The following is a 144,179-nucleotide window of genomic DNA, read 5'->3' on the forward strand; positions in this document are numbered from 1 at the left end:
TATTTTAAATTATTTTAATTACTTTAGGATAAGACTTAATTATTTAATTATTTTTGTATTTGTTTTGTACTTAATTATAGTATAAGAGTTTGGATAGTACTATTCCGATTATAATTAGTCATTAAAAGCCTATATAAAGACTAATCTTTAGATTGTAATCACAATTCAATTTATCAATAAAAGTTAAAGCTTTTGCTTTCTCAAAATTAGCTTGGTTAATTTTCTTGAGTGTTTTTCAAGTTCTTTAAAGTTAGAGAGCTTTCTGAAGTTTTGTTGAGCCAAGAAGTTGGGATCAACTTATTAGGTAAGTCTTGGCGTCTTCCCCTCTTCTTGTATTTTCCCTATTATCTTTTTTTGTGTACCATATATGTGGGTGTAGATTCAAGTAGGGAAGGGGATTTAGGTGTTTAAGTCTTCAGATTGCATGCGCCCTCCCAAACCAGTTAGCATTAGAGCTTAAGCTCCTAGTGAACCTATTATCTTTATTGTTTTAGCACTTTTGTTTATTAATTAGCAATTCAAAATTTTGATTGCTAGTTCGTTCTGCATCCTGCTTGGATTCATATTATCTATTTAATTCAAGTGGTTTTGTATTATTTAATAAGTAAAGAAAAAATAACAAAATCAAAAATTGAAAAATATATCCTAATTATACACCATAATGCAATTGACACACTGTTTGCATTCAAAACATATAAAAGAAGAGTCATCGCCTTGTTGTGCAACGAAAAACCTTTGAAGAGTCAAAAGAAGAGTAAATCACCTACCAAGTGTGCATGAAAAATTTTGTTTTCATTCCGTTGCACAAAATAAAGGAAGATTAACTCACATTTGGTGGGCAAAAACCATTTGCTTCACATTTATTTTATGTTTTGTATCCCGAAATTTTGTATCAGCGTTGTATAAAGAAACTTGACCAGTCATAGAAAGTAGTCGTCATTGGGCTAGTATAACTAGGATACATCTTCTGGTTATATCCATTGGGATTTGATCGGATCCCATACACTTTAATTCCACACTTATTTTTTTATGTTCTACGTTTCCATCTTTTCAATGTGTTTTAGGTACAAAACTAGTTACTTAATGTATAATAAAAGCACACAATTCTTTCTTCTGTGTGTTTGTTTCTAAATTTCTTATAGTGCCCAAAAATGACATCATTATCACCTACTTTTGAGTTATTAAACTTGATGGTACACTATCTAATCTGAGCTATTTTCTATTTTTTATTGCAATATAGGAAATAAGGATGAAATAAGAAAAAATAACATGAAAATGGGAAGAGTTCATAGAAATAGTCATCAACCCAAAAATAAGCCTTGGGCAAAGCTTGGATTTAACAGACAATAATAGCTCATATCCCACAGAACTTAGCCTTGGACAAGGTTAAGGGTCGCGCATAACAGCTAACATAAATGAAAATGCATGTTTCTTAAATCTAGAAAAGATCTCCTTTTAGCTAAGATCTGGGCCAAAAATCAATGAGAGATTATTTTGGAAAGCTAGGGATAAACCAAAAATCAAGAAAAATGATCCTAAACAACCAAAACAAAACAAAAAAAAAAACTTTGCCTCCTCGAGTTATAAAATCGTAGCTGCCAAGTAGATTCATCATCTTTCTTCTTCCGGAGGCCGCACATAACAATAGCTGCAGATCCCACACTGAGGGCTTAATTGCTTTCTTTAATTTTTAAGAAGCTATTTTGCATTGAAGTCCACTACGAGTGGCTAACTTATTTCTTTTCCTAGTTGAGATTTGGTAAGCACTAGTGGTGTATTTGTGAGATTGAATTGGTTTAATCTATGTTTTATTTAAATCTTGGTATTTATTTATTTTATGCACCTATACATATTTGCAGTCTTGAACTCGTTTAAATAGGGCCTGTTGAATGTTGGAGAGATAGTAAGCAGCTAGTCGAACCCCTCAAATCCATAATTTTTTGAGTGGTTTCAGCATCTAGAGATCAGTTTTGCACTGATGAAGTAAGTAATTTGGTTGACTTGTTCACGCGTATGAGTCCAATAACTTGAATCAAGTTCTTCTAGTTCTCAAGGTCATTTATAAGTAAATCTTGTGGACGTTTTCAGGACTATTTGGTAATGTCTTCTAATTAATGAACGTTTCTTAGTTGGTTTAGAAATAAGGAAGGATTGGTTGCCGGAAAGTTTCCGACAACTATAATTGGTTTAATATAGTTTAAATAAAATAAATAATTTCATCTATGATCAATTATGTTAATGGAGCTAGTTATTCCATTAACTCGGAATTCTTCTAATAATTGTTTTAATTTCTAACTTGCAACCAAGAGTTCATTTAACATTATTCTGTTTATTGTTTATTTTATATTTTGCGTATTGGATTCTACAAAATCCTCCCTCTTTTTATTCACTATTCATTCATCAGTCAAGGAAGAAAATTAGCTTTTAATTTCCTGTGGATTCGACCATGTTTACCACTACTATAATCTTATTTTATTGTTTAAATAAAAATTTATTTTTGGTGGATTCGACACCCATAAACTTTTAAGATTCCTTGTTGTGTCAATAAGACTAACACTAGGTCCTGATTTAAGTGGATATGATTTCGAATACTCAGCTTGATAGAAGAAGCTGCAGTGTGAGAAACTATAAGGTAAACACGAGCGAATATGAGAGAGAGTTTATTTATTTTCACTAATATTTATCTTTGTAGGAACTTCACTATATCTCACTAAAGCACCAATAGTAAACTCGTCACTTTGGAGGAGAGAATCATGGATATGTTCACTCATTCAAGTGTCCAGATGGGGAACATGATTGCATGAATGGATCAATTAGAGTAGGGAGGCGACCACAACCGTGCCCGATGCCAAATAGTGCAGGATAAGATTGGGTCATGTGGAGATAATGCAAGTAATAGAAGGTAATATCGATGTGATGAAGGAGACAAAGATCTTAATGCTTTTAAGATGCAAATACCAACCTTTCAAATGAAGAATTATGTTGGGTCCTACCTTGAATGGGAACGGAAGGTCGAACACATCTTTGGATGCCATAATTATAATAAAAAAGAAGATTAAGTTGACAACTCTTGAATTTACTGAATATGCCTCAGTCTAGTGGGATTAGTTCGTTGCTCTTAGGGAACGAGATAGAAATGAGTGAATCTTAACCTGGAGAGAGTTAAGGTCCATCATGAAGAAGTGGTTTGTACCATTCTACTTCGATAGAGATATGAATCGAAAGCTATAATGTCTGGCTCAGGGTACTAAGATAGTGGAAGAATATCTTAGGAGATAGAGATCACCATGATTCGAGCTAGGGTTGAAGAATGCTCAGAAGCTACTATGACTCAGTTCTTAGAAAGCCTGAAAAAGGAGATTGCCAATATCCTTGAATTATAGAACTATTTTGACTTGGAAGAATTGGTACATAAAGGTACCAAGATTGAGAGGTGATAATGGTGTATTTTATATGCTATTAGGATTATTTTTAGTTTAGTTTTTATTGGTTTATTCTCATTCTTATTTCACCTAGAATTTATATTTAGGAAATTTTGTTATTTACCCTAACATATATAGTACATATTATTAGTATTCTAGCATCATTCTTTTAATTCAGAGATTGTTCTAAGTTAAGGTTTTTCTTCTTCTTCTTCCTAGAAGACTCAAAACTCCATTGGAGAGGAGATCAAACTCAAGACAAAGACATAATCCTAAGTTTGATTTTATTTTACTATGTTTTCTTTTAGTTTCAGTTTTTGTTTTCTCGATTTAATTATGGAGTAGATTTCTATTATTAGGAAAAACATGAACCCTAAACTATGATGGGTATTAATTTTGATTAATGATATCTGAGTTAGTTTTATGCAAAATCATTGAGTTTAATGCTTATTTTGTTGATTGAATTCTGCAACAATATATCAAATAGAGAAGTTACGGTTTTTCAATTGATGAGATTTCAATACATGATTATTAGGGTTTTGCATAACAGGTTTAATAATAAATTTGTTCGAATAGACAATTTAAAATTGACTTGGGACATGCATTTGTGTTCCTGAATAAGGTGGGATAATTGGGTTGGTTATGTGCAAATTTTTATGGAAGTGTCTAAATAAGAGTTTCATTTAAATCTAAAAGGTTATGTCCCTAAATAAGATTAACCAGCCATTTTTAACTTAAATTTCATTATCAATATTGATATCTAGACAAGTTTAGGTAGATTGTGGACCCTAATGTCGTTTTATTGATGATTTATCTTTAATTTACTGTGGTTATTCAATTCTCTAAAATTTTATTTAGTTTTAAAATTTACTTTAATTCACTTTCATTCGATCAATATTTTTCAAATAACAGTTTTTGGTATAATAATTGATTTATAAAATTTGATCTTCGTGGGACGATATTCGAATTCTCATATTTGTATTACTGATATGACTAGTGCACTTCCAGTGTCGTGTAGGACACATCAAGTTTTTGGCGCCATTGATGAGAACCAAAGATTTATTTAGAAATTATTATATTGTTATTAGCTATTAATTTGAGATTTTTAATCTTTTTTTTAATTTATTTCTCTTCTATTTCATGTTTTGCTAGTGTATGACAAGAAATTTCGAGGAGCCATTAGTAGAATCAGATCCAGAACGTGAACGAACTTTTCATTCAAGAAAAAGAGCAAACTGTAAACTTAACATGGCAGAAAATCAAAACAATCTTCTTGAAGGAGGTGAGAAAAATAATGGTGCTAGAGGTGCTCAACCTATTCGCACCATGAGAGACTACACCATGCTGTCATTGAAAGGTGCAAGTTCAAGCATTTTAAGACCTGCTGTTCAAGCTAACAACTTTGAGATGAAGCCAGCAATACTACATTTGATCCAATATACTTGTCGATTTGGAGGATTGTCTAGTGAAGATCCACACCAACACATAGCTAGTTTCCTCCAAATTTGTGATATTTTCAAGTACAATGGAGATTTTGAAAATGCAAAGAGGTTGAGGATTTTTCCTTTTTCTTTAAGGGATAAAACACAACATTGGTTACAATCACTGCTGCCGAACTCCATAACTATTTGGAATGCATTGGTGTAAAAATTCCTTACTAGGTATTTTCCTCCTAAAATTGCACAATTAATTAATGAGGTTGCTAAATTTCCGCATGGAGATTTAAAGACCCTATATGAGGCATGGGAGAGATACAAGGATATGCTAAGAAGATGTCATCAAGAAAAATTCTCTATTTGATGGAGAGAACAAACCTTTTACAATAAAATTAATAGCCAATTCAGAAGGATGATAGACACTTCTTGTGGAGGTTCCATATATATGAAGTGACCTGAAGAAGCTTATGAATTGATAGAGGAGATGGCTACCAACTCAAGTGAATGGCCTATTGAATGAGAATTTACAAAGAAGACAATAGAATTTATAATATAGATGTTTTAACAACATTAACGACTCAAATGAACGCATAGAATAAGAATTTACAAGGGCTGCAATTGTAAAAATCAGCTGTAATGGCAGCTGTTTGTGATTCTTGTGGAGGAGGACACTCAAATCAAGAGTGTCAAACATGTAATACATTTGCTGCTAATAATGTGCATGGACAAGCTAACTTTATTAATAATTTTCAAAGGCAAAATGATCTTTTCAGCAATACTTACAATCTTGGTTGGAAAAATCACCAAAATTTCTCATGGAACAACAGTAATAATCAAGGGAGACAACCACCATCAAGATTCCAACCTCAACAACATCTTCCACCACAAGAAAGGACATCTAACTTGGAGGAGTTGATGATAAGGTTCATTAACTTTACCTAAGCAAGGTTATAAAATCATGAGGCTTCCATGAAGAATCTAGAGACACAAATTGGACAGCTTGTCAATGCTATTGTGAGTCAAACTCAAGGGTCATTATGAAATAACTCAGAGACTAATCCCAATGAGCATGTCAAGTCTATTACACTCAGAGATGGGAAGGTGTTGGAGCAGCCAAAACAAAAGGTAAAAACTGAGAAGGTAATTCAATCAAACCCAGTTGAGATAAGTGTGGAAGAGCAAGGTAAGAAAAATACTAACTCTATAATTCTCAATTCAAACTCTAGTGTAGATGTTAATAAGTTTCTTTACCCAGATAAAATTAGGAAGGAAAAGAATGATGTTAAGTTTGCTAGAATTTTATAGATCTTTAAGAAATTACGTATAATATTCTATTTGTTGAGGCTTTGATGCAGATGCCACAATATGCAAAATTTCTTAAGGATATCTTTTCTAATAAGAGAAAGATTGAGGAATATGGCACGGTAATGCTTACTAAAAGAGTGTAGTGCCATTATACAAATAATTTACCTATAAAACTTAAGGGCCTAGGGAGTTTTTTTGTACCCTGTGAACTAGAAAAATTTAAATTTAAAGATGCACTATGTAATTTAATGTCATTATCTGTTTGTAGTAGACTCAACGTTATAGAGATGAAGGAGACGCGTATGGTTCTGCAGTTTGCAGATAGATCAACTAAAAGACCTGTAGGAATCATTGAAGATATTTTGGTAAAAGTAAGAGAGTTTATTTTTCCTATAGATTTTGTTATACTTGATATGGATGATGAGTCTAAATAATCATTGATTCTAGGTAGACCATTCTTAGCCACAACTGGAGCATTTATAAATGTAAAGAATGGTAAATTAACCCTTAGGTTCAATGAGAAAGAGATAATCTTTGATATCAAGAAGGCAATGAAAAATCCTTTTATTAGTTTGGATGATATGTGTTGTGCAATTGATATTATTGATGAGTGTGTAAATGAACAACAACAAACCATTCTAATGGAGGTTAATTTAGAGAGATGTCTCATGCTATCAAGTACAACTGAAAAAGAGGATCATGACTTAAAAAAGGAAGTGACAGAGTTGGAAGGTGAATCTCTATCAGACGTTGTACTAGGAACAAAGGAGGAGCCACATGTGGAGACAACAAAAATAGAGCTTAAGCCATATTTTGAAGGGCGGTTCAATCTGGTAACCAAAGCCTTCAAATTGAGAGACTGAGCTCAAAAAGAAAGTCAAGCTAATGACTATAACTTAAAACTACTTATCTACCCTTCTATTTAATTGTGTTTTTTCTTAGTTTTTAATTTTTTAGGAGCAATTATTCGTCATTTTTAATATATTTAGTCAATTCTAAGCGGTATGTTTTGGTTTAAACGTAAGGTTAGTTCTTGGATTTATCTCATGGGATACTCTAAGTAAATTTTTCTCACTTGACAGGGTTTTGGAAGTGTTAGACGTGACAAACAATAGAAGGTAGCAAGTTGCATGAGCATATGTATGGTCATGCAGTCGCTCATGCATATTTAAACTTAACTAGGAAAAAGGGATAGCAAGGTGCATGACCATTAGCATGGTCATGCACATAATCATGCAAAATGCGACGGAGATGAGTTTCAGGGCAACTAACGGCATGGGCAAATACATGCCCATGGCATTGAACCACTGCAAAACAAAAAGAATAAAAAAAACAAAAAATAATTAAAAATAATTTTTAATTATTCAAGAAAAGACAACCCTAACTATTCTTTTCCATTTTGTTCTTTCCAACCAACACCCACAAGATCAACAACCGCCATTGTCACCAGCACCTCATAAAAATTTTCAAGGGAGTATTTTATATATTATGCTTCAATTTCTATTATCTCCTTTGATTATTTTTCTTAGCATTGAGGACAATGCTTATTTTAAAAATATTGGGTGGGGTAATTAAAAATTTTGTGAATCCATGCATACTTAGCATTTTGCTTGTCAATCTTGAGCTTGTTGTTAAATTATTGAACTTAAGTGATGGAGAATTTTGATGTGATAGTTAAAATCCTTTATTTCAATCTTGTAAGTCTAGTACATTTCATGGATTTCATTTTTATTCTAAGTGACTTAAATTTTCTGAAAGCTTTTGAATTTCTTGTATTATATTGATGTAGTGATTAACCTTATGAATGCCATAAGTTGTATTAGTTTTGTTTTTTACTAACTTTTGTGTTCCTTATACTTTCTTAGTTGTCCCAATTTAAAAAAAAAAGAAATACAAAAGGGAAAAAAAGAGAAAAAAAGGCACCATAACAAATTACTCTGCTGATCACTTAATTTTACACCACCAAGTAGCGTACCTTAACGGTTCGGCACTATACTAACTTAACCAGATGTCTCAAGTTCGAGCCCTAGGAATGCCTTTAGTAGGGAGTGCTTACTCTTTAATGGATTGATTTAGCCCAAAAAATAAAATGGTGGTTATGAGTAGAGCTAGTAGCCACCTAGAGTTATGAACTGAGTAATTGGGTGTCGGCATCACCAATTTCTGCCCTCGTGTCAAAAGGTCGGATGACACTCTAGATAAGCCAATAAGGTGTTAAATATATATATATATATAACAACATCAAAATGAAAAAAAGTGGTCAATTTTGGAGGTTAAAGGGGGCATGATTATTAATGATTTGTAATTTTTATATGCTTTGAGTATGAGACCTATGCTATTGAATTTAGGAGTTTAATTGTGGTGTTAAGATGATTCTTTACTTTGGTTTAATTTTAACTTTACTAAAGGACGAACAAAGAGCTAAGAGTGGGGGTGTTTGATAATGGTGTATTTTATATGCAAATCAAGATTGTTTTTAGTATAGTTTTTGTTGGTTTTGAGTAATTTTCATTATTCTTTCATTTAATTTTAGTTTATTTAGTCACTTTAGTTTATTTTATGAATTTTAGGTGATTTTGGGAGAATTTGAAAAGTCTTCGATGAAGGCAGGCAGAAACCTACACTAGTAGATGCATGCTCAAGCAGATGGTGATGCACATTAATCCTAGAGTTTTTATCTATAGAGAATTTTGAAGACAGAAATTCGCATGGGGATGTACATGGTCATGTAGCCATGCGGGAAAGACAGAATTTTTAGGTTTCCTAAATGGCTTAGGATTCTTTATTGTCTTTTTTATTTTATATAGGATTTGTATTTAGGAAATTTTGTTATTTATCCTATCAGATATAAGACATATTATTGGTATTATAGCAACACTATTTTAATTAAAAGTTTGTTCTAAGTTAGGGTTTTTCTTCTTCTTCTTCTTGGAAGACTCAAAACTCTATTGGAGAGGAGATCAGGCTCAAGACGAAGACACAATCTCGAGTTTGAATTTATTTTACTATGTTTTCTTTTAGTTTTCATTTTTATTTTCTCAATTTAAATATGGAGTATTTTTTTTTTGTTAGAAAAAATATGAACCCTAAACTATGATGAATATTGATTTTGATTAATGATATCTGAGTTAGTTTTATGCAAAATCATTGAGTTTATGCTTGTATGGATTTTTTTTGATTGAATTCATTAATGATGTGTCAAAAAGACAAGTTAGAGTTTTCAATTGATGGGATTTCAATGCATGATTATTAGAGTTTTGCATAACATGTTTAATAATAGATTTGTTCGAATAGATAATCTGAAATTAACTTATTGCATGTATTTGTGTTCCTAAATAAGGTCGAATAATTGGGTTGGTTATATACAGATTTTTATGGAAGTGTCTAAATAAGAGTTTCATTTAAATATGGAAAGTTCTGTCCCTAAATAAGGCTAACCGGGTTTTAGAATTAACCCGTCAATATTAACTCAGATTTCATTATCAATATTGATATTTAGACAAGTTTAGGGTGATTGTGGACTCTAATATCGTTTTATTTATTGATTTATCTTCAATTTACTGTATTATTCAATTCTCTACAATTTTATTTAGTTTTATATTTTACTTTAATATACTTTCATTTACTTTCATTCGATCAATATTTTTCAAATAACAGTTTTTAGTATAATAATTGATTTATAAAATTTATCTTTGTGGGATGGTATTCGAATTCTCATATTTGTATTACTGATACGACCAGTGCACTTGTTAGTGTTGTTTAGGACATATTAAGAGGCAGTTGAAAAATAAAGGAACTACGAGGGTGTTTGTCAGTGCCACCCATCCAAGTCACTCAGAGATGGTTTAGAAGGGATAAGAATAAGAAGGTTGAGGAAAAAAATGACCAGAAACTTTCCAGCAACCCAGCAGGTAACCCTAAGACACCTGCTGCAAGATAGAGCTCTGTTAAGTGTTTTAAGTGTCTAGGGGTTAGATATATTGCATCATAATATCTCAATTAACGTGTTATGATCATACGAGATGATGGTGGTGTCATTAGTGATCATGAAAGTGGAAGTGAACAAGAAGACATGCCGTCATTTGGAGCTAGTAAAGAAAATATTGTCTAGCTAGTTCAAGGAAATGTGTTTGTGACCCAACGAACTCTAAACATACAAGTCAAGTCAGAAGATAATGATGAGAGGGAAACCACCCTCTACTCTAGATAACTGGTCAACAAAAAAGTCTGTAGTGTGATTATTGATAGAGGCAATTATACCAATGTTGCCTACACTTTACAAGTTGATATGTCATGGTTGACCTGCATACCACACCCTAACCCTTACAAGTTACACTAGTTAGATGATAGTAAGGAGATTATTGTCACCAAACAAGTACGAGTTTCGTTTTCTGTTGGTAAATATGAAGTGAGATATTGTATAATGTCGTTCCTATGCAACCATGACACTTATTGCTAGGAACACCTAGACAATATGACAGAAACGTTAATCGTGCTAGTGGAAAGAATCAATATTCCATATTATGGGAGGTCACCCATGTCTTAACTCTATTATCAAAGAGGGAAGCATATGAAGACCAGCTCAAGATTAAGAAGTCCTATGATGAATTCGCAGGACATTAGGCAGAAAGAGACAATGCCACAATAGGGACTAAGAGTTTTCTCTTTGTACAAGAACAACTAGATGTGCCCAATTATGCTGTAGATTACTTAGTATTTTCCTTAGCATCTTTTTCTTTAGATGAGAAAGCTACAAAAAGTGCATATTTGATGACGAATCCTCTCGAAAGGGGGGGATGATGTGATATAACTGAGAAAAAGCCTAATGACAAACATGAAGTTCCTGTGACAAATGAATGGGGGAAAAGATTAAGCATTAATGTGCTTCCTGCACACACTTGAAAGTGTTCCTGAACAAAAAATACCCAAGATGAATCCACCTAAGTATAGGCCCAAGGTAGTGAATCCAAAGTAAATGGATTTAGACCTTGGCCCAATAAGAGGCAAAATTAAAAAAGACAGGAAATGATAAAGTTATTGGGTCTCAGCCAAAAAAAGACTTGGCCCACGAATCTCAGTCTAAGGGGAAGCCCAAAATGTGATTTGGGTTTGGATACTCGTGGGATACACGTGTGTGACCTTTCACATGTGCGGGCCATGGAGCCCGCACGAATAAACATGTAAGGCGTGCGAGCAGCAACACCCCCATGCCATACAACACTAATATACGTGTGCGTCCACCCAACCACATGCACAACACCTACGCATGTATGGATAGGCCGACTTGCACGAGTATCCCATACGCATGTGCAACCCATCCCAAGCAAACGCCAAGTGCCTAGGGTGCATGTGAGACCAACCGACGCGCCTAGTATATACCACCCCTGCAGCAAACACACATTACTCGTGTGTGCCTAACAAGTTGCTCGCGCGACAACCTTTTCCTAAGTCCTCGTTTTCTTAGTTTTCCAAGTTCTCCAAGGATTCTAAAGACTTCTACAGTTATCCCATGTGATTAAAGTGTTAAATTAAATGAGAATTTCAATTCAAATTGGAAGTTAAATGAAGATCAAATTATGTAAAGATTTGGATAAGGAGAAAATAATATTTTATTAATTATTTTGACTATTTTAGATTATTTTAATTATTTTAGGATACGACTTAATTATTTAATTATTTTTTACTTATTTTCTACTTAATTTAGTATAAGAGTTTGAATAGGAATTTGTAATCCTATTCTAATTATAATTAGTCAATAAAAGTCTATATAAAGGCTTCAATCCTTAGGTTGTATCACAATTCAGTTTATCAATAAAAGTTAAAGTTTTTGCTTTCTCAAAATTAACTTGGCTAATTTTTTTTTAGTGTTCTTCAAGTTCTTTAAAATTAGGGAGGCTTTCGAAGTCTTGTTGAGCCGATGAGTTGGAATCGACTAATCGGGTAAGTCATGTCTTTCTTTCTTCTTTTATTTTTCCTATTATTTTATTTTTGTGTACCATATAGGTGAGTGTAGATTCAAGTAGGGAGGGGGATTTAAATGGTCAAGTCTTCTGATTGCATGCGTTAGTTGAGGTTCCAGGAGTTAAAACGATCCTCTTCATACCTTCCTGCGTCAAGAGGTTACTTAGAGTCTATATCTAACTCACTCTTAAACACGCAACATGGAGCCCATTGAAAACAATAAGCCAAGGGAAGGATCATTCAAACAAAAATGGCATGAAACTAATAAAAGGATAGATTCCATCAAGTAAACTCTACAACTCATTCTCTCTAAGCTCAAAGCTCCTACAACAAATCCTGTTCCACTAGTGGTTGTTGTAAACACCCAACCAACCCACAAGTGGCACTGATTATCATAGTAATGCAAGAACAAGAATATACAGTCGAAGATGTCCATATCGACCAAATACAATCACATTTGGCCAACTTAAAAGCAATTTCTGTCATGCTCCACATTTTAGAAACCACTATCAACAAAGTGGGTTACTCAAAAGTTGGAAAAGATGAAGTGTTAAAAGGTATGTAGTACTTAGAAGAAAAAATAAATTTATAATGATAAGTCTATATGTTCCGTCTAGGAGAATAAGAGATCGAAATATAGAAAAATTAGAAAATTAATGCAATGAAAGTGATTGGTTAGAGATTATTACAAATAAATGTTAAGGCTATGAATATTCTATTATATGGATTATATATTAATGGATTCAATATAATTTTTTATTATGAATCAACTAAAGAAATATGGAATAAGTTGGAAGTAACAATGAAGAAACTAACCAAGTTGAGGAGTTAAAAGTAAATACGCTTATACATAGTTATGAATTATTTAATGAGAAAATATCTATTTTAGAAATGGTTACACGTTTCACAAATATCACTAGCACCTTGAAGCTATTTGGCAAGATTTATACTAATAATGAACTTGTAAGCCAAAAACTTCTAAATGTCTACCATGAGTGAGTTACTTCGCAAGATTTATCCTAATGATGGACTTTAACAATCATCATCACTTTCATGACTCATGAGTTAACTATAAAGTGAACGATAGATAAATATGAGAAGAAGAAGAAAATTGTAGTATTTTAAGTTTCCATACCAAATGAAAAAAGTGAAAAAAAGAACAACCATGATGAAGAACTTTCACTCCTCCCAAGAAAGCTAAAAGAAAAAAAAAAAAAATCTTCTAAGAAGAAAATTCATTTCTAAAGGATAACCAAGCGAGAAAGACTAGATTATTTTTCTTTCTACCAAATTACTGAAACTTTTAATTATTTATCGAACCTTTCTTTGCTTGAGGGCAATCCATTATGTCAATTTGTCATTTAAAGATTAATCTTTTATACTAGTAAGTGCACTAGCTATTCAAGTAATAAATTTTACGAGTAGAATGTCGATACTATGAGGAATGTGTATAAATTTTTGAATAAATTTCCAAATTTCCTAATACCCTTATTTTCATTTTTTTCGCTTTATCTAACAAATTGATAACTAAAGCTGTAACTATTAAACTTAAAAATAAAACAAAAGCATAATTGCATTATAAATAAATAAACCAATATGTCATGTGGCTAGACATGTTAATTTCACTTAACTTCACATATTCTGTTTATTGAATCTCAACGAATATTTACTATTTGTTGATCCTAAATTCTAGATGCTTTATCAGTTCATTCCCTATTCAAAGTGCTAAATAAACTAGTATATTTAACCAAACTGGCCAATATTTATTGAATAAGAAATACATTTGCTTGGCCAATAAATTATTGAATAAGAAAGCTAATAAAATATGGAGGAATAAGTTATTAACCCATATTATTCCTCCATATTATATTAGCTTTCTTATTCAATACACTTGCCTGGTTGCAATTCTTAGACCATGCATATGTTATTAACCCTCCCAAGCCTAATATTCTATTTGCCATATAGATTCAATTTAGAAATAATTTCATGAAGTATAGGGTATAGAATGGATCAATAAAATAGATTAAGGGTCATTGATCATTAATTAAATATTTTTTTGTAGTTTTAAGCTATATCGATCCCCTAGCTAAGGAATTTAGCTAGACATGCTTGCACTAATCACCAAAATTATCAGTCACCACAATATCCATGAAAATTGTACTTTAACTATAAACTAAACCCAAAAATAAATTTCATTATTGAGTATTGGAGGTAAAAATAGGGAGAGAGTGGAAAGAAAAACTCTTTCTGAAGCTCTTAAGCCATATTCCTCCTTCGTGATATCTCGTATTTTCTCTTTACTTCTAACTACCAAAATATTAGCCTCATTTGTGTCTTTTATCTCCTAAAACTTTATGAGTTATCAGCCTTTCTTCCTCTTGAAATAGATTTTGCTTTCAGGTTCAAAAATAGTCTAGAATGGGAAGTTTTCTCACTATAGCCCGTAAATATAAGTTACTTAAGCCTTGTGGATATTATTTGCTTGCTATAGTGGGAAAATTGGGTAAATTTTGTTTTTTTGTCTTATTTTTGCCCCACTTTAGCTTAAAATCATTTATTTTTATCTGGAGAGTGCCTTTTCACCTAAATCAACAATAATACATAAAATTAGTGCTCATTTTGACTAAAAGCAAAAAACAATCTTAATAAATATAGAGTTAAACGTGTTGTATCAACTATTTAACAACTTCAACACTTCTTATCATCAAAAGTGATACGACACCGTCCAATCAGAGGGCTTAAAATGGGGAATATTATAATGCTATAGTGTTAATATTATTAGATCGAGTTCTGAAAGTTGTGTTGGCTACCTTTTGTTTTTGGCATATTACCATCTTTTTATGTCATGAGGTTGGTCAAGAGATGATGTTGAGACCAAAAAGAGTTTGTTGTTAATGTTCACCAAATGGTTAAGATTAAGGGTGTGGTGAATGACAACTTTCTCTTTTCTATTTAATGTTACGGTAGGTGGCATTTTGGGCCATATAAGGAAGAATGTAATCACATTTTATAATTCAATTATGATTTAATGTATGAATAATTGTATGACTCAAATACACTTCATGATTCATATAAAAATCTTACTACCCAACTAAAATATAACTATTTATAAACCTAACAAAAATTGTAGATAGCTAAGAGACATAGTTACAATCATATATACATCTATTTAACAATTTGTTTCTTGTCATTGTATTGAAAGGCTACGTTGGGTATTAACCATGGTGGTTACCCCCAACTAAGAGAACTTATTTGCAATAGATTCATTGAAATCTTAATGACTTACTTAGATGAAGCTCAACTTGGTTACCATAACCCAACACTAACACACTATATATCCATTTAACAATTTGTTTGTGATCATTGTTCTGAAAGGCTAGGCTGGATGTTAATCATGATAATTACCCCAACTAAGAGACTTTAATTACAATAAATTCATCAAACTCTTAATGACTTGATTGGATGAAGTTCAATTTGGTTACCCTAACTCAACACTAACACACTAATAAATTAAATCTTAGAACAATTGAACTTAATATTGTGTACTGACTACCGCCATCTAATAGCACATCTAAAAAGTGATAGATTATATATATTTAGTAATGTTCAAACTCATAATTTTCAAATAGAGAAGTTTAACTACTACCTTAGTGTACTAATGATTAATTATTGCTTTTTTTATCTTCCTTACAGACATAATAATTTTGTAATGATGTGCTTCCAAATAGTTTTTAATTACAAGGAACCAAAAATTAAAAGACAAGAATAATGTCCACATCCGTGAGTGGGAATTACTCTCTCCAAGTACCAAAACGCTTTTTGAAAAGTCCAATTAAAATTAAAAAAAGTTCCAAAATTTAATACCTATGTACATTTATTTATAAATTACAATTGTGTTATGAACAACCTACAATTGTGTGTATATATGTATATAACAAAAGATGGTAAGAGAAATCATAGATTAGGTTATTGGTTTTTTGTTTTTTTGTTTTTTGCTTTTACAACTTATAATATGTTGCAACAATCCTTAAATGGTAAGTTGGTCATAATGCATTCAAAGTAAAGGTAAGAAATAAAATATGTAGCAAAATAAACAATAAAATCTTATGCTTGAATTCCCAGTGAGCAGAACTTGTCGGCCCACTATTGATCCGCATATTTAATTGAAAAAAGAAAGGAGAAAACGACGACGTTTCTTATATTCCGCCTTCACATCGGCCACCCATGCCCTTGCCGCCAACCCCATGGAAGCCGTATAGACAAGTATCCTCTTGGTGAGCGCCGCATTCATCCAAGTTTCCGCGTTGCTCATCTCCCACCGGAACGTTTCTCTCCGGCGTAAGTGCTTCAGTTCGCTCAACCTATTGCTCAGACAGTCCACCGAATCTTTGACAATCGCCGAGCGCTAGTCGTTCCTTCTTGCTCCTACGTTTCGTAACCGAAGCCTGAGCCACTAGGGACTTGGACAGCTTGGTCGCCGAAAGAGGCTGAACTTCGATACTACCGGATTTTCCAGTACGTTTGGTGTTAGTCCAGCATGGAAGGCATCGACGTGGAGGGAAGCTCAATGATCTCGACTGAATTGCAGTCGGATGAATTCTGTGAGTCGATCCTTGATCGGTTCTCAAGTTCTACGCAAGAGGATCACCAGCACCTTTGTGCAGTGCTAGGCACCATGTCTCAGGAGCTCAAGGACCAGAACATCCCTCTGACGCCAGTTGCCTATTTTGGCGCTGCATGCTCCTCCCTCGACCGTCTCTCCTGCGAACCAGACCCTGCCGGGCACGTTATTGAGTCCTTCATGACCATTCTTTCCCTAGTGCTGCCCAAAATCTCGCCTGCAATTTTGAAGAAGAAGGGAGATTTTACCTCGGTTCTCCTTCTCAGGGTTCTCCGGTCGAGTTCGGTTACGGCTGGTTCGGTTGTTTCAGGTTTAAAATGCGTGTCTCAACTATTAATCACCAGAGATCCAGCTAATTGGTCTGACTTGTCTCAGTTGTACCCTCTTTTGTTGGTTTACATGACTGATTCTCGTTCTAAGGTATTTTCGCGTTTTCCTTTTTGCAAGTTTTGGTTTATTAATTCAGGTTAGCAATGAGTTACATGAATGTAATTTTTTTCTTTAATCCATTAAGTCGTAATTCAGTGCTTTTCGGCCGTTCAGGCATTTGATGAGTGGAATATCTTTGTCTTTCAAATAATTATTGAGAGATTAGCCATTAGATGATGATATAATCTAATACAAACAATTGAATTGACAACCGCAATAGGTGAGAAGGCAGTCGCATCATTGTATCCGTGATGTCTTACAAAGTTTCCAAGGGACACCGTCACTGGCCCCTGCTAGTGAAGGGATCATGAACACATTTGAAAAGTTTCTTCTACTGGCTGGTGGATCAAATGCCAATCCTAATGAAGGTCATGGAGGAGCTCTAGAGGTTCTCCACGTTCTAGATGCACTTAAAGAGTGTCTTCCTCTGATGTCAATGAAGTACTTGACTTCTGTGCTTAAGTACTTCAAAACTCTATTGGAACTTCGCCAGCAACTTGTGACAAGGCGCATAACAGATAGTCTGAATGCAGTTTGTCTTCACCAAAATGCAGACGTTCCAGCTGAGGCACTGCTTGACCTTCTGTGCTCACTTGCCTATTCTGTCTCATTGAATGAATCGTCGGCTGATGCCATGACCTTCACTGCTCGGTTGCTGAACGTGGGTATTAAGAGAATTCATGATCTTAATAGGCAAATATGTGTAGTTAAGCTCCCCATGGTATTCAACGCACTTAAAGGTGTGATATTCATGGTTGCAACAAGTCTGATTGCATTTTGGTGTTAGTTTTTCTCATTTGAGAATAATATATCTGGGTTTATGTCCATTTTTTCTTTCTTCATGAAGAAATGATAAAAATATACCGGTTAACATCTTCCCTTTTGTTGGCAGATATTTTGGCATCGGAATATGAGGAGGCCATATTTGCAGCCACAGAAACATTGAAGGGTCTGATAGATACTTGTATTGATGAAAGTTTAATTATGCAGGGAGTGAATCAGATTAGAAACACAAACTTGGATGAGCGAAAATCTGGGCCAACTGTCATTGAAAAAATATGCTCAACTATTGAAAACTTACTTGATTACCGCTACAGTGCTGTCTGGGACATGGCACTTCAAGTTGTTTCAGCTATCTTTGATAAATTAGGTAATCTCTTATTTGTTTTTCTTTTGTTTCTGGTTGACGTGCTTTTAATCTTTGTATCTTGTGATATAGATGAGTTAAGGTAGTAGAATTCTTATGGCCTGGTGATTTGTTAAAAGGTTGAACAACAAACAACAAACATGGACTTGCTCCCTTTATCTTTTGCTTTGGGGCTGAGATGCAGTTACTTTTCTCTATTCTATGGTGATGGTATTTATGGGAGATATGGGTATAATTGTCCTTTATAAAATTGATCTGTTAGTTTTTTTATCTTTGTGATAGTGCTACATTTTGGTCTTTTCTGACAAATACTGTTTTAACTGTTAGTGTTAACCATGACATTTTCAGGTGCTTATTCTTCTTATTTCATGAGAGGAACTCTTAAGAATTTGTCAGATATGCAGCATTTGTCAGAAGAAGATTTTCCATATAGAAAGCAGGTATTTATAGGTTCTTTAATGGGGAAATTTTTTATTTTATGTATAATAACCTCCATGATTCATACCAAACTGATGGGTTTTGTTAATTTTGAGGCATTTATATTTCTTTATGGTTTTACTGGAGAAACTCGTGGTCATTGGGTTTTGTCTTCCTTCTCCACCATCCATTTTCCTATCTTTTTAGGTTGAAAAATGTTATTTTCAATTCAAATCTTTTTTACAGAATAAACCAGAAAAGAGATTTCATGTTCCAGTGATTGAGGAAACCCTTGGATTCTGCTCTTAACCTCCATAATGTCGGTTGGGTGAGTGTGAGAGAGTATTCAAGTGGCCGAAGTTCAAAAGAAGCTTGTGTCCTTATCTCTCTTGATACTTCTTGGGTTATTTCGAAGAACACTTGATAACAGTTTGGTCCCCAACTTTTATTCTTTCTGTTGTTTTGCTAATTGTGTTACACACTGATTATCTGGAAATAAGAAGAAAGAGGTATCAGGGGACGGGTCCCATCAGAGGAAGAAGAAATTGGTTTTTCTCCTTAAGCTTGGAGTTTCTTTTGGTTTAGGTTTCTGGTTTGGGCTTAATAAGGAACAAGATGTTACTGGGTCAGGATTTTGGGATTTTATCAACTTTAAGATTTTAGTTTAGGATTTCATAGGTATCTGCTAAGTCTTGGAACGAGGATGCTAGTTGCTGTTGCTCCCCTATAAATATGTATGCAAATTGGATCAATAAAATTATTGGAAAGATGATTATAAACAAAGGTTTAGAGTACCTAATTCTAGAGATCACAGGGTTCTCTAAGAAGCCCTAAAGCCTAAACCAAGGCAGGTTGTAAAGGAAGGAAAGCTGTGAAACGGACTGTTCTGTTGCTTCAGGATTTCAATCTGAGTTGAGCCATGACCCGATCCCTGTCCAGACAAGAAATTTTAACAAACATGACTTTTAAAACTTTAAAACGAAACTCCAACCTTTGGATTAAGTTCTTCTTTTACCATTTTTATTAATCCTTGACAAAAATAATACATAACTATTATGTGGAATCATCAGAAGAAAAAATTGATGACTTGGCTAATAATAACATTATTTGGAAATTAAATAGCAAGGTAAATGTTTAGGACACGTCTCTGTGTTAGTCATTCATTGCTTAGGACATGTCTCTATGTGTTAGTCATGTGTTATTTCTATATGGGTTAAACCGTAGTGGGTTGCATAAACGACTTAATTGAAAAGGCAAAATAAAAAATTGAACCTTAAGAAGAGGAAGTAAAAGTAAACAATGTTTCTGAAGCTACTAGCTTCCAACAACAAATATTACTGAATGCTTTGAATTATTAATTTATTTTAATTATTTTTGGTATTATTTTGGGCTCAATATTTTCACATGGTTGGTACTGTTTATTGTTTATGGTGGTTGTGTCTGGGCCCAGGAATCAGAAATTGGCTGCTTTATTTCTTTACCTCATTGAATGTCTCCCAAGAAAACAAATAAATACCTCATTGCAGTAAAATGTTTCACATTCTTGATTGTTTGTAGTATCCTCACCTTTTGCTCAGCTGGTTTATTCATATGTTTTGTCAAATCTCCAGCTACATGAATGTGTAGGATCAGCTCTTGGTGCTATGGGGCCTGAGACATTTCTAAGCCTTCTGCCTCTGAAGTTGGAGGCTAATGATCTTTCAGAGGCAAATGTCTGGCTCTTTCCAATTCTGAAGCAATATACTGTTGGTGCTCGCTTGAACTTCTTCACAGAGGTCATTTTGGGTATGGTTGGAATCATAAGGCAGAAAGCCCGAAAGGTAAGGAATTCTCTATAGTGATGGTTTCTGTTTCCTCAAATGCTCTATAATTATAATGTAATTGGTTTCAGTCCTGGGCACCCATTTATACTATAATTATGAGTGAATAGATAGTTATTAGAATAGTTATTATCTTAAAAAAAAGTAGTTATTAGAATTTAAATCTGTGTCTACTTTTCATGTTGTAACTTGGCTAGCTTGAGATGGAAGGACGAATTTTCTCATCAAGGTCTGCTGATGCTCTTGTCTACTCTTTATGGTCGTTGTTGCCTTCATTTTGCAACTACCCATTGGATACTGCTGAGAGTTTCAAGGATCTAGAGAAAAGTTTATGTGCTGCCCTTCAAGAACAACGAGATATTCGTGGAATTATATGTTCCAGCTTGCAGATTCTGATTAAACAAAATAAAGAAATTGCAGAGGGCAAAGATGTTTTATCCAGTGTTGATGCAAGTACTGCTATGCAGTGTGCTCTATCCCACTATACCCCGCAGGTTGCAACTGGCAATTTGCAAGTACTTCGGTTGTATTCTCGTGAACTGTTATCCGTTTTGTCAGGGATCTTCATGGAATCAGAAAAAGACTACGGTGGTTGCTTACAGGTACCTTGCCAGTCAGTAAGATTGTATAGCTTGGTATTATTATTTTTTGGATCAGCTTATATTTTTTAGTATCATACAGAGGAAGCAATAGAGGCAGGAGAAATTTAGGGTAACGGAGAGAGAGAGAGGTTGAGAATATTTGAATTTGAATTTTCTGGAATGATTAGATTTTTATACTACTAATGCTGTAAAGGGTTAGTTAGAATGTCCATTTATACTACTAATACTGACGACTAACAGAGTCAGTTACAATTGACTACTGGCTAACTCCTGACCCAATTTACCCAATACAATCAATCCCTCTCAATGTTCCCACGCTACCCTACAATTTTTTTTTTTGAAATAAAAAGAATAATATTTATTCATAAGCACCAAGGAGGTGCTGCAACCCATATATAAAATTATTTACAAATTAGTACGCATGTCTATAACATTACCAAAATCCTCAATTTGTGAATAGAGTACCCAAAAAACACAGAACCCAAATATTGTAACCATTTATCTCTAATCTTAAGAACTCCTCTTCCATCTTTTTAAAAGCTCTATTATTTCTCTCTTTTCAAATCACCTAAACAAAGTAAGTGGAATGATGCCCACAGTTTTCCTCCCCTTACTAATTCCTTCCCATGCCCAAATATTCATCCCTAACTGAACCAGCAATGACCAAGCTAATTCCCAATAATTCGTAAATTATAGTCCATAACTTGTGCACAAAAGGGCATCATAATAGAATATGATTGTAGGATTCCACTTCTCTTTTGCAAAGATAGCATCCATTTACCATAGTTTTTCTCCTTCTCATCAGTTTACAAAGGAAGCTCTATTATCATGCTACCTTATAGTCTTATCCCTCCTTTGGTAAAGCTGAAAGGGTCTTGCTATTATGCCTTTGATATACTATCAAGGGCTTACTGAAAATACCCCTTGCTCGAACAGCAACCTTGTCTCAAAAGTTGAGATGAGGGAACTGCTGTGTAGGAACTCGGAATCCTCCCAAGTGTAGTCCTCATCATATGTTCCAAACCAATGAACCAGTACTTGGTCAGCCTCCTTGCCATCTTGAAGAATTCTTCTTTTTGCGCATAATTCTTTTTGGGTGCAGAACTATTAGTCCATCTGGATTATAATAAGGGAGGTATGTGAAATGGAGTTGTTTACCAGGTATATACTTCTTGAGCTTGGAAACATGGACAATAGGATAAATGTGACAAGTAGGAGGTAACTTTAATTTGTAGGCGACCTCGCCTACCTTTTGTTTAACCTCAAATGGTGCAGGAAAATGTGGGGACAATTTTGGTGTCAGATCCATGCAGACCGAACTCTGTTGAAAAGGTTGGAGCTTGAGAAGCACCAGGTTATTCTCATTGAATTTCCTATCTCTTTGGTGCATGTTAGCATATTGTTTAATGCGGTGCTCTGCCATAAGCGAATTCTCATGAATCTCTTTGCTCATTCAGGCATGCTCAGCTAAATAATCTTCTGCTACCTACAATGGTGTCTGGATATTTGTTGGATCCAGGAAGTGTGGTGGGGTGTAACTATATAAGGCTTGAAAAGTGGACTTTTTCAAGCTGGAGTGGTATGAAGAGTTGTACTACCATTTATCCAGGCTAGCCATTTGGACCGGGTTTTTGGCTATTGGTGCATCATGCATCTAAAATACATTTCTAAGCATTGGTTGAGACACTCAATCAGACCATTTGTTTGGGGGTAATAGGTTGAGCTGAACGAAGTGAAGTGTCCAACAATTTCATCAACTCCTTCCAGAGGAGACTAGTGAAAACCTTGTCTCTGTCAGAAACAAGGACCTATGACACTCCATGCAATCGACGGATAGTTTCCATGTACAATCTGACTACCTCTTGGGCAGTGAAAAGGTGGTGTAAGGATATGAAGTGGTCGTATTTGATGAAATGGTTCTATCACAAGAATGGTATCTTTAGCTCCGATATTGAAAGTTGGTTGATGAAGTTGGAGGGAGACGTAAGTCCAAGCTTGTGTAGGCACAAATGAAGTTTGCAACAAACCCCGTGAGAGAACCTTCTCTATCTGACAACGTTGGCAGATATCATAGATTTGGACCATCACTGCATAATTTGTTGTTTGGCTCCATACCAAAAAAAAATGCTGCATGAGGCGTTCATAGATTGTTTTGATTTCGGAATGCCCCTTCACGATTATAGAATTTAGTCTCTTAAATTAATGGTAAGCCGATTACAATTTGATGCTTGTAGCATAGGACTCCATTCTTTAAGCTAAAAGTGGATCCACTACCAGGTGCAATGATCATATGTTCGAGAAGGCCGAGAGTGTAGAATTAGAGCTTATGACTTCAGGTAGCCAAGCAAGTGTACCTATGGTTACTATTGCTAGTAATTCAGCTTCTGTATAATACTCCAAATGTGTCGACAATGTACCAACAACTCTGTTGGTGGTCTCCTGTTTAAACAAAATAGTGTAATTGGGCCCAAGTAATTTGACCACTCCCTTCTGTTTGCACCACTGAAGTAACCCTCTAATCTAAGAGGTACTTACGGTTCATCCGGTCAGTTTTGATGAAAAAAAGTGTGCTCCTTCCAAGTAGTGATGCCGCTTGGATACCGCGTACTAGACTGCCATAAGCTCTCTTTCGTAAATTGACTTTGCTTTGTTTTGTGGGAATAGTTGCTGATGCAGGCAATGGATTGATCTCCCAGCATCTGGACGACTCCAATTCTCTTCTCGCTGGCATTCATTTCCACTAGGAATGGTTCATCAAAAATTAGGAAGCCTGGGCACTATGCTGCTATTCATGGTTGACTCAAGATGTTGGAAGGCTTTTGGTGGCCTTTGCAGTCCATTTGAAAGCATCTTTCTTGAGCAGATCTGTTAGAAGCTTAGTGATTACACTGTAATTTCTAATGAACTTTTGATTGCTACTATAGATTAGACGAGCTTGGAAAGCCTTCATGGAATTTGGTTGGGCCAGTTAAACATTACCTCTACTTTCTTCAGGTCTATCTTGATTCCTTGATGAGAGATGATATAGCCAAAATAATAAACTTCATGCTGGAGGAATGAACATTTGGCCTCCTTAGCATATAATTGATGCTTCACAACAAGCTCAACACTTTTTCCAGATGCTCGAAGTGGTCCTGTTCATTCCAACTATAGATTAGACAATCATCAAAAGTAACCAACACAAAATTCCGTAAATACACTATGAATATATGATTCATGCTTGGAAAGTTGGTTAGGCCAAAGGATATCGCTTTGAACTCATAGTGTCCATGATGAGTTCGGAAAACTGTTTTATGAATGTCTTCTTCTTTCACTTTGATTTGGTGGTATCCGACTCTTTAATCATTCTTGGAGAACACCATTGCTCCACATGAGTCATCTAACAAGTCATCGATTATGGAAATAGAAAACTTGTATTTTTCCATGAGAAAGTTAAGACGGTAGTCGACGCAAAACCTCCAAGTACCGTCCTTTTCTTGACCAGTAATATCAGAGAAGAGATATGGGTTGTTGCTTGGAGAGATGAAGTTAGCCAACATTTTGGATACCTAGCCCTCAGCTTCATTCTTTTAAAATAGGTATGATGTATGGCCTCACATTGACTGGCAGCTTGCCCTAGACCAGTGGGATAGCACTATCAAAATCCCTTAGAGGAGGAAGACCCTCGGTTTCTTGGAATACATCTCTGTATTTGGCCAAACTTCCTTGAGCTGTTCATTGCAGTTGCTAATGATTGGATTCTTAGTGGCGTTGTTTGGAGTACATGAGATAGTTTTCTAGATAGAATTTTGGAAATCAGGTTGTAGAGACTGCTAATTAAACCAATAGGCAGTTTGCCCATTCCTTTTTGGGGATGAGAACAATAAAAGTGGAATTTAGAAATTTTACAAATTCGCCATCACTATGGAACTCTTTAAAAACATTAAAAACATCCTCCTTCAAAAGATACCAGAAAGTTTGCATGAATTTAAGGTTGAAACCATCAGGGCCTGGGGCCTTATCTCCATCACAGCTCTTAAGGGCAGCAACAATTTCATCTTCAGTAAAATCAGTCTCAAGCATCTCTTTGTTAATGTAGTCAAGAGTGTCAAATTGCAAATTATCCAGCTTAGGCCGCAACACGAACTCTTCAGTGTACAGGTTGTGAAAATGCTTTTTGGCTGCTTCCGTGATCATCTTCCGCTCAATGCTTAATTCCTCAATATAATTATTTCTCATCCTGTTATTCGCAAGACACTGAAAATATCTGGTGTTTCTGTCATCATCTTTTAACCATTTTTTTCTTGATTTTTGTCTTCAGGAAATTGCTTCCCTATTCAGTTTTTCAGCCACCTTTTTTTCAGTTGGTCTCTTTTGCAGAACTCATCAGAATTGAGACCGAGATCCCCTTCTTTACAATCAATTTTGTTGAGCTCATTCAAAATGTCATTGATTTCAAACTTCTCATTACGACTAACCTCTTTGGACCAATGTTTAATCTCATTTTTCAAATTCTTGAATTTGAAAGAAATTTTAAAACTTACTGTACCTTTAGTGGAAGAATTGTTCCAAACCTTCTCAACCAACTCCTTGAAGCTATCCAAACTGGACCATTTGTTTTCAATTCTGAAAGGAACAGGACCCCACTGAATCCCATTTTCAGACAAGAAGATCGGATAGTGATCGGAAATTGGGCGCAGGAGAACTTTCTGACAAAGCCCAGATAATTTAAGCAGAAGAGAAGGATCAAGAAGAAATCTGTTAATTCTGGAGAAATTTGGGGTAATTCTGTGGTTGCTCCAAGTCCAGGAACCACAGGTCAACGGGATATCAAAAAGATTTAATGCCTCAATGTTATCTTTAAACTCGTTAGCAGTAGACTCACTGAAATGCTTCTCAGAATGTTCATAACTGTTAAGGATCATATTGAAATCACCCTCAACAACACCCACCGAACCCCACCTACATGTCAAATCAAAGAGTTCTTTCCAGAGAGTGACTTTTTCATCCTTATTATCCCTGCAATAAACCCCAGTAAAGTACCATTCTAAGCACGGTTAACCCGAAGCAAATAGAGCAGAAACAGTAATATTGCCAATGAAAGAACTTTTACAGACCACAACATCCTTATTCCAAAAGAGCAGAATGCCACCAGCCGACCCCTTGGTCGGTCATTGCAGCCAGCAAACGTTGCTGATGCACCACAAGCTTTTAATGAAACAAATATCTATCACTCCCATCTTAGTTTCCTGTAGGCAGATTATGGCCGGCTTCCAATGGGTAAGATAACCCATAATGACATTCCTCTTTTTTTTTATCATTCAACCCTCGCACGTTCCATAAAATGATCTTATCTATCATTGGATTCAACAGTAATTTCCCCTAACTCCAGCTTCTTCTTGCGTCTGCCATCATAATTTATAGAAGAATGAAGGCGCTTAAGCTCCCTTATCCCTGCTTCTTTTTTCTTTTTTGGTGTTTTGACTGAAACATCTTTATTCATATTCTCACTCATTCTTTTTTCTAGCGCTGAAAACAGAAAGTATGCATGCTATTCCAGACCCTTAAGTGAAATACCTAACTCAGCATTTATCTGTTGGATATTATGGACTACCCATGAAGAATAAAGTTGTTTCAGAGAGGAATCGGATGGCTCAAGTTCTTCAATCGGGAGTTCTGTACCTACTTCAGGAACAATCATAATGTCCATACCAGAGTTAGGAATCGACATCCTTATTACCCCTCTCACGACATACCATTATCCTCTCTTCCATTATATCTTAGTGTCACATCGTTAGCATTTGTAAACTAAAATTCTTCTCTTCTAAGATGTATGAAGTGGAAGATAGACCTAGGTTCTAAACTTATTGTCTGGAACATTACCTAGGGTTCTGATTCTCAAATTAGCATATGAAAGATATTTCTCTCCCATCTTCTTCCCCATTTGTGTTTTAGATTTTTTTTTGAAATAAAAGAGAAAGAATATTATTATGCACAAAGATACCAAGGAGGTACCACCTGAAAGCACAAAATTATAAGTCGATCAGGTGATTTATGACAGTCCCAATATCTTCCCAATCTACTATGTCATAACCAATCAAAATAGAATCAAAAGTATGAAACCATCTATCTCTAATATTTACAGTGTCTGTTTCAATACCCTCAAAAGTCCTAGTATTGCTCTCCCTCCAAACAACTCACATAATAGAAATCGCAATAAGGAATAATTCTTTTTTCTTTTTATATAAACCAGCCGATGCCCACAACTCCTTACTAACACTACCCGTCATGACCCACTTCATCCCCATAATGCCGTACATGTACTCCCAAATTCTGTAGACCATAGGACATTGAAGTAACAAGTGGTTGCATGATTCTTCTTCGGTCGTGCACATTTAACACCTATTAGCCATCACCATACATCTTTTTCTCAACATATCAATGGTCAAGATTTTTTTCTTTAACAGCTTCCCAAATGGAAAAAGCTATTCAAGGCAGTGTCTTGACGTTCTCCTCACCATTTTTGACAATAAAGTTGTAGTAGGACTTCACCAAAAAACCTCTTTTCTTGTCCGGTTTCCAAATTCTTATGTCTTTCACGTTACCCACCTTAAAAACAGCAAGCCAGCGAAGCAGATTACAGAATTCTACCTCTTCTTCATCCAATTTCTTCTAACCTGTATACACTGCTCACCCACCCCTTTTCCCTTCTCAAACGCCTTCTCCACAAGGATATCCATCTCACAAGCAATCTCAAAGATCCTCAGGAATTTATCTTTCAATTTGAAGTCACCAGTAAACTCATCCTTCCAGAATTTAATTTCAGCTCCATTACCCAGCTGTCAGCATAAACAATCACAAAACTTCTTACTGTCGATGCTAATTTGCTCCATTACCCATTTGTGTTTTAGATTGGTTGGATTCATTTGGTTATGCCAACATTTCAAATGGGAGAGATAGGATATGCCAAGAGGGAATTATGTTGAGAAATCACCCACACGGTTCATACAGATTAAAGTAAAGCTGATATAAAAAGAAAGAATTCAAAGGATTTTGAACATGGTATGGTGATATGTCTACCGCACAGAGCTACTTGTAAAATTTTCTGTTATATGAACCATCTCTTACAACTAGGGTTTCTTTTCCTATATATAGCAAAAAGGACAAAATCCAATTTTACAAGGGTGCACTTTATAATTAAAAACTACGTTAGGCTTAAAAAATATTGTATTGCATCGCAGGGGGCAAATGCAAACCTTGCATCCAGAGAACACACATTTGACTAAGAAAATGATTCATCATCATGGGGGTTTGCCCCTCCCTTTTCCTGGGGCTTAATTTTGAATATTAACTCATTTTACCAACTTGACAAATTATTACTCCAATACAGGTGTCAGACAGGCTGAATTTGTTGAATAATTTTGCAGTGTTCTCCATATCTTGTAAAAACCTGTTGTAGAGTGTTTTCTGCTTAGATAGTTGTATCACATAAGAAGTTCCATGTATGTAATAATTTCAACGTTATTCAAGTTGCTAACAGTTTTTGCATTGCTTACAGTCTTTGATTGGTGAGTTTGCTTCCATAGCGGAAAAAAAAGTTACCAAAATTTTATACAGAAAGGCAATGCACAAGCTTTTGGAAGTTACACAGTTGGCTGGAAAGCCTGAGAGCTCCAGAAATAATTGTATGCAGATTGATGATTTGTCAAACCAAAAGTCACCATCTGTTATAAGGTAGTTTACTTCCCTTTATGTTGCTTTTTGTGTTTGCATCTGTGATGTTTAGAAGTTTCCATTAACCTGCTGTTGTCTGACGGCATTTGACTTTTACATCTAACTGCAGGGCACGTCTATTTGACCTGGCAGTTTCACTTTTACCTGGTTTGGATTCTGAAGAGAGTGATGTCTTATTCACTGCGATAAAGCCTGCATTACAGGTCCTTCAGTGATCATGTATCACTGAGTTTTTCCACTTCATACTATGGAGTAGTTTTCTATCTCTTATCTTTTGCAGATGGGAAGTTTAACCAAATGTGACTTAAAAAATGTATTCCTGGACTGCAGGATGTTGAAGGTTTGATCCAAAAGAAAGCATACAGAGTTCTTTCAGTTCTTCTCAAGGTCTTTTCTTCTTTTTCCTTTATTTATGCTACTGTTTATTGTTTTTGTATTGTATATTTGGGACCTTCATGCTCTACTTATATTCTATATGGTCCACACAGACTAGTTCACTAGACTAGTTCTTAGTTTAGACTGGTTCAAGGTTTCTTGGTGTGACATTCTTTGTTTTTGGTGTCTGTTTCTCCAGATTTGCACTCTAAAGTCCTTTTTTTGGGGTAAATTTTGAATATGGTAATTTGTTTTTTGAAATAAAAATATATAAAAGTATTATTCATAAAGGTATTAAGGAGGTACCACCCGTATACATGGTATTTACAAGTCAATTAAGTGATCAACGACATTCCCAAAATCTTCCAGCCTATTAATGTCGTGACTCAAGACCGTGGAACCAAAAACATGGAATCATCTATCTCTAGTATCACTCATCTCCCTCTCAATATCCTCAAAAGTTCTAGCATTTCTCTCCTTCCAAATAAGTCAAAAGATAGATAGAGGGATTAGTGGTAAATAGGTTTTCTTTTTATATAAGCTTGCCCAAGCACACAATTCTTCTCTAACTGATCCCGCAATTACCCAATTTATACCCAATAGGCTATACGCCATGGTTCAAATGTTATAAACCATCGGGCACTAAAGAAGAATGTGGTTGCAAGATTCTATCTGTCTTTTACATCAAAAACACCTATTAACGATGATTAGACCCCTCTGCATCAACTTATCAATAGTCAATATACAATTCTTTCCCACTTTCCAAGCAAAGAAAGCAACTCTAGGAGGGGCCTTCGCCTTCCAAATCTGTTTTGCCGGAAAGTGAACATCCTCGTAGTCTTCCCCTCTAGTTCAGTGGTTATAAAATGTCTTTACGGAGAAGACTTCTTTTTTACTCTTTTTCAACATAAGCTGGTCATTATGATTCTCTAATTGGATGTTTGATAGCATGAGAAGCAAATTTTCATTTTCTTCAATCTTCCAATCATTTAAATTTTTAGTAACATTCACAGCCCACTCCCTCCTACGACTCACCCCTGAATAAACCGCCTCCACCACCATATTTCTTGAAGTAGCAACGGCAAATATATTCAGGAATTGATCTTTTAACCTACCCGCCCAACCCAATCATCCTTTCAAAACCGAATACAATCACCCTTACCCACCATCCATTTTGTGCAATCAAAGAATATTTGGCTCCCCATACTGATCTTTTTCCATAAACTCATGCCATGTCAATTTGAGGAACAGAATGGGCAATTGTTAGCGGAGCATAGACTTGATATCTCTTTCTTGTCTATAGTTAAGCACAACTGAGTAGTTAAAGTGAAAGGAGATCAAAAATTTCAAGTCTTAATTTATTGTGGAAATACAATTAAGAAGCTAGTCATTCATCAGGATTGTTATATGAACCTTGTTTCATCCTCTACAGTTGAATGACTCATTCTTTCATTACAAACGCATTCACAGCCAGGCAGAGTGGCATAGCTGGGAAATGAGTACTCTAGTAACTCAACAATGTCTTTTTTCTATTTTCTATGGTGCTTACCATGATTTGATCTGATGCAATGTAGTTCCTATATAGGGCACATATTTTTCTTGGCTGACTTGCCTTTATTGTGATTATGTTCAATATGATGAAAATACCAATGGAGTGGAGAAGCAAGAGGACCGATCAAGTCTTCCTTAAAGCAAAAATTTCGAGACTAGTCCAGATCTTTCCCCTAAGATAGTTCTATAGGTATTGAATACAACAAGGAAACTGACGCACTTATTGGACCTACAGATAGTTCTTTATGTTGAATGTTTTTCATCAGCCAGATGGAATGGGGGAACAAGAGGACCAATCATGCCTTCCTTAAAGCAAAAGTTTTGATATTAGTCTAGATCTTTCCCTTAAGGTAGATCTATAGATATTGAATACAATGAGGAAACTAAGGACTTATCGGGCCTACAGAGATTGAGGTGAAAAGTATCATGATAAACCAATTTCTCAATTCTTAGATCTCATCTTTAGTAATTCCATTACTTGTTTCTTTGTTATTTTTTTGTGTTTGACCAAGACAACAAATTTTGCAAAGTTTGCTGGAATTTTTTGAAAGCTCCAATATCATGTTTTGGATAGTTTGTTACATCAAACCTTGAGAGAATTGATGTGGAATGAATATGAACTAAAAAGTAGAAATTTTCTTCTATTTTATCTACATCTTATTGTAATAGTATGGATAAGATTAATTTTTAATAGCTGATTTACTTATAATCTAATTTGCCTTAGTAATTAATTTTTTTTTTAATATTTTTGGAATTAGAGTTGAATTTGAATTTTATATTTAAACATTAATAAGTATCTTATAGTTTTGAGGTAAGGCTTTAGAGGATAAATTATCAGGATGGTTTTCAGAATAACTTGGTTATTTGAAGAAATAAACTATTATTTTAGGTAAGATGCCTAGGGATCCCAGGTGTGACTCTAGTTAATTTCTACTATTCCATCAGAAAGTAATCCTAAATTTTCCTGAATCAATTATGTTTTCTAAATATTTGGAAATAAACCTGAGAGAAAACTTTTGGAAATAACTTTTATATCTTGTACTGACTAGAAGTTTCTTTTGATTTTGGAACTTTCAAATGCTTCATTTGTCGAAGTAATTACCTGGACATTTGTTCTCCTTGAGTCATGTTATACAATAATTTGGGAATTGTCGTTTTCTTTGTTAGTCATTACTATATGTATAATTGCGGATGAATAATACTGTTTGATGGATTTTTGTCATCAGAAGGATGAATTTCTTTCACCAAAGCTTGAGGAGTTGCTCGGGCTTATGATTGAAGTGCTGCCATCATGTCATTTTTCTGCCAAGCGCCATAGACTTGACTGTTTACATTTTCTAGTAGTGCGTGCCATCTCTAAGGTGATAGAAATATGATTTGTTTCCTTTTCTTTTCATCCATCTTCCATTGTAACCGTGCCCTCTATTTTTGAGATAAGGATTATGTTTCTTGATTCTTACTTGATAAAAATGGTTGTCATATCATATTTGAGTTTTTACGCTTTTTATACAGGATGGGTGGGAGCAAAGGCGGTGTGAGATTCTTAGTTCTTTCCTAACTGAAATAATACTTACTCTGAAAGAGGTACGACACAGCTACTCAAACATGGCGTTAATTTTTTTGACTTTTTTTTTTTGTAAAAATATCATTTTGTATTAATTTATTGTTGGGTTGACGAGCTTGTAGATTTCTTGCTTTTTTTATTTATTTATGCCCATTTCAAAAGGTATACAACCTACGGCAAGTGTGGAAACCCCTCTGTCATACAGAGTGAGAGAAGTAACTAACCACAAAGCTAGGGGTCTTTAGTTTGCAGATTTGTTGTTGGTTTTATTGAAAATTGGTTAGACTATGAAGCTAAGAGCAAGTGGAGATTCATTAAAATGCCGTAAAGAACTTCATTCTTCTGCAGGTCTTTGTTGTGCTTCATTAAAATTAATATTACTTGGTCTACTTCTATATCGATCCTGTGACCTCAGTAATGTCAGTGTTTAAGGAGTGTTTCTATATGGTAGCTTTGGAATCTTTAGAGTCGCTAGAGACTATTGGCAATAGCTGCCAAGTTTACCTGCTATTTTAGCTATGTCCTTTGCTATGTAATTGGTTGTCCTTGGCTTCCTAACATGGCATTTTTGGTGCTACTTTTGAAAGGATCCATCCTTGAAAACTAAATTTTTGTGATTTCTATGCTGAATTATGGTTGTTGGTATAGCTAGCAATATATTTTACAGATGCGAGCAAGATGGTGTATGATTAAAATGCAATATGCCTAGCTAAACAATGCACGGGGTATTACTTGTGGACTTTCTTAAGCAGGCAGCTTGCTTTACTGTCATTACAGTATGCAGGATAGCGGTGCTACTAGTGTATCACTTATCCTTTTCTCTTCCTCCCTCCTACTTGTAATGGCTTTGGAATTTCTTGTGTCTTATTATCTTCTTGCAGGCTAATAAGAAAACAAGAAATAGAGCATATGACGTGCTTATACAAATTGGTCATGCATATGGAGATGAGGAAAATGGTGGCAATAAGGAAAACTTGCATCAGTTCTTCAACATGGTAATCTTGTCTTTTTAATTGATGTTTCAAACATTCCATATCAGATTATGATTTTTTATTGCAGGCTATTTTCCTTGGATACTTGAGTTTTAATGATATTCAGATGAATTTTTACGATTTATATTTATTTATGGCCACAGGTAGCTGGATGCTTGGCTGGAGAAACTCCTCATATGATTAGTGCTGCTGTCAAAGGCTTGGCTCGCTTGGCTTACGAATTTTCTGATCTGATTTCTACTGCCTACAAGTTGCTTCCTTCTACATTCCTCCTCCTCCAAAGAAAGAACAAAGAAATTGTAAAAGTTTGTTCCTCTCTTCCCCCCTTCTCTCTCTATTTTTGCTAGTAAACACACACAAGCATACAGCATCCCAAGGGTCATACTTAAATGTTGCTTTTTTTTTCACGTAAATTATCAAAGTTTTTTCATCTCTTCCCCTCTTTTCTCTCTATTTTTGCTAGTAAACACACACAAGCATACAGCATCCCAAGGGTCATACTTAAATGTTGCTTTTTTTTTTCACAAATAAATTATCAAAGTTTTTTCATCTCTTCCCCTCTTTTCTATCTATTTTTGCTAGTAAACACACACAAGCATACATGCATCCCAAGGGTCATACTTAAATGTTGCTTCCTTTTCATATTTCTACTCTTTTAAGAAGAGTGGAGAAATTATGATAATTTTTCAGCTCTTCCTTTCTATTATAGCTACAGACAAACATTCTACATGCCTCCCAGGTTGTGGGCATTGTTCTTGTTCTGAAAATAATATGGTCTCGTTTTGTTTGATTTGGTGAACTTTTTCTGTGTGTTTTTCCCCTAAATCTTACTGGAAATTGACCACTTCATGATGCAGGCTAATTTAGGCCTACTGAAAGTATTAGTGGCCAAATCACAAACTGAAGGGTTGCAAGCACACTTGAGGAGTTTGGTGGAAGGCCTGTTGAAGTGGCAAGATGCTACTAAAAGTCATTTTAAAGCCAAGGTTTGTGTTCCCATCCCCACTTACGGCAAAATTTAATTTTATTGGTTCTTGTTTGGTTAGTGATTGATGCATGTATTTATCTATTAGCATCCATCTGAATTATTTGATTCCTGCATCTTTTTCGCAAATTTTTGTTGCATTCAATATGTTCAAGCACTTTTGTCAATTTCATTGAATCTTATTCTGAGTACTTCTCTGACTATTGATGCCCCAATAGACTCAGTTTTCTTCTAATAGGTTCTTTTAACTTCATTCGTATGTGTTTGAGTTTACCATTATGCTTGTTGGGGAATTATGATTAAGATTCTCCTTCTGAGGGTGGCTTGAGGACATTGTCTGGTTTGACATATTTCACTATTTGCACACTTATGTGATTATACTATGTATATTTATTAAAAATAATTTAACTTAGACATTATTAAGCATATTCTTTTTCTATAGAAAAAAGAAATTATTAAGAATAGGTTTGTTAATTAATTTAGTATTTTATTTCTTATTTAGGTGGAAGTCTTATTTTGTTTAATGATGCTAAACATATCCTAGATTTGACCTTTAAATGTTAAGAGATATTTATGCAATTATGATGTTTATGTTTTACAAGCGCATTTAGCTTAGGTAGGAACTTGGGGCTTATTATTGATATAATTTTACTATTTCCCATTTAGGATTCTGGGATCCTATTTAGTTGTTCTTAATAGAATTTTCAATTAAATAGTTAATTTTTTTTTTTTTTATTTCGTTATCTCTTAGTAGGCTTACAAGGTTTCTTATTTTGATTAAGTTTGGTGCTTATAGATATATGGTGCCCTAGCTTCATTTTTATTTGGCTAGTCACATGATTGGTATACAACCATGTGGTTTGATTACTGAAATCCGAGATTTCTATGTTTTGCTTCTTGGTTAAATTTTCTCCCAGTATTTTATTCAGATTCTCTTTGTCCTCTATCAGTTGCTAGTAGAGCCTAACTTATAATTGCCATTCTATCATAATATTCTCACTCAAAACTTCACAACCTTTGCCGCCAAAATATAATAGCCCCTCAAACCCTAAATACACTAACCTAGCCAGGCACTCTTGGCTACAAATGTTTGCCTGCCATTGTTGGGAGGTGGCTCATACTACTGGGAGGTGCCTGCATCATTGACATCGTCAGAGCACCTACCTCTCCTTTAATAACCATCACACTTGCAATTCCATCCAAGGACGACTTTCTTGCTGAGCTCATCTTTCCTAGCCATATCAATTACTACTGACCTGAGACTAGAACCATAATCATGAGATTGAGCCGGAGCTGGATGCCTAGCACTTGAAGGTCATCGAATGTCAGCATGTTGAGAACACGTTTTGTTGCTTGCAAGTGCAGTTCCTTGTACGCTTTGTATTGTTGACTAGATTACATTGGCTTGTTGAATGAGTTCAACATATTTGTTTAAACTACATCCAGACAGGTTTTCAACTCGTTCAAATTATGTCTGCCTCTTTCAATGTATTCTTTTCGTTTTGAGGTCAATTTTGTTATACTCATAGCGCACTTATTTTGAGGAAAGCTTCAGCTAGAATCTACTTTAATAAAGCTTGACTTTCAAAAGGATTTCTAAACAAGAGTGGACCTAATATTTATTTCAAAAAAGAAAAAAACATAAGTGGACCTAATTTTTTTTTTCTTATGAAGCAATGGAAAAAAATATGGGCAGTTAGCTTAGCCCAAGCTGTGTTACAGACATCCTTGTACAAGTATTACTGGAGGGCTGCAGGAGCCTTATCAAGTGTAATATAACTCTGATGGATGTGGTTGTACCTAACGGGCTGGGTGATCAACACATCTGTTAGCCTCTCGAGAGATGTTAACTTCCTAGTCACGAAGAAGCAAATCTCTCATCTCGGTCATAAATTCATTCTATTATACGAGTTATCCGCTCATTGAAGCATATTGGCAAGGATAAGCTAGTCCACCTTAATAATCAGGATGGATAATTTTGGGAATGTCACTGAAATAATTACTATGTTGTCAATAATTTTGTATATGGGTGGCACCCCTTTGGTGCTCTTTAATATACTTTTATACTTTTATTTCAAAACAAAAAAATCAGCCTCCTGATTCCCATATCTCAAGCTAAATTGATACCTTCTAGAATGCCCAAATTTTCGGCCGTTCATAGCCAATTGAATTCATGAATCTAGTCAACCATATGCCAAATCTATTACGAATGAGGCCTCTTGTCGTGGCATTGCCTGGGTCACCATAAGCAGAGCCATTGGTTTTGAGCTTGAATCAACCATCAGGAGGAGCTCTCGACCCAGATAGGTTCCTCTATTCCACCAGTACCTTGCTCCTGATTTATCCGATCATGCACTGTGTGGAACTCCATAGCCATATTGACAATTGTAGAGCTAGGTGGAGCAACGAGCGTATCCTCGACTCCATGGACCCCTTATTCTATCTCTTCCGCAACAACCAGGTGGTAGTAGCAAATATTGCTCTCCATCCAACAAAACTGTGTGCACTAGCCTCCTTAAGAAGGTCCGACTAATCCACCTACAAGACGGAAGAGAAAATAATTCATTAATATGTTTGGTATCAGTAAGCTGAACCCGTACCTATTCGGACGTTGGACGTCCACGAAGTGCATGAAGGGTGCTATCACTAGAAGTATTACACCGAGGACACTAATCCTCCTGGGTGAGGTGTCGCTGTTTCTTTTCCTCATTTGTTACGAGGTTCCCAAAAGTGAACAACCACATAAAATATCTAATTCTCTTAGGAGTAGGACGGGACCGGATAAGTTTACAACTGTTAATTTGTCTATTGTGCAACTTGTTACGTAGTCACTTATAGGCTGCTTTCACAATGACCTTCCCTTTAGTTTGGTTGATTGGATCTCATTCAGAGTGTTGTTGCTCCAAGGCAGCCTTATACGGATATATCAAGGCAGGTACTATGGGGGAGAAGGGTTGAAATTTCCTTCTGTATCCAATTGCCATTTGGGTCCACATATGATAATTGTGCGTCCATTGCCCACCTTTCATCTGATACCTAGCCTAATGAGTTGCAAATGTTTAAAAAGATTCTGTCTGGTTTGCAAGGCGCGATGGGGAGGATTGACTAGATCAAGGGGCTCTACACTAGGAAAGTATTTGACTTTGAGAAAACTTGAACCCGTAGACTCTCTTTCTTAGTATGGAGTCTCCATCCTAATTTCATAATAAATGTATTATTTTGATCCAACATATCTCGTATTCCAAGCCAACCCACATTCTTGGATTGAGGATCTTGATAACATGAAGCAGGCAATCTTAAGCTATTATAAAATCCTGAACTTGGGAAGAGAATGCAACTGAACCCCCTTCCCCAAGATTCACAACTTCCCTACTAGGAATCCTCTTGGCCTCAATAGCCTCGGTGACCTGTCTCATTCTTGGGGGAGCGGACAGTATTCCAAGCCAACATATTTGGTCCTCCACTTTCTTTTTTAAAGACGGGTCTTGGTCCTAATGATATGCTCGAATGAATCTCGATTCCTATCTCAGCTTTCTCTAGGAACTTAAGAATACTACAGCCCATATTATCATTGTTCTCCCAAGTTTGAGCCAAAAAGCTTTTAAAATCAGGGTGGGTCTCCCAACAGCTTCAAATCTTGGAGGTCTCCTATGGATTGTGGGTTGATATTCCATCTCAAGAGTAATCATTATAGGGCAGTGTCCAAAAAACATCTAGCAAGATTATGGACCTCTCCTTTAGAGAAAAGGATACGCAAAAACGTCTAGCAAGATTATGGATCTCTCGTTTAGAGAAAAGGATACATGCTAAGTCATTGGAGTAAGCTTTGTCTAATCTGATTAGTAGCACCTGTAGTTCAGGTAAAGCATGGACCCCTGAAACCCCAATCTATGAGTCCACAAGAACTGATTTGGAGTACAATTTTTGGGGCCTCCTAACATATGCACAGGCACCACCAAACTGGTCATCCATAGTTGTAATATCGTTAGAATTGCCAGCAACAAGCCACAGGATTCTAATATTGATGGAGAAGTCCTTAAGGTTAATCCATAACATCCTCCTATGTTTTTCATTAAGGTTGGCATACATAGCAGGAGAGCCCCACTCAATGTTGTTATCTTTAATCTGGCAGTGTAGAGATTGATGATAGGGATGGATCACTTGAAGGTTAGTGTGGCTTCTCCAAAGGATCCAAATTCCCCCGGAGAAACCCAAGGACTCTGTTCTCACAAAATTCCACTTACCCATTCTATTAATAACATAGTCCTCCACCGCTATTCTAGGTTCTATAATAACAAAGATTCTTGGCTTGTGGGTGCGAAGGAGGTTTTTGACATGTATTCTAAATAGATTATTGCGGCACCACTGCAAATTCCATATGGTAATTTTAGGATTCATAATAATTTGAATAATATTAGTAATATGATAACCATCGTGAGAGGTTTAACATAAAGCATATATGAAAAAATCATCAACAAGAACTAAAAATGTGAAAAACTAAGGGACAAAAATCGGTTGGGTCGCACCTTATTGGTGAGCTACAGCTTGACCCGCGTGTAAATCACCCTCCATGGTTGGCCAGCCACTGTAACCTTCTGCTTCTTAAGCTGCTGCGAGTGCATAGGTGGTCTCTTCATGGCTTGGGATATGGGCATTCTCTTCACGGGCTGCTGGCTATTGGACCTTTTAATGTTCCAACTGCTGGAGAAGATTTTCCTTAAATAACAGCTGCTTTTTCGGCGAGCACCAGTTTTGAATGCTCAATAATTTTCTCCTTATTTCCTTCAATTTCTTCAGCTTGAATACTGGCATTGTTCTCCTCCCTCAATCTCGTTTGGCTTGATGGAACTGAATCTTCTTGATTGACTCCTTTGTTTGCATGGTATATATTGATCTTGGGTTCCCTAATCTTTTCCTCTTCCACAAAATCCTCTTTCACAGAATCCTCCTCCACTAATGAGGTATCCAAAGCTTTAAAAATGGGGAGCCATTCGTTGGCATGATGGGTTTCTATATTTTATTCTTCCTTTGGTTATTTTCCTTTGTCACCTTAATCTTCTGCTCACTTGGTGTTTCCTTTGATTTTGTTGACATTCCTTTTTTAGAATATTTTCCAGAGTTTCCTGTTTGATGCCTCTCTCTTCTTCCCTTTTTGCTCGACGATGCTATGACACTTGATTTGGCCATTGTGATTACCGAATTCCTTTCAAATTTCGCACATTCCTATTATGTTCTTCTCTTACGTTGGACCATCATCCGTGGTCCGTAGGTCTCGCTGTCTGCCTGCCGTTGGCAATCATTTGTGCCTTGCTGTCTTGAGCCGCCACCTGTTGTCGACCAACATCCACCATTCGTGTATTGGCATCTTGACCTGCAACCGAAATAGACAAAATAGCTGACATTTTTTTTGCTCCATGGCCATGCATGCCACAGGAAAAACAAATTAGATGTAAGCCTTCTTGTTTAAAACGGAATATTTGTTGGTCAATATGAAATTTAGATAACAGTGGTTTGGTGATATCTAGCTCGACAAATATCCTTGCATCGTCCTCGTGCAATGAGGAACCTTGTGGTGTCAGCATGCAGCACCCAATCCAAGTGGACTCCCAGTTTTCTTTCCAAGAAATCTTTACTAAAGTACTTGATGTGGTATTCTCTTAGTTACGTCCTATATTGTGTACGTTTCAGTTAAGGAGGATGAGATATGGGATGATTTATAAGAAAATTTGATCAATAAGAATATGTGGAGAGAGACGAGATTATGGTCAACAAGTACTTATGTATGAATGCAGCAGAATCTTGCAACCATATCCTTCTGTGGTGTCTTACAACATATATAGTACGTGATATATGGTCTTTTGGGGATTAATTAGGTTACCACGGGTTCGGTCAAAAGGAAATTTGGCCTTTGGAAGGGTTATGTAAAAAAAGAGAGTTTGTAAAGATGATTCAATTGACTATTTTTTAAGTTATATAGAAAGAAAGAAATAGTAAGACTTTTGAGAGTAAAGAGGTAAAGAATAAGAGGTTGAAAAATAGATGGTTTCATTATTTTGGGTCTATCTTGTTAGGACATGATATTATTAGCGATGAGAATTTTGGGAATGTCATTGGCACTCTAACACAATTGTAAATTTTTTGTACATGGGTGACATCCCCTTGATACCTTGTTAATACATCACACTTTTTATTTAAAAAAAAAACGTGGAGAGAATTAAAACCTATTGAAATTTACGAGGTTTCAAGATTTTACTTATGAAGTATGCAGAGAAGCTATATGGACGCGAGATTCTCTCCAAGGATATAAATTATATGATAATAGTTATCATACATATATCCATTATTATTTTTATCCAAGGTGAAGGACAGTGTAGACAAGTGTTACATGTGCAAGGAAAATTAAGCTGATTTTTATCCTTCTACAGCCGATCTTGGAGGATTTAAAAATAGTTATCTAGAAGTTAAGTGATAAAGTTGACATGTTCAAAAGAATCATTGATATCTATACATTTTGAGGAAATCTTGGATTTTCTATTGCACAGGAGCCTCAAATATTTGAAAACTCGATAAGTAGGTAAACGATATGAAAGAACATGAATTAGAGAGGGAGCAAAGCAACGTGAAAGCTCTACGACTTATGGTCAAGAATTAAGTACTAATCTTGGAAGTATGGAAGAAGACGAGGTAACTGAGCTTATAAAAGAGACTACACATTCTGATTTCTACTGTATTGCCTAATGTTAGATTTACTGATTTAGTAGGGAGCAATCATGTTGAGGACGATTATTTGTTAGTTGATTTGAACTCCATGAAGATGAAAGATGCCTACGTGGAAAGAGAACCAAAATTCTTTTAGCCACTAATACTAATAATCAGACTTTGGTTATTCTTCCTTATCTGGATTTTGTCTTGCTTACATGCCTACACTTACGACAAAATCTTTGTTTCCTCAAACAGATGTCATATTTTGTGGGTTTCTCTGATCCAAAGGGGTATTCGAGTTTTCACGTTTTTTATACTTAGTCATTAGTTCGTAGTTTTGATTATTTACCAAGTGGGATACAGTGATGTAGAACAAGAAGATCCTAACTTCAATATATTTAAATATTAAGAGATATTTATGTAATTATAATTATGTGTTATTAAGGGTAATAGCTTATTTAGGAACTCTCTATGGCTTATTATTGGTAGACTTTGTTATTTCTTATTTAGTTGGAACTAATTTAATTCCTATTACTAGTTCTTTTATTTATTTTCTTTCTAGCTTATTTTACAGGTAGAGTTCAAGTTTTCTTATTTTATGCTTATAAATAAAGTACCCTAATCCAGTTGTTATTTAAAATATTCATATGATTATTGCATAAACTTTGAGATATTTTTATTATTGTTATTTTTAAAACAAGATATTTTGATTATTGAGTCATGGGTCTCTCTTTGGTTCTTTTTAAAGTCTCACTTTTAAAGATTGTGTTCAAGCTCTCTTCCTACATCAATAATATTCCCACTGATTGAATACTTGATATTTGCTTTGTTGGAAGATTGCTGGAATTTATAGAGTGATCAAAATCCTCATCTTACATGTGTGTCTTTGTAAAAGAATTCTTATCTGTTAATTTTCTACTAATGGCAGGTCAAGCTTCTTTTGGAAATGCTTATCCGAAAATGTGGCCTGGATGCTGTTAGGGCCGTGATGCCTGAAGAACACATGAAATTACTTACCAACATACGAAAGGTTTGTCAAAATATATTTTTCAGAGTGCAATATTTTCAAGGTTTAACTTCTGAGGTGTTTTCCTTTAATCTATGGCAATGCAGATCAAGGAACGGAAGGAGAGGAAACTTGCAGCTAATTCTGACGAAGATCATTCTCGGCTCTCAAAAGCAACTACATCCAGGTTCTTTCCTTCTCATATCTCAATATTATAAGTGCATGTTCTTTTTCATAAAATGTAGAGAAAATTTTAGTTACATTCTGCGGTTTAAAATTCTAACTAGCAGTTTCTTTGGGTCCGGAAATTTAACACTTGTGGCTTGCCAGGTAGTTAATTTACATAATTCAGTTAGGTTGAGTATGTTTTAAATTTTAATTTTCATTGAATAAGGATATAAAGACAACACAAATTGATATAAATTTGAATCAAAACAAATTATAATTTTAAGTTAAATTCATGTCCAATTCAAGTCAAGTGTTTATGTGATTCTTCTGTTGACAAGTAGAATATAAATTTATCACTATGGAATTAAAGATATGTAAGAAATTAATTTAATTATTCGTCAAATATATAAATTATGAAAATCTTAAATATTAAATTATTAAGATATAGGAATTGAGGAATAGAATATATTTGAATAAATTCCTCAAATTCCTTTTTCGTGGTATTCATCACTTAGGTGGAGGGGGCAGCTAATATCAAGGACTTTAGACCTATTAAGTTAGACGGGTGCATCTACAAGCTCAGAGAGAAGGTGATAGCCAGAAGAATAGCTAAGGTGATGGATAAAGTTGTAGGCGAGTGTCGATATACTTTTGTAGAAGGAAGACATATTATGTGTGCAGTACTAGAATGAGGATGTGGATGATTTGCTATTTCGGTATAGGGAAGAGGTTCTTTGCAAACTTGATATGGAGAAAATCTATGATCATGTTAATTGGGGATTTATTGAATAAATGCTGAAGAGAATGAGCTTGAGATAAATGGTGTAAGTAGATTAACTCCTGTATTATAACATTTTTTCCGGTCATGGTGAATGGGGGTTCATCTTCTTTTCTCAAGGCCTCCAAAGGTCTTAGACAAGGGGATTCATTATTTCCACTATTTTTTATTATTAACATGGAAACTTTGAATAAATTGCTATTAAGGGCCAAGGAATTGGAGTTGTTTAGATGACTAAAAGTGGGTATGGGTGAGCATATGGAGGAGGTAACTCATCTTTTGCGGATGACACCTTAGTGTTTTATGAACCGGATGAAGAGCCCCTACTCAATCTTGGATGTGTTCTATTGTGTTTCCAAGTGATTTCTGGTCTCAATGTCAACTTAACTAAGTTTGAATTAGTGACATTGGAGGATGGGAGCGATGCTACTAGATTGGCTAAGGTCTTGGGATGCAAAAGGGTGGAGTTGCCAATTAAATGCTCGGGTATGCCCTTGAGTGCTAATCACAAAGATGTAAGGATGTAGGACTCTATCATAGCAACCTTTGAGATGACACTGGTGAGGTGGAAGAGAAATCTTTTGTCCAAAGGTGGACAACTCACACTCATTAAAAGTACATTGGTCAAACTTCTCATTTATTGCATGTCCCTTTTGATAATTCCAATAAGTGTTGCTAAGAGATTGGAATAAATTCAGTGACTTTGAGGGGACTCTTAAGGATAGGAGAAAACATCATTTGGTGGTGTGAGATGAGATTAAAAAACCAATTGATCAGGGTGGGTTGGGGTTGAGATCTTTTGTAGAGATAAACTTGACGCTGGAGGGCAAGTGGCTCTGGCAATTCATGAAAGAAAATGACACTCTATGGCGGAAGCTAATAGAGGCGAACTTTGGTACTGCAGATAGAGGATGGTACTCCAGAAAACTTTTAAAAACTTTTCAGACTGCATGGGAGGAGGATGTGGAAAAAAAATATGCATGGGAAGGGATAAATTTCAGGATGGACTCTTGGCTAAGAGGGGGAGTGCTTAGAGATCAGTTTCCCAAAATCGTTGCTATTGTACAACACAAGAACATCTCTGCCTATGAGTCATTGAGAGACATTGACGGACAAAGAGAGTGGCATATGGAGGTGGTGAGAAACCTTAATGATTAAAAAATTAATGAGTAAGAGTTCCTCCTCAGTTCACTATTATTAGCTTCTCTGAACGGGAGTAATGACCAACCAATAATGATTTTCAACTCTGCGAGAGCATTTACAGTTAGGTCTTTGTACTACTGTTTAGTCAAGAATCATTCCATTGAGACCGCTTTCCTTTCCGGCAAATCTGGAAGGTGAATGCTCGTTTTAAAGTTGCTTTATTTGCTTAGGAGGCAGGGTCGAGATATATTCTCACTATTGACAAGTTAATGAGGAGGAAAGAACATGGTGAATGACTGTTTTCTATGCAGGAGGGTGGAGGAGTCCTGTAATTATATCTTGCTCTGTGTGCACTTGCGTATAAGTTATGGATCATGACACATGGGTTCTTGGGAAGTAGTTGGGCAATGATGAGTAATGTGATGGATGAGATTTGGGCCTGAAAGGGTATTAATGATGGAAAGAAACATGTGGATCTCATTGCCCTTAATATATTTCTGGTGGTGCGGAAAGAAAGAAATTTAAGAGCTTTTGAGGGGGTAGAGGATATTTTTTATAGGGTTCGAGATAGATGGTTCCAGACTCTAGGTATTTTGGTTTTGGCTTATCCTCTGGATAATTTTAGAGAACCTATTAACATCCTGATTGACTTGTAAATACTTTTGGACTTGGGTTGGAACTCCCTTGATGCTTGTAACTGATGATGCATATCATGCTTTGTATTGCAAAATAAAAAAAAAAAAGTAGATTTGAATAGAACAGAATGTTAAAGAACATCTTTGTATGCCAGAGCTTGTGAAAACATGCAAGTGGAAGTCTAAGATTAAACAAATCAAAATTCGGAAAAAAAAAAACTAAATCTTATGCACTGAATTGTCACAAAACTTACAGGTTTGAATTTGGATAAGATCAGATTACGTGGATTGAAACTGTATTTTGCCCTAAATTATGACCATCAAAGTCTAAGGCTAAACAAACCAAAACTAGGACAAAAAAGACTAAATCTAATGCACTGAATTGTCAAAAACTTACAGGTTTGAATTCGAATAAGGTCAAACTACATGGATTGAAACAATATGTGCCCTAAATTATAAAGACCTTTTAATTAATGCCTTTTTGCTTTATTTCTTGTCAATGTTTAAATATATCTATGGTCATTGCTGTACCTACCATGGTAATATTCTTTTTATCCACCTTTTGTTTTGAGTACCCTCTGCATGCCTTCAACTAAAAGTAGGTGTTAATAGTGTGGAAACAAAATCCAAAATGAGTAATGTTGACTCAAATCTCAAAGAAAATCCCAAATATGTTTATCATTGTGCATAAGCACAATTTTCTCTCTGGCAGTTGTCATTTCAGAAAATAGTCTTGAGGACTGGGACACAATTTAACTGGGCTTTGGGTTCTTACTGGTGGTGTAGCTTGTTACTGTGATCTGGTTAACAAACTTGTTCTTCTACTTTGTATGCATGCAGCCTCATCAGATTTTTGCCGAAAGCTATTTAAGTGGTGTATTCTAGTTAATTTTTATTTTTGTTTCAGGTTTAGTAGATGGAATCATACAAAAATATTTTCTGATATTGGCGACGAAGGTGAGGACAGCGATGCTGAAAACACAAATGGTCAAAGCAAGGCATCTTCACTGCTGAAATCTAAGGCATCTTCTTTACGGTTAGTTAACATATGATTTTTTAAAGTTTCTTTGTTTAAATATGCATCAATCAAGTAATAATATTCAGGAGTTTAACCAGTCATTCTTTTCATAGTGCATCTTAGGCAATTTGAGGTACCTGGTGCTTTTACCGTATAAAATCACTTGTTAAAAGTTGACAAACTTTTTTTTAAAGAAGTAGAGAAATGGTCTTTGTTTGAATTGATACTCAAATAGAAGCTTGAAATAGATTCCAGCTGAACTTGTACCTTCGGATTCCTGTAGGAAGGTCCAGAATTTTTTGCAAGCTGATATCTTCATTTATATGCTTTAAAAATTTGTTTGCTCCAAATCGACCCGTGTGAAAATTTAATCTGAACTTCCCCAGGTCCAAGAGAAATCGTGGCCTTAATAAGAGCTTGCCTGAAGATTTGTTTGATCAATTAGAAGATGAACCACTGGATTTACTTGATCGGCTCAAAACAAGGTCAGCTCTTCGATCATCTGAAAACCTCAAAAGGAGGTGTGAATCTGATGATGAGCCAGAGATAGATTCTGAAGGGCGATTGATAATTCGCGAAGGAGGGAAACTGAAAAGGTTGTTGGCCTCTGATCATAACTCAGATGCAAGGAGTGAAGCTGGCAGTCTGTTTTCAGTGAACTCGGTTAGAACGCAAAAGCGAAGGAAAACATTAGAGTCTGGATGGGCATACACCGGTACCGAGTATGCCAGCAAGAAGGCAGGTGGAGATGTAAAGAGGAAGGATAAGCTTGAACCATTTGCATATTGGCCCCTTGATCGTAAGATGATGAGCCGTAGACCTGAGCATCGGGCAGCTGCTAGAAAAGGTATGGCAAGTGTAGTGAAGATGACTAAAAAACTTGAAGGGAAGAGTGCCTCGACTTTGCTCTCTTCAAAATTCATGAAGTCGAAGAGGATTCAGAAGAGAGGCAGTAAAAAAAGCAAGTAAAGAAAGTATGTCCGTGTATATCAATTCTGTTCTCTAATTATGTTAGTCGCATTCATGGTGGGCTGTTGCTGCAAATTTTGGAAGGGAAGAATATATTATGGGTTTATGTATATGATAGGAACATGTCAAGTACAGAAAGGCAGGAACAAAGATGTACTACCAGTTTTCTTATTTAATTATCCAGTGAACAAAAAAAGTTTGATCATGATGTTTCTGTTTAAATCTCTTTCTCATCATACTTTCTTTTAGTATCACGGACATTAATTTAAGGTATTCTGGATTGTATCTACCATTAACAGCGCATTTGATGAGCTTTAAAAAATCATGCCATAAATAGATTTATGACATCAAATTGTTCAGGATAATTTTGATGAACTGTGGTATGCAATCTGAATTCAGAATATGGTGAAGTAGAGAGAACACTTTTGATGGGTATGATATAGTGGTTATTAGATATAGGAAATCTTTGATGGGTATTATTACGATGGTTCTTTCATTTGTTATTTTAGAAATTTATAATTATTTGGAAATTTATAGTTATTTGGTTTTAATCACTGCGTGGCAAACAACTTACTACATACTGTTGAGTTGGTTGAAGGTTGAATTATGGTTATTCTGTAATTATTATTATTATTATTAAAGTTTGTTATTTGACCTGTGGGTGAGATTACGAATTGAGGTTACTGTGTTAAATATAATCGTTGTTCAGAATATTTCTATCTCTAATCATAAATGTGTAATTAATTGGCCAGTATTTTTATTTAAATCTGAGTATAGTTAGGAATTTATACTTATGGAGCGTTTTGAAATTTGAAAATTGAACATCTTTTATTTATTTATTTTTAATTTATTACGAAATTTTCAAAATAATTTTATAATTAGGAACTTTTTGACAATTCATATGAAATTTGATTATTTTTTAAAATTAAAAATCTATAACATATAAAATATAATTTTGTAATTAATTGAAAATTAAATTCTATTTATATTTTAAAAAAACTTAGATTATAGCTGTTATATGTATCATAAAAAATATTTTATATTCAAAAATTATATAGTGCATAATTTGTAGTAGATTAAAAATTATATTATTATACTTAAAAAATTAAATTGTTGCATTAATTTATTCTTATATTTTAAAATTTGAGTAGATACTAATATTTAAATTTTATCTTGATATGTTAATATATAAAATTATAGTTGATATTAACATAATATCTTTATTTTTTATTTCAAAAAAGAAAAGAACGCTATATAATTTTTTCCGATGTTACCTCTGTCACTCTCTCTCTCTCTCTCTATATATATATATATATATATATTATGGATTGTTAAATTGTAATTTTAAAACAATTATTTTTCAATTTGTTAACAACGTAAATTTACAGCAACTACGGGTTAAGTAATCATAAATTTTTAGTTTTATTCTCTATATATTGTACTTATATTTGATTATAAATAAATTATCTTTAAAATTTTGATAATTATTTAATCTGTCATCAAAAGTATGTTTGCTATTTAAAAAAATTTAATTCGTGCTTTGATTGATCCTGATTTTATATATTCATTTGTGTCATATCGATTTGCATGCAGGTTACATATTGATTCAGTTTTATAGATTGCATATTTGTAGTATTTACACCCAATAATGATGATTTGATTTCTCATTTCATACATCGATCTTTCATAATAAATATTACAGAAAGAGTAGTTCGTCGATCTCAATCTTTTAAAAATTTAAGATTTTAATGTAATATTGGTATAAATTAATTAATTTTTTTTATTATATTATCGTTAGAAGACTATTACTTTTAATATTCCAAATACCAATTGGCTTATGTTGTGGAAAAAAGACTAATGAGGTTGATTTCCAAAAGAATACCAATTGTAGGTTTTTCAACTGTCTTCCCTAAAGAAAATCCAAGTTTGCCTCCTAATTGTGGAACTGAATTCCCCATTAATTTGATTCCTAGAATAAGTCAAATTTCTAAATCTTCTCATTGGCATGTGCTAAACTTGAAGAATTGAAGAAGCAATTACAATAAATGTTAGACAAAGGTTTTATGCGATACAATGTATGTCTAAAAAATTGAAGAACAAGATTGCATTTATGGGGCACGCAAGATCCAAATAAGGTGAATGTCTTATTCCATAAAGAATTGAAGTGGAAAAGGGTAATTAATATTACAGAAGTTATAAGTTTTCTTGAACTTGTAGGTTATTTGACATGATATCTAGAAGGCTTGAAATGTTTCCGAAATGTGGAACCCGTGAAGACCAAGGTAGCCGCAGGCGTGACAACTAACCGCAAGAAATTGGCCATGTTGCGCATGTGCGCACATTCACCTAGCATGTCGCACGCGACTTTACATGGCAGCCCGTATGACGTGTGTGTTAGGCCCCAAAACAAGAAAAGGTCGTGAATTAGGAAGCATGATTGAGACTGAGAAGCGAGAAGACCCTATCCAAAGGAGCTTGGATTATGTGAGGTGGCTCTTTGATTCCATCAAGCAAGATCAGCCCAATGGGCTTCCAACAAGGCTAGTCCAAATAAGTGATGAAGGGGGCAGATCGCAGGGACTAGTGGAAGCCCAAGAAGAAGACGATGGCCAATGGCCTTTCGGGCCAAGGGGCCTTCAGCCAGAAGAGGATGTGTAGTCAGGAGGCTTGGTGCACTGAGACGGGCCTGCACCAATGCAGGGCAGCCCACCAGCCCAAGTCAGAAGGGCCGCACACGTGGTTGTGCGAACTAGGCAGTCCACATGCCCGGGACAACACACAAGGGGTTCGCGTAAGGAAGACAGCGTGCCAGAAAGCTCGCACGCGTAGGACAATGTGCACGAGCTCCACGCGCAGGACGTGTGCACCTAAGCCATGCCACACGTGTGACCCACCTCAGACGTGAGAATTTCTCTCCCGCACAGGTGAAGCGTATGGGATTTTCTCTCCCACACGGGTGAAGCATGCGGACGGAACTTGAAACCCCCAATGACTTTTTTGCCACGTGTTTTTGGTGCCTAATTCTTCAAGGATTCTATAGCAAATTACAGCACATGGAAAAGGAGGAAATTTATCTACATAAATTATTTTAATATTATTTTATTATAATTTAAATTTTATGTTTTATTCTTAGGATCAAATATTTATTATTTTAATATTAAGAGTAGACTAAACTATTATTTTAATAATTCTTTAAGTATATTTTAATCTTAAGATTAGTATAAATTATTATCTAGCTAGAATTTAGATTAAATTTAGTTATTTGCATTCTAGTAGAATTATTTAGGTGAAAGCCCATAAAAGGATCTCACTGTACATTATAATTCACACATCTTCATAATTGAATAAATCAAAGTTTTTGCTTTAAGTTAGTTATATTACTTTTTAGAGTTCTTCATATGTCTTTAAGTTAGAGAGCTTCAGACTGCTTCATTGAGGGGAGAATCAGGATCGACTTATCGAATAAGTTGTAGCGTCTTTTTTTATTCTTTTTATTTTCTCTAGTTACCTAAATAGGCTTTCAATACATTAATTGCGATTCTAATAGGGAGGGTTTAATTTAGGTAATTAAGTTTTGAATTGTTAAATATAATGGGTTCATTATCGATGTATTTTTGATCCGGTGGAGTAATCATTTTCTACCCCACATTATTATTATTGTCAGTTTGTGGAAGGATTCTCTCGAAATGTAGCTCTTTTAACTCGACTTATTTAAAAGATGTAAAATTTATATGGAATGAAAAAAGTGAATGAAGCTTCAATGAGTTGAAGAATCAATTGACAACTACGCCCTATTTTAGTTATTCCATGTGGCACTAGTGGTGTTATCATTTATAATGATCTTCTCATCAAGAACTAGGATGTGTGTTGATGCAACATAGTACAGTGATAGCATATGACTCTAGATAGTTAGAAAATTATGAATAAAACTATGTGATACATGATTTGGAATTGGCATCAATCGTATTTACTTTGAAGATTTGGCATGTCATTACTTGTATTGTGAAAATTTTGAAATTTACATAATCATAAGAGTTAAATATTTATTTTCACAAAAAAAAAAAAAAAACTCAACATGTATTAAAGAAGATAGATCAATCTCCTTAAAGATTATTATTAGATTAAAGAAATCAACATGCTTTGAAGATTTGGTATGTCATTACTTGTATGGTTAAAATTTTGAAATTTACATAATTATAAGTCTCAAATATTTATTTTCACAAAAAGAACCCAACATGCATCAAACAAGATAGATTAATATCTTTAAATATTATGATTATAAAATTCTTTATGATATGGAAAAAACTAATATTGTAGAAAATGCACTCAGTTTGAAAAAGTACTTATTCTCTTGCATATTTGATGATCTCAAAGAAAAGATTACTAGAATAGGTAAAAAAATTTAAATTTATAATTACAAATGATGAATTCAGGTCTATTTCTTACTAGCTTAAAAATATAGCCTATTTTAATACATTAAACTGATTGTATAAGATATTAAAAATGGGTTGAAACTAGATTTTAATATATATAATGATGGTGTTTTGAATGTAGGAGCAAACTTTTTGTTCCAAATAACTAGAACTTAAGATTAAAAATATTAGAAGAAAACACATTACTTTAAGAATACTATGCATCCAGAATTTACTAAAATGTATCAAAATATATGATTAATGTATTAAGAGAATGGAACGAAAAATGATATTTCTAAATTTGTTTCAAAATGTCTTACATGTTAAAATCAAGATTGAATATCGTGACTAGATTACTTCAACCTTTGTCAAATTCCACAATAGAAATGCGAAAATATGAACAATGGATTTTGTGGTAGGGTTGCCAAGAAGAAGATCAAACCATCATGTTATATGGGTGATTGTAAATAAATTGACAAAATCCAAGACAATTTGGGTTCTCAAAATATAAATTGAAATTAAAAGATCAAGTTCCATATTAGTTTGATTATTAATAGACAGTAAAACTATGATGTGAGCTTTAGATGTCCAATTGAAATTATTCAAAAAGTTATGGGAAGCTTATATCTAAGGCAACAACCTTGACGAAGAGCCCAAGATCAAAATTATCAAGGTTAAACATATTTTACAAGACAAAGGCTCGACACCCATCCATTCACTACTCTTTGTGTCAGGACTTGCCTTAGACATATGATTCACCAAAACTAGATTTTGAAAAAATGTGAAGTTAAATATTTGTGGGTATTTTAAAAAAAATTTGAAAGATTGTGACAGAATTTAAAATTGAGAAAATAGAGTGGGGCAGAATTAGAATTTAAAAAAAAAAGAGATTTTTGAAGGAGAGAAGAGACGGTGCCAAGGGGAGAGAAAAGAGATAGAGAGTTTGAGAGATAAATGGTGTCGAGTAAGAGAAAAAGAGAGTTTGAGAGAGAGAGAGGAAAGTCTTTAGAGAGAGAGAATATAAATATGTGAAGGAGAGAATATTTTATAGAGAGAAAGACTAGTTTTAGAGGGAGAAAGAAGTTGTAGAGAGACAAAAAAGTTGTTAGAGAGAAAAAATGCATAAATGTGATATTTTATTGCTTGAATTCAATGAATACATTGTTCGACCCACTATCACTTATTTACATGAGACGGTGTAAATTTCTTCATTTGGATTCGCCAAACATCATCGAAAGTCACTGTTCAGAGTTAGTGATGCGCTGATTAGAGAAAGAAGATGAACATGCGTGAGTCAATTCAAGACTAAAGTAGGTGCGGTTCAATGAGGAGAGTTAACTCGATTATCCAAAAGGCATGACCTGGAACTCATAATAACCACGATGAGTTCTAAATGTTGTTTTGTATACATCTTCATCCTTCATCCTGATTTGGTAATACCCTGATCGAAGGGTAATTTTTGAAAAAAAAACTGCCCCATGTAATTTATCAAGTAAATCATCAATAATTGGTATGGAAAATTTATTTTTGATGGTGTGTTTGTTGAGCTCTCAATAGTCTACGTAGAATTTCCATGACCTATCCTTTTTTTAACCAACAAGACTAGAGATGAGAAAGAAGAGTGGCTGGGTTAGATGATGGAAGCGTCGAACATCTTCTTGACTTGTTCGTCTACTTCTTTACTTTAAAAGTAGGGATACCTGCAAGGTCGAAAGTTGACAAGAGAGCTACTTGATTCCAAAGGAATAGTGTGATCCACTCCTCGTATTGGTGGGAGGCCTTCTGGTTCATTAAAGATGTCTCTCTAATTTTGTAATACTTGTTCCACAAACTCATTTGCAACTTTCTATTTATGTGCTTCTTCAGCCTTTAAGGACCAAATGCAATACATCGAGCATTGTTGTCCTCAGCCAGCCACTATTTTTTTAAGGTTCCTTTTTTAGTGGAACTAGGGATTTGGGGGCTTTGATCCCTTGTAAATTAATCCATTCTCCATCTCTTCCAACACTCACCCTTGATTTTAATCAAAGATGATACAATTGTGAAGTTTTACCCAGTCTACTCCCAAAATCATATCATAATTCCGCAAAGGAATTATCTTGAAATTATAACAGAAGTCGTGGCTTTGTATCTGCCACTCAATGCCATGGCATTCTCCTTACCTGACTACCTTTTCACCATTGGCCACCATTACTGTAAGATGTTTACCTAGAACTACTAGATTTCTTACTTCACTTGGAATTGATTTATCTACAAAAGAATGTGAACTTCCACTATCTAACAATATTAGAATAGGTTTCCCTTTCAATAATCATTTTATATTAACTGTGCCTCCTGAAGAACCTTCTCTTATGGCCTGTAACGATAGAGTCATAGGGTCTTCTGTATTGTCGTGTTGTTCTTCCTATGGAGGTTGTTTTTATTCACATTCCTCTTCCACTTTTTCACATTCTTCTATTGCTATGACTATTTTCTCTTTGCATAGGTGTTTTGGGAAGTATTTTTTTCCACATTTATAAAAAAGATTGATTCTCTTCCACTCTGAATAATTTGTATTCTTCACAAGTTATTCCTTTTAAAAATTTTGTATTTTAGAGGAATTTTTGGATACATTTTCAGTGATTGGAAGACAAAGTGGATGATGCCTTATCCCGAAGAGAACCGTAGAGTGAGTGTGAATCTCTATAGATTTTTTCCACTCTCACAACAACTATTGTACCCTCCTGGATGGAAGAAGTCTCAAAGAGTTACTTGAATGATGAGTACATGTACACATTTTTGGAAAAATTAATGGTTCGTCCAATTAGCAAACCAGGATATGCTCTACATTTTGGAATACTTATAAACAAAGGAAGATTACTTATTGGTTATCTGATGAATTACATCGAAAGATAATTCAAGAGTGTCATAATACTTCCACAGGAAGACATTCAGGAATTAGAAGAACCTACGGACAACTCAAACAACATTTTAGTTAGCTTGGAATGAAAAAAGATTTGATTAAGTGGATTCAACAGTGTGAAGTTTATCATTGCAAGATAGAACGAATTCTTACTCTTGAGCTATTACGACCCCTTCCCCTACCAAGACAAACGTGGACTCATATATTCATGGATTTTATTGAGCAATTGCCCAAGTCCAACAACAAAGACACGATCATGGTAGCAGTGGATTGCTTGACATGTATGCTCATTTCTCAGCACTGAAGCATCCTTGTACTGCCCTTAAAGTAGCACAAGTCTTCCTTGACCAGATTCACTAGTTACATGAAAGCCCTCAAATCATTATTTCAAACAAAGACAAAATTCACTAGTCTCTTCTAGAAAGAATTAATGAGGTTAACAGGAATAACTCTCTATTACAGTTCCTTGTATCATCCGCAAACGAATGATAAGACTGAATAACTCAACTGGTGTTTGGAAGGGTACCTATAGTGTATGGCTCACTCCAATGTCAATTCATGGGCAAAATGGATCGGGCTAGCCGAATGGTGGTATAATACCACATATAATTCAAGCATAAAAATGTCACCTTTTTAGGCTCTCTATGGGTATCCATAACCACTTTTATGGATACTGTCGACATCGAAATTTCTTCAGCGGACCTTGAAACCTTTTTGGAAGAAAGGCAACGAATGAGTAGAGATCTCAAATAAAAATGGCTCACGCTCAAAACTGAATGAAACAATATGTTGATGGACATAGAATGGAACAACAATTAGAAGAAGGTGACTTGGTTCTGTTGGATTTTTCTAACATGTGTGCTTAATGTGAATCTTAGTATGCATATCAGGCTGTCAATTTAATGAGCTCGGTTAAAAGGATCAAATATGGGTAAACAATATTGGACCTTAATGCATCAGGTTTAAGTATGGACTTGTAGTGTGTAGATAGTATTTTTGTAATATTTTCATTTTATGATGGGTGAAATAAAAATTACAAAAGTTAGTCGATATAAAAGACAGTTATGGTTCCCGAATCAAAAGATTGTCATTTTATTTTTCTGAAATCCTGTCACCAGAAAAAACTAGTTCAAGGTGTCGTATTGATTCAGAAGATCCTACCGTCAGATGTGAACATATCTTCTGCGATTGATTCAGGTACGCTTCCGATTATATTTTTTTTAATTCAGTACGAGAATGTATGTTTAATTTTTTACAAATCTACGAATTTGAAAAAAAATATTGTTCTAACAATTAGTACTAGAGTCATTTCTCATATTGAATTTTTTGATAAAGTTATTTTTTTTGTTATGTAATTTTAGGTTTTAGATTTAAAACTTTATATTTTGGATTCAAAATTTTAGAGTTTGGATTCATTTTTTGTTTAGTTGAATGAATATATATATATATATATATATGTATGCAAAAAATTAAGAAACATATATATTAAGAAATTAAGTATTGTAAATGTATATATAGATATATTTTAAGCATGTATGCATATATATGTATATATATATAATAAAGCACCAGCCGACCGCCATTGCATGAGGAAGAAAATCTGGCGGTTTATAACAATTCGGCTGCCAAATTTAGTTCGTAACAGCTAAATTAAATTTAGTTTAAAAATACTTAAAAGGTAATCGTTACATATTGCAAGAATTTAATTTACTATTTAATTTTCTGTTTAAAATTAAAGAAGTAAGGGTTTTGGGTTTGATGGATTCTTTATGTTTAAGTTTTAAAAATTATAATTATGTGGACTTGGTCCACAAGAAGAGAAAAGGTCCAATCGACTTGCCCAAAACCCAGGCCCGTTTCGGATGGGCCAACCTGATCCAGACTCAACCCAGTTCGGACCTGACGGGTATTGACCCGACTCGGTCAAGGATCAACGGTTGATCGGTCAATGATCGACAGTCAACGATCAACGGTTGATCGGTCGACCAATGCTTGACCGATCAACAGTTAACTTTTCAAATATATATATATTAGAGTATTTTTTGGTCATTTTATGGTTGATTTTTTTTTTTAATTCAGTTTAAATTTAGTTTTAATTTTTAATTTTAATATTAGTATATGCATATACATATTGAAATAACTTAATTTACATCACATATCACCAAACTGACTTCTCTTGTGGATAATTTATTTATTTCATAATATAAACAGTTGGATGGATGTAATTTATGTGAATGTTAATCAGAGCAAAGGAAGGTTAATATTTAACATTATTACATTCTATTTTTGTGGCAATGAATATGTTACAGTTATTCAGTATGACACGTAAACTTTAAACAAGCCCAAAGGAATGTTTATCGTTTGGTGTATTTCTACTTTCTGTAAATTATTATTACAAGGTACCACTTATAAGTTAATATTATGTCCAAAGATAGAGTGTTAATGGAGTGCTCGGTATCTTAAGATGGGAATATACCTTTATTTAAAATTCATTATTAAATTTTATAATTTATAATTTTATATGAGTATTAATTAATTTATTTTGGTATATTCTTTGTTCAGCTTCCTTTTCTACTGAAAGTATCATCGCAAATATTAATTTCATTCCAATGTTGAATAACATAAATTTCAAGAAATGGAAGAATAATGTTCGACTTGTGCTTGGAGTTATGGATCTGGATTAAGCTTTATGAATTGATTAACCCAATCTGATTACTCCTGATGGCAACCCTAAGGAAAAGGAGTTTGAAAGATGGGATCAACCGTATGAATATATTGGTTATTGAACAGGCCATTCTAGAGGTTTTTCGGGGCACTATGTGTAATGAGATCACAACAGCTATAGATTTTCTTCATTCTCTAGAACAACGTTTCACCAGAAGTGATAAGGCAAAAATATATACACTTCTGTCGACTCTTGTTTCCATGAGGTATAGGAAAAATGGAAACATTAGAGAGCACATAATAGAGATGCACATGTGTATGCAAAGTTCAAAGCACTTAGAGTGGAATTGTCAGAATAAGTATTTATGTACTTTGTTTTGATTTCTCTTCCACCACAGTTTAATCATTTTAAGGTAACATACAACTGTCAGAAAGAATCCTGGAATCTGAATAAACTCATTTCACATTGTGTTCAAGAGGAGGAAATGCTCAAATTTGAGAGGACAGAGAATACTCATTTAACAGAGACCTCAAAAGAGAAAACGAACAAGAAAAAGTAAACAGGTAAATCTGTTGCGGTTCCAGTACAATGGAAGAAGCAACAAAAGGCTTAGACGAAAAATGTTTGTTTCTTCTGTAAAGCTTCAGGACACTAGAAGAAGCAATGCGCTAACTATGATGCGTGACGCGCAAAGAAATGTATGCTTCTTAATTTTAGTTGTTCTGAGGTTAATTTAACTTTTGTACCTATACACACCTGATAGATAGACTTTGGTGCCATAACTCACATCAGTGTATCTATGTAGGGTTGTCTCTATTACCGCAAGCTAAGTGATGGTTCCATATTCATTTATTTGGGTGATGGCAAACCAGTCGAGGTGGAAGCAATTAGTAAATTTAGATTGTTGTTAAGGATTGGATTTTATTTGGATTTAGAAAAAACTTTTATTGTACCATCATTTAAACGGAATGTGATTTCTATTTCTAGATTGGACAAATTTGGTTATTCATGTTCATTTAGAAATAGAAAATTTAGTCTTTTTCTTAATTCAAATTTGGTTGGTTTTGGTTTTTTATCTATGCATGATAATCTTTATTTGCTTGATACAATTGTTTCTTATAATGAATCCTTACATGTTGGTACAAAAGATATAAAGAAAAAATTAACAAATGAGGATTCTGCTTCTTTATGGCACAAGAGATTAGGTCACATCTCCCAAAGAATAATTGAGAGACTTGTGTCAGATAGAATTCTAGCTCCCCTTGATTTTTCAGATTTTGATAGATGTGTTCATTGTATCAAAGAAAAAGAGACAAACATTAAGAGATTAGTTGTCAATAAAGTTATGGATGTATTAGAACTCATTCATACAGATATTTGTGGACCGTTTCCCTATAACTTCTTGGAATGGTCAATAATATTTCATAACGTTCATATATGATTATTGAAGATATAGCTACCTGTATCTCATTCATGAAAAGTCCTAGTCTCTGGATGTGTATTAGGAGATTAGGTGTCAACAAAGTTATGGATGTATTAGAACTCATTCATACATATATTTATGGACCGTTCCCTACGACTTCTTGGAATGGTCAACAATATTTCATAACGTTCATATATGATTATTCTATATATGGCTACCTATATCTCATTCATGAAAAGTTCCAGTCCCTGTATGTGTTCAAAAGTTTTAAAGCAGAAGTTGAAAATCAACTCAACAACAGGATTAAGGTTGTTAGATCTAACCGTAGTGGTGAATACAATGGTAGATCTGACGGATTAGGTAAACAGTGTTCAGGGCTGTTTGCTCGATTCCTAGAGGAATGCGGTATCGTCCCACAATACAGCATGTCAGGTTCTCTTAGCATGATTGGTATTGCTGAACAGCAAAACAAAACACTTAAGGATATGGTAAGTAGTATGATTAGTCATTCTACCTTACTTGAATCACTCTGGAAAAAAGCATTAAAGACCGCAACATATTTACTCAACAGAGTTCTAATTAAAACAGCTACAAAAAACCTCTTATGAGCTTTGGACTGGCAAGAAGCCTAGTTTGAGAAATTTTCACATTTGGTGATGTTCGGCTGAGGGTAGGCCTTATAGGCCACATGAAAAGAAACTAGATTCCAAGACTGTTAGTTGTTATTTTGTTGGTTATTCTGAGCGATCCAAGGGTTACAAATTTTATGATCCAACTATTAAGATAATTTTTTAGACGAAAAATGTCTAGCTCTTTGAGAATGTTGAGTTCATGGGGGGAGAAAGAGTCTGTGACCTTGTTTTTTAAAGAGGAATGGGTGAATATTCATATTCCCTCAAGTTTTCTTGACAATTATCAGGATCAGGTTCTTATACCTAACAATGTCATAGTATCTCTCATTCATGTTCAGGGAACTGATCCTGAAGCACAAACTTCACACTCTTAAGAACTTATACTATTAAAAAGATCCACAAGAGAGAGGAAAAATATAATACCAGATGATTATATTGTATATCTCCTTAAACATGAGTTTGACATTAGTACAGTAAAAGATGATCATATCAACTTTCATCAAGCCATAAAAAGTTCTAACTCTCGCAGGTGGATTGATGTCATAAATGAAGGGATAAAATTCATGAAAGACAATGACGTTTGGTATCTTGTCTCATTACCTACGAATGCGAAACCTATTAGTTGTAAATGGATATTTAAGACTAAGAGGGATTCGAAAGGTAATGTATAGAGGTACAAGGTCCGTCTTGTCGTTAAGGGCTTTACACATAAAGAAGGCATCGATTATAAAGAGACTTTTTCTTTAGTTTCGTCGAAAGACTCTTTCAGGACTATAATGGTTTTAACAGCACATTTTGGTCTTGAGTTATATCAAATGGATGTTAAAACAGTGTTTCTCAATTGTGACATTGATGAGATGATTTATATGGTGCAACCAGAAAACTTTGTATCTGGAAATGTGCAGCAAATGGTTTGTAAACTAAAAAAATTCATCTATGAACTTAAACAGGCTTCCCACCAAGGTATCACAAGTTTCATTAAGTTGTTATCTTGTTGGTTTTGAGATAAATTTAGTGGAAGATTGTATATACCATAAGTTTAATGAGAGTATATATATTTTTCTGGTTTTATATGTCGATGACATACTGCTTGCTAGCAGTGATATAGTATTATTGCACAAAACTAAGAGATTTCTGACAATAAAATTTGAGACGAAAGATCTTGGGGACGCCTCTTTTATATTAGGGATCTAGATATACCATGATCGCTCTCGGGTATTCTTGGATTATCACAGAAGAGTTATATCAAAAAGGTTCTTAAAAGGTTTGGCATGCAGGATTGTAAAGCAAGAGACACCCATATGTCTAAAAGAGACAAGTTTACTCGAAGTTAATGCTCTAAGAATGATTTAGAGATTATAGAGATGCAAAAGATTGTTTATACTTCTGCTGTAGAGAGTCTTATATATGCACAGGTTTGTATGTGTCCAAATATTGCATGTATTGTTGGGATGTTAGGTAGATATTTAAGCAATGCAGATATGGATCATTGGAAAATAGCCAAACGCGTCATGCGGTATCTTCAGAGAATAAAAAGTTATATGCTCACATATAGGAGGTCAGATTAGTTGGAGATCGTTGGTTATTCTGATTTTGATTTCACCGAATGTCAAGACAGTAAAAAATCTACATCAGGCTATATTTACTTGCTTGCTGGGGGAGTTATTTCGTGGAAGAGTGCTAAACAAACACTTATAGCCTCTTCTACTATGGCAGCAGAGTTTGCAGCTTGTTATGAGACATCCAATCATGGAATATTGCTGCAAAATTTTATTATTGGGCTGCGTATTATTGATGGCATAGAACGACCATTAAAGTTATTTTGTGATAATAAATCTGTAGTTATGTATTTCAACAACAACAGGAGTTCGACGAAATTAAAGCATATAGATATTAAGTTCCTTATTGTTAAAGAAAGAGTTTAGAGTAAGAAGGTATTGATAGAGTACATTGGAACAAACTCCATGATTGGGGATCCGCTCACAAAGGGAATACCACCTAAAGTCTTTCATGAGCACATTGCTCATATGAGTGTTGTATCCCTAAATGATGTGTAGTTTCAGTGGGAGTCTTGTACTATAATTGTATTTATTTTGTAAAACATGTCATAAATTATGTACTTTGGATTAGTTTATGACTATATGGTTTCATTTAAGTTTTTGCTTTTTGCATTTATGTTTATATATATTATTATCTCTGAATTTTTTTACAATTGATCTCACTAAGGTTAAGGCAGAACTTGTTGGAAATAGACATGTTTAGATCACATAGCGAGTAATTTCTATGCTGCACATTCATGCTTGATCCATGTCGTTCGGTTATATTGATATATGTGACCATTGATGGGTTTAGATATGTTAATCATAGCGAAGGCCGTTTTGATCCTATGTCTTTATGATTGATGGACGGGATTGTTTGGTGATGCATTCAGGTATTGATAGCACAGTTCTGAGTACTCCAACGGTTATTAGCGCATAGTTAAGGTGTCACATAAAGCTCAAGTAGGAGATTGTTAGATTTTTTTAACATATGAGTTTAATATGGACTTTAGTATACGTATCGGGCTGTCAATTTAATGGGCTCGTTTAAAAGTGATTAAATATAATTAAATAATATTGGGGCTTAATGCATCAGGTTTAAATATGAACTTGTAATGTGCATATACCATTTTTGTAGTGTTCTCATTTTATAATGGGTGAAATAAAAATTGCAAAAATTAATCGATATAAAAAGCAATTATGGTCCCCGAATTAAAAGGTTATCATTTTATTTTTCTGAAATCTTGTCACTAGAAAAAACTAGTTTCAAGGCGTCGTATTGATTCAGAAGATCCTACCACCAGACGTGATCTTCTACAATGAATTCAAGTACACTTTTGATTATATTTTTCTTTAATTCCGTATGAGGATGTATATTTAATTTTTTACAGATTTACGGATTTGAAAAGAAATATTGTTCTAACAAGTTCTTCTTAAACTTCAACGCTACTGACAAGACTCAATAGCTACAATAAATGGTCAAAAAATACTTTCAAAATTCTATGGGCCCTATAAGATTGAGAAAAAAAATCAGTGCAGTAGCCTAGAGATTGCAATTTCATCTAAAAGCCAAAATACATCTTATTTTCTGTGTCCTTACTCAAGAAATATTACCCGAGAGACCTGCATGATACAACTAACTTAGCAAAATTTATAGAAACTAAGATAATAAAACCAGAGGAGATCTTCCAAATAATAAGGATAATAAGATAAGGACAAGAGGAAAGACAGTGGTTAATCAAATGGCAAGGAACTGACGAAGAAACTTGGAAGAACGCAACATATATATCCCAATAGTTTCCTCACCTAAACCTTGAGGGAAAGATTAATTCTCAAGGGGAGGGAATTGTTGAGAACCATATGAAGTAATGAGCCAAGATACAAAGGATTAAAAAATATGGAGCAGAAAGATAAAAATGGATATAACTTCACAAAATCACCTCTTGAAAGGTATGTGGCAACATTTGAAGCAAATCGAAAAATTGAAGCGTCGGACCATTCTGACCATTGCCTTTGATGCATGAACCAAGCCAACTCTCCTTACTGAACCGCAATTGATTTAGTTTTTTGATTTGCTTCAGATGGTGCCACATAGCTTTTAGGAGGGAATTCTGTGAAGCTAGGTGCATTTTTCTCTTTCTACTCCCTATTTTTTAATCTTTTGTATCTTGGTTCATTCTGTGGTGTTTGCATCTAGTTCTCAATACTTTGTTACCTAGAAAGAGGTGAAATTGATCATCCAACACTTATTGTCATGGGAATTAATGCTTATACGAATGCTCAAGTTATAGGTTTAATAGTTAGTAATTTAATATTTTTAATTTGAATAACTCATATATCGATAACTTTGTTAACATAAGGATATAATTATATTAAAGCAATTAGTTTATTCAATTCTCATGGGAACAATACTTATTCACTTTATTACCTATATAAATATAACTAGTGCACTTGTTACACTTGTATAACTAGTGTGTGTAAGTCACATGAGACAAGAAAAAGAAAGACTCGAACATGCCATTATGGTGAGAAAAAAAAAACTAAGCATGCTAAATGGGTGAAAGAAAGAAAAAATTGACCACATCACGAGGGCAAATAAGAAAAATTGAGCTTGTTGTGATGACAAGAAACGGAAAAAAAAAAACATACATGAGACGAGTACAAGAGAAGAAAAAGAAATGAGCATCTTAAATCCAAATTGATCTCAAGCCTTTTTCAAATCCAAATTGATTCTTCCTAATTTAGACTCCTCCAAAGAGACAACCTTAAACTTTTGGACAAGAATGACATCTTAAGTCATGTAACTTGCACTATTCAATTAGGTCATTTCAAGGTAAAATGGTTTTGAACGTAAGAAAGCAAATTATGGAGGAAGTGTATAGAATCAAGTCTGAATTAGATATTAGTTTATAAGATATAAATATTGCTTGGGAAAACTGAAATTAAGAGTGAAAGGAGGTAAAAAGTAAAAAGTAAATGTGTTTGTTCGTATTAAAAACAATGTTTGAAGAATTTAATATGATGAACATAATTCATGCAGAAGTTAGCTTATCCAACTTCGAAATCTCGAGGTTTATGCTTTTAGCATAGAGAACATATGTTGATTTCCAAGTGATACTTTCAAATTCATAAATGATGACAACAATATAATGTTTGTAAAAAAGATTTATATGTTCATTAATTATATTATATAAATATCAATTATAACACAACAGAATACAACCTTCAAATAAGTATACATGAGAACACGATATTTTGGTATTCACAACCCTTTACAATAACTTTTTACAGAAAAATGAACGTATGATACTACTTAGTTAAAATACTCAGTGAAGAGAAGAAAATAATTGGAGAGACTCGCTGCTTTTATTGGAGGATCTTAAGTTCAATCAGATCACGTTTAGAATAAAACCAAAATATTGTTATAAAATTATTTATAAATTCATAAATAACTCAATTACAAAAACAATTAATCTATAAAATTCTAGACTTAACCTGAACAATTTATTCTAATTCCTATGGAGCTTCATTTTTTTACATTTTAGACAAGAATTTCACCTGCAAATTATTAAGTTCGTTCTACCAAATCCATAACATACTTGAAATCCTACATGTACATCTTCCATGAGAATGGTTCTTTTCCCCCTCATAATCTCCTTTCTCAACATTCAGCGACCTGTCAATTCGACAATTATAAGTTTATGGACAAAAACCAACCATAGTTACAACTTGTTTTCGTCAGCTTGACTAAAGATTAGGTAGCTGCAATGGACATATGATTGCCTAAAGACATTGAATAATGCAATTACATAAGCATGTTCAACTCAGAGAGATCATCCATTGGTATTTCGAGACCTATGGAATCATGGTCTTGCAAACCATCCTCTTCAAAGTTCAACCATTTGCTGAGATCTTGATGTCCACCAAGCTCATTAGTTACAGCTAGTTCATCCATTGATCCAAATTCAGGCAGTTGTAAGTTTGCTAGGTCAACAGGGTCATTGGCTTCTTTAGCAGGAGATGAACTAGCTTTCCCTGTTAAATTGCCGGCACTCACAACTGTTGATTGGTCAGACCCAGAAGTGGATAGACCTGAAGCCTGAGTGAACAAATTATTGTTCTTTTGCTTGGGCTTTGCTTTTGTTTTGCGTTCACTCTTGAAGCTGCTGTCCAATGATGTGCGACCAGACCCAGAAATCCAGTTGCATCTTAAACCATCTTTGTTTTGTTCCCTTTCTCTCTCACTTCTCTTTCCCCTTACTCCGTGAATAGGGCTTTCCAAACTGGATGTGACCCTAGAAGAAGCACTGCCCACAACATCATCGAGCAATACTTCCCTCCTCTTAGCGCTGGAAACAGCACCTGCTGCAGCAGAGAAATCATATTTTGTCAAATGAATAGGACTTACAAAAATCATCAGGAAAACAGGAAAAGTATTAAAAACCTAAAAGAAACCGCAACAAAAAAGAAATTCATGAAGGTGATTGTTTAAATTGATAGAGATTTAAATCAATATACCACCAATAAGTTTTTTAATATATGGTTGATAATCTTTCCCTTTCTATGAGATTGAGTTAAATCAGACTGTGCATTTCTGTATCTCCTTAATAGAAGGTTGTGTTATGATGGGTATGTACATGTTACCAAATTAATAAAACTTATATATTTCTACTCAAAAGAAAAAAATTAATATACCTGATCCCCTGGCCTCTGCCTGATTGTTAGAAGTTTCATTGCATGTATTACTAGCAGTTCCTGAGCCAACACATTCCACAGATTTTGTATCATTGCTGCATGGAGGGGCAGAATACATGACACCCTGTAGAGCAGGCTCACTGAAGCAACTGCTGCCTGTCTCTTCAAATTTTCTACATCTAGCAAGAGTCCGCTTGACAAAAGCCAGTGCAACTTGTCTTGAAACTTTCTGGGCTTTTGAGGCATTACTCCCACGGCATGCCTATGTAAATTTTTCAAAGAAATTTAAGTTATATCAAAATGGAACCTTATTTAATGCTTCATTTCTATAGAATGCCATAGTGCCAAAACTGACATGATTTCACACCTTATCTCATTTATATGCCCAACCAGACATTATTGCACCAGCACAGATAATATTAGAGAAAGAAATATAACAAAGCAAAATACTTAATTTATAATAGTTGCACCTTCCCAAGCCTATGTGTCATAGATGTGTAAGCATTGTTGATAAGCAAAAAATTATTTTAAAGCAACATAGATACAAGTTGGTCCTCGGGTAAAAACAAATTCTATCTAGATGAATCACAAGCAACCACATGCCAAGAACTTTGAACTTATATCTAGTCATAGTACATCTATCTTGATTACTACTCTTCTGCCCACACAAGTAAAACAGGAACCAACTAATATCTGTTTGATCCAGAGACCTAAAAATCCAAATATAACTTTCTACCAGAAAACCTTCCTGAAGAAAACCAACAAAAAAAAGTAAATGAACTCACATTTTAGGAGCTACAGCATTTTTAACTTTAGGGCTATTACTGTATTACATCAACCACAATCATAATCTATCTTGATTACTTCTCTTCTGCCCACACAAGTAAAACAGGAACCAACTAATATCTGTTTGATCCAGAGACCTAAAAATCCAAATATAACTTTCTACCAGAAAACCTTCCTGAAGAAAACCAACAAAAAAAAGTAAATGAACTCACATTTTAGGAGCTACAGCATTTTTAACTTTAGGGCTATTACTGTATTATATCAACCACAATCATAATCAAACTCATGTTTATAGCACGATGAACATATCCTTGCCCAAAATTTGCACACACTTCTTCAAACAGTTCTGAAGTACATAAGCAAACACGGTTCCCAAACAAAGCACCTTTATTTGATGCTTGTTAAGTCTACTAAATGAACCATTCTCAATGACGTGGTAAAAAATTTTCAAACATACAGAATAGAATATCCATGTCAAACGGTACTCTTCCAGACAGACACGTAGAACAACAGGAAATAACTCATATGCTCGATTCAAATATATCAAAGGAAATTTTGGAAGGCCTCACGCAATGTAGGGGTGACAAGGCTCCAATGCCAGATAATTTCAACATAGGTTTCCTGCAGAAATTTTGGGGTGTGGTTAAAGGCGACATAATTTACCTCTTCAGAGAATTTCATGAGTCATGTTACTTTGTCAAGGGTTTGAATTCTTTGGTTTTGGTGATCATTCCAAAGATTGAAGGGACTATGAATATTAAAGACCTCAGGCCAATTTTACAAACCTATTGCAAAAGTTGGAGCAATAGTAATGGCCAAGGTGCTGGGAGGGTAGTTGGTGAGTGTCAGCATCCTTTTTGCATGGAAGACAGATTGTGGATGCAATTTTAATTGCCAACAAGCTAGTAGATGATCTTGTACAAAAAAAGAAAGAGAGGTTCCTGTGTGAGCTTGACATGGGGAAGCATACAACCATGTGAACTGGGGTATTCTTAGCTACATACTCAACAGAAAGGCAGATTTGAATAAAATGTTAAAAGGGCTAGGAATATTGAGATGTTTAGTGGTTTGAAGGTGGAAGACGGGATCAGAGCAAAAGAGATGATACATCTATTTTTTGTTAATGACACACTGTTATTTCGTGAGCAAGATGCCATAGCTATTATTAACATTAGGTGTGTTCTTTTGAGCTTTCAGATAGTTTTGAGCTTAATATCAACGAAGCTAAGTCTGAATTGGTAAATCTGGGAGATGGAAGTGAAACCAGAATTTTTGCTAGAATTTTGGGAATTAAGTATGCTAAACTTCCCATTAAATACTTGGGGATGTCCCTAGGAGCAAAACACAAGGATGTTTCAACATAGGACCCTATGGTAATGTGGTTCGAGTCCCCCTTATCTGGGTGGAAGAGAAATCTTTTATGGGAGGGAGGACTTACTCTCATCAAAAGCATACGGTCAATATCCTCATTTATTACATGTCTAAGAGTAGCCATGAGTTAATTAACAACCCTTTACCATAAGCTTTTTCTTTTTAAAATAAAAATATGAGTTATATATTAACATGGTACCAAAACAAGGGGATACCACCTATGTACAAAGACTTTACAGAAGTGTTAACGTATCTATGACATTCCCAAAATCTTCATCACTGATATGTCATGCCCTAACAAAATAGGCACAAAAAGATGAATCCACCTATCCCTTATTTTGTACATACTACTCTCAACACTCTAAAAAGCTCTAGAATTCCTTTCTTGCCAAATAGACTAGAAAACAGTCAATGGAATTAGGTTAGCAATATTGCCTTCTATATATAAACCATCCCAAGTCCAAATTTCCATACCAACCAACCCAGCCACCACCCACTAAATTCCTAAAAGCCCATACACCATACACCATAGATTGTACACCATAGGACACCACAACAAAAGATGATTACACATCTCCTCCGTTTGAAGACAGCCATAACACCCATTAACCAAATACTGTCCCCTCCTGTGTTTATCTATAGTTAAGATCTTCTCTAAAGATGCCTCCCAAGCAAAAAAGCTATACGTGGGGACCCTTTACTATAAGCATCATGACCTGGAATTGATTATTTATTTGTAAGTTACCAATAACACAACAATCTCCGGAATACTTCATCAACATCGCTTTTGGAGCTCTTCAATAACCCAATGAAATCCAATCCCACATGAAAACGAATAAAGAGGGTTGTTTGTGTGCAAAGACAGGATGAGCAACAGAAATGGGAAGCCCTTTGAAGGAAGAAAGGTCTGAACAGAAGATGATGGCTGTGAGATTGAAAAGAAGGGAAGTGGGCAGTTGTCGTACAGTAGCTTGGAGGTGTTTGATGAAGAAGAGAATATTGAAATTACTAACTTTATCCTTTGAGAAAAGGAAAATCAGCTAAGACAAACAGATATTGTTTACTAATATGTTAATTTGATATAGTATAAAAAAATAGGGGGTCAATTGTTCCAATTAACATATCAATGGCTAACTTGATATAAATGACAAAAAATAAGGGGGCTTTATGATAATTACCATAAAATTTTATTATCAAATATAAAATCAAATGTAAACACAAGTTTAGATCAGAAAGTACTTTCAAACTTTCCATTGGTAGTGTTTTATGATTACCATAAAATTTTATCATCAAATATAAAATCAAATGTAAACACAAGTTTAGATCAGAAAGTACTTTCAAACTTTCCATTGGTAGTGTTTTATGTCATAAATTTAACAAAATAACTACATAGCTGAACTACATCCTGATAGTTATGAAAAAACCTAAAGAATAATTCTGAGAAAAAGGTTACGAAAGTCACCATCCTTTTCCTATAAGCCATCTCAACAAGTTGATCCATGGCAAGATGCTCCAGATTCCTGCAAACTACCAGGTTAGTATAATCCAGACACAACTCCAGGACTATACTTCTAGGGTATTCAGAGTCAGGTGCTCTACCTTTTCTCCATATCACTCGATTTCCGAATAGCCGTATCAATTCTCTCCAAATTTGTCTTCTTTCTCTGAACCTACCAATTAACCAAACAATGACTGGAGTTCAGAAGCAGAAGACAAAACCCAAGTTGAAAATTGAATGAAAGTTACTCTAGACAGATAAGACAATGGGTGGGTGTGGGGACGAGGGGTAATTTGATGCAAAGAATTTAAGTTTCAGTTCAACCTGTTTGTACAACCCTTCCTTCAGTTCCACAACATCATGATTAATAATTTCTCCTTCTGCCAAATCAGGCTGCATGAAAGCCAAACAAGAATTATAAATGAATAAGTAAAGGACAATAATGACATGATTCGCAGATGTAATAGAAATTCCTAAGTTGGAACTTATAAGGAAAAAGGAGGCTTCTTGGAAGCATCAAATATCTATTGAAACCAAGCACTCATACTAAATGGCTTTCAAAATGGACCAACGGAGGAAATAGTTTGTCCAATTTCAAAATTTAACCATTTCCATAAATTAAAAAATAACGATAATAAAAGTTTAGTAAGAAAACCCACTAACGCCTCCGGATATAGACCAATACTCGCTAGCTCCAGCAGAAGTCTATCATCCAGACACATCAATTGATACTGGGAGTCAGATGAAGAAAGACCATTAATATCGGTTTCCTTAGATTGTAGGTGACCCAGGTTGTTAGAACATATTTCACTACCAAGCCCCACATCCAAATGTGACATATCATCGTCTCCCAGCCAAAGTTCACTGCTATGTACAGAGTTCGACAAGATTGCGTTTCTAAATGAGTTAGATCCAATACTCTTATCACAAGAGAACCCGTCCAGCAAACAATTCTTCTGACTCAGAAAATCTGCATTTGACTCAACTTCAGATTCCATTCTGTCCTTATCTTTGGGCTCAACATCAATTTGGTTACATGACCCACAATGAGAATCATCACTTGCATAGTGAAGAGACATATTTTTTCCTTCACTGGGGTGGAATAATTCTTCAGTTTCATCTTCTTCAATTAAAGCAGACAGAATCCTTTGATACAGTGGAGTGGCTCTTTCAGACCTCCTTGTGTCAAATCTTTCGGATGAAGCACTGGTTTTGGCTGAATCTTGATTAGAATGGCTTATTTGCTCTTCAACAGAACAATCAGCAGACTCTTTCTTCACAACAACTCCCTGAAGAACAAAAGAATTTAAAAACTGATTAAGGTCTCTCTCCCTCTTTTTGATGTTACCAGCTCTTTTATTCTAGGCAGAGGGAGGGGCAAGAAAAAAAACAAAAGGAAAACATTACCAAAGACACTTACCATTATGTTACATCCAATACCAAACATTTGGGACAAACCCTCACCAAGCTCTTGTGTAAAACTTAACTGTTGCAAAATCAAAATAGAATAGACAAAAGAAAACCATAAGTCTGAGCAAAAGTATATACCTGAAATCCTATGTATACACATGCAGGAGTGCTACCTGTTGTTTCAAGTAAGACATGTCCTCCGAGCTGACAGATACAAATATAGATTCCATTTTCTTCCAAAATAGACCAGAACATGCAAGATCTACAAAAACAATCTAGCAAGTTAAGCAACCAACATAAATTATATAAAACAGAGACAGAAAGGGAGGCAGATTGCAGAAGACACATACTTCTAGCTTTACAAGCATAGTTTGCAGCAGCAAATAGTTCTTCGTGATCATCATCAGATTCGCCTAACAAATGATGCGCAAAATACATAGTTAATGACTATTCTCACCAAATATTTACCCTCAAAAAGAATTTGTCAATAATCCAACAATTCAGATGAGATGTATAGGTGTACATGCACATCTGATTGGGATAAAGAAAAACTAACATATTTCCATCCTCACCACTATAGTTTCCAACATTTAAAGCTTCACAATAATTGAAAAGAAACATTCAAGATAACGGCTGGTATCTAAGAGAGTGAATCCATGAACTCAATGTATAAACACACAAAACCAAAGAATCATAATTTGAAACATTACCAGTAAAATCTGAAGAAACAGAATTAACCACTGGCCCAACACGGGTTGTGGCCTTGCAAACTTTCAGCTTTTTGGAAGGTGGACGACCTGGTTTACTGAAGAAAGGGAAAGAATATGGTTAATTTGTCAGAATTTACTGAGGAATGGACATAGTAGATTTCCATCTGAATAATTGTTTAAACTAAACAGTGCAAAGAAATAAATAGTAAATAAAAACCTTTTATTTTTATCAGAAAGAGGTCTCGTGCCTTGCAATGGCTTGAGCAATTGAAGATTCTCTAATTTGTCTCTGATTGGATTAACGGAAGGCCTTGTTGAGGATGAACCATTCCCACTCCTTCCTTGTCTCCGCACAGTATCTCCATTTTCATTTATGAGTATTTTATTCTTCCTTATTGGCAATATTACAGGACCCATTTTATGGCTTGCAGATACCTCACCACCATCCGTACCAATCTCTTTTGATTTATTGTCACCAGCTCCTGACTCCTCACTTTCAGATAACCCAAATGGAGATGAAACATTCTCCACTTCCCTTCTGATTTTTGGAGCATTATTATCTGCACTGGCAAGCTGAGATCCATTGTTTCCATAAGAAGCTCTACCACTGAAATCAGATGTTGCAAAGCCCTGAGGTGAACTATGAGTGTCGACATTGTTTGAGACTGGCGAAACTAAATTAGCCCTCCTTGTTCGTGAGTTTTTGTGCGGTCTCTGACCAACCCACTGAGCCATGGCATGTGAAGAGGAACTTGCTATTTGATGCTTTTGATGATTTGCTACACCCAATGCTGATACTTTATTTATATTTGTTGGCTGTTCCCAACACTGAAAAGCTCCAGATGAGGGCTGACCTTTGGAAGAGGTATCTAACACCATGATGGAGCCAGTTCGCAGTGCCCGAGAAACTTTTCCTTTTAGTATTGTACTAGAACAGTTGGCTGGATTATCGTCCTGAAAATTTGACCTAACATAGAACGCAACCAAAAATTAGTAACCTAGAGTGCAGATTTAAATATGACAAGGGACTACGTACTTATTGTTTCCTTTTGCCAAAACTCTCTGCTCAACAAGAACCGTACGATCCTTTGGAAGAGGGATACCCTCTGACTCATTCCTGAGTACCACACTGGCATCAGAATTAGAAGACTCAAAAGAACCATCTAACTTATTAATGCCAATGACTCCAGGGGAAGATTTTGATCTGCAATCAAAGAAAGAATATGAATCATTTCCGTATTAGTTTTTAATCATGGATATCCAAAACCTAGACTTACCAAAAATGAAAGAGCAGAGAATAAAATCAGAAAACATAATCTTTAAGAATCGACAACTAATCTAAAAGAATACATGAAATATATAGAGAAGAAATAATCTGGCACCAAATCAATAGCTAAAATCAACTAATACTGTGTTTGGATTGAAAGACTAAGGAGAAAGGAGAAGAATATGAGAGATAAGAAGTATCTTTTCCCTTGTTTGGTTAAAAAATGAAAAATGAGAGAAAAAAGCGACTGATGGGGCACTTTACCCTTAAACATCCATTCTTCTCATGCCCGCAAATTGGGGAAAGCATTGTCTATTTTACACTAATTGCCTAAGTTGTTGTTTTGTCCATAAAGGTTATTGAAAATATTCATTATAATGTATCATTTTCTTTTCCTTTACCCACCTAAATCAAACAAAGGAATAGAACAATTCTCTTTTCTTTCTCCTTTCCAGTTTTAGTTATCCTCACAATGAAAACATATTTTTTTCATTTACAAAGTCAACATTTCCCTTCCTTTCCTTTCCCTTTCTTTCCTTCACTAATCGTTATGCAATCCAAGTAGAATGCCGATGTCAATAAGGTCACTACAGACCAAAAGATTAACTCAATTTGAAATTTGCAAAAGGTATGGAAAAAGTTTAAAAGCTATCTTAAGAAGCAGTAAACCTTTGAATGATAAACTTACAACTCCGGTTCACCAAAAATTCTAAAAACACGTGCAAATACACATTGTACATGCTCACTCACATCAAATTTAACAAAAGTTCCAAAGATCTAGCTTTAATAAAAGTTTTCTGGTCTCAAGGAGGTGCGGTCAAGCAAGATCTTTATTTATTCAATAGAATGGGTTAAACTTTCTAATACTCTAAAATTACACATTGATGACTAATATGGACAACATCTCACTTATTGTATGTAAGCTCAGGGACTCTGTTGGTTAAATAACAGTTCCTACACCTTGTTTTCTAGTCAAAGTTTGTCCAATGCACTTGACCTATTTTCACATCATGTTGATATAAGATGATCCTATTCAAATCTACCAGAAAAAATTTAAATAACCAATTTCCCATTTGGTCCATGATAATAGTTCATTTTCACTATTTCCATATTTAATTTATTCTTTTTTAAGCTAAATCACTATAATAATCAAGACAAAATTAGGCCTAGTGGTCCACATGGATTCCAAAGTATTTTCATAAAGAAAAAGATACATATTTAACATAAAAAAGAGTTAAACTGGTTTTAAAAAGAAATGATAGCGTCTTATTATGGATAGAGAGATATAGAAAAACAAATGAAATCGACACTTCCATGACATGCAGAATCATTTCTTTCAGCACGAAGTAGAATCCTCCTTTCAACTGATTTTTTTAATAACAAAATAAAGATTTACTCTACTTCCTCTCCTGCACATTCAGCAGCAACATCTTTTTTATCCAATAAAAGCATCAAATACACACCCAATTTATTACCTCAAACTCTGTGTATCACAAGATCGCAACTTTGAATCTGTACTCAGCTTTGGTTGCATCACACGTTTTATATCACGATCACCATTTATAACCCTATTGCTTACTGCTGCCACAGAACGCTTCCTTTTCATCTTTGTCTCCCATCCTTCACCTCCAGCAGGCAATCTACGGACCTTCTCTTCAATTCGAACAGGACCCCCACTATTCGCCGGAAGCATGTCAACATCCTTCTCCATTACCATCTGCTGCCTGGAAACAGCAGCAGCCACCCTACTGTCTGCCTGAGAAGATTATTGAAAGGTACTTTAATTAGAAAGAAAACAGAACTGCATTAATCACTAAGCAACTGCACTATTCACTTAAAACAGCATGAAGGTCTAACTGTGGAGAAAATATGAACAAAAACTGTTGAGGTTTAATCTTGCAAAAACTAAAAGAAAGTAATTAAGCACTTGGGTGCATCAAATACAGAATACTTTATTCTAAACTTAAAGGATAATAATTTACTTTATACAGAATGAATTTTAACAAAATTATACTTGAAAATTTCCTAGAATTGAAAAGAAACTATCTTTCCACACAAAAGGTGTCAGTACACATGACAATTCAATACTGAAAGTGAATTTACAAACCCGAATATCAGCTAGTGAAGTGCGAATACGCTTACTCAGCCCAACACCTTTTGTTCTTTCCTCCAATCTTTGAGTGATAACATCGTGTGGATTTCTGCGAAGCTGGCTTCCCATCTTCACCAAGTTCACTCCACACGATCTCTCAGCAGATGACATGTCACTTCTTTGCCGTTTCTTTGAGCTTAAGGCTTCCTTATACTTATCCAATTTGAATATTGATTCACGCAGCTTTTTTACTCGATCCCTGGCAAAAGATATTTAATCTTCAACAACATGACAATATTTGATATACTGGTGAACAAGAAACATGTATGGCAACCTACATACAGTTTGATAAATTCCCATGCCATCACAAAATCATATTAAAAGAGTCCAAATGACAGACGCTATCTGGTCGAAGAAAAGTTGCAAGTAGGAAAGAAGATTACTTCAAATAAATCTAGGGGACATCCTCTCCGTTAACAGAAACTAGTCATCCACACCATGCAATTTATTGTAACTTAAAATATTGCATATTTCTACCTATGTTCTTTCTATTTCAATAGAATTAATCACCAAACTCTTAAAGATCCACTTGCTAAGTCAATTATGGAGTACTTTCTTTACACCAAGCAGAAGTCATGTTTTTGTAAAACACAGACCTTATTTCAAAGTATGGTACAAGCTTGTGTGAATATGAAGTGACCATTTTATTTTGTAAATGGAAAGAATAAACCACCTGGCTTTTTTAGAGGCATCTTGTACACTTTCTTTGAAGTGCTTCAGCTCCTCAGTAGCAACTGGAGGCAGAGGCTTGGGATGGGTAACTCCAAAAGAATGGTCCTCTGATGAACTTCCAAGAGGAACACCCAGAACTCTCCTTAGCTCTCCTGAGCGTGTATATTTCTGATTGCTTAAAGTAATTGACTCCAAAGGCAAACACTGGGGCAACGGTGGCATATCAGATGACAATGTTCCACCACCACGGCTCCCATTATTCCCAGTGCTTAACATTACTCCCTCAATTTCCTCACCTAAATAGTCAAATCCCTTCACCTAAGACAAATACAATTACCAAGTTAAAGCTAATTGTAACCCTTCTCAGCACAATTGAATGACATACCAGAAGCAAAGGTCTTCCTGTAACTCAAAGCAACAAACATTAAAAAACTAAAGAAACTGTTACATCACATGACAGTTTTGTCACTTAAAGTTCCTGGAAATGTATACGTGCAAAGGCAAGCTAACTTTAAACAATGCAAGGTACTTAGCAATTCAGAGGAAGAGACATAAACATCAAAGGGAAAACGTGGTTATCAGTCGAGTAATTTTCTCAACTACAAAGCTGATAAACAAACTTTCAGAAAACAATGATCGTAGCAAGATTTTAGACACCAACGGGAAACCGATTAGGTTTCAGTTAAGCCTAGGGTGGCTAAGTCCACCACGGTACAGAAAACTAATGGAAGCTCAAGAGGAACAAGAAAAAGAGATTAACAGAACTAGAGAAGAACCTCCGAAAGTTCAATCTAAAAAAAATTTCTACCAAGCCTTTAGCCTAAGCCTAACCCAGCTGCTTGCCCAATTTCCACAGCAAAATAATCCCTAAATTCAAAAAAATCAACCGCTTCATATTCTTGAACTCAATTTATCTGCGGCCAAACAAAGAGAAACTAAGGAAACAAAGAAAGTTAAGGAAATACGATGAAAAACTAAGCGAAGTTAAAAAATGAATGAAATCCCACGAAATGAAACTCGAAGACTAATAAAAAGTAAATTGAAACGAAATTAACGTTAATTCAGATAAGAGGAAATGAATCTAGGAGAAAACGAGTGAGATATACCGGAGATTCAAGGAGGACAAGCGCAGATCAAAAGCAAGCAGACACTCTGAGAACGAGAGAGCTGCGAAAAAGCAGCACGTCGGCAATGTGTCTGTATAGAATATACGTATATATAAAATTCGGCTCGGCTAATAAATAAATTTATTTCAGCCGCAATTTATTTATTTTTTTTCATCATCTCAATCTCAATTTTGCATTAACTCAGTTTTTATACTTTTAAAAAAAAAAGAAAAACATTGGAATAAGTCTAGTTCCATTATTAACATTTAATTTCGTTAGATTCATATATTATATGGAGAAAAAGTTTACATATGACATCTTCTGATACATTAATAAATTTCGTTAAATACTATATTATATCTAATGTGATTAAAAAAAAAATTATACATAAAAATTTGTTCATATTTAAAAAGAAAAACTCAAATAAACATCATCGGGCCCCCAACCCCAATGCACCTTCTCTTTTCACCAAAAAGGCCGCTGCATTAAAATAGAAATTTAGCTCTTACAATATTTATTTTTATTCAATTTGAATCCTACCTCGATTTAACATTAATTTAGTCTTTAGAAAAAGAGTTCGAACAATTTAATTTTATTTGGTGAACAATATTTAATACGTTTAGTTAGTTATTATTATGAGATTTTAATTTTTTTAGTTTTTAAATTTTTTTACCTGAAAATGTAAATCTAAAAAATTAACAGGATGTCAGAAATATTTTAAAATTTTTTGATAAAAAAAAATATATATATAAATTAATAAATAAAGAAAAAAAAAAAAAAAGAAAAAGAACCTAAAAATGAGGGACTAAGGCGACAAGAAGAAGAATTAAAAAAAAAAAAAGAATAGGAAGAAGAAGAAGAAGAGGAAAGATAAGATCGACAGCCGGCTATTGATAGATCTGGAACTAGGAGACTTGAGGCGCGGCTTGGTCGCGATAGGCGAGGAGGAAGAACCACAATGGATCTGATCCATGTAAAGGCATATCGCAATGGAAGAGTGCAGTGCGAAGAGGACAGATAAAGTAGCTTCACCCTCGTGTGCGTCTGAGTCAGAGAGAGGCGTCGGATCTATGAAGCCCATTCCTGAGCGCCTGGAGGAGACAAATAACAGATTTGTCTATGGTGTAACATGCGGCGGTGAGTGGAATAACGAACGACGAATATGATCGAAGAAGACGAATTTGAATGCATTTTGGCACGATTTCATCAAGACCATACTGGACTTGAGTGTGCGGTGTGTTCTGTGGAGATTGTCAGTCAGTTCGTGGCGGCGAGCAGCGGTCTGGTGGTGGCGTATAGAGTTCCGGTAATGCCGGTAGTTGTATGTGGCAATCCCAGTGATGGCAGGTGATGATCCCGGCAATGGCGCATGCAATGGCGTGTGGTGATTCTGATGACACGCGCGTGACTGTGCGTGTTGACTTCAGTGCTGGCGCGTGGTGACTCCAACGACCGGAGACTGCGTGTCCAAGGTAAATTAATTCTCCCTCCATGTTGTGTTCATAAAAACAAAATAATAATAATAAATAGAATGAAGACAATGAAATAAAATAATAAATAATAATTATATATCCTTCAACACGTGTACTTTTGTTTTAAAAACGAGGAAATTTTTCAAACAATAGTCAAAATTGTAGAAGACCATAGACTCAAATTCAATAAGAATCTATACATCTTCTTATCAAATTTCAAGTAAGAATTGGGTTAGTCTTCATTCGGAGTCATGTTTTTATAAAATAATTTATTATTTTAAATAATTAATTTAAAAATTTGATGGATAATTTTTAATTTTATTATAGAAAGTATTTTACAAAGTTTCATATGTATGTGGATGGGCGTATATGAGCTCCGGTATTGTATAAGATATATCTATAATAATATGGATGCATATATATTGTGCGTGAATGAGTAGGTAGAGATGAGGTTATACATAAGTTATTATTTGTTTAACGTGTAAGATTCCATGTATAAAGGTAAATAGATTCCAGAGTGTGTGTAAATATGTAGTTGTATATATGATTATGTAATATGTAATTATACATATCTAGATATCTATGAAGTTGTGCAAAATGTATATAGACATATATATATATATATATATCTTTGTTGGTATGAGTATAAAATGAATATGTATGTGTGGATGTGTAAAATAATATATGTATTTACGTAGGTATAGAAGCCGCTTATATGCAGATCTAAAGATAAATGTATATGTATGTATTTTATATGGGTATAAATAGTGTGTTTAAATACATCGGCATTTAGAGAAATTGTATGTATGCAATTACATAGGTGAATGTGTGCTATGTATTTGTGTTTTATATATTTATAAATATTATAAGATTATGATTAATATATTTGCAGTAGTTTATGTGTGTTAAATCATAACTTATATGTAATATATATTGTAAGAAAGTACATATATATATATGCATAATTAGAATACATTTATGGTTAAATATAATAGTACCACGATAAATATATATAAGTAATGTGTGTAGATATAGATTATGATTGCTTGTTACTTGTGTAATATGTTCAGTGTCTGCTTAATACGATGTAAACTTTGTATGTTGGATATATATGTATGTATATGACTGTTTACTAATAAATTTTTTGAGTGTATCTAATATACGAATATGCACACTTGTTATGAGTTTGAACATGTAAGTATTTAAATTGTGCATGCATGTGTATTAAAATAAGGAATATGATTGACAAAAAAGTAACATAGGGACCTTAAAAGATGAGGAAACTCATTTAGCAGATATTAGAGCACACGTTCCTTAAAGTCATCCTTTGTACATGAAATTTAAAAAATTTAGGAAGTTTAGTACTACGAGGAAACTAAAAAAAAAATGCAACTTATGCAATATTTTCGAACTCTCTCCAAAACATATGTGGAGATGAGAAAAGATCAATTATTTTGAAAACTCGAGAAGATAAGACTAGTGTGACACATTTTAAAATCAAAGATGTAGGTTCTCACTCCGAAGCTAACTTGAGATGGTAAGTAATAGTCCTAGTCAAACATATCCAACGACAAGACAAACAATAAGAGCTTTAAACCCCCCAACTAGATAAGTCATGGGAGAACCATTTCTAAGTCTACTAGGGATTAAGAAAGATTAGAAACCCTAAAATAAATATAACTAATATCTAGCAATTAAGGAGGTCAAACCATCTAAGACTTTGATGGGTTCTAAAACTCTTCATGGGATTTCTTTAGAGAGAATGAATACCCTACTTGTTTAGTTTTTATGAAAGTCCCCATAAAGGTTGTACGGATAACCATGTTCTTGGTGAATAAAGATCCGTTCTATTGAATGAGACAAGATACATCTAATTAGAACCCTTTCTCCTAAAAGAGCTTACTTCTTCTAAACTAAATTCTTAAAAAAAAAAAAAAAAAAAAAAAAAAACCTTGGGGCCATGTTTGAAAAATGCCATTAACATGATAACCCCATAATATAAGTTCCCTTGCACTTAAAAGAAACATAAAACTGATAAGATATAAATATATTAGAATAAACTCTTAAAATAAATGCTATCAGATATAAATATATTAGAATAAACTCTTAAAATAAATGCCATCAGAGTGGCGCAATGGAAGTGTGGTATGAACCCATAATCCACCATATGTGATTTATTTTGCTTTGTACTGATAAAGAGAAATTGCTGATGGGATAAACATGAAATTCACATCCTAAGACTATAGTTATGAATGATCACACGAAAATGGTGGAAGCCAAAAAAGTATAATGCCTAATCTCAAAAAAGAAAATAAAAAACAAGTTTTCTCACTACTAGCAAGACTATTAAATGACTTTCCACTTGAGGAACTCCTAATGATTATTGATAATAACTACAAACTCTATAACTCACTATATACCTTCAAGAGGACTTTAGGAAAAGTTGATCAAGTACTAAAGTAAAAAGAAAAAAATTAGTATAAGTGAATCAAGCATAATAGCAACCTTGTGATCAACCCTACTACTACTATAGATTGGTCCTAATACAAGAGTATTCGACCTCATTACTCTCTCATCCGGATAGGACCTTAAATTTTTCTAACCATCAATAAAGGTATGCTCATTGTATCTGACTAACGAAGATTGAAAAAAAAAAAAAGACAATTATAGGTCCAATATCCTATAAGATTGACCTTCGATTATGATACTATGAATCAACTTCTCTGAAAGTAAAATTTTTAAATATAGTACGACTATTAGAAAAATTCAGATGACCTGAATTAACCCAACTAAACCTTTATTAGTCGAGCCATTATATGATCTCTCTATTAAAGAATCCTAATAATTTTCAATAAGAAATATACATTCTATAAGCGCTTACTTAAAGGGACAATAAGAAAAATCTAACAAAGAACTGAGGTGCCTTAGAAATCATTCAAACTTTAATAGGGAAGAGGTACAATTTGACTCAACTAAGAGTAATTTGCTCAGGCACCAAACCCATTGAGTAAAAAAGAAGAAGTTTCGATACTAAAACATTTTCAAAGGTAATTTTTAGAGATTTAAAAACAAATAATTTTTACTTAAATATATGAACTTTGAGAAATGTAAACATACCATAGTGTTGGGATTATTTAAGTAATTAAGGAGTCATCATTGTGAGAAATGGAGAATGCGAGGTATATTAAAAGACTCTTTAGAATGATGACCAAACAAGTCATGGTACTTCCAAATAATGTTAAATGGTAATGGAAATCACTCGAGTGTTTACTAGGAGATATCAAGCACTAATGAATTGAAAAGACCAACATAAACTAAGATGATATTCCCTTAAATAGATAAAAAAATATTATAACTATATCATTCCATTGAATAAGCCACTGGGAAGTCAATATGGATAATAATTTTCAAACCTCTGGTAAGTACAAATTTGGATGACCAGTTTTTTTAAGAAAAAAAGTATGTAACATCCCGAAAATGGACGAGACATCTGAGATAAAAAATAAAAATTTTGGTAACATATATATATATATATATTAATAAAAAAACAAAAACAAAATAAAAAAGAACCCTAAAAAGGAGGGAGCAAGGCGGTATAAAAAAATGAAGGAAGAAAAAGAATAAGAAGAATAAGAGGGATAAGATCAGCGACAGCGGTGGCTATTGATAGATTTAGAACCAGAAGACTTAAGGTGCGGCTTGGTTGTGATAGGCGGCAAGGAAGACTAACGGTGGATATGATCCACATAAGCCAGATCGCGACAGAAGAGTACGATACAAAGTGGACAAACAAAGCAGTTTCACCCCTATGCCCATTTAAATCGGAGAGAGAGGCGTCAGATATGTGAAGCCAGTCCCTAAGTGCTTGGAGGAAAGGAATGATGAATATGTCTGCAGTGAAACACGCGACGGTGAGTAGAGTGATGAGCGGTGGATCTAATCAGAGAAGACGAATCTGAGTGTCTTTTGGCACGATTTCATCATGTCCGTGCCAGATCTTAGTGCGTAACATGTTTTGTGGAGATTGTCGGTCAGTTTACAGCGGTGAGTGGCAGTCCGGTGGTGGCACATGGTGGTCCAATGATGGTAGTGATAGCGCGTGGCGATCCTAACGATGGCGCGTGCAGTGGCATGTGACAATTCTAGTGACAAGCACGTGATGGCACATGTTCACTCTGATGGTGGTGCATGGTGACTAGAACAACCGGAGACCATGTGTCCAAGGTAAATTAGTTCTCCCTCTATATTGTGTTCATAAAAACAAAATAATAATAGTAATAATAATAATAATAATAATAATAAATAAAATGAAATAAAATAATAAATTATTATTATTTGTCACTCAATACGTGTACTTTTGTTTTGAAAACGAGAAAATTTTTCGAATAGTAGTCAGAATTAGAGAAGACTGTAGACTCGAATCTAGTAAGAATCCATACATCTTTTGATCAAGTTTCAAGTAAGAATTGGGTTAGTCTTCATTCGGAGTTTTCATGTTTTTATAAAATGATTTATTGTTTTAAGTAATTAATTTAAAATTTTAATGGATGATTTTCAATTATATTTTGGAAGGTGTTTTGTAAAGTTTCATATGTATGTGAATGGGTGTGTATGAGTTCCGTGTCGTACAAGAATAAGTAGGTAGAGATGAGGTTATACATAGACTATTGTCTGTTTAACGTGTAATATTCCATGTATAGGTAGAAGGATTCTAGGGTGTGTGTACGTATGTAGCTGTATATATGGTTATGTAATATGTGGTTATACTTATCTAGATATATATGAAGCTGTGTATGACATCCCGATACCCGATTGTCTTATAACAAAATATATGAGTGCAAAATAATCTACACAGCAGAAGAAAATTATCTCTTAGAAAATATTTGATGTTTAAATACACCTGAGGTCAAGAAGATGGCTAACAAAATATATACACAACGTTGTTCAAGCCACTTCTTTCATTGTAAACAAAAATAGTTAATCAAAATATAGTCATCTAAATGTACTCAAATGTCTACCACAAATCTGTAAATGGATCCAATCAAACTTCAAGGGGTAGCTCGGGGAGCGATTCCTCACTATCATCATTGTTTGGGGGGAAATAGATTGAGGTAAGTTCTATAAAACTCAGTAAGAGAAATAGTATTTTAACTACACTACTAAAGTTTCAAAAGTTATTTATTTTTAAGATGTGTCGTTACCATTATCATTAGTAACTTATTCTTGACCTTGTTGCAGAACATATTCATTTGAAAGATCAAGAAAACGTTTACTTTTAATTAATCAAAGAACATTTAATGACTAGTCCCAAACATAAATAGTAAAAATGGAATAGAGAGACGCATAATAGAACCAATGGCATAAAGAAACAGTGAGAAATATAACAGAAACAAGTTGAAGCAACAATAGCATGACATGACATGACGAAATAGTGAGAAACATATTCAATTCAAGGAAACTATCTAAGCATGAAAATCAATCAACAGTCCTAGCTAGATAGTCAAATGTTTTGATTCATTTATGGCTTCTATGAATGTTCATGCAAAGTCGTTTTAACTTATATCGAGTCAAACAATTTGCATGACTCAATATGCAAATCATATCCATACACGATAAGAAAATAAAACATTCAAACCCATCAAACATCATGCGATATACGATCCTTAAAACACAACATCATTTCATGCAAGAAAATCAACCAAGCAATCATACATTTCATTATTCTTAAACGTTTTCAATATCTAGAAAATACAATTAGAGAATACGTGAAAATACCAAGACCCTTACCTAAACTTCCAAGCTGTTGGTTTCTAAACATGAGGTTGTTTACGAATTTGAAGGAGAAAGAAGGTTGTTTGGCAACCTATAGTTTTTAGAAGGAATTTCTAAAAATTAAAAAGAGAAAGAATTCCAAGAATGAGTTCTTAGGAATCTTAGTGAAGAAATGAAATCGAGAAAAGAAAAAGAAGGCTCATTGTACGAAATAAAAAGTTTTCTCGGTCTCTTTTGGTTCCCCCTCTCTCTAGCTATTTCTCTCTCTAGTTTTTTCTCTCTAATTTCTCTCTCACTCTCGGCCAAATGAAAAGGAAGAAAGGAAGTGGAGAAATGGAAGAGGATTAGAGAGGAAGGCTTTAAATAACCCCAAAAAAGTGTGCATGTGTGCCACATGGCGGTCGGTGTGCATGTCACGTGACGGTTACCGATCGACGGTGCTACAATGTGACACAGCTACAGACGACGACGTGACATGCGATAGGCAGACGAGACACGCAAACGACTGCAATAGGCAACAGGACAGCAGGTCAGCAACATGCAGCAAGTGTGACAGACAGGCAGCATACACGTGACAGGCGTGCGATGCAATGAGCGCAGTCGCGTGCACTTCAAAGGGATGCACAATTGGTGTGCGCATGCGACGTGACGAGCATGCAGGCATGCAAGTGTGATGCCACATGCGCACAGGTGTGATGCAACATGCGCACAGGCGTGATCGACGCGCGTGTGCGGCGAGCAGGCATGATACAAAGTTAGCGCACGCACACAAGCGTGATGCGACATGCACGTAAGCGCGAAGGCATGCAGATGAGACATGCGTGCAGTGCTTGCATACATAAGATGATGTGTGTGTTGTACGAGCGCGCGGGCTATTCCGCACGCAGGCACGCAGTTCCCACGAGTTTGATTTTTCCATTTGAATTCTTTTTCTGTTTTTGACTTTAAAATTTTCCAAACATATTTTTAGGCAAAAAATGTCTATTTAAAGTACGTCTAACATAAATTTCAATACTAAATTTAAAAAAAAAATTAAAATAAAACCGAACAAATTACAACATTAATATTAAAAGTTCAGAAGTGTCACACTGTACGAAAAAATATATATATATATATATATATATTGGTATGAGCATAAATAGTTGTACGCATTGAATCTGTATATGTGCATGTGTAAAATAACATATGTATTTACGCGGGTATATAAGTTTTTTATATACAGATTTGAAGTATGAATGTATGTATATGTATTTTTATGAGTATAAGTAGTGTGTTTTTAGGTACATCTGTATTTAGAGAAATTATATGTATGGAGTTATATAGGTGAATGTATGCTATGTGTTTGCGTTTTATATATTTATAAATATTATGAGATTATGATTAATCTATTTGTAGTAGTTTATGTGTGTTAAATCGTAATTATATGTAATATATATTGTTAGAAAGTATATATATGCATAATTAGGATGGTTTATGGTTACGTAAAGTAATACCAAGATAAATATATGCAAGTAATGTGCATAGATATAGATTGTGGTTGCTTACTCCTTACATAATATGTTCGGTTTTTGCTTAATACGATGTAAATTGTTTGTGTTGGATATATATATATATTTATGTATATGATTGTTCACTAATATATTTTCTAAGTTTGATATATGAATATGTACACTTACTACGAATTCGAACATGTAAGTATTTAAATTGTGCATGGATGTGTATTAAAATAAGAAGTTTGATTGACAAAATAGTAACGTAGGGACCTTAAAAGACAAGGAAACCTGTTTAGCAGGTATAGAGAGGGAGGGTTCACATGGAATATATGTGGTGAACCCTACTGTGGATTCGACCTTAGCCAGACGTGGTTGAACAATGATTATCAGCACTCATATGGGTTGGGATGTGAGGATGACTGGTGGCTGTGGTGCCCATACAAACTAGGGTATAGGGACGACTAATTATTATGACACCTCATATAGGTAAGGGGTACGAGGATGGTTGATGATTGTGGTGATCATATGGGTTGGGGTATGAGGATAACTAGTTGTTTTTATGAAAATATTGAGTATCTACATGCATAGGGGATCTGACGCGGGAAGATAGAATCAACTTCTGTAATCTTCATAATGTATGCAATATAGAGACCTAATTGCCTAATTAACCACACCTAAATTACATGCATAAACAAAGAAAAGGGAAAAAAAATGAGAAAAAAAAGACATAAGAAACTTACCTGACAAGTCAATCACAACTTCTTGGCTTTACAAGACTTTAAAAAACTATCTATCTTTAAAGAACTTAAAGACATTAAAAGAAATTACCAAACTAATTCTTGAAGAAAGCAAAACCTTCAAATTTTAGTATTCCCAATGTGTGTTTATAACTTATGGGTAAAAGTTTTTATATAAACTTTTTTCTGGATAGTTCTAAACAAATATAAAGACTTAAAAGATAAAATTTTATCCTAAAATAAATAATAAAATAATTATCTATCACAATCCTATTCTAAAGAGATTAATTAATTAATCATAATAGATAGATTTATATTAAAATAATAATAAAGTAAATTAACAAAATAATTGAAAATTATCCAATGTGAAATTTGGATAAAAGCATATGAAAATTATGTAATTTAAAAGAGTCCTTATGGAAAAAGGAAGAAAAAAAAAAGGACCCTCACAAGGGTTTGACACGTGGGCAGCAGCTGGGTCGCAGGTTGCTTTAGGCGAGAGACGCGCATCGCATCATGGGTCCACACGGGTTGTGCTGGATGGTTCGGACATGCGAGCTAGACCTGCGTGTGGACTGGGCTACATGCGTGCTAGACACTGACTCACGGCTGGCCTGCTGGGTCATGCGGACGGGTTTGCTAAGTCTGCATGTGTACATGCGGGCAGACCTGCTACCCATCCTAGTTTCGCATGCGTGTTAGGCCTGGCTGCAATATGCATGTGTTTCCTCGAGTGTGGGTTGCCCATGGGTGTGGGCATCCTTGGGTCGGTGCCTATCTAGGCCATAAGTCCTTGGCACCTTCTTGGGTTGGGTCATAAATAGGCCTTCCTCCTAGCCTTGTAATTTTTTCAAGTCCATAGGTCACCACTTGGGCCTTAAACCTTCTTGCTTGAACAAACTTGACCCATGACTTGGAATAATTCTATTTAGTAAAGTAATGAGGGATAATTTTACATTTATGTTCAAGACATTCCTATTTATGAAATTAGGATTAACTTTCTCATTTGAGCTGATCCCGTTTATGAAACAAAAAGATATTAGCATCGCTTTTCTATTTAGGATGCGACCCACGGGTGAGTTTTCTACAGGAGTCTGGATTTTTATGGGGTTCATCCTTGATGCAGGATTGCATCTTTAAAATTAACTGTGGATTGTCTAGGATCACATCATCCCCCCTTCTTCAAAAAGATTCCCCCTTGAATCTTGACCTTTAATAAAATGAAAAAGGTTAATGATAACATTAGAAAATACACCATACATCGCCGACACATTTACTTTGTTGTTGATGCACTTCATGACTTGAACCACAATTCCTTCAAGATTTGGATCAAATATCCGTAGCCCATGTTCCATGGTGATTAGTTATAAAAAGAGAATAGTACAACTAGGTATAGAATGATCAAGCTTCAAATGGGTCATCTTATAGGTGAGTACAACGAGACCTCCCTTTCCACAACTAGTATTCTTTAACACTCTTCCCCCTTCATCAAAACACTCAGTTGTTTTCTCTCTCTTAATCTCTTTTAATGGACCATCTTTACTTTTTATATGAGCTTCTCCAATGCTCAATGGACCATTAATTTTTTTTGGCCTTTTTCTCTCTTTTGCGCTTCTTAAGTATTCATCAATGAACCTTTTTATCTTGATATGATTTTCATGTACCTTTCTTGGTGATAGAGGCATAAGGAGATGATTAAGAGCATCTTTTGGCAATGAATATCGATTAGTGCAACTGTTATGTTGTATCTATCTGTCAAACTGCCGAGATCTCCCAAGTATTAAGTGATTGGCATGCATAGGTACAATATCACAACATACCTCGTCATGATATTTTTCAATGGAGAATGGTACCATGGCTTGCTTGAAACTTCGATTTCTCTGCACTCATTCAACCACTATAATCGATAAAGATTCAGGTGCTTGGTATATGTTATCCATATCCTTTCCATGAATAGAGTGCTTGTAATATTAGCACAGTTACCACTGTCCATGATCATTCCACATACTTTGCTATTGAAAAAACATTGCATGTGGAAAATGTTCTCCCTTTACTCGTTGTCCACTCCCTAGGCTTGTAAGTTTAAGACCCCTCATATGACAAGGATACTTTCCCAAAATGGAGGTATGTCACTTGGTGAAACTACAACGAAGTTCATGCAAGGTAAAGGTTAGTCAAGAAAATATCTCTTTCACATTTACTCGTGTTTAACCTCACAATCCCTCAACACTCATGCTTCTTCCAACGAGTTGAGCGTTCGAACTCTAATCTTCTTACTCGAGACTTACATGTGAGTCTCCATGACACGACAAAGGATTTTAAAAGACTCGAGTGACTCTAAAGCTCAAATTTAGGTACACAAAGAAATTTTTGTGATGGCTAAAACAATGGAAATGCACGACGAAAGAAATAAATGTGAAGTAAATAATTTTCATAAAGTGGCTATTCTTCCCTTTACTTTTTGCAACAAAATAAAAACAAAACTTTTCACTCACACTTAGTAGATGACTTACTCTTCTTTAACTCTTCTAAGGTTTTCCGTCAATCTAATAGGCGGTTACTATGCTTTTGTCATGCACAGAATGCAACAGTGTGCCAATTGCCTTATAGGGTGTAACTGAGATATTTTTGAATTTTAATTTTGTAATTTTTTTTTTTACTAATAAAAGAAACATGAAATTACTTGAATCAGACAAATAATATGAATTCAAGCAAGATGCAAATGAATTAACAATCAAAATAAATTTTCAATGCTGATTTATGAACAATAATGTTAAACAATAAAGATAGTAAGTTACTAGGAGTTTAACCTCTAATACCAGATGACACGGGAGGGTATAAAGAGGATTGAATCAACTCTTGTAACCTTTATAGTGCATGGAATGTAGAGACTTAACCGTCTAATTAATCCTCCTAATTAAGAATACACCCACATAAATGGTATGCATAAACAAAAAAAAGCAATAAAAAATGAGGAAAAGAAAGACGCTACAAACTTACTCGATAAGTCGATCCTAGCTAATCAACTCAACAAGACTTCAGAAAACTCCCTAACTTTGAAAAACTTGAAGACGCTAAAAGAAATTAATAAAGCTACTTCTTGAAAAAGGTAAAAACTTAAAATTTTATTCTTCTCAATGTGTGTTTACAACCTATAGACAAAAACCTTCATATAGGCTTTTTCTATGATAATTTTAAATAAATACAAAGACTTAAAAGATAAAATTATATCCTAAAATAAATAATAAATTAATGATCTATCCCAATCCTGTTCCAAAAAAAGTTAATTAATTAATCATAAGGGATATATTTATATTAAAAATAATAAAATATACTAATAAAATAATTACAAAATTATCTCATATGAAATTTGGATAAACCATATGGAAATTATGCAATTTAAAAGATTCCTTATGGAAAAAAGAAGAAGAAAAAAAAAGGACTCACATAAGAGGTTGCCACGTGGGCAGCAGCTGAATCGGGGGTCACTATAAGTAGGAGACTCGGGTTATGTCATGGGCCCACACGGGTTGTGTTGGATGGGTCGACCGTGCAGGCTGGACTCGCGTGCAGACAGGGCCACGTACATGCTAGATGCGGACCTGAAGCTGACCTGTTGGGTCATGTGGACGGGTTTACTATGTCTGCGTGCGTGCGTGCCTGCTTGGTTATTAAACACATGCGAGGCACACGGGCTTTTGTCTGCTCGCATGTTTGGTGCACGCTGGGCTTCTTCCTTGGGTGTGGGCTGCCTATGGGTGCGACATCCTTGGGTTGGGGCCCATCTTGGCAGTAGGTCCTTGACACCTACTCAAGTTGGGCCAAAAATAAGTCTCCCATTTTGCCTTGTAATTTCTCCTAGTCTATGGGTCACCATTTGGGCCTTAAGCCTTCTTACTCGAACAAACTTAGCCCATGCCTTGGAATAATCCCAGTTAGGAAAGTAGTCAAGAATAATTTTATTTTCCTATTTAGGACGTTCGCATTTAGGAAATTAAGATTTACTTTCTCGTTTGAGCTGATTGTGCTTATGAAACAAAAAGATGTTGGCATCGCTTTCCTATTTAGGATGGGATCTGCAGGTGATTGTTCTACAGGAGTCCACGTTTCTATTGGATTCCTCTTTTGTATGGGATTGCATCTTTGGAACTAATTGTGAATTGTCTAAGATCACATTTGGATCCTTGTGGACCGTCAATGATACTGGTAAAAATGACATCGCATGATGGAACATTAAAGGACCTAAAAAGAAGAATACTACAATAAATAAAAATTTTGTATATGTAATTGTGGTTGTAATTTTTTACTATTGTTATGTAATGATGTTTGTGACCTTGAAAAATATTGTATGAGTTTGGATTTGGGTTATGGTGGTACTTAGGAAAATGATGAAAGAAATTCATTATGATTATGTAAAAGGTAATGTGATCACATGAAAGAGGGCATGGAATTTGGATTTGTGATGTCAGTATCTGTATGAAAATTTACATGGATAATGAAAATGATGATAGTTATGATGGTTATGATGGTTATGATTGTTGTTTAGTGTATTTTGCATATCTATGTTTTGAACATTACCCTATTCTTAATGAATTTATGAAGCTCACCCCAATTCACACCCCTCTTACTGCAGATTGGTTCAAGATTAAGAGTAAGTTTAAGATCAGAAGAAGACTCTGAAGAATCTTTTAATGATTTTAGATGTTTTGTTGTAAAGCATATCAAAATATAAACGTGATGTAATTTAAAGATTTTTGTAAATCTCATTATTTGTAACTTCATACAAGGGATGTATTGTTAATTCATAAATTTTAACATAATACTGCACAAATTTATTAGGTTCTAAACGTGTTGTATTGCTCATTTCTCAACAGAGAAGGTAGGTCGTTAGGGAAAATAATTGACCTAACTAATGTACATATTTACATCTCACTCACTTTTCTTTCCTACTTGGTTGATTTTTATATTAAGAAAATGTATAATTTTTTCGCTTTAAAAGTTTGGTGATTGCATTTAGGGTGAATTTCTTATCTTTATAAATTTCAACTTTGTATAATTTATTGTCATGGTGTGTTAATATTAAGTGAATTTTCTTAAAGTAAAATTTACATTTACTTCGTATATAAATATAATGTACATATAAATATAATATATGTTATATTAATATAGATATAAAATAACTGAATTCACTCTAAATATATATAAAATAATAAGACGCAACAGCACTAGAAAATAAAATAAGATAAATTTAAACTAACATCAAATAAAATTTTAATTTACATTAGAAAATTAAGTTACATTACATATTTACTGAGAATGGAAAAATAGAATTTTATTAGAAAAAGAAAATCTCTTACTAATTTTACTGTTGAAAAAAAAAGTAAATTTCGATTGTATTTCCATAAATTATATAAATCAATAACGTTAGTATGATATAAATGTAATATTTTCCTTGATATCCATATAGAGAAATATATATATATATATATATGTATTGAATGTTAAAAATTAAAAATTAAAATTTTAAAAATGAAAAAGTTATATAAGAAAGAAGAACTTGTTGTTATTTGCTAAAAGATATTTTTCTTAAGAAAAAGTAAGTATTTTGATAATTATTATATTATATTCGCTATTTTCTATGTATTTTAATAAAAGAGGTAGTTGTATGAAAACTATCATGTACAAAGAGCATATAAAGGAAAGATAATTATTATATTATATTTGTCCCATAAACATATGTCATCCCTTTGCCCGATGCTACTCAGGTCATCATTCTTTGTCACTTCGAATGCATTTAACATGATTATAGTTTTTCTAATGAGTTATAAAAATATTATTATAATAATTGATCCATAGAGTTAAGAAGTTATTAGGTGTTTAGTAGAAATAATCGTAGAAAATATTATCACATTAAAAAATAAAAATTGTGTATTTGATTAAAATAGTTGTTAAGTTGAGTAGCATCTAGCACCATTGCTTCTTTCTATAGTCACCATTATTTTCTCAAAATTGTTGATAACTTGAGTAAGTATACATTGTTGCATTTTATGAAGAGTAAAGGGGAAGCAAGGAAGATAATGATTGATTTTTCTACACTTGTGGAAAAACAGTTTAGTGTAAAAATCATATGTGTGCAGATAGACAATGAGAAAGAATTCAATATGCCTTAATTATATTCATATAAAGAAAAAAAATCAACTTTCATGCTCATATACATCTCATCATAAGGGTATTGTAGAAAGAAAACATCAGCACATTTTAAATGTTGCACATTCCTTGCAATTCTAAGCTAATCTATACATTCAATGTACTTTACGGATAGAGAAATATAGAGAATTAAACATAGTAAAAGAAGAAATTAAAAGATTTCATTTAGAAATTTCTTGAAAAATTAATCATAGGTTCTTTCATCTGTCAGAATAATAGGGTCGTTATATTCATTACTAAACTTGTTGAAGAGATGAAATACAACCAAGGCATATCTTTTTAATCAGAGGTTGAATTGATCATCAGAAGAAGAATTATGCCAAAAATTAGGATACATTCTGGGAAAATAAAATTTTCATCAAAGAGAAGCAAATGAATCTGCCCATGAAATTTTAGGTTTATTGTGTATTACATTGCGGTTTATTTAATTAATCGTATACTTTTTTCTGTCATTAATAATAAAACTCCATTTGAACTTCTTTATAATTGTGCTCCTCACTACAAGCATCTTAAGGTTTTTGGATGCTTATATTATGCTTCTAACTTAGCACCCAAAAAATCTAAATTGGATTCCAAGGTGTCTAAGTGTATTTTTCTTGAGCCTCCTTCACACATCAAAGAATACATAATGTATAACATAGATTCGCATAAAATATTTGTTTCCCATGATATTGAATTCATTGAGTATGTCTTTCCTTTTTCTTCTTATACTCATCAGTCATCAGACACTTTTGTCTTTCTCAACTTTGATGATTTTGTGATAGATTACAATAGTGACACTTGATCTGCTGGACATCAAGATGGTTTAATTCAAGGTTGCTCTCAAGATCCAATTAGTTTCGGTAATATTCGTTATCCTTTGCCTACTAATAATTATGTTTCATTGCTTGTTCTTACATATGTTTAACCTACTACTGAACTTAACATTTCTTTGCATCCTGAACGTCAACATTTTAATATAACACTTAGAAGATCAATTAGATCTAGGGAGAATCAATCTCATATGCATGACTACTTAATGGATGATCATAAACCTCATACTCATTTTAATTTATTTGTGCCATATTGTATTTCTAAAGTTATTTCTTACAATGACATTGATATTTCTCATAAGCCATATATATTTGCCATATCACAAGATATATAACCTAAAAGTTATAACCAAGCTATTAAGTTTCCATATTGGTAAGAGGCAATGAAATCTGAGATAGATGTTTTAAAAGAGAATCAGACATGGGATTTTGTCACTTTACCCCATAACAAGACTCCCATTGGTTGCAGATGAGTTTTCAAAATAAAAAGGAAAGTTAATGGCCCTATGGAGTGATATAAAATTAGTTTCTAAAGATTATACTCAACAATCTGTAGTTAATTATCTAAATACATTATTTTTTGTTGCATAAGATAACTACCATTTAGACTTTAATAATGGATTTTTACATGAGGACTTGAGTGAAGAGGTATATATGACTCTTCCCCCTAGTTTTCAAGTTACTCAGGATAATCAAGTTTGTAAATTGAAGAAAAGTTTATATGGCTTAAAATAAGCTCGTAAACAATAGAAATTTAAGCTTATTGCTGCATTAAAAAGTCAAGGGTCCATTCATGCACATTTTGACTCTTTATTATTTTTGAAGTCTTTTGGTAATAGTGTCATTGCTCTTATTGTGTTGCGAATGATGCATTTCGTATTAAAGATCTTGGTGAGTTGGAGTTTATTTTAGGGGTTGAGATTGTTCGATTTCTTGAAGGTATTAAATTTGTCAGAGGAAGTACACTTTAGATCTCTTGAATGATATTGGTTTTTACAAGCCAACATCAACTCATATGGTCTCTCTTACTCTATTGACAAAATATAATGCTTCTCCTCCGGTGGATTCTACTTCTTATAGGAAGTTGATAGTTGAACTTTTATTCTAACTAATATAAGGCCGGATAAAAATTCTCTTGTTCAATAACTCTCTCAATTCTTAGATACACCAACTTAAATTCATTTACAAGCGACACATTGAGTCTTGCGATATTTGAAGGGAACCCCTGGTCATGATTTGTTTTAGCCTTTACAAAATTGCTTACAACTAAAGACATTTAGTGACTTTGATTAAGCTTCCTACATTGGTTCCCATAAATTTATTTGGATTTTGTATATTTCTTAATAATGCCTTACTTTTTCGAAGACAAAGAAACAACATACTGTCTCTTGATCTTCATCTAAAGTTAAATATCATGTCTTTGCATTTGTTACTATTGCTGTGGCTTAAATTATGGGGATATCATATTTGATCATGAAGATATTTTTGTAATTATCATGTAGATTATTTTGTGTATATTATGAAGAGTTCTGTGAGAAAAAAAAACTAATAGTTCTCAATATATTAGCTTACTAGTACTAGTCATGTACTCTCTAAAATTATCATAGTAGAAAATTTTCTTATTAATCTTGTCTGTGGATGTAGGCACATTTTTGAATTATGTTAAATTTTGTGTTTTTTTTTTGCTTTTACTTTATTTTAATTGTGCGCAGTTTATGGATTAATTTTCCTAAGAAGTGGTATTATAGCTCGAGTTTGATGCAGGTTAGAGAGAGAAAACTATATTAGAGAGAGAGAGAGCAAAAATCAAAACATATATGATTTATAGGTGCCCAATGCAGCTTGAAGAAGTTGAAATATTTAGAGGAGACGGATGGCGCGGCCTAAAGAGGAAGAAACAACTTCGTGCATGGGACTGTCAAATAAAAGATGTTACTCATACAATGCAGTCGGAAGATCAATCGTTCCCGCGTTCGATTTGAAACCAGATGTGAAGCTACGATAGGCGATCAAAAAATAGAAGAAGGTGTGTTCGTCTAGATCTGGATGATCCAGATTTGCATAGCAGAGAAGCAGGCCAGACTCAGATATGCTTGAAAGGAGCTACTGGTTCTCAATGCTGCAGCTGGGAGAGAAGAAACATTGAATTTGTGAAACTAGAAAGAGAAACACATGCTAGAGAAGAAGAAGGCTCGCAGTTGCTGGTTTTGCGCGAAGGCAAAATTTGGCATTTTCTGGTGCGATTTTCATCAGATATGTGCTGAAACTAACAAGTCGCGAGCTTTTATGGTGTTTTTGGGCCAGATCACGATGGGAGGTGGTGTTCGGTGGTGGCGCATGACAATTCTGGCAGTCGCGTATGTGGCAATGCATGAGGGTCTAGTGGTTGTGCATGGTGGTAGTTTTTGCACAATGGTACATTGCGGTGAGTGGTTTTTTTATTTTTTGATAGTGTTATTTCTCTTTGTTTATTTTTAGTGCACAATTTAGAGATTCGTGATGACATCCACAAAGTATAAGAAAAAAAAATTTAATGATAAAAAGAGCTTCAGCCTATGAAAAATTATAATAAGATTGTCCCTGATACTACAAGGTTTGTGGAATACAATTGGAGAAAGATTCTTAGATGATATGAGAGAGATAAAAAAGACATATCTGCAAGATAGAGTCTTATATGCACTTTTCATGAGTGTAACTGATAATGATCTGCAAAAAATTACTGGAGAAATTTCTCCTTCAGCTACATGGAAGAAATTAGAAGAATTATACTCTGCAAAATCGCTTATGAACCACTTTTATTTGAAGCAAATGCTATACAATCTAAGAACAAGTAAATGTGAGACCATTCAATAACATCTTGATGAATTTAATTCTATTATTATGGACCTAAATAATATAGATATCAAACCTTATTTATATTGTGTTTACTACCACCATTATATGAAACATTTATTAACACTCTCCTATAAGAGAGATAGTATTTCACTAGTCGATGCTAGTAAAATATTAAAATCAAATGAGTTGAAAAAGAACTTTTCATAGTATAAAACAGAGTAATAGAGTTCAATGAATAGGGAAAGAACACAAAGAATGAATAAGTCAAGGCGTAGATTAAAATCTAGAGCTAAGAAGGGAAACTGTTTTGACTACAGGGAACTGGGTCACTTTAAGAAAGATTATCCCAAGTTGAGAGAGAAAAAGGGAAAGAAGTAAGAAAACACTGTTAATTTAGTCGACTTTAACAATTCTAAGGATAGTGTTAGTAATAGTACTAAAAAACTCTTATTTGTGAGTTTTGATCATGAAAAGAATTCTTAGATTCTTGATACTGGTGCTATATTCCATATGTGTCCACATAACCATTGGTTTGCTACATATAAACAGAAGAATGGTACTGTGTACATGGATAATAATAGTCCATTGACTGTAGATAGAATTGGTAATATCATATTAAGAATATTTAATGGAGTTATAAGAACTATCGAATGTTGGCATGTTTCTTAGATAAAAAGAAACTTGATTTCTCTTTCTATTTTGGATTCTCAAGGTAAACATTTCATGCAGAGAATGATATTCTTAAAGTGTGCAAAGACTCAATGGTATTCATGAAAGACTATTTAGAATCTAGATTATATACTCTTTAGGATAATACAGTTTCATGGGAAGCTGTTGTAACATCAGAGAATAGTGATCAAAATCAAACTAAGTTATAGCATTTGTGCCTTGGTCATATGAGTGACAAGGGCTATTTATGTTGAACAGATAAAATTTATTGAATGGTTATATAGAAGAAGCCATGAATTTTTTAGAATATTGTGTGTTTGGAAAGTAGACCAGAGTGAAGTTCAATAAGCAGGTAATGTACAAGACCAATGATAAGTTGAACTATATCGATTCTGACTTATGAGGTCCATACAGAACTCCCTCCAAAAATGATACTAGGTATTTTTTGACTCTAATTGATGATTATTCTTGGATAGTTTGGGTATTTTTTTTAAAGTATAAAGAATATTCATTTTTAACTTTTCTCAAATGGAAAACCATAATTGAGAAGCAGGCAGAAAGAAAGATCAAGTATCTTAGAAATGACAATGGGTTGTAATTTTACAATCATGAATTTAACATTTTTTTTTACAATAAAGAAGGCATAGTGAGACACCACACTTATGTTGGTTCACCACAACATAATGATATTGTAGAACGCATGAATATAATACTTTGTGATATAGCACAATGCATGTTGTCTCATTTAGGTTTGGGATAAGAATTTTGGGTAGAAGCTGTGAACATCATTTATTTCTTAATTAATAGAACTCCATCCACAACTATTGAGTGCAAAACTTCTTTTGAGGTATAGTCTGGTTCACTGGTTGATTACTCCTAATTGAAGGTATTTGGTTGTCCTGCTTATGCTCATATGAGATATGGTAAACTTTAGTCGATGACAAAGAAATGCATATTTCTAGGGTAGGCATTTGGAGTGAAATGTTATAGCTTGTGGTGTAATAATTCAAAGTCTATAGCGTTAATTATCAGCAGAGATGTAATATTTATTGAGTTTGCTTCACTAGATCAAAAAGAGAATGCAGTAGTAGAATCAGATTTCGATGGGAGATAACAAGTAGAGGTAGAGGTTGAGACTATAACAGCTCAGTCTAAAAGAGTACAAGGTAGTACAACAGAGCAACAACAATCTTATAGCATTACAATAGATAGAGGGAGAAGACAATTAGACCACTACAGAGGTATGAATTTTTTTTTTACCTTATCAGTTGTAGAGACAGTTGTTTTATAGAAACTTGGAAGTTATAATGAAGTTATTTCTGGTTCAAATGCAGATTAATGAATTGGTGCTATAGGTGAAGAAATTGAGTCATTTCACAAGAATCAGATTTGGGAGTTTGTGTCATTGCTAAAGAGACAGAAAGTAGTAGGTTATAAATGGATTTTTAAGAAAAAAACAATCCATTTTGAAGGCAAAAGTGCCTCGATACAAGGCCCAATTAGTAGCTAAAGGTTTTACTCAACAAAAAAGGATTGACTTCAATGAAGTGTTTTACCCATTTGTGAAATACAGTCCCATTAGGGTCTTACTTACTATGGTTGCTCTTCATGATTTAGAGCTGGAGCAATTAGATATAAAAATTGTCTTTCTACATGGTGAATTGGAGGAGCATATCTATATGAATTAACCTAAGGGATTAGTCATTCCAGGTATGAAAAAATATGTTTATGTACTTAAGAAATTTTTGTATGATTTGAAACAGTTGCCTAGACAAGGGTACAAGAGATTTGATACATTCATGAAATAAAATAGTTTCATTCGTAGTGCCTATGACATTTACGTGTATCATAAGAGATTCTTAGAGGATTTTTCTATTTATTTGCTATTATATGTAGATGACATATTTATTGCTTCTAAAACTATATCATATATTGATACTCTAAAAAGTAGTTGGGTGAAAAGTTTGAAAAGATTTGGGTATTACAAGGAAGATACTAGGAATGGAGATTACTTGGGATAAAAGTGTTGGAAATCTTTTTTTGTCTCAGCAATGATATATTAAGAAAGTATTACAATGTTTCAATATGAGTAATGCAAAGTTTGTAACTATTTCATTTAGTATCCACTTCAAATTTTTTGCACACATATCATCGAAGACAGATGAAGACATGGAACATACGTCTAATATTCTATACTCGAGTGCTGTAGATAACATCATGTATGTCATAGTTTGTACTCGTCCTGATATTTCACATGTAGTTAGTGTAGTGAGTAAATACATGACATATTTTAAGAAATAACATTAGTAACTAATGAAATGGATTCTAAAATATTTAAAAGGTATAGTAGATGTAGGTTTGATATTTGACAAAGGCAAGATGAGTGACTCAGTTGTAGGTTATGTGGATTCAGACTATGCAGCAGATTTGGATAGGAGGAGATCTCTGATAGGTTATATGTTTACTCTATATAGAAGTGTAATTAGCTAGAAGGCAATGTTACAAGCTACAATAGCCTTGTCTACCACAAAGGCTGAATATATAGCTCTAATAAAAATAGTAAAAGAGGCTATTTGGCTACAGGGCTTAGTGAGTGATCTTAGTTTAATACAAAAAAATTTTAATAGTATTTTGTGACAATCAAAGTGTCATACATCTCATCAAGAACTAGATGTACCATGAATAAACAAAGTATATCGATGTCAGATATTACTTCATTTGAGACATTAGATCATAGGATATCGTAGTTGTGCAAAAGATATCTACACAGGAAAATCTCACAGATATGATGACCAAGGCAATCCCAGTTGGAAAGTTTAGTCACTGCTTAAACTTGATTGGAGTAGGTAATATTCACTAGTGCCCCTGAGTGGGCATCATGCCATGATAGAATGATAAAACGATAATTTCATTTGATGTTGAAGAGAATTCAAGCTTAGAGAAAGATTTGTTGATGTAACTTAAATTCTGGGGGGTATCATATTTGGTCATGGGGATATTTGTGTAATTATCTTGGAGATTATTTTATGTATATTCTGGAGAGTTCTGTGAGAAAAAAAACTCATAGTTATCTATATATTAATATGCTAGCTTATTGGTGATGTACTCTATAAAATTATTATAATGAAAAACTTTTTTATTGGTCTTACCTGTAAATGTAGACACACAGCTAAAGCACATTAAATCTTGTGTTGTTTTTTTTTTTTTTGCTTTATACTTTGTTTTGATTGTGTGTGGTTTAGGGATTAATTTTTCTAACAAGTTGTGACATCCAATGGTAATGATATATTCTTTTTTATTTGCAAGTTTCTCAAGATCAAATGAATCTTGTGTATTATGACAATTTATCTACTCTTAAAATTGTTGAGAACACGATCTTTCATGAATAGACAAAACATATTAAGATAAATTGTCATGTGATTTGCCAAAAGATATTAGAAGGACTTGTTCACTTACTGTTTATTTTTTTTTCTCATTAGTTAATGGATTGCTTCACGAAGCCTATTACTGTTTCTCATTTTCATAGTGCATTATCAAGTTAGGTATTCAAGATTTGTATACTCCAGCTTGAAAAGGGGGGGGGGGGGGTGGGGAGGATATTATACATATTTCGGGTCATAATATAAATTTTATAAATACAGGGGTGATACTATAGCATATTTTAAATTTAGGGTCATTTATGTTATTAAGATAAATTTATACTTGTGTATAGATACCTTAACTTTACGGATAATAAATATTACATCATTTTTCCTCAAATTGTTGAGACCTCTCTTCTCATTCTCCCTCTTTGTGTGCTCTCGATCATTGCTTGATTAAATCTCACTGTATGTAGCATTTTTCTTCTAAATTTTATTGCAAATTATTTTAAAAATTCGTCAATTTTTATTTTGACAAAATCATTTTTTATATTACCTATTTAACCACAAAAATAATTTAAAAACAAAAAAGTTATAGCTAGAAGCTGCAATTAAACACACTCTTAATCATTTTAGAGAAACTACATAAGGTTAATAACCAAAATAATGTATTTTTTGTGTTTAAACCTTTATTTCATGTTGGGCTATGTTAGCTCATTTTTTGTTTTGCCTTAAAACTAGGCTAGGATTTGAGTTGGGTTTAGTGTAAAAGCTAAGTTAGGTTTAGGTTTTGAATGGATTTAGGCTATTAACTCTAGTTTTAATTTTGTTTAAAATTTGATCAATCCATAGTATTAAAATATTTTAACAAAAAAAAAAAATTCTTGTAAATTTTTATATAGAATAAAAATGCTATATTTTAAATTCTATTAATTTGAATGAAATACATTACTTTAACTTCATCTATTAAAAATTTCTTATCATCTCAATATTATTGATATTACTTAATTATGGAAATATTTTATTTTCAAAATATTTTATATTTATTATAAAAAATTTGCATTTATCATAAAAAATAATTTATATTTATCAAAAAAATATGTTAGTATATCTTGAAAAATTTTGTGAAAGAGAAACTCTTATATATATGGACTTAAAATTCTATTAATAATGTATTATCAAATTATCATAGTAAACTTTTTTTTTTTAATTTTGTTCGTAAATATAAATATATTTTATATTTATCATGAAAAATATATTAATATATTATTAAAAATTTAATGAAAGAGAAACTTTTATAATTTCTCTATATATGATCTTAAAACTTTATTAGTAGTATACTATTAAATTATTATAGTAAAAAAAAATTTCTTAATTTTATTTTTAAATAAAGACATATTTCATATTTATTATAAAAAATATATTAATATATTTAAAAGAATTTTGTGAAAAGAAAACTCATATAATTTTTTTATGGATGAGTTTAAAATTTTATTAATAATGTACTTTCAATTTACTATAATAATTTTTTTTTTCTCATTCTATTTTGTGGATGTAAGTATACTTAGATTCATTAAATTTTATATTTTTTCTTATTTTTTGTGTACTATATTGTGATTGTGAGCATAATAAAAATTAATGCTCCCGACAAATCTAATTTTATATTTTAATTAAAATAAATTCTTGTCCAATAAACCCAGAAAGGCTAAAAGTGTAAATTTAAAAACCTAAAACCAGGAGGCTGGTAGGTAGATTTTGGCTCCTTGGAGTCACTAGGGTATCTTTCTGCTTTTCGCCACCTTGCCTGTCAACAGATGCCAAAAGCCAAAACCCATTTCTCTCTCTAATGATAGCCGAAGATTAAACCTCTTTAAGTACACGACTCTTCAAAACCCACCATCGGATTCTCCGCTCTGCTCTTCTTCATCTCTCAAAGCAGCCTCCACAGACCTTAATCCGTCGTCCTTCTCTTCTCTGTAAGTCTTTTTCGTCTGTAGATGTATATTTCGTGCGCTTATGTGTTTGTAAATGTATCTACGTGTATATGAAATCTCTTATTAACGATCTGTGCATCAATCGTTCTGGTTGTTGTGTTTTTCGTTTTTCTGATCTTTGGGAAGTTGCTGGCTCCCTTGGCTGTACTGTAGTTTTGTTGAGATTCGAGGGCGGATTTGTAATTTTTGGGAGATTCTGTGGTTTGGGTAAGATTAAGAACTGCTATCGCTTTCGTGATATGGGAACTCTTTTTGCGGGACATGTAGGGCGTGTCTTTTTGCTTTGCGTTTGGGGACCAGTAAAACTTTTCTTGGGAAAAATATCGAAGGAAAATTGATGGCCGTTGTATGAAAATCTGGACGTAATTTTTTCTTTTTACGACTAGGTTTTGGTAAAATGAAATTTCTATTTTTTTTACGCGAGAAAAAAGTTTCAGTGCTTATTTGTTTGAGTTGATAAAAGATTCATGCAAGATTTTTCTCTATGTTGATTTAATCCCCGGTCATTTTTCAATTCAAGACTTATTTGTTTCAGTTTTCAGAGGCCTGCAAGATTTTCTTATTAACGAGTTAATCTCGGGCCAATTAGCAAGCTCTTAAAGAAAAAAAGGAAGTAAGGCTCAAATTTCTTCAGATAAAATCTCCTGTCTGGAGCCTCGTTCAGTTTCATTCCTCCCTTTCAATATTGTTTGTCTTGGTCATTAGTTAAGTGATTCTTACTGTTTGACTTGTACAGATGGAATTTACATGTAGTTTGTATGTTTTATGGTGTACAGGAAACCGTGGACGTTTGTTGCTTGTTTCTTTTGTAAGTTTATTTGAGATTGTTGTGGTCTTTCTTTCATTTCTATCTTCTCTGCTCCTATATTTTTGGATGGAATAACCAGAGGCTTCAGCCTTTGGCAGAAGCTTGAGATTGAGCTAAATTCTTTTTAATGCTGTTAACATCTACTGGTATTCTTTTGTGGGAAGGTTTTCTACTAGGAAATCATGTAGTGTTCATGTTCATTTGTTTTTTGTCTTTAATATTACTTGACTATCAACACAATGGTGGACTTGGACTTGGACGTGGAATTTGAGTTTTCCCATTATTAATGTATTGATCAGATGTAGTACTTCAATCTGAAGTTTTGAATGTAGGTACTAATTGTGTATAGAATGAGATTATTCGTATAATCCATGATTGGAGCCTCGAGTGAAGGGCAGAGATCTATAATTTTGCATCTTCTCATACTGCTCCAAAGATTAATTGCTTTGTTGAGTCTGAAATGGATGGCAGAGTTCCATTTTCTGCTTTCTCATAACAAGGTTCATATTGCTACACTATCAGCATAAAAAGTGTTTTGCATTGTGTTCATAAGTTATCAGATGAGCATGGCAACAGGTGGGGCGCAAAGGGCTATCACCTTGATGGTCCTTTTTGTAATTTTCATTGATATAAGGATAAGAATCATTTGCTACACTGCAATCAATTTTGAATGTAGGTACCACTTGTATATAGAATAAGATTATTCCTATAATCCATGATTGGAGACTCGAGTGAAGGGCAGAGATCTATAAGTTTGCATCTTCTCATACTGCTCCAAAGATTAATTGTTTTGTTGAGTCTGCAATGGATGGTAGAGTTCCATTTTCTGCTTTCTCATAACAAGGTTCATATTTCTACACTATCAGCGTAAAAAGTGTTTTGCATTGTGTTCATAAGTTATCAGATGAGCATGGCAATAGGGGGGTGCAAGGGGCTATCACCTTGATGGTCCCTTTTGTAATCTTCATTGATATAAGCATAAGAATCATTTGCTACACTGTCAATCAATTTTGAATGTAGGTACCTCTTGTATATAGAATAAGATTATTCCTATAATCCATGATTGGAGCCTCGAGTGAAGGGCAGAGATCTATAAGTTTGCATCTTCTCATACTGCTCCAAAGATTAATCGCTTTGTTGAGTTTGAAATGGATGGTAGAGTTCCATTTTCTGCTTTCTTATAACAAAGCTTATATTGCTACACTGTCAGCTTAAAAAGTGTTTTGCATTGTGATCATAAGTTATCAGACGAGCCTGGCAACAAATGTGGCACAAAGGGCTATCACCTCGATCGTCCTTTCTATAACTTTAATTGATACGAGGATAAGAATCATTTGTTGTTGACTTGGTCTGGAACGGTCTTGCAACACCGTCAATCAACCTTGCACTAAACAAAAGATTTGAGTAATAGGTGTTAGTGGTAACTGATTATCAAATATTCTTCTAGTATTTCAGGGTTGGCCATTGAAAACATGCAAAACCAAGTAACATTCGTCAGTTGTGGTTTGATAATGACCTATTTGCTTTTACTTTCTGTTATTGAACCTTCTCTTGTGGTTTTGTTTCATTTTGTTCTTGCAAATGCTAATTCTGTCATCATGCCTGTCATTTGATTTCCTATCACGCATAATTTTGATTCAGGGGCAAAATGACAAGTGTAAGAGTTTTCTCTCCTTCCATGCTCACGGCTGCACCTCAGAACCGACTCACGAGTGCCAGGATTAAGACTCAAGCCTCACTGGGATCTGTAAGGAACATTTCCAAGTTTTTTGGGTTGAAATGTTCATCCAACTTCAAATCAACAATGACTGCGTACAAGGTTAAGCTGATCGGACCAAACGATGAGGTGCATGAGTTTGAAGCACCAAGTGATACATACATCCTAGATTCAGCTGAGAATGCCGGAATCGACCTGCCATATTCCTGCAGGGCTGGTGCTTGTTCTACCTGTGCAGGGCAGTTGGTCTCGGGTTCGGTGGATCAATCTGATGGTTCCTTCCTTGATGAGAGTCAAATAGAAAAGGGTTATGTGCTGACTTGTGTCTCATATCCTACTTCTGATTGTGTGATTCACACACACAAAGAATCTGATCTTTACTGAGTCATTTTCTAGCTAGGAGCATATTTAGGATGTTTTTACAGTTCAGTGTGAAGCACCCGTGATAGTTTCGTATCGTTTTATGGGACATTTTGCAATATATCATCGTGTTTGTGATGGGAATGCCATCCATCGTATTTCAAGACTTTATTTTTAATTGCAGATACATGTTATAAATTGAGGATGATGGTGCAAATAAACTTAATTTAAAGTTTGTGTCATGAGGGTTAAAGTGGTTTTTTATGGCTGAGATGTAACTACTTATATATCTATACGAGCATATATTTTTGGTTAGATTATGCAACTGATTGAATGTATATAACCAAGCAGGCTGTTCTGGTACATTATCTTATATAAAAAAAATACTTTCTTTTATATGTGAAGTTGGTCAATTAGTAATTTACAGGAGAAAATTGCTGAATTTTCTGAAAACTGAAGAAAATTTCTTCAGTTAGTTTAGTACTCATTAGTTGTGAAATTGTGAAAAGAAAATTTAAACTTTGTAATGTCTTGAAAATTGTTTCCAAATTATATTTTGTAATTAAACATTTGAAAGTTATATGTATGTATTTTATATGATGAGAATACAATGTCAAATAATACATATGGCCTATGTATTAGGTTTTGTCTGGCATGGTCAGTAGTGTTTCTTAAAAAAAGATTTCAGTAAAATCACTTTTGTGAAAATTTTATTGTGTTTAAGTTAACACTGCTACAAAAAGTGCTTCTAATATAAGATATAATACAGTGCTTAATTGATTAAGATATAAAATTAATAATAGATATATAGAAAAGTACGTAATAATTAAATAATAATAATAATAATAATTTTTTTTTTTGAAAAGAATTTATATTTTTATATATTTATTTTATTCAATATAAAAATTAACAAAAATAAATCAATATTATCTGTTATTATGTATTTTAGTTGAAAATATTATTTGTCTCCTTACAGAACAAGTTATTTATCAAAACCATTAATTTTTTAGTTTTTGATTTTGTTTTTATCAAAAATAAAATAAATTTCACTAATATATATATATATATATTTTAGTGATTGATTAAGCTCATACTTTATAGGCTGAAATAGACACTTCACATTACATAAAGATATTTCAATAATATTAAAGTAAATTCAAATGTTTTCCAAAAAAAATAACATATTCAAACAATATATACAGAGACATTTTTAAAGACTAATTGGGTTTATCTTATAATTATTAAACATTATCATCTACAGTATAAAATACAACAAGCATAAATTGAAGTCATTGATTTCTTCCATATAAATAATACTGAAAATACTACTTAGAGCTAATTTCAATAATTATTTAAGTTATTATTAATATCTTATAATTAAATATTATTACGTGCAACATATATATATATGTGTGTGTGTGTGTGTGTTAATGGTTATACAATACCAACACATGAGGTGTTACAATCTCAAAAGTTTTATGAAAATTAGGTAATACTAATTTCAATAGCCTTATGCATGCAAAAACTATAGCTTTTGAGAACAACATATGTTTTTGTTTCCTCGGCACATTAAGTACACATCTTCAATGCTACTGTATATAAAAAACGACATTACTAACCATTCATAAATTTCATATTTTATTTTTGAATGCAATTTTTCACTCATCTTCTTCTCTCATCATAAAATTTGATTATGTATCTAGGCTTTAAATCAATTTTACTGAAAATAGTATGTTTACGTCATTCTTTTAACATGTCATCTAAAATAAGAATGAGATAGTGATACTTTACTATTATGTTGTTCATAGTTATGCAACTAACGTACATCTTTTAAAAACCATCTTTCTCGAGAATAAAAAATACTGAAACTGCACAATGGCTCAAACTCTCTATAAAATAGCCCTTTGCCATTTAGCTTTTCAACATTCCTCTAAAGCTTTTATGTCTCCCCTGGATCACTTTTTTAGACTGGTTGACTGAGAGTGGTAGCTCCAATTATAAAATCAATTTGATGTTCAATGCCTCAAATAGGTGGTAAAATAGTACGAACATCCTCAGGAAACACGTAATCAAATTCCTATCACAAAGAGACAACAACACTTGGAAGAGAGGGGTTAAGGTCCTTTAGTACTGAAATAAGGCTTCTTATACACATTTAAAAATGAAGGTTGTTCAGTAAGATAAATATCTTTAACATGTTTCTCTTTTGTATAAAAACTCACTTTTATATTTTTTCTCTCTCATCTTTTTCCTTTTATTTGCTCTTTCGTGGCCTTTCTTCTTTTGTGCCGTTTATTTATTTTATATTGCTTTCTCTTTTGAGCTCTTGGTCTCTCTAGTATTTTCACTCTCTTTTCTTTCACATTATTCTCTTTTTGAACTCTCAGCCTCACTCTTTCTTTTCAACTTCAATTTGTCCTAATAGATCTATTTTGGAGTCAACAATACATGAGTAACCTTTTAGTTATTTATTACAAATGAGTACCTATTCTTAAAACCATCATGTGTGACCTTTCTATCAAATTACCAAGGCCTCCCAAAAGTATATGACTAGCATATATAAGGACTACATCGCATAACACATCATCATTATACCTACCAAATTAAAGAAAGAAAATTAAGACTTGCTTATTAACCTTAACTTCCCTATATTCATTCAATCACTGCAACTTGTAACATCTTGGTTGTTTAGTTATTAGTAAGTTTAATTTATCAAGTAATACAGTACTAACAATATTTATGCAACTTCCCTCATCTATTATCATATTGCACACCTTGTTATTTATGTGGTAGTGAATGTGAAAGATATTCTCCATTTGCTACTCTATACTATCTTCTTTAATTTAAAAATTCAAGCCACGTCCTGTCATAAGTAATTTTCTCTTTATTGGATATTCAAATCCATCATCACTATTTTCAAGTGAAGGCATTAAATCATCATTTTCACTTTCAATCACCACTTCTCCATTATCATGCAAGATCATGATGTTTTCACATCATAAAGTTATATGTCCTGTTCCCATGTACTTGAAACATTTTATTTCTCTATTTCTAGAGGGTTGGGAATCATATTTACCTTTGATTTTGGCAGGAGCTTTGTCTTTGCCCTTGGATGTCTCCTTAGGAAAAACTTTGTCTTCCTTCTTTGAATTTGCTCTCTAAGAGGAGCTAGAGCCTGAAGTGTACTTTCTTACCCAATCTTCATAAAGGAACAAGACATTGTAAGAAAAAACCTACAAAAAAGGTTAATAAAGAAAATAATACTCCCTTACGTGTTTCACTCACATTTACAAGCTTTTTACCTCTTAGTCTTCTTCCCTTAAGTTGAATAATAGAATAGAATTGTCTTGAATCAAGGTAATCAAACTTTATTTTAGGATAATTCAAGGAATCTTTGGGAAAGAAAATAGGTAAATAGATCTAGATGATAACCTAATATAAACATATAAATGAAGAGGATGTATGTTTGTGTTTAATGTTAATTAACTAGACATAGTTACCTACTTAACAATGTCATGGAACATGAGCACAATGAAAGAAAGAAACTAAGAGTATAAGAAGATGATATTTATAGATATGATGATAGTTTCAGCTTGTCCTTAAGGAAAAAACAGAAGATGCAACCTAAATACTACACCCAATTAAAGCTACATTCTAATATGATGATTTAGTTTAAGGCTAATGTGATGTGTATGAATGGATGCATGTTGACCTTAATATGGAAAGATCGCACCTTTATGTGATGGAAGTTTCGGTCTTGAAACAATATGATAAAGGGTTACCTTGATCAATTAAGGAATCGTAATAAAACAAGCAATTGAACAAGCAAAAATGGATTAACCGATTTGAGTGATGAGGAATCGATTTTGTTTTTGTTTTTGTTTTTTTTTTCTGATTTTTTTACTAAGATAATAAATTGATCACTTGAAATAAAAATGACCAAAGCTTCAGGTAACCATAAATATAAACTTAATGATGATGCTAATCGAAATAATAAGTAAGGAAAAACAAATCATTTCTGCTCCTTACTTGGTAATAAATGTGCAACGATAAAATATGCAAGATAAAAAAATTTATTTCGGGTCTAAAATTTAATACAAAATGATGCAGAACTTAGGATCTCTAATGCAATCTAAACCCATATATACAAAATTATAGCACATAACCTTATTTCCTAATTAAACCATCTCTATTTAATATGTTGAGGAATGAACTAGCATTGAGGTTTCCAAGTTCCCACACACCATAAAATAATAAAATAACTTCGGAAGGTACCTTGCACAGTAAACTTTTAAAGTTTAAATAGTACATTCCTTGCACAGTTGAGTTAAAAGATCTAATATCTACATAGCATATTAGGCACTAAAATAAAATATTACCATAAAGCAAACAATTAACCTTAAATATATTCTGGACGGAATAAAATAAAACAATCTTCTAGCTAATCTTTCGTTGTTTAGGAACTGGATCTTGGACTTCTTGATCTTAAATAATGAATAAGGAATATGATGAGGTATATTAACTCAATAAGAATACTAAAAAACCCTACAACCATAACAACAATCAAAGTGTTGTAGAAAACCATAAAAAAACTGATGGAGTAATCACTTTTAATGAAAACCAAATGCTTGTGCATCATTTTCCTTTTACTAAAACCATCTTTTTTCTTTACTAACAAACACTCGAACACATAGTATCAAGATATCATCAGAACACAACAAAAGACATAATTAATACACATCTCGATAAAATGTGAATTATAGGGTTCCTTACCATTTCACTATCAATTAAGCTTGCTTACCATTTCCATTTCCATTTCCATTTCCATCACATGTGTTGTTTCCCTTACCAGTATCATTGGGGGTCCATATAGATCCTTTTACATGTGGATACACAATATTTCTTTTATAATCATCGACCGTTCTCATATCTAATCCAATAATGGGTCACTTTTATCGGCCATCTCCATACCTTATCCAGTATGAGCATTGTTATACTATCTCTTAACCCTGCCTGGTATGGGACTTTCTAGCCCCGTATGACTGATGACATATCCACTATAGGGGTTCACCCTATGTATTAAGCATATTCTCTTTCCCATGATACATAGTAAACATTTTCTTATCTTAAAATTATTTCCATTCATATCCCATCTTTAATTTATTTAACTTCAGTAACCCAAACATTCTTGAGATTACATTCTTTTTTTTTTTTACTCAAAATATAAGATTTGTATTTACAAAAAAAAAAAATAAGATTCACATCCAAATTACATCACTGATTTATGTCCACATTCACACAACCAACCGGCAACACACACACACACACAATCACGCCCACACCACTGCAATCATCAGCATGTGTATTTACGATCCATACATCGAAATAATTCAGTATATATGATCAGTACATCGATTTTTATAGAATGTAAAGAAAATAAAAAATAAAAAATAAATGAACAAAATGAAAATAAAAATGGAAATAAAAATAAAAATAAAAATAATAAAATAAAAATAAAACTAAAATTGGACAAGTTAACAAGAATGAAATCAAAACTAATTCGCTCCATTGGAAACTTGCATTTAATAATCAAATAATCAATAAGATCATTTAGATCACTATTACGATTGGTTAAACTTTGATTAAATCGTCACGGAGGAAGAGATTGAGGTATTTTTACCTCAAAGCAGAAATCAAAGCTCCGCCTCTCATGGCCAATCATTGTCGAAGCCTCTCTTATTGATTTTGTCCCTATCTAGCAAAACCATGGGTTAAATTAATTTAAAACATTAAAGGAAATGATTTGGCAAAAAAAGAAGGGAAAATTCGGGCTTACTAACGTCGATTCGGGTATCCGGTATGACGACACCACCACACTTTGCCATTTGCTTCCCTCTCCCAATGTCGTCTCTCTTTCTTTCTTCATTATTCTCTGTCAGCTAGGGTTTGGGAGCCGACATATGAGGGGTTTAAATACCCCTTCTTAGAGGATCATGGTTGTTCGTTTGAAGGGATGTGATGCGAGGAGAGCCGTTGGATCGCCCTTCATTAAGGGAAAATCAGTCCTTTTCGCTATTGCACGAATCTTGGTCATCCATCTTGAATCCACGCACATCTAGCTATTGAATTTCCTGGCTGTTGGATCGCGAAGGAATGGATCTTGTCCATTCATTGCGTAGCCATTGGATCACCACGCGATCGATCAAGGTTGTTCAGTAAAATTTGGGTGGGAGCGATTTGGTCGTACATGTGAGTGGGAACGAACACGGGCTGTTTGATCCCTTTGACATGAGGATCACCTCATGGGCTCCCCGTATGGGAGTACTTGTTGACACGATTGTCATGCAGTGTGTTTTGATTCACCATGCCGCTGATGTGGCTTCCCATGTGGCTCGTCTCCTTCAATTTATAAAGTGGCCCCTATTTGTCCAAATTCTTTTTAAATAGGTCTTATTTAAATTATTAAATGCCCCTGATTTTTGAAATTTGTTCAAAAGGGTCCCAAATGAATTTTTCCACATTTCTTAATAATTTCGATCCTTTATTTAATTATATTTTTTTAAATATGGATAAATAGGGAAATTATTTATTTAATAACAAAATTCGATTGTTTTAAACCTGAGCCATTAAAATTCGCCCCCTCCTCTCCTCCCCCTTAAAAAAATATCGGTCCCTCAAATTGCTATCACTTAGTAAATAATTGAGGATATATAAGAATGAAGTCTGATTTCAACTCCCAAATAGCCTCATTATTCGAGTAATTCTGCCATAAGACCTTAATGAAGGAGATTGCCTTGTTGCAAAACACCCTTTCCTTTTGATCCAAGATGCTGATGGGTACCTCCTCATAAGACAGGTACTCTTGAAATGGAAGCAACTTATAGGATAAGATATGCGAAAGGTCGGGGTTATACTTGCGTAATATAGACATATGGAAAATATTATGAACTTTAGATAGTTCTGGTGGCAATGATAACCTGTAGGCAAATGTTCAAATCTTGTCCAAAATCTCAAATGATTTAATGAACCGAGGGTTTAGTTTCCTCATATTCCCAAACTTGGTGATATCCTTGAGAGGAGTGATTTTAAGGAAAACCAACCCGATCACCTATCTTGAATTCTGAATTCCTTCTTTGGGTGTTTGTATAACTCTTTTGCCTACTTTGAACTATTTGGATAGCTTTAAACCTTGTTTTGTATTTTTCTTGATGGTGGTTAAGGTAGGGTAAATTAATTAAGCATCCTTAATCCTCTGGACCAACCCAGGTTGAATTGTAGATGAGTTAGGCGTGTGGCACATTTCAGATCTTGGAGTTGTATCCTCTATATGGTTTTAATTAATTGGCACTCAAAGATCATTATATGGGCTAACATGCTTGTGTTCTTTCTGTAGAGAGCATCAACTACTGCATTACCTTTACTTGGGTGATACAAGATCTTACAGTCATAGTCCTTAAAGAGTTTCATCAAACGTCTCAAGTGTATGTTGAGATATCTCTAAGTGAATATGTGTTTTAAACTCTTATACTATGTGTAGATCTTAAATGTCTTTTTATACAAGTAATGATGCCAAGTTTTCAGGATATATACGATTGCAACAAGTTCTAAATCATGAATATAGTACTTCAATTCATGCGTTTTTAACTGTATAGACCCATAGGTTATGACTCGTCCATGCTACATCAAAACACAACCTAAATCCTGATAGGAAACATCACTGTACACTGTATATCCCTTTATTCCATTCGATGAGGCCAACAATGGTGCAGTGGTTAGTAGTTTCTTGAGTTTTGTAAAACTTGCCTTATTCCACTTAAACTTAAACATCATTCTTCATGAGTTGTGTCAGAGGGCTTGGTATACTTGAGAATCCTTCCACAAACCTACAGTAATACCTGACCATACCCAAGAAACATTTGACCTCCTTGACGATAGTAAGTTGTTTCCAACTCATCACAGCCTAAATCTTGGGGGGGTTTACTAATATGCCATCTTTCTATATTATATACTCCAGGAAGGGGATTTGTTTAAGCCAAAACTCACATTTATTCAGTTTTGTATATAGATTCTTTTGCTTAAGAATTTATAACACTTGAATCGTATATTGAGCATGCTCTTCCCTATCCTTAGAGTAGACCAAGATGTCATTGATAAATACTACAACAAATTAATATAAAAATAACTTAAAGATGTTATTCATTAAATCTATAAAGATTGGGGGTGCATTAGTCAATTCGAACAGCATGACAAGAAATTCATAATGTCCATAACTAATTTATAAAACCATTTTTGAATTGTCTTCAACTTTGATCTTGACCTAACGATACCCCGAACATAGGTCAATCTTAAAGAAGATTTAAATATCCTGTAATTGATCAAAAAGATCATCAAATTTAGGGAGATGGTACTTATTCTTAATTGTGATATTGTTCAGCTCCCTATAGTCTATAAACAATCTCAATATCCCATCGCAATTTTTTTTTACAAATGTGACTTTGGCTCCCCAAGGGTACTGTGTTGGATGAACCCGTTATCCTGTAGCTCTTTCATTTGTTTTTTTAGTTTTTCATTTTGACACGACTCATCTAGTATGAGGTAACTGAGATAGGTTGAGTGCCCCGTTAGAGATTGATTGCAAATTCCACTTCTCGATCTACCGACAATCCTGATAGTTCATTAGGAAATACATTGGAAAAGTACTGAACAAAAAGAATATCTTATATGCAAATGTCCTCTTTTAGTTTGCCTATTTACATAAGGAAACCATTAAGTTAGTGAAATATGAACAAATTAAATTGATTATACTCATGCACCCATAATGATTAAGATAATATTAATAAGAAATTTTTTTTTCATTACGGGTTTTGAATACATGTTTTTTGTAATAGCAATCAATAGTAGCATGATGGACTGCTAGCTAATCCATTCCTAGAATTATATCAAAATCTTCCATGTCTACTAATACTAAATTTACACTAAGTTCTCTATATGCTATTTCTACAGTATAGGATTTATACACAACATTCGATATCAATGTCCTATACGTAGATGTAGACACTAGTAAAATAGAATCAAGACATACTAGTAGTATATTCAAACATCTATTATATGTGTAAAACAAAAGAGTGTGTAGCATTAGTGTCAATTAAAACATGTGCAGAATGTTTAAAATAGTATATGTACCTTGGATCACATATGGATTGGCTTACGCATCCTCGGTAATGAGGGCAAAAACTCTGCATTGAACTGTAGGTCTAGCCTGTCCTTGATTCTTAAGACACTCTTGCGCGAAATGTTGAGTACTTCCACATATATAACAAGTATTCTTGAGATGATAGTAAGGTTGGTTCCCGTGATTCCTGCCACAATGTTGACAATTATGACCATATTCTGCAGTTGAAACATGAGGAGGAGCTTGTGTTGTAGGTGTTGACCCTTTGTGTGAGGTTTGGGACCTAGAATTGGTCATCATCGGAGAAAAAATCTAAATATTTCTTTCAATCAACTACGTTTTGGCCAACACTATTTGCAGAGCTCTAGGACATATAATTGCTAGTTGATCTCAGGGCGAAGGTCCCACTCAAATCTCCTAGCCTTCATACCTTCATTTGTCATACTATCAGGAGAGTGCAGGCCTAACTTGAGGAACTGCTGAGCATAGTCAATGACCAATAAGTTCCCCTGATTAAGTTGTGCAAGCTCCATCTCCTTCAGGTGGTTAAAGCGTTTTAGAAGGTACTCAACATTGAACATTGCCAAAAACTACTCTCAAGTGATAGGAGTGGGTAAAATAGCTTGTTTGAATTACCACCAACATCCTACTTTACCCACGAGCATTTATGTGGCAAGGGTGACCTTTTGTGTTGGTGTCACCCTAAGTGTCTTGAATGCCTTCTTAGTCTCCGTCAACCAATACTCAACCTCCTCAAAAGTGGATGCCTTTATAAAAGTAGATGGATTAAGTCTTTCTTACCTTTCGATGTAGTTTGGGTCCATCGTGGATGGAGATGGGTCCTGTTGGAAGGTAACAGGATTACACTGAGGAGGGACCAGATTATACTTTAGAGGAGCTGGATTGTACTGCAGCGGTACTGAATCGTACTATAGAGGTACTGGATTATATTAGGGAGGAACTGGGTTGTATTGAGGTGCAATTGAATCTTACTGAGGTGGATGTGGATCATACTATAATAGAGGTGAATGAGGGTCAAACAACTTGCTCATCTTCTCCCTAGTCTGCTGGGTAGAAATCTACCTATCGAGCACATCATAAAGTTGATCAATGTCTTCCCGTAATGATCCCTCATGAGCTGCTCTGTTCAATGGAGGTCTTCGTCTTCTCATGTTTCTCTTTCCTACATCACAAGACAAAGGTTTAAAGTTTAATTATTTAAGACTTATTCCCCTTTTAACCATCCTAAGCCACATGTACAAGGAATGATTTTTGAGGAACGCAACTTTGATACTAACTGTAGAGGCTCAAACTCTCATTCAGGGTTCTGAGTGCCCACACGCCATACAATAATAAAATAACTTCATAATATACCTTGTGTAGTAAACTTTTAGAGTTTAAATAATACATTCCTTGTATAGTTGATTTAAAAGATCTAACATTTACGGGGCATATTAGGCCCTAAAATAAAATATCACCATAAAGCAAACAGTTAAGCTTAAATACTGTATGGACAGAATAAAATGGAATAATCTTCTAACTAATCTTTCACTGTTCAGGAACTGGATCTTAGACGTCTTGATCTTAACTGCTGAATAAGGAATAAGGTGAGTTACACAAGCTCAGTAGGAATACCAAAAATTATAAACCCATAATAGTAATTATGGTATGCTGGGTAGAAATCTACCTATCGAGCACATCATAAAGTTGATCAATGTCTTCCCGTAACGATCCTTCACGAGCTGCTCTGTTCAATGGAGGTCTTCGTCTTCTCATGTTTCTCTTTCCTACATCACAAGACAAAGGTTTAAAGTTTAATTATTTAAGACTTATTCCCCTTTTAACCATCATAAGCCCCATGTACAAGGAATGATTTTTGAGGAACGCAACTTTGATACTAACTGTAGAGGCCCAAACTCTCATTCAGGGTTCTGGGTGCCCACACGCCATACAATATAAAATAACTTCATAAAATACCTTGTGTAGTAAACTTTTAGAGTTTAAATAATACATTCCTTGTATAGTTGATTTAAAAGATCTAACATTTACGGGGCATATTAGGCCCTAAAATAAAATATCACCATAAAGCCAACAGTTAAGCTTAAATACTGTATGGACAGAATAAAATGGAATAATCTTCTAACTAATCTTTCACTGTTCAGGAACTGGATCTTAGACGTCTTGATCTTAACTGCTGAATAAGGAATAAGGTGAGTTACACAAGCTCAGTAGGAATACCAAAAATTATAAAACCATAATAGTAATTAAAGTGTTGTAGAAAATGATAAAACAACCAATAGAGTATTTACTTTTGATGAAAATTGAATATTAGTGTATCTTTTTCCTTTTATGGAAATCATTTCTATTCAAACACCTGTACACATAGTATCAAGATATCATCATAACACAACAAAATACACAATTTAGATAAAATATGGATTCTAGGGTTCCTTATCATTTCACTATCAACTAAGGTTGCTTATCATTTCTATTTCCATCACACAGTGTCGTTTCCCTTACTGGTATCATTGGGACCCCATAGGGATCTCCGCTACACGTGGATACACAACATTTCCTTTATAATCATAGGTCATCCCCATACCCCGTCTGGTAATCTCCATACCTCGTCTAGTATGAGTGCCTTTAAACTACTTTCCAACCTCGCTTGGTATGGGACTTCTCAGTCCTGTACGATTGAGGACATATCCACTGTAGGCTCATCCTGTGTAACAAGTACATATCATTTTTCTCATGATATCTCGTAAATATTTTCATTTCTTAAAATCATTTCCATTAATATCACATCTTTAATTTATTCAACTTCAATAACCCAAACATTCTTGAGATTACATTTTTCTTTTCTACTCAAAAAATAAGATTTGTATTTAATAAAAAAAGATTCATATCCAAATTACATCATTGATTTATGTCTCCATTCGCACAACCAACCTGCAACACACGCAAACACACAGTTATGCCCACACCATTGCAATCATTAGCACATGCATTTACGATTCATACATTGAAATAATTCAGTATATATGATTAGCATATCGATTTTTATAGAACATAAACAAAATAAAAATAAAAAAATAAATAAATTAAATAAAAATAAAAATAAAAATAAAAATAAAAATGGAAATAAAAATAAAACTAAAAATGGACAGGTTAACAAGAATGAAATCAAAACTAATTTGCTCCATTGTCAACCTACATTTAATAATCAAATAATCAACAAGGTCATTTAGATTGCTTTTATTATTGATTAAATTTCGATTAAACAGTCACATAGGAAGGGATTGAGGTATTCTTACCTCGAAGTGGAAATTAGAGCTCCACCTCTCACTACTGAGTGTTATCAGAGCCTTTTCTATCAGTTTTTTTTTGTTTATAGCAAAACCATGGGTTAAATTAATTTAACACATTAAAGGAAAGGATTTGGCGAAGAAAGGAGGGAAAATCGAGCTTATCGGCATCGATTCGAGTCTCCGGCACAACAATGCCACCATGATTTGCTGTCTGTTTCCCTTTCTCGATGTCAAATCTCTTCCCTTTTTCTCTCCTCTTTGCTGACTAAGGTTTGGGAGCTTATATATGAGGGTTTTAAATACCCTTTTTCAGAGGATCCTAACCGTTTGTTCGAAGGAACATGGCGCGAGGAGAGCCGTTGGATCGTGAAAGAATGGATATTATCCGTTTATCATTTAGTTGTTAGATCACCACACGATAGATCATGGCTGTGCATTCAAATTTGGGCGGGAGCTCGATCTGGCCATACGTGTGAACGAGAAGGAACACAGGTCATTCGATCCCTTTAGCACACGAATCTCTAGTATGGGTTCTCGCGTGGGAGTGCCTACTGACATGGCTTTCATGCAATGCGTTTTGATTCATTGGGCCCCTAATGTGGCTTTCCACGTTGTTCACCTCCTTCAATTTGCAAAGTGGTCCATATTTGTCCAAATTCTTTTTAAATAGGTCCTATTTAAATTATATAATGACCCTAACTTTTAAAATTTGTTCCAAAAGAGTCCCAAATGAATTTTCTCTTGCTTATTTTCCACATTTCTTAATAATTATGATCTTTTATAATTATATTTCAACAATAAAATTTGATTATCTTAAACCCGGGACATTACATAGTCTATAATCAATCGATTATTTGACCTAAGTAATTGAAAAAAATAAGAATTGATAAAATACCACAAGAGTTACCTTGATAAGTAGAACCAATTCTTCCCTCAACGAGAATGTTGAAAAAAACCTCACAAATTGACAAGTTAGGAAACTTTGTATTTTATTTCTTGAAACTTGAATCGAGAATGATTACAAATGTTTGCAAGAGGCCTATTTGCAGATTTAAGCCAATAGATTATAATAGAAAATGAACTCTTAGAATATCTCTAATGTTTTATTAGGAATCCAAAAATGTAATAAATTATATATAAGAAAGTAAAAAATAATTAATAGAGATATGGCCACCCACGACGAGATTCTTGACTTAATGAAGATCTTCTTGATTGAAATAAGAAAATGAGGACTTTTTTAGTTAATGAGATTTAATCATGCTTAGAGTAGGAGAATAAATGCTGTTTGCTTAGGAATTTGAGGTAAATCTATCCAAAATCTTGGGAAATAAAGTGAATCCATCCATGATCTTGTGGAGTATGTGCTCTTGATTTTTTTCCCATGTTTAATATGTCTCTTTGGAAAGAAGAATCTTGGTTAGGCAACTCGAAAAGATATAGTCGGCCTCTACCTTGATTGATTCCCAAGATAGTAAGATTTTGTGGCCTCATTTGGTTGTCGTTTGGGAGGAAATGGAGAGGAAAAATTCTCTTGTGGGGGAAAATCCCTCACATATGGGATAAGATTTTTCCATGTGAAATCCAAGATATCCTTAGACTTGAAGAAACCTTTTGGCTTGGTTAGGATGAGTTGGACATTGAGGAAACTCTTGATTGGCTTCCTATATTTGTAGAGATTTAGATACCTAAGAATCCACTAACTTAAAGACTCTTTATTGACTGATTTTTTCCTTTGTTGTCGGACAAACTAATGGTGGCTCCTCCTAAAGACCTTAACGGCTTGATCTTCCTCTAATAAGGCCTTCAAATTTTGGCTCAAGACTTTCTTCTTCATGGATCCATCTCTTGACATATACTTGAAAATCTTTCTTGAGTTTATTAGCTAATGTTCTTGAGCTTAGTCTAATTGATATTAAGATACTCATTCCATGTCACTCATATCCATCATGTGATGTGTCCAAGCTTTGTTTGCTTCTATTTGGGTGTTGTTCGTAGCCTAAACCACCTTGTTCTTTATTATGACAGCCCATCCTGTGACCTCCTAAGCTTGGATGGTCCGAGCCGCCTTAGATTGGGTCTTAATGCCCACTTACATGGAGCTTGCTATGAGGATCTCCTTTGGAATAGACTTGATCGTGTCTCTCTTCATTCATGAGGACTAAACCATAACCTTTAAAGTTGATAAGGCTGTGAGCTTCCTTGGATCTTTCCATGAAGTCGTGTGCTTCATTATATCCTCCCATTAAGTCGTGAGCTTCCATATAATTCCTCATGGGGTAATGAGCTTCCATATAAGCTCCCATATGGCTGTGAGTTACATGTTGAGTTAGGCTTTCTTCTTCTTTAACAAGACCATAACCTTTTAAGCTCATGTAACCATAGTTTCCTTTAAGTCCGTGAGGCCTTAAACTTATATAACCATAATTCCTTTTAAGACAATGAGTTTTTGAGCTTATGTAACCTCCCATGTGAGCTTGAGTTGTGTCTTAGGCATGAGTTAGAATTTGTGCTACAGGGATTCTTATAAGCACCAAAGAAGACTAGTGCATCATAAAAAGCTGAACAAAGTAGTAGAATCTCAAGTGGTTAGATTGAGAAAGAGAACGCAGACACAAGTGGTATAGTCAAACTTCTATATATGAGTTTACATTTTCTTCCATTCTCTCTTTCTTAGTTTATCTTTAATTTATTACTTTGTAATTGTTTGATATCTCATTCTAGCTCATACTTCATTTACATACTTGGAGATTTATTTATAAAGCTAAGCTCCTTATTATCATTAACTCATTCTATCATAATTACTTCTAAGGATTTAATTGAAAAATGAGATTTTAACTGTTATTCATATATTGTACATGCATTATTTAGTAAAAGTATACACAAGAGAATTGTTCTACTTTGAGGAAAAATATTGCATATAAAGAAAGTTGAATAACTATTTAAAATGTTTAAATTTTTAAAAAACTTAATTAGGTTGTCTTATAATTTGAACCAACACATTTCAATATCAATTATATGCATGCAATGAATGAACCATTCATTCTATAAAATAATAATTTTACATGTTGTGTTTGATTCAGAGAAAAAAATAAATAAATAAATCATATTTTGTGCTAAAGAATGAAATATGATTCATGTATAGGTACCTCATTGATTCCTAATAAATATTTGATCACTGTCAACTATTTCAACCACCAACCGAGAATATAAGATATGACATGAAATTCTCTCAATTAATAGAATATTTTATATATTTAACTCAATATTATCTTTATTTATGTTAAAATGATTAAAAATTTTACAAAAAATATTATAGTATTAAAATGTTGGTTAATTTTACTAAAAATTACTCTGCAATGAAATTCTACTAAATTTTTTTAGTTACTAAAATATACATGGAAGTATATGTTGTAGTGTTCTAATATAACTATATATATATATATATGTATATATTGCAATAAGTTAATAAATCATAATGAAATTTTGTTTTACATGTTATTACTTTTATCTGGCTTTTCAAAGTCCTATTATTAGATACATTCTTGGTTGACTTTATTCATATGAATTAGCAAATCATAAGACTATTGTTTATCTAACGTACCGTATAAAACTTTGACTGAATATTGGAATTATACAAATAACTAAATTCATGAATGTACAAGTGGAAATATAAATATGTGTTCCTCAAAGTTTTGAATCCTATTTCTCTTAATTAATTTTCTTAAACATATCTCTCCTCTTGCACTTTAAATTAATTTGCATTTACATGATGATAACGTGTGTATATATATATATATATGAATATAAACATAAGAATACTTGAAAAGCCATGAAGCTAATTAACAGAAAGAAGAAAAAAAAAATCCTGAGTTTCCTAAAAAAGCATCAAAATACACAGAAATTAGAAGCTTGGGAAATGATTGTGTGAAGGTTGAGGCATCTGTAAATCTGTGGTTGTTTGGTATGAATTATCTTCTCCCATCAAGCTCCTGCTCATATAATCCAAGAAAGCATATATAAAATTGCATTTGGCCATACATACACAACCACAATATATACATATATATATATATTTGGTTGATGTGTAGAAGAATATTATGGATAAATTACAGTTTGTTATTCAATTTTTTTTTTTTTTTCTCAAAATTCATGCATGTAATTTATTTCAATTAATTTAAAGATTTATAATTGAATGATTAATCAGTTAGTATAATAATATTGGTTTCAATATTTAAAAAACTAATGAAAAATATTAAAGTGTAAAATTAAAAATAAATAAATAAAATAAAACAGTAAAATTTAAAAATCTTACTCTCTTGGACGAGTAGCCCAAAGGGAACTGAGTGCTCTTAACCTGGCGTAGTACTCGGCGATTACTAAAAAACAACGTGCGGCTTGTCGAACTGTGAGTATTCGACGTAACTGATGAAGGGTTTGTTGTCTCAAGTTATCAGCCTATAATAATTAACCAAATATTAATTATATATAATTATCACAGTCTGTCTTATTTAATTGGATTCATATTTACTTACTTATTCTAATCATATACATTAATTTACCTGACGAACAAAACCTTCAAGATTGGAAATCTTGGCCAACGCAACCGCCATTTGTTGCATTCCGTCGACCAGGGGGCCACCGGCAATGGTGTCCATAAGAGATTGTTGGAGTTGTTCCAAACCTTGATACAAAGCTTCTTCTGCCTGCTGTGATGAATGCTGCAGACTGTATATCCCCATAACTTGTTGTTCGGTTAAGGGGTCTAGTTGGGATATTAGCATCTGATATGTACATATATAGTTATAGTTATAGTTAGATGTATGTATGTATGTATGTATTAGATAACTTGAATATTAATTTAAAGATAAAAAGTAAATAATATAAGTTTAACCTTGATTAGGTCGGAGGGTCTAAACCCTCCCATCCATATAAAGCAACGCTCTGCAGGAGTTGTCCACATTCCTGTAATGAGGTGAAATACATCTGATTTTGCAGCGATCCCTCGCAGTCGGAATATCTCATCATAATGTGAAATGTATCCGTCTACCATTACTCCGAGATCCTTGTCTGATAAATGTGCTTGCAATCCCCTTCTCAATTCCGATATGTGTCGTTCATCGTCCTCAACCCATCTCCCATACTCCATATCAAATATTGCACCTCCTACATATTAGAATATAAATTAATTTTCAATGTAATTAATTCTGAGTTCTCTCTTTCTAAGCTTCCCCATGATTCTTATTTTTTCTCTAATATTTTATCGATATAAAAAAATCTCTCTTGTTTCATCTATTTTTTTATTTTAATTAAATTCTTCATAAAATCTAATATTTATCAATTTATTTTTAATTTTCTTAATTCTATTAACAAATGAAATAATTTAGATAGAAGGGGCCAAAATATCAATTAGTGAATCATTTGAAATTAGTTTTACATTAATAAATTAAATAATTTTTTAAACTAAAATTAATTTTACATACATACCAGGGCTTATATTTCCTCCTCCACCGCCACACCCAACCAAGAACAGACCCTTTCACACAACAACCAAAATTATTATTATTATTATTATTTTTTTCTCATTAAATTAAATTATTAATTTTAAAAAAAATTTGTAAAATAAACCTGAGACCGTGCTCGTTGAAGATCTTGCTCTAGCTGTGTAAGCTTTATCCTACTTGATTCTAGCTGCTGCACGTACGCCTGTTTAAACATATATATACAAAACCTTTAAATTATCATCATCTCCTACATGTATATACATACATATATAAACATAAACACAGAGGCATATTCATACCTTTTTCCTTAGACGGCTTTTCCTGGCAGCTTCTCTATTTTGAGCTAAACGTCTCAACGTCTAAATATATTAAGGTACATATATAAATATATATATGTATATGTATACACACATAATAGATATATAGATGAGTGCATGTATACATATGGGGTTTGTTTTAATTAATACCTTGGCGTCAAGTTGCTTGTCTGAACTTGAAACCTTTCTCTGCACAATTCAAAACATATATAATTAAGAAAAAGAAAAAAATAAAAGAATTAGTAGTGGTTGGCTAAGGGAAAATGATCGCATAAATAGACAAGAATTTGGTGAGTAGAAGAAGGAATTAAAGCATTGGTTCGGTGGCTGAAAAGCCAGATATATAATATTTATATATACAGAAGAAAATAAATATTAAACAAAAACAAGAAAACAGGAGGAAACTGACCCATCAAAATATTTTTTAGCACAATTATTTTGGATATTTTAATGTTATTTTGTGTGTGGTATAATTATTTCTATATAATATTTTCTCTAATTGACTTTTGTTTTCATAGTGTTCAGAGGTTTAGAAGGAGACTGGTTTTTGTTGATCATCATTCCTACTTTCAATATGTAGATATATAACATAAAAGATGATACGAAATGATTTATTAGAATTAAAATTTAGTATAAATTTAGAGTGTATGTCTTTGGTTACAGTTACACATATTTCATGTCAGAAATCAGAAGGAAATTCAATTTCTTGTCTTTGGGTTTTCTTTCATGTGGGTTGTTGGGATTTGTGTTCTTTTAGGATTTGCAGAGAGTTGAAGACGATATATATACATATATATACATAGACAGGTGTGAAATAATGGGTAAGAAAGAAGTTAAGGATGAGATAGATAGACCTTGTCTTGGGTTGGTTTTGGAGGCGTTTGATTGTTTGATGAACCTGGTGTTGAGGCATCATTTGCCATATCTACTTGCAGGTGATGATGATGATGTGAAGAAGAAGAAGAAGAAGAAGGCTTAATAGTTATAGGAGATTCTAGGTCTAGCTGTGCTTCAGAGACACTGTTCAATCCTGATCCAGACTCTTCTGTGCTCTCTCCTCCTGATTTTGAACTTCCCTGCAACATTAAAACCACTTTTAGTTATATCAATCTCATGTTTATAGATATATATATATGTATGTTATTAAGTTAAACCCAAAAGAAAGATGGTCAAAGAGGGAAGAAACTACTCTTGGGGTGTGGTGGAATCTGATTGGCCAAGAAGGGAACATCTCCAGAGTAGCTGCAGGTCTGGCTTCTGTAAATAAAGCTGCAAATAAAAATCTTCCATATAAACACTCAAAGATTTTTCAGGGAACCAAACCCAATATAATACTACACAATATAGCATCAAAAAGGTAATTCTTCTGTGCGGTTATGGAGTAAGTAGTAGGTTTTTCTAACTTTGTATCCTCACGCCTTTCAACTCTCTTCCTTCAGCATCATTACTCTGCTGGAAATGGCATGTATATATATACATATATATGTAGTATATCCTACTCTATACATATTCAAACGTCACAAAAGCAGGAAGAGATTTTTTTGAAAAAGAAAAACAAGGCCTACATGCCTTTGCCTTCATCATTACTAAGCTTAACTCCTTGCAGAACAATTGCTTCTTCCAACTCTCCAAAATCAAAAGCAGACCCTTCTTGATTGCTAATTAACACAAAAAAACAAAAATCCATCAGCATAAATTAACATTTCTGCAAACCCATGTAATATAATCACTCAAGTTCGGATATTTATGTATACATAAATAATGGAATATTACATGAAGCTTGCGGGGTTGTTATTGATTCCATGAACAACATAAGAGACATGATGATGATGATGGTTTGAAGGTGGTGAGTCTGATAAACCCGTTTCTCCAATTCTGTGGTTCGCCATACAAGAAACTTCCTTTAAACAACTTTCATCTTCAATACACAAATTATAAAAACCAGTCAAGTTTCATGGAAAATGAAAAGACAAAACCAAATACAAGCTCTTTTCAAAGTTTACTTACCTTTGCTTTTGATGTTAAGTATAATTCTTTGAAAGAGTCCTGTTTAATTTGCAGCAAAACTCAACCCAGCAGAAAAAGATAGAGAGAGAGACAAGAGATCAAAGCTTTCTTGTCAAAGTATGTATGTAAAGTAAATAGGAAAGAAATAAGCTCCAGTCTTTTTCTCAGGTATATATATATATATATATACACACACACACTTATTATATATCTAATCTTTTTTTTTTTTGGGTAGAAAAAGATTTGATCTTTCATGGGTGTCTCTATCTACTTTTTCTGCTTCTATGTGAAGGAACCTTACTTATTTCACCACAACCCTCTTCTTCCTTCTTCGTATGTAGTAAAACTTACTGTCACCATTTTTTCGAACTCAGAAAATCTTGTCCTCGATGGCAGACCTGTCTCAGGCTCCCACCATTGGGTCCTGTCCTCTGATTATATTCTAAAAAAATGCAGATGAAAAAGAAGCCACTAGAATCACTACTGACTCCCACTCCACTCTCTCTCTCTCTGCCTTTATAACCGCCTGTTTTTTCTGATTGGTTCTTTTGGGGAAGACCTCTGCAGGCTCAAACTACTTATTGCACAAAGAAAATTATATTCACCCATTAAAAAGCTTTAGATGAGACAAGGTTTTGTGTCATAAAAGAGAAGCCAAAAGAGAAAAGACACAAAATGGGAGTTCCTTTTCTTAATTTTTTAATTTTTATGGTGAAAAGTCGTATCTTCTGATAATTAAATAAATGACCAAATTGATATTTACATTTTGTCATTCCAAATTCATATTTAAAAGTGTCCAAGAGTTTCTTTTGAAGATACAAGTAAAAGGGGGGGAGGGGGGGAGCAACTTAAACTAAATTGCAAGAGATCCAAATGCCAAAATGTAACTCAAACTTATGTAAAAGACCATATGGGAATTCATGATAATACGAGAGCAAAAGCATAGCATATAGAAAGAAGCTCATGAACTCAAAAGGGTATGATTTAGGGTGGAGGGCTCAACATATATATATATATATATAAATATACTAATTGTAAGTTTATGGTTAATACAAAAAAGATTATAATAATAGATAGTAAAGAAGCAAAATCCACTTGTATAATTTAATTGACAATGGATTTATTTGGTATTATCCCCTTTGTTGATGGGTCAACATCCATTCCCTGTCATCACCTAAATCCCATGCCTTCTTTAAGATTTCTTCTCTTTATTTCTTTCGATTAATATATATATATATATTTACTAATTAGGGAAGCTGACCTTCATAAATCTATCCCCACTTTAATAACATATATAATTACTTTATTTTTTGTCTAATCAAATATATGTTATTTACGTCAATTATAACCAAGCGTTTTTTTTTTTTCACTACAATAAGCATTATTGATAAATGCCTTCACACATTTATATATGTGTTTATCTATCATGTATATATATTATATATATATATATATAGAGAGAGAGAGAGAGAGAGAGAGAGAGGAGGGTGTTTAGGTAAGGGACCAAAATTGGTCGCTTTTCATAAAAAGAGGCAGAAACAAATATTTTATGTTGGGGTCATCTACTTTTTTTTTTTAGGTTAATATGCCTTCTACCAATTATTCCTTAATGATTGGCCTTAAAATTAAACATATGCATACATATATATATATATATATATACATGTAAAGGAATTATATTCGTGGATTTGGTGAAAATGTTTATTATAATTCTTTGCAAAGGCTTGTATCAAGATTGAGGAGAGTTGATTGGTCCAGATTAAATCATGTAAATCACAGCATCTTAACTCATTGCTTATAATCTAAGCATCATATTTGTATGCTACAGGATATATATATATATATATAATATTATATATCATGGTTTAATTTTGAATTATCTTGTACCTGCTCTTCATTGTCCAAAATTTATGTATTGTATTATATTTATACTATTAATTAAATTATCCAAAATTTATATATTATATTTATATTGCTAATAAAATTATAAATATAATATCAATAATGCAAATTACTGTCAATACAAAATTGCAAATATAAGTAAAGTACACAAATTTTATAAGATTTATATTCATTCATAATAAATATTCTTAAGTTAATTTATTACATTTGAATATAAAAAATATATTTTTTTTATTAAAAACTAAGAGTATCTGGTGCTTAATGTAAAACTTTAGCTCGTAGCTTAAAATTTAAAATCTCAACTCTATAACTAATAATTTTCAATATACTTTTACATATATTGACACGAAATCATCACTTTCATCAAAATTATCTTAAAACTCAAGTAAAATTATCAGAAGAATAATAAATCATTTCTTAAAAAAATTACAATTTCACAACTTTCAACATCACCGTGAGAGCCTATAGAAAATATTATTTAGTTAATTACTAACTAATTAATTCGTATTTATAACAAATATATTGAAAAACACTATTACCTACAAATTTATTATATGAGAAATAAATCTAAAAAAGTTATATAACTCTCCAATTGTAAATCTATTTTGTATCATTGTATATAATGAATAATTAATCACTTTTAGAATGAGAAAATAAAGAACATATTTACTGGAATCCATAAAAAATTTTGTGCAACACACTCGATTACGACTATCATCAACTTTGACCTTCGAAAGTACATGATCACTAAAGAACGGACATTACACATTATCTAAAGTCTCTATTGACTAGAACATTCATTTTTTTTATCCTATATTAACAAAAATAAATAAAAATTAATTCAAAAACATCATATTTTAAAAACTAATACAGTCTTCTATATGATTCATAAAGCATTTGACCATCCAGCCAAAAGTTTTATATTTACAACATATTTTGTATCTTTCACATTTACAAAATTTCTATATGTTCAAGTAGGACTATACTCATAAAATTTTTTATTGCTGAAAATTTTTCATTATTATCATTCATCTTGAAAACTAAAAATAAACTTAATTAATCTCAAATAAAAGTTAATGCTTAACAAAAGGACAAAAAAGAGACCTATAACAAGATATCAAAGATTTGATACAATTACTTGAATCAAATTACAATCCTTATCTACACATTTTTTTTATATCTTAATATTAAACCAACTAAATATTCCAAACAAAGGTGATGTAAAATCCAGAATCAGTCAATGGGATTAAAAATCCAATATATAATTTACTATAAAAACTTAATCCGTAATAAATTCTCTCTGCTTAACTCATAATCAATACGTAATTGAGAACTAAGATAATTGAAAAAAGTAATAAAAATTGTTAAAACGCCATGAGATTATATAGATAAGTAGAACTAATTCTCCACTCAATGAGACAGTTAAAGAACCCTCCCAAAGAGCACTCATAATAACCAAAAGCTAAAGTTTGAAAAAAAACTTGAAATTTTATCAATTTGACTTGATGTGTTTACAACCAAAGTAATAAGGCCTTTATATAACCATAAGCTTTACTAATTCAAGTAGAAATCAAAAGCTAAATCCTAAGGATACTAATTCTTAAACTTTATCTAGGACACTTTAAGTTGAATTCCAAAATTGAATTCTCTCGAATCAAGGTAATTAAATTTTGTTTTAGGGCACTTCAAGAAATCCTAGGGAAAAAAAATTGTAACACAATTTTAGATACAATAGAATTTAAACACACAAATGTAAATGGTTTATGTTTAAGTATGATACTAAGTAACTAGGATATAATTAGTTACTTAGTGATGTAATGGAACGAAAGCACAACAAAAGAAAAAAACATAGAGTATAAGAAAAACAATATAGACATGATATTCTTGTTTTTGTTTTTATTTTATGATGGATATAAATGGATTTAGAGAATAATCGAAAGAATAAATATGCAAAGATAGATTATGCAAGATAATAAGATCTATTTAAAATCTAATCTTTGATACCAAATGATACGAAACCTATATCAACCAATCTGATCAAAATTCCAACATAAAATTTAGGATAAAAACTTAATCTCTAAATAAATCTTTCATACTTAACTCGCAATTAACCTGTGATTAAAAACTAAGATAACTAAAAAAAAATCAATAAGAGCTGAAAAAAGCCAACGAGATTAACTCGATAAGTAGAATCAATTCTTTACTCAACAAGAAAGTTGAAGAATCCTCTCAAAGAGTACTCACAATAGCCAAAAACTAAAGTTTAAAAAAAAAATTCAAATTTTATTGATTTGACTTGATGTCTTTATAACCAAAGTAATGAGACCTTTATATAACCATAAGCCTTACTAATTCGAGTAAAACTCAAAAACTAAATCATACGATAATTAAAGTTAAGTAGAACTCTTCTCTCTTGAATAACGTAGGATTCCTTTAGAAACTGTGCTGAGTGAAGATTGTCACGTCTTAATTGGATTTGGACTTCAATAATTAATTAATTTTTAATGTAGAATTTGTGTTGAAGATAATTTACGATGCAACCAAGCTGAGGTAGACAAGAAATCCTTTACTTTGAGAAAATCAAGGACTATCAACCATGATGAAAAAATCAATGAGAAAATTAAAGAGAAAACCTAGAAGAAAATCAAAGAGAAAATTGAGGATAAAATAATGTGATCCTAGATGACATGAATTATTCAAGGGACTTCATATAGCATGGAAGTCACGATAATATCCATATATCCAAAGATCCTCACAGTTTGGTCCAATTAAATGCAATTGAAGAGTCCTCAAGTCGGTGAACCTTAGGATTTCACATTCCTTTTACAATTAAAAGTTAATCACTCACCTTCGGAGAGTCTTATATGAGTTTGGAGCATATTTTACATTTAAAATTAAAAAATTTTATCCCTTAAATCTTATTGGGATACCACATTATCCAAACTGCCCACTTGAATATAATCTTTATCATACAGTCTCTTCATCAAAATGTGGAGTTCAACTTCGAGTCATATTTGGAATTCGTGAATCTTAATTCAAGTGGATTTATGTATAAGTTTCTTTTAAGGAATTTGAAGTTAATCTTGCAAGAATTCTAATCGGTTTTATCTTTATAAATTAATATTTTAAAGGAGTTAGAATCATGTTTAAAGTATGAAATTTCAAAAGGATAGGATTCCCCTTCATGGTCGATTCCAACAAGAAGAAGTTGTTTCTATACTCAAACATAGTTGGATTTCTCCTAGATTTTCTCATAGAAGTGAGGAATTATTTTGTACTTCAACTTGGAAGCTTTTAAGGCATCTTCAACACAACTTCTTCACAAAAAATTAATTAATTAATGAAGTCCAAATTCGACCGAGATAACAAGGAAGAATTCAATCACAACTAGAAATCCTATTCAAAAGAGAAAGAATTTTATGGTTGTTATATTTATGCTTCTTTAAATTAATATTTTATTAGATTCTTAGATAATAATGTAATTAAAGTTTTTCTAAAAATTAGTTTTTAAATTCTAGTAAAATTAATAAAGTTTACATCTACATAAAGACCTTACTCCTTTGGTTGTAAACACATCGAAGTTTGAGGTCAATAAAATTAAATTTTTAGCTTTAGTTAGTAGTTGGCTAAGTTTCTTTTTAGGGAGGTTTCTTCAACCTTCTTATTCAGTAGAGAGTTGGTATCTACTTATTAAGATAACTTATGACGTTTTTATCAATATCTTTTCTTAAGTTGATTTTAACTTATTAAGATATTTCCAGTGGTATTCTAATCAATTCATTAATTCTATTATTTTAGTTCTCAATCACAAGTTGGTTGTGGAATAAGTAAGGATGATTTATTTAAGGATTAAGTTTTTGTACTAAAATGTATGTAAGGATTTTTTATCACATTGGTTGATCATGGGTTCTGCATTAGAGAGAAAGAGAGATATATATATACATATATATATATATAAAGAAATTCATTCACAATCACAAGGACTAAAAATCACAATCATGTAGTTGTCATAAGATTTAAACATAGTCTTAGTCATAAAATATCAAGCTTTCATCATCATTTCTAAAATAATAAACAAGTTGAGAAAATTAAAGAGAATTGGTAGGAAGTTTCTGTATGTACTTTATTGAGAGAGGAAAAATATACACAATCTTGGCTATCTATGTCTAAGGTTATGAAGTCGTAATCCTCAATCAGTTAGGATTTGACTTAAATTAATATAGAAAAGTAAATATATACAGAATATAGAAGATATAGAAAGATAAGAAACATATATTACAAGATATTTCTTAATACTCCCTCTCAAGTTGGAGAGTGAATATCATGAAGTCCCAACTTGTTGCAAAGCATAAAAAATTGGTCTTTTCCCAAAGCTTTTTTGAATATATCTGCTAACTGAAATTCCTTTAAAATATGAGAAGGGTTTATCATTCCAGCTTTCAATTTTTCTCGAGCAATAGGATAGTCTATCTCAATGTGTTTCGTACATTCATGAAAGACAAGATTTGTAACAATGTGTAGGGTTGATTGATTACCACAAAATAGTAGTGCAGGAGTTACTTGTGAAACTTTCAAATTTTGTAGTATATAGTGCAACCAAGTCAAGTCTAAACAAGTATTGGCCATGGCTCGATATTCAGCTTCTACTGATGATCTAGAGATATTAGTTTGTTTCTTAGATTTTCATGAGATGAGAGAGTCTTCGAGGAAAATGCAGTACTCTGTAATAGACCTTCTTGTGGCACAACAACCTCCCCAATCTGAATCACAATAGGCTTTGAACTCAAGGTTATTAGTGGGTGGGAATAATAATCCTCGACCAGGAGTACCTTTGATATATCTAAGAATCTGTATAGCAACATCCCAATGAGGTCTTCGAGGTTCACGCACAAACTAACTTAGTGTTTGAACTGAGTAAATTATTTCTAGTTTTGTGACTCTAAGATAAATCAGTCTACCAATGAGCCTTCTATATTTAGTTGGATCATTTAGTAGCATTCCATCTATAGGAGTGAGTTTTAAATTTTATTCAATTGGAAACTTGTTTGGGCGTGCACCTAGAAATCTTGAATCTTTTAAACTATTAAAAACATATTTTCTTTGAGATACAAAAATACCTTCCTTGGAGCATAAAAACTCAATACCCATAAAATATTTCAAGTCTCCAATATCTTTGATGCAGAAGCGCTGCAAAAGAAAATCTTTAAGGTGTTTCATCTCTTGAAGGTCATTTCCTGTTATAAGTATGCCGTCGACATAAATAAAGATTGTTGTGAATGAAGAACCTTTAGGTTTAGTGAAAAGTGAATAATTAACCTTTGATTATTAATAAGCAACCTTTTGAATAGTATTTGAAAACATGGAAAACTAGTTTCGTGATACTTGCTTAAGTCCATAAAGTGACTTATTGAGTCAACACACAATGTTCCCCCCCTATCGATGAAGACCATGTGGGGTTTCCATGTACACTACCTCGCGCAAATCACCATGGAGAAAAGTATTTTGTACATCTAGTTAATTTATAAACTAATTTTGAGCAGCCACAACAGTAAGAAGACAATGAAAGGTGGTGAGTTTGGTAGTCAGAGAAAAGGTTTCTTGGTAATCAATACCTTCAACTTGAGTGTACCCTTTAGCTACCAGCCATATTTTATAACTCTCAATGGTGTCATCAGATCTATATTTTATTTTGTATACCCATTTGCAATCGATGAGTTTATGACTAGTAGGAAGAGGAACTAAACTTCATGTGTTGTTTTGTTGCAAAGCTTATAACTCTATATTCATAGCATGTTGCCAATGTGGGTTAAGGATAGCTTGAGCATAGGATTGAGGTTCTTTGTGATCTGTAATATTAGCTAAAAAAACACAATGATAGTAGAAAGATGAGAATATGAAAGAAAATGAAAGAGAGGGTACCGAGTACTAGATTTAGAATTTGATACTGAGGTAGAGTGATTGATTAGAGCTAATAATATGTAGTATTTATGCCATCCTGAAGGTTACCGAAGGCGAGTTGATTGTCAGGTAGGGATAGAAGTTGAAGGATCTAAGTTGGTAGGAGGAGATATAGTTGGTTCATCTTAAGGTAATGAAATAAGGGATGAGGAAGAATCTGTGGTAGTAGGAGCAGGTATGGGATATGGGAATTCTAAGCCATTGGACATATCAGTCTGTTAGGGTAAGGTAGAGGTGTTTTGTGATGGAGATCAACTCTCTGAATAAGCAAAGGAATGATCAAGTAACAAAAAACTAGAATTTTGAGTATTCAAAGCTGAAGGGAAAGTAGTTTCAAAAAATTTGACGTAACAACTAACAAAGAAAATGTTATTATCTAAATCATAAAGTTTGTAACCTTTTGACCAGTAGGGTATCCAACAAAGATACATTATTTAGTACGTGGTTCAAACTTATGTGCATCAGGAACAACAATGGCATAACATAAGCAACACAATACTCTCAAGTGACCAAATGATGGTAGACGTTAATACAATAATTTAAAGGGGGATTTTCTAGATAACAATGGTGATTGTAATCGATTTATGAGATAAACATCAGTTAATACAAATTTAGCCCAAAAATTAAGAGTTAGATGAGACAGAAATAGTAATGCACAAGTTACTTGTAAAATATAGCGATGTTTGTGTTCAACAACTCCATTCTGTTGTGAAATGTAGACACAAGTGCGCTAGTATTCAATATCTTCATATTGAAAAAAATCTCTTATTGACATGAATTCAGAACCATTTTCTACTCTAGTAGCTTTTATGATTGCATGAAATTGAGTATGGGCAAAGGTAATAAAATATTTTAAAATATTTTGAGTTTTAGATTTGTATTACATAAGAAATATCCATTTGCATCTTATAAAATCGTCAATAATAGTAAGAAAGTAATGTTCTCCTAAATATGTGAGAATTTTATGGGGATCTCAAATATCACAATATCATAATTCAAACGGAGCATGAGTTGATATAAAACTTAAAGGGAAAGGAAGTTTGGTCTATTTAGCCATATGGCAAACGTTATAATTATTATCCAAAGAAATATTACTAGTAGGCAAAAAAGAAGAAACTAACTTAAGGTGAAATGGTGATTGATGTCCAACGCACATGTGCCGCACATTTTGAGGATTGGAAACTTAGTGAGAGACTTGTGTTCTTTGCATTGGAGACATGTAATAAAGACCATAATGTTGCTTACCCAAGCCAATCATCTTCCCCGTAGCCAAGTCCTGTAGGACACAAAAGGTGGGAAATAAAATGACACAACAATTTAGAGTAGTGGTAACTTTACTGACTGATATTAAGTTTAATAAAAAAGAAGGAACACATAAAATGTTATCTAAATTGATATATAAAGTGAATGATATGGTTCTTGTAGAAGTAATTGGGGCCCTGTGGGTAAAGTGACAATAGGTATTGGTGACCGTTTTGTGAGAGTGAAAAGTGAGGAATCTGAAGTGCTATGGTTAGTAGCTCTGTTATCCAAAATCAAAGGTTCAATGAATACATAATTAATTGATATATTAGAAAAGGGACACAGACCTATAACATTTGCATAAGCATTGTTATTGCTAGAAGTGAAATTTGTAGACATCATAGATAATGCATGAGTTAGTTGTTGAATTTAAACTGCTGATAAACCATGTGTGGGATTCAACTAGTTGGAGAGTTGATTTAGTTTATTGACATCCTATGAATGAGTGTCTTGCACAGATTGAGAAAAGTTTTTCAATTTAAAAATAGAGAAGGATTTGGGTGCAGTTCCTCTTGATCCATGTTGTTGTTGTTTTGGTTGACCTTGTTGATTCCCTTGAGCTCCATGGTTATTAGAAACCCATGTGCCATTTTTAAATTTGCATCTTTCTTCAGTATGTTCTCTTCTATCACAATAGTTGCAATGAAATTTTAGAGTTTGACACTTTTCAATAGTGTGACATTCTCTATTGCAATGTTCACAATGCTTGTCTTTGGATTTATTTGAGAAGTTGTTTGAATGGTTTTGAATTGCAACAACAATAGAAAATTTTCCAGTTGATTCAAGTCATTTGTTCCTATGTTTCATCTTAAATAACCAGAGAATAAGTTTGACATACATTAGTTAATAGAGTCATCATGAAAATATTGGTGCAAACGATGTTGTAGCGTTAAGACCCATAAAAAATTGCATCACTTGATCCTATTCTCTTTATTCATGATATGTTTTCATCTGATTGCAGGTCAGAAGAGTGTGACATGTTTCTAAGTCATCCTAAATATCGATAAGTTTTATAAAATAAATAGAGAATGACATGGTGCCTTGAGAGAGATAAGCCAATGATTTTTGGATTTGATAGATTGCTAGAGCTTTCTTTTGAGTGAATTGATCTTTGAAATCTGCCCAAACTTGATGAGCTGTTTTGGCATGAACGACTCCTTTGGCTAAGTTAGGTTCTACAGAGTGAGTGAGTCATAATTAAATCATGCTGTTACATTGATTCCATAAAGCATGACTTGTAAGATCTTATGTTTCTGAAGGTGATTCAATTGTTCCATTGAAGCTAATTTTATTCTTAGTCGTGAGAGTATGAATAATGGATTTACTCCATGATTAATAATTGGATCTATTCAATTTTATTGGTACGAGCATATCACCAAGATGATCTGAAGGGTGAATAAAATATGGGTTTGATGAGTCCATAATAGAAGTATTATTGGTATTAGTTGAATGCTTAGAAAGAGATTTTTCTGGCGGTGTTTGATTTTCATCTTTCATGGTTTTAACTTTGCTCTGATACCATCTAAAATAATAAGCAAGTTGAGAAAATTAGAGAGAATTGGTTGGAAATTTTCTGTATGTACTTTATTGAAAGAGGAAGAATATATATAGGATAATATACATAATCTTGGCTATCTATATATCCTTATATGAAGTCGTAATTTTCAATCAATGGGATTTGACTCAAACTAATATACAAAAAATAGAAGATATACAAAGATAGGAAACATATATTACAAAAATGTATAATTAATTTCAAAAAGGTGAGAACCTTGTGAAAGAGTAACTACTGCGATTATAAACAAACTTAAGTAAAGATAAACAATTTTTTCATGTTTTCAAATTTCGACCAACAATAGCATGTAGTAGAGATCTTAAGTTTCTATTTACCACTTCTACTTAGCCATCTATTTGTGGATGATAAGTAGTATAAAATAGTAATTTAATACCTAACTTGTTCTATAAAGCATACCAGAAGTGACTCAAAAACTAGACATCTCTATCACTCGCAATGGTTCTTGGGATGTCATACATGCAAACAACATTCCTAAAGAATAGGTTAGTAATATTTGTGATGCGAGAGGGATAGGGAATGATCATCTTGACTCCCGAAACCTCACAGAAAGTAACTATAAAAAAACTTAATACCTAATTTACCCTCTTTACTTGAAACTACACCTACCAATATGGCATGTAAATTCAAGGTAATAAGGAAATAAAAAGAATAAGGAAAGATGTCATGCCTTACCCGATAAATCAATCCTGATTCTTTAGCTTAACAAGTTTGTTGAAGCTCCATAGCTTGAAAGAACTTGAAGAACACTAAAAAAAAATTAACGAAACTAATTTCATAGAAAGCAAGAGCTTTAATTTTATTGATTCTTGAAGTTGTTGTGAGTTGTGATTACAAAACTAATGGAGAAGCCTTTTTATAGGCTTTATTCTACGACTCGAAGTAGGACTAAACATTTCTACTTTAATTCTTAAACACACTTAGACTAGGAAACTTAAATAAAAATAACTAAATAATTAAATCCTTATCTAGACTTAATAAAATATTAAAATTAATTACTAAATTGTTTGAAGTAGACTTAATCCCTTAGCCAATCCTCTATGAATTATCCCATGTGGGTCGGACTTTTTTTTGCTATAAAAATCATAAGAAATATGTGATTAAATGAAGGAGTTTCCTTTTTGAAATCTATCTCCTCTAGATTTCCATCATGTGCCTTTATCTTCAATTTATTCCCAATTTGATATAGACTTCCTTTTATGCTTGTTTTGGCCTCCCACTTTGAGTAAAAGGCCACTCTTGAAATTTAACGTAGTGATCACATGAGAAAAAAGGAAAAAGGAAGTGGAATTGGAATAGGAGTGCTTCTGTCCAGGTTGTCTGCATATAGATGGAACACATGCTTGCTGGAACCGTACGCCTAGTGTACGTGGATGGCCGAATGCGCGCTTGATCTCGTTGCCCCTTTCACATGTCTTAACGTGTGCGAGCTCCTATATGCGTGAGGCAAGGGCTGTCTATATAATGTTTTACGTGCTGTTTCTTTTTATAGGGGTGCGATATTGTCTGCTCGCACGAGCCCAATTTATTAGTGTGGGTTTGGTTGTCTTGCACACTTAGCGTGCTGCTTCATGTGAGAAATGATCTCGTATGTGAAGGTACTCCTTCTCGTGTATGTGCATGCCTACACAATCGCATAAATCTTCTAGCTTTTACTGCTTGTCCTTGGGGGAATCTCATATTTTTCACGTGTGGGTCTATATCTATATGTTGTCCAGTGTTCAACTGCAGACTCGTAGGTAAATATCCCGCGGAAGTCCTGATTTCTCCGCAATTCCTCCTTAATGCAGGATTACATCCTTAGAACCAAACTTGCGCTATCTAAGATCACATCAATTTGTTGTGTTATCTATTTTATGGCAGATAATAAAGTGTGTCATTTTACTAAATCTGCCGACTAAAAATAATATGTTGTCACTCTTTCTTTTTAGTCCTCAATAACCCTAAAAAAGACCCATAAAAACATCAGTCTAAGGTACAATAGGAATAAGTAATACATAACCTATAAGTAGAGACCTCGATTTGGCTTACCTACATGTGATGCATCTATCACAATTTTTCACTACATCCTTTCGCATATTGGGCCAATAAAATTGTTCTTGCAATATGTATATGGTCTTAACTACCTTGAAATGACCCATTAATCCCCACTATATGCCTTGCACACTAGCAATTCTTGTAAAGAACAATTAGGGATGCGCAATTTTCCATCTTTAAATAGAAAAATATTATGTCTATAAAACTTCTGGAACGTATAGTTTTCACATACGTTGTAAACATTGGTAAAGTCATTATCTTCAGTATACATGTGTTGGATGTGCTTAAAAACTAATAATTTGGAACTAAGAGTTGAGATTAGAGCATACCTTCTTAACAAAACATCAACCATAACATTATATTTTACCTTATTTATATTTGATCACATAGGGAAAAGAGTTGATGAATTTTACCCATTTACTGAGTTGATGATTGAGCTTTTCTTGACCTGTTAAATGCTTTAGGGATTCATGATCGTGTGAATCACAAACTCCTTGGACAAAAGGTAGTGTTACCATACCTCTATAACTTTTGATCACAATCTTTTTATTGTACTCCTTGACGGACATGGATCCTTATATAAAATGTTGCAATTTTTTATGCATTTCTCTATAGTAGTAAGAAGGTACAAACCTTTTTTTCTCATTATACCTCTCATATCTCTCCATTACACCATCTAATGAGTTTTGTTGGTCCCATCAATCTAGGGCATAATCAGTGAATTCTACAGTAGCCAACTTTACCTTCTTTTCTTCACTGTAGTTATGACAATCGAATACAAGCTTTACCTTTATCTCCCACTCCAAGTAGGCTTCAATATCATTCCTTCATTTGAATGATAGGATTACAAGACTTGGCCTCCTCATCTTGGATTCGGGTCCTAAAACATTGTGTATTAGGGGTCTCACGTCTTACTCTACTACGACCACTTCTCATGTCTTTTACTACTCTACTGAGCTAAGCAATTTCTATTTGCCTAACCTCCTTAAAGAGTTTCATATCAGCGAGATTGTGATTTTCACTTAGATATGATATTTTCAAGAAAGATCCATACAATTAAAAAGGTTTGTAGAAAAAATTCACTCTTTCATTGATTCTATCGTGTTTCACTCAGAATTTGGTTTTTACCCTCTTTTGAGCTCACCCATTCTTGCATTTGACCTCTCGGTTCGCTTCTCGTAAGTTGAATATCAGATAAGATCCTCTTAAATCAAGGTACTCAAACTTTGTCTTAAAAAATCTCAAGGAACTTTATGGAAAAAACAAATGTGGCATAATTTTTATAAACAAGAGTTTAACACATGAATGAGAAACTTAGAGTGCAAGAAGAGACAAGTAAAGATGATGTATGGATTTTGTTTAGTCCCTAAGGAGGAAACTAAAGATATTCCTCCATTTTAATCTTGATGAACGCTACACTCTAATATGATGAAGTTTAGTGCTAATGGAATGCATATGTATGGATGCATGTTGATTTGGGATAAAGACAAGCGAGAAAAACCTCTTTAAGATGGTATAAGATTTAGCCTTGCACAAAGACAAAGAAAGGTTAGGTTTTTTTATAGTAAAGAATAGTGACGAATAAGTAGTTGAGCAAACACAAAGTATAAACTGATTTATGTGATAAATAATCGGTTTTCTTTTATTCTTTTTTTTTAATAGAGTAGTAATTTGGTCACTTGAACAAAAATAGAAAGAAATTGAAGTGAACAAACAAGAAGATGATGATGATGATAATGCTCAACGTGAAAATAACAAATGAGGAAAAACTCAATTGCTATTTCTTGTTTTAATCTTTTTTTTTTGGGTAAATAGATGATAATAATAGTGCAAGGACAAAAGATGTAAAGATAGTAATATTTATGTCAAGTCTAAACTCTGATACCAAATGATGCAGAACCCAAAATCAATAATACAATCCAAAACTCATACGATTTTAATTAGTACCAAAATTTATGAGCTAAATAAACCCTCCTACTTCACTTGCTATCAATAGATGTTGAGACCTAAGGTAATTAGGAAAATTAAGAATTGATAAAATGCTACAAGAGTTATCTTGATAAATTTAACAACTTCTTTGCTCAATGAGATTAGTGAAGAACATCTCACTTGTTAAAAGTTAAAATTTTGTAATTTTATTACTTTGAAACTTGTTATTTGCAACCATGAATTGAAAGTCGATTATAGTTGTAGGTCAAGTAAAATACAATAAAATATGTAATACCTAAATTTAATTTTAATATAATTTAAGATTTATTTATAAATATAATTTCTTAATTTTTCAATTTTTAATTTTAATTTAGAGTAAACAAGGAAGTAAAAATTGATGGAGGATGAAATTGAAAGCAATTTTGGGGAAAATGGGTAAAAATTTAAGTTTTGGAGGTATTTTTTAAAGAAAAATCAGAAATCAGAGGTCAAAACGTAATTTAGAAAAAAATTACCACGTAGGATGTCCGGTCAGCAGCCCTGACGAACTAGGACACGCCACGCGGCAATGGGCGCTGATGCGGTGCCACGCAGGGAGACATGCGGGCGATCTGCGTGCTCGCGATCGAATGGCCTAGGTCCGTTCCCATGCGCACGGACAGCTTGGATGCGCTCCCTCCCAAACGCGATCGAATGGCTAGATTCAAACGTGATCAGACAGTCCAGGTTATATCGCGATGGACGACCTAGATTAGATCGCGATGAACAGTCCAAATTCACTCCCTATTTAATCGCGATCGGATGGTTCAGATCAAACACGATAGACGACCCAGATCAAAAGCGGACGGATATAAATAATTCCCATTCGCACCAAACTCTAACCCTAGCCGCCAGAAACCCTCACCGGAGAAAAAGACCTGGCCACCGGGAAGGAGCCGCCGCCACCTGCTGCCGCACTAGAACCCTTTTCGACCACCAAAAAAGGTAAAAACTTCCCCTTTTACTCCAAATTCAATTTTAAGCTCACCAATAGCCAAATCGGAGCAAAAAGACAGGATAATTAGGCAGAAAAGGCCGGCGAAGCCCGGCAGTGCCGTTCGGGGAATTTCACAAAACGTCTTCGATGAGGCCCTTCCCGATTCCCGTTATGTGTAATTTTTTAACTGTTGTGAACACCGTATCCTTCTCTACAGGTTGACCGAAGCAAAACACCAAACCACAACGTGAGCCGGAGGAGCCGCCGCAACGGAGAGCCCTATCGCCTATGAGTTTCAATTTTTTATTTTTTTTGGCCAACTGAGACCCTTTAACGTGTTTTCTTGCAGGGATCGATGCAAAATCAGTCGAATTCATTCAAAATGGCTAAAAACAGCCGACCCAAGGTGGATTGCCGCCGCCCACGGCAGCGCCGTTGCCAGAGCACGGCGCAGTCGCCGTGCTTGAATTTTAAAATTGGCCAAGTGGGCCCCAGGACTGATTTTGGATTTGTTTGGGAAATTTGTAGGTACTATTAGCACGTTTTAATTCCTAAAAAAAATTCAGAGAACTCAGGAATCGCTCGTAGGCGCAGTCGAATAGCTTAGCTTTTCGAGTATCAAATCGAGTAAGGATCCCTCACTCTATTCTCTATCATAGAATTGAAGTTTAAATAAATAATAATATAGTATTTGTGAGAATTTAATAAATCTGCATAATTAATTATGGATTGCTAATGGAGCCAAAACTGAAAATTGGTCTCTGTTGATTTATTTTACAGTTTAAAGGCATGATAATATCTGATTTATCAATTTTATGGTTTGAATGCATATATTGCTACCTTATGTGATCACTGTTTAGTTGGAAAATTGAGATATGATTGTAGTCCCTTATGCATGTTTGTATGTTTGTGTGATTATGGTTGATTTGAAAAATGGAGACTAACGGAAAATGAAAAAGTTATGTGGGAAGATGAATAGATGAAGATGGAAGCCTTACTAGATATCCTGAGAGATGGTGAACGGACTGGGTACATAGGGAACCCTACCGTGACCATTGTCTCATACTGGACGGGGTATGAAGACATGATAATTTGGTGCTCATACTGGACAGAGTATTGAGGTTTAATAATTTGACACTCATACCGGACAGGGTATGGAGATAGCCCCTAATTGAGATTGTTAAAAGAAAGGATTCGCGTGTAACAGAGACATCTTTATGAACCCCCATGGATATTAGTATGCTGGTGAAGAAGTGACAATTATTGTTTGGTCTATTGACGATGTCTATAGACTTGTGATATGTGTTATGTTATTGATTTTACATGAAACTATAGTCTGTATGATATTAATTATCTGCATAGGTTATTTTTATGAATTCTACTACAGTAAGTGAACGGTAAATAGTTTTATTTATGATAAACGAATTTATTTAAATTAAGTGCTCCATTAGTATATTGATTTTATACCAACCTTTACTTCTGTGTCGGTGATATTATGTAATATCCTTACTGGGCTAGTATAGCTCATCCCTTATTTAACCATTTCAGATAAAGAGGAACAGGTTTTAGAGCCCGATCCGTAGGAAGATTGTGAGTAGATACTAGATTTCTTTATTTTCCGTTTATTTCCTTATTCTTATGTTTCTTTCAAAAGAGTGAATTCCGTAACGCTTTTTGGTACTTTAAGTTATTTGTGTAAGAAATGTAAACCCTAAACATTTATTACACTTCCATACTTTAATTATCTTTTATTTTCTTTGGATATTTTCGGAGTCGTTATAGTTGGTATCAGAGTCGCGTTCCTCGAACCCATTCCTTACATAAAATTCTTAGAGAACACTAAAATAATGGATTATCACTCAACCGTTCCTTGTGAAATGTAGGTACATATAGATGAGGAGAGGAATATCCCCACTAAACCGAGCAGCCCAGGATGGCTCACTTAGAGAAGTTGTTGACTGGATATTTGATATGCTGGAGAGATTCATTGCTGCCCAGCAGGGCAGAAAGGAAAGGAGAAAGCTACCTAACTCTCCTCAGCTACCACTGGTTGAGCCACCCCTGCAACAAGAAGATCCCAAACCACCTCGGTACGACCTTGCTCCTCCACAGTACTACCCGGTACCACTACAGTACGATCCGATGCCCTAGCCACAGTACCATCCGGCAGTACCACAGTACAATCCAGTGCCCCCACCATACAGTAAGTACCACCGCAGGGCTACCCAGTCCATCCTCAGCATTGCCCAGTCCCTCTTCCATGGGACCCAGGCTACATAGAGAGGTATAAGAGATTAAACTCATCTACTTTTGCAGGGGGATCCTCTTTTGAAGATGCCGAGTACTGGTTAGTAGAGACAGAGAAGGCCTTTAAGACCCTGGGAGTGACTCCCGAACAAAAAGTCACCTTTGCTAGCTACATGCTAGTGGGAGAAGTAGACCGTTAGTGGGAATTCAAACAGACCACCCTGCTTGTTCTAGTTACTTGGGAACAGTTCCTGGCGGCTTTTCGTGCAGAATACCTTACAGAGCATCTCCGACATCTGAAAGAGATTGAGTTTGTACAGTTGGTCCAGGGAAACATGACTGTGTCAGAATATGCTCGCAAGTTTCTAGAGTTAGGCCGATATTCCCCTGAGACATTGTTGGATGAAGGCAGGAAGGCTAAAAGGTTCGAGTGGGGTCTCCATCTATAGATCAGACAACAGTTGTTTGTGCTGGAGATCAGGACTTATTTGGTCGTTCTGGCTAAGGCTGGTAATCCAGGCTCCCCCTCAGGCTCTAGTGGCATGACGCGGTAAGATCTATCAGCATTATGGTAGGGATCATGAAGACCGACCCTGCTATCACCTCAACAACACTTGTCGCATATGTGGTAGTGCCCAACATTATATGAGAGAGTGTCCAAGGAATCTGAATCAGGGCAGACCTCTTATTCAGGGCAGAGCTTACAATCTCACCTAGCAGGATGCAGAAGCCAACCCGGACATGATACAGGGTATGTACACTATCTGTAACTATCTTGCTCATGTTTTGATTGATACTGGTGCATCACATTCATTTGTTTCACTTATTTTGCATCAAAATTTAATGTATTACCTGATAAACTTGATTCTGTGTTGTTTATGTCTACTAGTGGGAGTATGATACTATTGGAAGAAGCTGTATATAGAGTCTATGTCATAGATATAGCAGATAAGAAATTGAGTGTGGACCTAATAGAATTAGACACGGAGGACTTTGATGTGATTTTAAGAATGAACTGGCTAGCGGCGTATCACGCCACCATAGATTGTTTTAACAAGAAGGTTGTATTCAATCCTCCTAATGAGGAGCCATTTACAAATTAATAAAATCGTTTAGCATTTTTTTTCTACGACAAATTTCTTATTATCAAGTACTTTAACCCTGTTGTTTTCTCTAACTAGGTTAACCCAAGAAAGAGATTTGTATTCAAGGAATTCCGGTAGTCCGAGACTTTCTAGATGTATTTTCGGATGAATTACCCAGACTGCTAGTGAACAGAGAAGTCGAATTCACCATAGACCTTCAGCTAGGCACCCAGCCCATTTCGGTCGCTCCTTACCACATGAGCCGTGTTGAGATGGAAGAACTGAGGAAACAGATCACTGAATTGCAGGACAGTGGGTTTATCCGACATAGTGTGTCCCCTTGGGGCGCCGGAGTCACCTTTGCCAAAAAGGGAGATGGGACGTTGATGTTATGTATTGATTACAGATGTCTGAACAAAGTCACAATCAAGAACAAGTATCCCCTCCCTAGGATTGATGACCTCTTCGATCAGTTACAACGTGCCCAAGTTTTCTCCAAAATAGACCTGCGTTCAGGTTACCATGAGATAAAAATCAAGGCAAAAGGCATCCCCAAGACAGCCTTTCGAACCAGGTACAGACACTATGAGTTCCTGGTCATGCCTTTTGGATTAACCTACGCTCCAACCATC

The 144,179-nt window shown here is 33.7% G+C and overlaps 4 protein-coding genes and 1 long non-coding RNA gene across 14 annotated transcripts; 3 read left to right on the forward strand and 2 right to left on the reverse strand.

Moving 5' to 3' along the window:
• Positions 1–16,301: 16,301 nt before the first annotated feature.
• Positions 16,302–46,964, forward strand: LOC110817291 (ARM repeat superfamily protein). Of its 2 annotated transcripts, none has more exons than XM_022045754.2 (18): positions 16,302–17,165; positions 17,395–17,914; positions 18,067–18,324; positions 18,670–18,761; positions 20,349–20,558; positions 20,756–21,160; positions 28,698–28,873; positions 28,983–29,076; positions 29,204–29,260; positions 32,026–32,160; positions 32,312–32,383; positions 33,245–33,358; positions 33,499–33,654; positions 34,213–34,341; positions 41,971–42,072; positions 42,156–42,235; positions 45,680–45,808; positions 46,177–46,964. In XM_022045754.2, the coding sequence occupies exons 1-18, from the start codon at positions 16,662–16,664 to the stop codon at positions 46,757–46,759; spliced, it is 3,816 nt and encodes a 1,271-aa protein (XP_021901446.2). In that variant the 5' UTR covers positions 16,302–16,661; the 3' UTR covers positions 46,760–46,964. The 2 variants fall into 2 exon arrangements, with proteins under 2 accessions (XP_021901446.2, XP_021901445.2); XM_022045753.2 differs by having other exon boundaries at positions 16,304–17,165; positions 33,499–33,660.
• A 16,932-nt stretch (positions 46,965–63,896) lies between these two features.
• LOC110817308 (spectrin beta chain, brain) lies at positions 63,897–76,140 on the reverse strand. 4 transcript variants are annotated; one of them, XM_088213423.1, is made up of 17 exons: positions 75,999–76,105; positions 75,669–75,806; positions 74,894–75,210; positions 74,176–74,419; positions 73,544–73,824; positions 71,838–72,005; positions 71,019–71,768; positions 70,802–70,896; positions 70,442–70,504; positions 70,265–70,353; positions 70,102–70,167; positions 69,341–69,970; positions 69,006–69,074; positions 68,783–68,853; positions 68,646–68,703; positions 65,027–65,288; positions 63,897–64,696 (listed from the first exon to the last, which is right to left on the reverse strand). In XM_088213423.1, the coding sequence occupies exons 3-17, from the start codon at positions 75,166–75,168 to the stop codon at positions 64,137–64,139; spliced, it is 3,681 nt and encodes a 1,226-aa protein (XP_088069549.1). In that variant the 5' UTR covers positions 75,169–75,210; positions 75,669–75,806; positions 75,999–76,105; the 3' UTR covers positions 63,897–64,136. The 4 variants fall into 4 exon arrangements, with proteins under 4 accessions (XP_088069549.1, XP_021901471.2, XP_088069548.1 ...); XM_022045779.2 differs by lacking the exon at positions 75,669–75,806 and having other exon boundaries at positions 63,897–64,693; positions 75,999–76,140; XM_088213422.1 differs by lacking the exon at positions 75,669–75,806 and having other exon boundaries at positions 75,999–76,140.
• A 472-nt stretch (positions 76,141–76,612) lies between these two features.
• Positions 76,613–90,421, forward strand: LOC148268814 (uncharacterized). Its single transcript, XR_015817048.1, has 2 exons — positions 76,613–77,470; positions 90,106–90,421. It is a non-coding gene; the product is annotated as an uncharacterized LOC148268814 (long non-coding RNA).
• A 10,709-nt stretch (positions 90,422–101,130) lies between these two features.
• FD3 (ferredoxin 3) lies at positions 101,131–104,475 on the forward strand. 5 transcript variants are annotated; one of them, XM_022045744.2, is made up of 4 exons: positions 101,190–101,330; positions 101,884–101,961; positions 102,125–102,156; positions 103,798–104,475. In XM_022045744.2, exon 4 carries the CDS (start codon positions 103,805–103,807, stop codon positions 104,255–104,257), a length of 453 nt encoding a protein of 150 aa, XP_021901436.1. In that variant the 5' UTR covers positions 101,190–101,330; positions 101,884–101,961; positions 102,125–102,156; positions 103,798–103,804; the 3' UTR covers positions 104,258–104,475. The 5 variants fall into 5 exon arrangements, with proteins under 5 accessions (XP_021901434.2, XP_021901436.1, XP_021901435.1 ...); XM_022045743.2 differs by lacking the exon at positions 102,125–102,156; XM_022045746.2 differs by lacking the exon at positions 101,884–101,961.
• Positions 104,476–120,415: 15,940 nt separating this feature from the next.
• TGA9 (bZIP transcription factor family protein) lies at positions 120,416–125,062 on the reverse strand. Of its 2 annotated transcripts, none has more exons than XM_088213426.1 (13): positions 124,539–125,062; positions 124,305–124,449; positions 124,101–124,189; positions 123,721–123,800; positions 123,386–123,607; positions 122,682–122,720; positions 122,514–122,573; positions 122,339–122,416; positions 122,198–122,246; positions 121,605–121,876; positions 121,273–121,494; positions 121,026–121,168; positions 120,416–120,702 (listed from the first exon to the last, which is right to left on the reverse strand). In XM_088213426.1, the coding sequence occupies exons 2-13, from the start codon at positions 124,418–124,420 to the stop codon at positions 120,615–120,617; spliced, it is 1,458 nt and encodes a 485-aa protein (XP_088069552.1). In that variant the 5' UTR covers positions 124,421–124,449; positions 124,539–125,062; the 3' UTR covers positions 120,416–120,614. The 2 variants fall into 2 exon arrangements, with proteins under 2 accessions (XP_088069552.1, XP_088069553.1); XM_088213427.1 differs by having other exon boundaries at positions 124,305–124,406; positions 124,539–125,061.
• Positions 125,063–144,179: the final 19,117 nt, after the last annotated feature.

This window comes from Carica papaya, chromosome 2 (genome assembly GCF_054855325.1).
Source record: "Carica papaya isolate Zhongbai chromosome 2, ASM5485532v1, whole genome shotgun sequence".
Lineage (NCBI taxonomy): Eukaryota > Viridiplantae > Streptophyta > Magnoliopsida > Brassicales > Caricaceae > Carica > Carica papaya.

Excerpts from the sequence above, each read along its gene's own strand:
- LOC110817291 (XM_022045753.2), top strand. The coding sequence starts at position 16,662 with ATGGAAGGCATCGACGTGGAGGGAAGCTCAATGATCTCGACTGAATTG. Across the intron at positions 21,161-28,697 it reads ACTACGGTGGTTGCTTACAG|TCTTTGATTGGTGAGTTTGC; the intron begins GTACCTTGCCAG and ends CATTGCTTACAG. Across the intron at positions 33,661-34,212 it reads AGAACAAAGAAATTGTAAAA|GCTAATTTAGGCCTACTGAA; the intron begins GTTTGTTCCTCT and ends TTCATGATGCAG.
- LOC110817308 (XM_088213422.1), bottom strand. The coding sequence starts at position 75,168 with ATGTTAAGCACTGGGAATAATGGGAGCCGTGGTGGTGGAACATTGTCA. Across the intron at positions 73,825-74,175 it reads CTTCACTAGCTGATATTCGG|GCAGACAGTAGGGTGGCTGC; the intron begins GTTTGTAAATTC and ends TAATCTTCTCAG. Across the intron at positions 69,075-69,340 it reads GTCTATATCCGGAGGCGTTA|CCTGATTTGGCAGAAGGAGA; the intron begins GTGGGTTTTCTT and ends GCTTTCATGCAG.
- FD3 (XM_022045742.2), top strand. The coding sequence starts at position 103,805 with ATGACAAGTGTAAGAGTTTTCTCTCCTTCCATGCTCACGGCTGCACCT.
- TGA9 (XM_088213426.1), bottom strand. The coding sequence starts at position 124,420 with ATGGCGAACCACAGAATTGGAGAAACGGGTTTATCAGACTCACCACCT. Across the intron at positions 122,417-122,513 it reads AAAGCCGTCTAAGGAAAAAG|GCGTACGTGCAGCAGCTAGA; the intron begins GTATGAATATGC and ends ATGTTTAAACAG. Across the intron at positions 122,247-122,338 it reads TTCAACGAGCACGGTCTCAG|GGTCTGTTCTTGGTTGGGTG; the intron begins GTTTATTTTACA and ends GTTGTGTGAAAG.